This window comes from Hesperophylax consimilis, unplaced genomic scaffold (assembly GCF_061612785.1).
Source record: "Hesperophylax consimilis isolate HC1 unplaced genomic scaffold, BYU_Hcon_1.0 scaffold_32, whole genome shotgun sequence".
NCBI classification, from domain to species: Eukaryota; Metazoa; Arthropoda; class Insecta; order Trichoptera; family Limnephilidae; genus Hesperophylax; species Hesperophylax consimilis.
In genome coordinates, this window is record NW_028301262.1 from 47,198 (window position 1) to 191,376 (window position 144,179).

The following is a 144,179-nucleotide window of genomic DNA, read 5'->3' on the forward strand; positions in this document are numbered from 1 at the left end:
ATTAGTCACCGCCAACGTTTTAGCGAGATAGTTGTTTATTTTTTGTATTTTTTTACATCGTCTCCACACAGGAGGCCCTAAGGAAAATCGTAACCCTCAAGGCCTATGTCATCTTTGTGAATGCTGTGTTGGGGGTATTTTGAAAGAAAGGAAGGTCAGTGAGTTCTGGGAAGGAAATAGGTATGGATGGGTGGGTAGTATTCTGGGGGTCAGTGTGTTCGAGTGATAAACATAAGATTCCAACTCTCCTACTGCGTTGCAAGGCAATGCGTTGAAAGAGGATTAATCGATCCGGCCCACCACGCATTTGGTAGGCAAGCGCATCCGCCGCCAAGAACCGAACAAACCTCACCCCATAAACCCGGGCACTCCTGCTAAGTCACCAAACATATCAAACTACTTGAGGTGGCTCTCGACTAGCAATCCGTAGGTCGCGGGTTCAAATAAATTTTATTAAAATTAATTTGCACTATTTTACAATTAGTGTTTGGTTATATCTGAATAGCCAGGTACTCTCCCACCTTCCTCCTCGTCATCTCCTTTGAGGTCTCCTTTGAGGATGCCATAGTCTCACTGGCTCCAGACGGAAGTTTTTGTAAGTCTCCATATTCAAATTCGGCGGTATGATTTTTTTATGTGACACCTCTCACTAGAGTGCCCCTGTCTTTACACGTTAAATACATAGAAACTATGTCGCCAACCGGTTGGGCAGCGTTATGAGGCGGGTTAAGGTAGGGGCTGTAGGAATGAATTTATAAATGCGGGTCTTAAAGAGGCCCGGATTATATTGATAGCTCGTTCCACATGCGAGCCGACTTACGATAAAACGAGTCGGAGAAACGACCCGTTCATATATGTATAGATAACATCAACTTAACTGTGAACGTGTATTCCGCTCGGACCGTCGAGTATCAAGCACGTGCACGGTGCACCGGGGATCAATGCTGCTAGCTCCTTTTAACAGGCTCTAATAAAATATCTGTAGAATAGACACAGCATACGCACATTTTGTCATACAAGATTTTACCGTACATATGCCTCAGGGATCTCATTTCTACAGTATTCAGTCTACTTTCAGCCTTCTTCTGCCAGTTCCATGCCTCACTTCCGTATATTAGGGTAGGTACCAGCACTCCATTGTGGACTGCTAGCTTCGCTTCTTTGGACAGTTTTTTGTTAGCTCCAACCTCGTCCAATCATCCATTAATTACCCATTATAACCAAGAACCCGGCCACCCCTACTAAGTCACGAAGCGTAATCGGGAGAGATGGTAATAGATGCAAGTTCAAAATTTCCCATATAACATTATGCCTTTTGCTGCCATTTTGGATTTTGATGGTCGAAAGGTATCCCTCAACCAGTCTCTTTCGATCCGGCCCGCCACGCAGTAGGTATTTTTTATGGATTTGATTTTTGCGAAAGTTTCGTTTCAATCTAAATACGCATACATTTCTTATAAACAATTCAAGCAACATATATTAGGGTAGGTACCAGCACTCCATTGTGGACTGCTAGCTTCGCTTCTTTGGACAGTTTTTAGTTAGCTCCAACCGCGTCCAACCATCCATTAATTACCCATTATAACCAAGAACCCGGCCTCCCCTACTAAGTCACGAAGCGTAATCAGGAGAGATGGTAAAAGATACAGGTTCAAAATTTCCTACATAACATTATTCCTTTTGCCGCCATTTTGGATTTTTATGGTCGAAAGGTATCCCTCAACCAGTTTATTTCGATCCGGCCCGCCACGCAGTAGATGGGAAAACGCATCCGCCGCCAGGACCTAGACAAACCTCACCCTATGAACCCGTGTACCCCTGCTAAGTTATGATTTTCTTATGGATTTGTTTTTGCGAAATTTTCGTTTCGATCTAAATACGCATACATTTCTTATAAACAATTCAAGCAACACACGTCATTTTGATTTGAAACAGTACCATTTCACAGTCATTTCATGCGATATTCGACTCTAGAGACTAATACTTTGAGTTCAATATCACAAAAGATTACGGAATCACATAAAACCTTGTGATGAACAGTCCACCGATTGCCCCTTGATTGGTTCATTTAGTAAAACCATATATAGGGACACAGATCAACTTTGTCTAATAACTTCTTACCTGGATCAACATACTACGGGAATAGATCAATATATATGAGATCAACATAAGTTTGCCAATTTGGGTAGATCAACATAAATTATGCATCCGATTTCCATACAAATTTTGAAAATTTTATTAACAGTATATCAAATGGTTTTTCTGGCAAACTGGCAACATTGATAATTATTGTACCACTGTTGTCAATTCATTCAGATGTATTCCATAATAGCCAATTTATATGGTGTTAAAGGTGGATCAACTTAGTCTAACAACTTCTTACTGGATCAACATAATACGGGAAGAGGACAATATATATATATATATATATATATATATATATATATTTTTATATATAACAATTATTTTTATGCTATGCATAAATAAAATCTTGTCTTTAAAACATTAATTTATCAAAAAAATAATAATTTACACAATAGAAACATTGCTTACCTAAATTATCTCTAATATTGTAAACATGAAAGTAATTTCCATAATGTTATGAATTTAATTTTATGTAAAAAGTAATTTCTCCAATGATTGAATTTGTTGTTTTGTATTTGTGATCCAAAGAAGCGAAGTTAGCAGTCCACAACGGAGTGCTGGTACCTACCCTGATGTACGGAAGTGAGGCATGGAACTGGCAATGAAAGGATGAAAGTAGATTGAATGCTGATGAAATGAGATCTCCGAGGCGTATGTGTGCTAAAACCATGTTTGATCGTGTGAGGAATGTGGAGATCCGCAAAGAGTGCAAGGTTGATGTAAGCGTAATGAGTAAGATTAAGAAAGGGACGCTTAAATGGTTTGGGCATTTAGAGCGAATGAGCGAAGATAGGAGTGTAAGGAGGATATATGATACAAATGTGGATGGTAGCAGAAGTCGGGGACGCCCGAAGAAGAGATGGCACCATCAAGTAAATCAGATACTCGAGTCGGGCCATGTCAAGAGTCAGAATAATAGAAGAGTATGTATGAGACGATGTATGAATGTGAATGAGGCAAGAAGTGTGTGGTGTGACCGAGTTGTTCGGCGGTCCGTTCTCTCTGCCTACCCCTGCGGAGAAACGGCTTGATGATTAGTTAGTTAGTTATATTACCTACTTCAAATGAACTTAACATAGTCTAGTTTCTGTCACCGTGCAGCTCGCACGTTTCAGAAATTTCGATAAACTCAGTAACCACAAATCACAGTGATACCCAGTTTAACATATTGTTGTTGCAAAAATAAAGCAGGCTGGCAGCGTCGCCAGACAGCCCGCAAAAAAAATAACTCATTATGGACCGAAGTGTCCAATCATTAATTGACTCAATTAAAATTGAAATAGGAAAATGTTCATCTGTCAAAGAGGCAAAACAAAGGAGTAACATAGAACAAGATATACACCAGCTAGAGGAAATATGGTGCAAGGAAAAACTTCAACTACAAGAAAAAATAATTGAGCTACAAAATAAACTTATATTAAATGAAGAAAAACATTCAGAAAAAATTGAAAATTATTTAAAGGAAAAAAATGAATCAATTAATACAACATACAACAAGTCAACCCTCTCAATACCTGTACCAGAGGCCAAATACTCATTAATAATTGCAAGTGAAAATACTAATACAACATCTGATGATATTCGAGACATGATAGTTAAAAAAATTAAAACTTCGCATTTGGGGATTGCAGTAAATGGAGTGCAAAAAGCATCAAATAAGAAACTAATCATCTTTTGCCCCAATAAGGATCACGCAAAAAAACTAACAGAACAAATAAATATGGTCTTCAAAAATAATATGATCGCGAAAGAATTAGAAAAAAAAATCCCAAACTATTCATCAGAAATCTACCTATCGACCTATCAGAAGAAGAAATAATAGAATCATTAAAAACCCAAAATGATGGAATTAAAATCATCATGGATGAAAATCCAAAAAACTCAGTAAAATTAGTTAAAATGCTTAAACCAAAAGGACAAAATAATCTTACAAATTATATTATTGAAACAAGTGGAAAACTTAGGAAATATCTCATATCTAAAGAGAAAATTAATATTGGATACCACAGAGTGCGGGTGGAGGATGCTAATCCAATAATGCAATGCTTCCATTGCCTGAGATTTGGTCATTCAGCCGTCAACTGCTTTAATAAGGACAAGAATGCTTCGTGCCTGCACTGCGCCATGGATCATCCTTGGAAAGACTGTCCCAATAAAAACAAAGAAGAAAAATGCAAAAATTGTGATTTCCAAAACAACACTTATAAGTCAACAAACGATACAAATCATAAAGCAAATAGCAAAAATTGTACGTATTTAAAAAAATGATGACTATTGCCCAAGGGCGTATAAATTATGAATAGGTATGTACTTACTTTAACATTCTTAATAACTAACTTTAAAATTCTTAACAATACTAAAAACTCAATACCAAAATTTATTTTTTTGTTTCAAATACGCTTGTTTTCTGACATTTCACACAATTTAGCTATAAATATTAAAACTTTAAAACAATTGAGAAACATTTTAATATTATTAATCTGCCATCGAAGAGCTAACGATTTATCAGAAATATCCAACAAATATTTAATTATCTATTTCTGTAAAATTTTAAGACAAAAACGAAGCATTAAAATATTAGCCTACTCTCAAAGTGTTAATGTTTGTAAAATATTATTTATACAAAACAAAATTAATATACTACATAGTATGTATCATCTTTATAATATTATCATTAGTAATATAATGCTAAGTTGTTCAATATTGTCACCAAAACTATTTCAAGTCAACCTTGATATTATCCGTGTACATATGCTACTAATTTATAGTTTGTCATCAAAATCAAATTCAGTTTTGACAATTAGTTATAACAATGGCTTGTACCGACATGAGATACAAATACTTATGAAAAAAAATATTTTAGTTATTAAGTACTTTCTTCACAAACATTATGTCTTTTAGTTACATAGATGATGAAAATGATATTAATTTTTGTAAGGTAAATAACCTGCATGAATGGTTTCAAAAACAAGATACAATAAAATGTAAAACGAGTAAACTTAATTTTGTGGAACTAAACATTAGATCAATATGTAAGTATTGGGACCTATTTCATGTTTATTTTAAAGACTGTTTAAATCAAATTGATATACTCATGCTTTGCGAAATTGCAATTCGTTCGGAACTTGTTAATCTGTATGATATTCCCGGATACAATTCGTATCACTATTCGTAGAAGCCATAAATCCGGTGGAGGAATTCTGTTATATGTAAAGAATAACCTCTCCTTCTCGCAAATAGTTCTGGACACAAAATATTTTGAGAATGTTTTTGGAATATTGACACTTCCAAATAACAGCACTTTAAATGTTTTAGCAATATACCGACCTCCGAATTTAAATAAGCAAGCATTCTTGTCAGAAATATCCTCTGTGTTTGATAACAATATTAAATCAAATGAAAGTGTTATATTTTTCGGCGATATAAATTTAAATTTATTAAATAAAAATAATGCTATCATAATAAATTATGAAAATATCCTTACTAATAACTATTTAAAAAAATGAATAGATGTCGCTACTAGGGAAGTAATAGTTCTTCAGAAAATAAACCGCTCATGTATCGATCATTTTTATGTGCGTTTAAGTGGAAAGCTACCAGCTGGATTATCCAGTACAATATCTGCGTGCGTGTGTGACTATAACATCGCAGACCACAATACAACGGCTGTTAGTATACACTATAACTCAATAGATCATTTCAAATCTTCTGATTCTAATAACGTGAAAATTCTTTCGCAAAAACTGATCGATAAAAATATTTGTAATTATGATTGGAAATCGCTTCTAAAAGAAACCGAATGTTCTGTTATATATTTAAAAATTAAAAATTATTTTGATGACTTGTACAAAAACAGCACGATTGAAATTAGCAAAAAATCTAAAAGCAGACCTCATGCCATAAATGACTGGATATCTACGGATGCACTATATAAAATTAAAAAAAGAGATTATTTATATAAACGTTGGAAAAATGCTCCAACAAACAAATACTATGAAAAAGAATATAAGTGTTACCGAAATGTTTTAAATAAATTGTTACTTAAATTAAAAACCACATACTATAATGATAAATTCAAAAATCTTTTTCAAGATTCAAAAAAAACATGGGACGAGTGTAATCAAATTTTAGGAAAGAAATGTAAAAATAATTGTGACCAAGTTGCCTCCAAGTATTTGATGAAAGATCAGACCAAAGAAAATGTAAATAATGATTTTGTTAATTATTTCTCTGATAGTGTTTGCAATATGTTACATAAATGTAATTACAGGACAACTGGGTTTGAACCAGAGGAGATGCCTCAAACTATGTACCTACCAAGGGCCAAAATTTCTGATATAGAAAGCATTGTCAGACAACTTAAAAACTCTTCTCCTGGAATTGATAATATCAGAATGAGCGATATTAAAAAACACATATCTACCTTAGGTCCAATTATAACCCATTTTGTTAATAGAATCTTATTTGAGGCAAAAATTCCAGATGACTTAAAATGTAGTATCATCCGACCCATTTACAAAGGCGGTGATCACACTGTATTGGGTAATTATAGACCGATTAGTATTTTGCCATCACTCGAAAAAATCCTTGAAAAATACATTCAGCTGAAATTGATTAAATATTTAGAAGATTTTTCTATTATTGATACAAATGAATACGGCTTCCAGAAAAAAAAGGGCACTGAAATGCTAATTCAGAAGTTTGCCAGCCTAATAAATAATGAATTAAATAGTAAAAATCATGTATTAGTCTTATTTATAGATTATTCCAAGGCATTTGACACTATTGATCATAAAAAATTATTGAAAATATTAGAAATCATAGGAATAAGAGGGAAACTTCTAAAACTCTTTGAAAATTACTTGAACAACCGATGCATGAAAATAAAACTTTTGAACACCTTAAGTAAACAAAGGAAAATATTAGCAGGCGTTCCTCAAGGTTCCATATTGGGACCAATTTTATATATTATTTATGTATCTTTTATTAAGTACATTTTTAAACATGTAAAACACTTTGTATATGCGGACGATACTGCATTGGTGATTTCTCGCAGTGATTTGCAATTATGTATTGAACTATTACAAAAAGATTACATTGAACTTTTGAAATGGTCTCACGACTCTGGTTTAATTATAAATGCCAAAAAAACTAAATTGATACATATTAGATCACCCAATGCTAAGGCAAATATTATTACACCTGAAATAAAGACACACACTTCAAATTGCTTACATGTTGGTATTCCTGCAATATGTACATGTGAAAATATTGAGCTGGTCACAGAGTATGTATATTTAGGTATTATTATTAATTGTTTTTTCAAATGGGACTTACAAATAAATAAAGTATGTGAACGTCTGAGATCTATTGTTAATAGATTATATAAATTAAAATTCTATGTTCCAATACGTACACTTAGAATAATTTATTTATCACTAGCTGAATCTATTATAAGGTATGGAATCACAGCTTGGGGGCTTTCATGTAAAACAAATATAAACCATGTTCAATCAGTTCAAAATTCACTAGTTAAATTATTAGCTCATAAAAGTTTATACGAACAAAGGCATAATGTTCCATACCTTTATCAGAATCTTAAAATTTTCTCAGTAAGATCAATTCTGTGGTATAAAATTATATTTCAGCATATGAATAGCCCTATATACATAAATAGACTGGACCACACTTACAATACTCGTTTTACGTTAAATGAAGGACTAATTGTACCTAAGCACTTAAACAAATATGGACAAAGAACACTGGACTACATGATACCTAGGTGCTTAAATATGTTACCTGCTGAAATAAAAAAATGTACAAATGTAAAATCAAATATTATGTTGAAAAATTGGCTCGCTGAAAGAAATAGTTTGTATTAGAGTCTAATACAAACTATAGGTAGATACTATCACTGTTGTGTATATGTTTTTATATTTTTAAAACAAATTATTTTTATTGTTATCACTGTTGTCATTAAGTAAAATAAGTTTTTATCTTTTTTAAATATTTTTTATGTGAAAAGTTGCCATCGACAAACTACTGAAAAGTAGTTTATTGGAACTTTTCTATTTTTTTCTGTATTTTTATTTTTATTATTTACTGTAATATGTATTTTTTTTGTCTTGCTTTCTTTAAAAAAAAAAAAAAAAAAAAAAAAAAAAAAAAAAAAAAAAAAAAAAAAAAAAAAAAAAAAAAAAAAAAAAATTTGACTGTCCTGAAACGGGAAACCTTCCCAGTTGGACAGTCAAAGATTATGACGACTATTCTGTAATTGTATTTTTTAGTATCTAATTAATAAAATGAAAATAAAAAAAGAGCCTAATTGAAGCTACATAATCCACACAAATAACATATTTAACTTTAACCGGTGCAAAAAACTAACGATCTCAGAAAACGGAATCACGGAAATCAAAATTACAGTGGCAGAAAAACAAAAATTGCAACAGTATTTCGTAGCATATAGGTCAGCAAAATTTATTACCAAGGAGTCCGAAAGGCTGCAAGAAGAATATTATCTGCATGGAAAGGCGAATGGATGCCAATATTCACCATAAAAAGGAGTGGACAACAGCGGTTATTACGAAAGGGTGAAGCCCCTATCACAAAGGGTGACTGCACGTGCCAACTAACAACGTGGAGTCACAAAGGGTCAAAGGCGAGGAAAGCCATCGGAGTGGAGACTGGAGCAGTGCAAGGGAAGTACTTGTTTATGTTTCTTTCTTTACACTTTAGTAACCACGACCGGTCAGTAGCTTAATTGGCATCGCGTTTGGGTCCCACCCAGGCGTCGCACGTTCAATTCCTCGGCTGGCTAAGTCGTCCATCAAAAAATAAGCAATATTTTCCGCTTACTGTATAGTTGTAGTAGGAGATTTTTAAATATTGTCATGTTAATCGTAACCCAGGAATGTTTGTCTTTCTTTTAAATAAATAAAAATAACCAGATCTGTGGAAGCATGGAGTCAACGATTTTAGATTCCTTTAGTTTTTGCATAGTGGTAACTGAGAAAATTTTAAGGTTCGTCTCCAGCAATACATATTGATAAATGATGAGAAATACGCAACAGAAGTGAAAAATATATGTGAATGTTTTTTCGCTTTAGTCAGCTAATGCCTAAAAAGTTTCCCGATGTAAAATTAGAATAGTTAATTTCATAATTGGATTATTATTGTGGGAAATCTAAATGTTCTTTCGAGGAGAAATAAAAAATTTATTCTGCAAAGCAAACTGATAACGAATCTACAAAAGATTTACCAGAAATGTGAAGAGATATATTTGTAGTAGGTATGATTTGAGAATTTCAATACCAAAAGTATTATAGTACCTACTAATAACCTAATAACGTTTAACAGTTGATAAGTCTCTGTAATTATTGTGATTATCAATAAAAATAAGTATTCTAATCTAAAACTCCGGCACTAAATCGATACAGGTTTACTCAATCTACTAAGTGAATTATTTATAAATTATTTATCTGTTCTACAAGCGCTGATAAACATCAATAACCAAATTAATCTCCAATAAATCCTTGTTACCATTCTGTACTAAATAATGATATTGAAGTGAGAAAATAGTGTCGTCACCGCGGAGATCTCTCATTGGTTATTAAATCTCCATCCGTACTGTTATTGGCTGAGTGTTTGAAATTAAACCAATCACGTTGACTATTATTATTTCGTAATTAACAAGTGATATTCTTATTTAAACAACAACATGAAAAATACTACGAGGGCAAACAAATAATGTAATAACGATAATCCTATAAATTTAAATGAAATCCTTAATCAGCTCTCAAGAACCCTTAATGACAAACTTAAAGAGATGGAAAAACAATATTTTTTGTTAGCTAGACGCAAGATTCAAGGACTTTACAGATCAATTAGAACCTATTATAAAATCAGTGGAATTTTATCTTCACAAATTGAAACTTTAAACACCAAAATGTTAGCTTCGACCATTCTCTGGAATGCGAATTTATTCATTTGAAGGAAGTTATAAAGGACGTTAATATGAAAATGAACCAACGAGAACAATATGATAGACTCCGTAATGTTGAAATTTGCGGAGTTCCGATGTCAAAAAGTAAAAACATCCAGGTTAATGAATATATTCCAGAAATTTGGGTACCAACTACAAAAAGAGGACATTGACTTCATTCATAGAGTGCGACCATGGCCAACGGCAGCTTCTAAAATGACATCCACACCCACATCTACATCAAATATAATCATACGTCTTCTTCGGCGAGATTGCAAGAACGCTTTGTTAGTAGCTGCACGTCACCACCAGACCTTGACTTCAGCAGATATCTGCCTTCCAGGAGTAGCAAGCCGTATATTCCTCAATGATCACCTCACACCTTCTAACTAGTTACTAAGGAAGAAAGCCAGGAAATTTAAAAGTGAAAAAAATTATATATACCTTTGGACAAAAAACTGTTATATATTTATGAGAAAAAATGACTGTTCTCCGGTTATTCGAATTTCCTCTGAGGCAGATATAAACAAAACAGTATGACTCCTTTCAAATACTACAATGATTTTTATTTTCATTTCTATTCGCATTTGGCATTTTTATGTAGCATACACAATTTTAAACTATTCTTTAATCTTATAACTTCCAGTAAACAAATTACTTTTAATCAAGTTATGGCATATCATACGTCTCGTAAGAGGTTAAATTTACATCGCACACTTTTTGTCTACATTAATCGAACTCACATTACTAATTTACCATACGTTTATTTTTATTATTATTAAAATGAAATTTTTGGTGATATCTTATTTATATTTTACAATATGGCTTCTTTAAGATATTTTCCACTGTACCCTAAAAACTTTTAAAAACAAATTAACCTTACAATGTACCTTAATCACAACGATTATTTTTTAGTGTTCGCCTATTCTTTTAATTATTATTTTTTACCAAGCTCTTTAAATATCTATTTTCTTCCTAACCTGTAATCTATAAAAATGATTGTCAATGCAACTAAACTGGTTAATCTTATATTCAACTAAAATGTAAAATTTATTCGCATGTACAACTGTCTGTTTTCTAAATAAACTAAAATAAAAAAATAGTTGTTTTTTAGTATTATTGCAGTTTCCATCATTGCAGTGGCCATCATCCGTTGGCTAAAGAAGGAGGTAGCGTAATACGGCATAATACCCCAAAAACAAATCACTACAATATTTGTGCTGGGTCGCAAACCGGGGAAGATTAAAAAGAGAAATTGTTTCTTGTTTCTCGTGCAGACCGCAGAGTGCATTGAACTGACACAGGGTTAAAAGTGTATTGTCGCTACTGTAGAGAAAAGTTTTGAACGAGATTCAATAAAATTCGATCGAGAAGTAAATCGAGTAGAAGCTGATCACTTATCCGAGTAAAAATTGTAAGTTACATTCAGAAAGTCAAAAATATCTTTTTCGTAGTGGAAACAATCATTACACAAATAATCAATTATCATTGCGAAAGAGTATAAATTAAAAAATTAGGTTTGTAAAATGTGCAATAAAAGATGGCATTTAGCTGGACAGAAACGATTATTTCCAATATGGGAGTTAATAATTATAAAATAATAATAAAATTATACCTAGAAATTTAGTAGGTAGAGGTAAAGTTAAATTAACTTAAATAATAAAAAGGAAAACACTTTGTTTAAAGTCACATTATTGTAATTTTTAAAGTCTACCGGTTTCGGTACCTCCGTACCATCATCAGCACTGTTATAAAAATACTAACAATTACAGAATAATACACATATATATATAAACAAATAGTTGAGAGAGAAAGAGATAGAAAAACAGAGAGAGACAGTATCAGTTGCGGGAGGGAAGTGGGGGTGGGGAGTTAGGGATAACAGGAAACATATTTATTATAGGGCTGAATGTTAAATTTAATTGATTATTGATGATTAAATTAGATGTTTTGCGTCAGTGAAAGCTTATAAAAAGAGGATAACCCTGGAAAATAAACTCAAAATATTGTGCCAATCAAATACCCACATCAAGAACCCGGAGACATCATCATCTCAAAAATTCTACGAACGTGTACAGAATCTCTCCTCGGTACAGTTTACCCAACAAGAAATGGAATTACTCTCCAAAGGTTTAAAATATAACCTAAAATATACTAATAAAAATTACAATAGTGCTGTGGAAAACGTTGCAGTAGACATGGAAACAGAGTTATATAAATCTCCGAAACCTTACCTCTACAAAAGTGCCGAGGTCTTACAAGACCTTATCCCAAGATTCCAGCCAAAGCAGAATCAAGAAAACTTACACGCCAAGAATATCCGTGAAAAACTGAAGAAAGAAGATTTAATATTAACTAGAGCTGATAAAGGCAATACAGTTATAATTATGAACAAGATAGAATATAATCATAAAATTAATGACTTCCTAGAATCTGATAACTTTGAAATTTTAAAAGTAGATCCCACTAATAAATACCAGAGAACCCTTAAAAGTACATTAAACGAGTGTAAAACCCCAATATTCAAAGATGATACTTATCACCAGGTTAAATTCTTAACTAAAAACCCGAAAATCCCCAGGTTATATGGGTTTGTCAAAATACATAAAGCTAATAGGCCAATTAGGCCGATTGTGACTTGTTGTAATGCACCTAATTATAAAATTGCTTCTTTTCTTACTAAGGTAATTAAGGATTCCAATATATTTCAACCAAAATATACAATTAAAAATTCCCATGGATTAATCAACCACTTGAAAGATTTAACCCTCCCTAGCAACTGTAAACTGATTTCTTTTGATGTAGTGAATTTGTTTTCCAGTATTCCGATAGTAGAATGTAAAAATATTATAAGCAATTTAGTCAATGGTTCTAACTTACATAAGGATTTTACAAAAGATATTAACCAACTTATCGATGTTTGCTTGAACCAGAACAGTTTTAAATATAATAATATAATGTACCGACAACGAGATGGATTACCGATGGGGTCTCCCACAAGTCCACTTATTGCCGATATTTTTATGAATAATTTTGAAAACAATATTTTTGAACTTAAAACACCTTTGTTAAAAAATATTTTACTATGGAGACGCTATGTAGACGATATCATATGCATTTGGGCGGGTACAGAGCGTCAGCTAAATTCCTTCCTATTACTCCTCAACTCCTTACATAAACAGATCCAATTCACACTAGAAGTAGGCATAAATTCGACACTCAACTTTTTAGATCTCACATTATCGATTATTGATAGTAAAATTCATTTTAATATTTTTAGAAAACCTACCTTCACAGACACTATAATCCATAATACGTCCAACCACCCTATTTCCCACAAACATTCGGCATTCCACTCTATGATCCACTGTTTAGTCACTACTCCTTTAACAAATGTTAATTACGCTAATGAGTTAAGTACAATTAAACTAATAGCACTTAATAATGGATATGAAATAGGCCTTATTGATAGAATCCTTGCAAAAAAATTAAGATATATTGCCATAAAAAAATACGTCTACAATAGTCCACTAACTTTCAACAATAATAACTCCAACCAGCAGTGGAGAAGAATTTTGTATATTAATAACCTTTCCTCTACATGTACAATTAAATTCCCACCAGAAATTAAACCAGCGTATTATACTAATAATAATCTAGGAAAATATTTAGTTAATGCCAAAGATAAAGAAGATGTTCTTAGCCACTCGGGCGTATATAAAATTAGTTGTAATGATTGCCCAGCATTCTACATAAGGCAAACATCACGCAATATAGAAACTAGAATAAAAGAACACCTAAGATGTCTAACCAGTTCGGGATTTTCAGAATTTGCAGAACATCTAATTAATAAAGATCATACTTTTAACCGTGACACGGGTATTAAAGTCCTACACAAAAATGAGATAGGTTTACGACTTAATAATTTGGAAGCGTTGGAAATAAAGAAATCAGTCAATTCAAAGGCTGAAATCATCAATAATCAATTAAATTTAACATTCAGCCCTATAATAAATATGTTTCCTGTTATCCCTAACTCCCCACCCCACTTCCCTCCCGCAACTGATACTGTCTCTCTCTGTTTTTCTATCTCTTTCTCTCTCAACTATTTGTTTATATATATGTGTATTATTCTGTATTTGTTAGTATTTTTATAACAGTCCTGATGATGGTACGGAGGTACCGAAACCGGTAGACTTAAAAAATTACAATAAAGTGACTTTAAACAAATTGTTTTCCTTTTTATTATTTAAAATGTCAAGTCACAATGCGTTTGCTTCTTTTGAAAAATTAAATGAACTTCTTTGAAACACAATCAGGTAGAAAAGATTTTTCTAAAGGAAAGCTAATAGTTCAGAAATGCACAAAATTATTTCCATAGCAGATAGAAACATTACACCTTTGAAGAATGCCAACATTTTTATACAATCTATCAGAATCAGCTGGTTTTCAGCAGTGCCTCCAATATAATAATATATACATATTTAGGTATAATAATGAACAATGAAATAATATTAACCATGAAAACTCAAATCAACACAAACAAATAAAAATAAAAGTGTAAATAGTAGGTAAACAAATCAATGCAAATTAATAATGTAGTCAACAAAAATTCTAAATACTATAAATATACAATATACAAAATCGCAACTACAAGTAACTAAGTATCCCCTTCATTGTAACGATAGCAACTATTCGCAGCAAAGCTTTTTGAAGCAATGCAACGATGTCGATATTCGAATTGACAGTGGTACTTCGTCTCAAAGCTTTGACGAAGAATAGCTATAACTCCCCTCAAACACAGTAGTTTTATTTAAATATTGAAGACAATATTAGTGATTTCTGAACGAAAATCTGAAACAGAAAAATTAGAAAAGGAAACGGTCACATCTGGGACTCGAACCCAGGACCCTTGTCTTTCCGGGACAGTGCTCTACCAACTGAGCTAATGGGACCCTATTCTCCTCGATCACTTTTAACTGTATCATACTTCGAATAAGAACTACTAACATTGTCTTCATTTTTTTTTTTCACCGCACAAAAAAAAAAAAAAAAATTAGGCAGGAACCTTTGAATTCATCAAATTGAACATTTGACACAATTGGAAATTGTAATTTCCTTCTGTTGGACATATTCGAATCTGATGCCGATAGAGGCAGGGCGAGATATGATCCCGTCTCGGGGACATTTCAACAATATCGGACACATGCATTTTGGACTCGTTATACTTGTTTTTGGGTTTTTTCAGTAAAGAGGGACCATATACTGTATCTCCATAGTCCAATATTGAGAGAACAAGACTATAAGTAATAATATTTCGTAATTTAATTGATTATGAAATAATAGTTTGGAGCCTTATTATAAATAAAGATGAATTAATAAATAACGTCAATCTGAAATTCGTGGTAGATTGTGTAACATTGTGCAGCGTGTTAACGGAAACAAATTGAGTAGGTATGTGAAACATTTCACAGAAGTCAAATTGGCACAAGAATCATTTTGTTGAAGTGGTTTTGACAACAAAGTTATTAAGGTACCTTCATACGCGAAGAACACACTGTACATGTTACAATTTAAAGTTTGTGATGCAAGTCAATGCTAATTTGAGATTTAAAGTTTGTGATGGAAGTCAATGCTAATTTGAGATTTAAAGTTTGTGATGGAAGTCAATGCTAATTTGAGATTTAAAGTTTGTGATGGAAGTCAATGCTAATTTGAGATTTAAAGTTTGTGATGGAAGTCAATGCTAATCTGACAATTTGAGATTTTTTTCAACAAGAGATTTTATAGAATTGTTTAATGTAAGACTTTCAGGATTATTTTATTGTGTTTATAGTAATACGTTAAAACAACAATTAATTGGGAAATTTCCAGTAGTTTTTTTTCAGAAGAGTCAATTTATCAAATATATGGATCAATTGCAGTTAAAACAACAAGCGGTTCCGATTTAAAAAAAGTAGATTTATTCCTTTGGAGGTGAAAGAGCAAGTGGAAAGTGTAAACAATAGGTTAGTTTTAGAATAATTGAATCGGTATCATGTAGTGAATTTGCGAGTGCAATTGTTCCGGTTGTAAAAGACTTAAATATTAGAATCTGTGACGATTATAAATAAACGATTAACAACTTGCAATCAATAACCGTGCGGCAAAAAACGTGTGCACGCTAAAATTAGAATTGGAATTTAAAATATCTCACGAATGCTCGGAACGGCCGGATGCTCAAAAAATAACCAGTTTTCTCAGAAATAATTTCGATGGTTCCAGTGACAGTTCAGAACCGGTTCATTATGACCGGGACAGGAATATCGACCAACTCTAGTGTCGTTTCGCGTCTTGCATTTATGATCGTGGCACAATACCATTGCCAGGGGCGTACAACTCCCGTCTGACCTTGTAACCCTGATGGGAGGAGTTATTCAATACCCAAATTCTTATAGACAAAGCTGTTGTGGCTGAAAGCTCAGATCTCATTGGCTCAGAGCAAAAATTGTAGTTTGATCTCTCGCTCTCTACCATAGCGACTTGTGTAACAGAAAGAGAAGCTAAGCATGTGTTATGCTGCGATAAAAAATAACGGTAATTTCCAAGACGCCATTTCGAAAGTTAGTGAAAGTTATTAGCGTAAATATTTTGAATTTTGAAAATCGTCTAACCCATCTAAAAATAATGTTGTGTGCTAGAATTCTTCATGGTGATAAATTAATGTCGTGTTGTGTTAAAGGTTGCTCAGACGGATTCGATAATCTGGTGCTAGCAAGAAGCAGCAAGAAATACGTTTGTTTGTGGGTGTCAGTTCGCAATTGAAAGCAAAAATACGGTACTTTTGGGGTTAAAAAAGAATGCATGGCAACGCTTAATCTTCCAGTCATCATATAATATCCTGTCTATCTTCACCAACTAAAAGAAGGACCCGAACCCGTTGATAAATACAGGTACTAACCTTTCGTTCTTTGATACAATATTCCTGATTCCTGAATGTACTTCATTGGCTAATAATTTAATTAATTTTCCTTTTCAGACCTATCCGTATTCCGACGCGATACTATACCACGTATTAGGATGCTAAAACTGCTAAAAAAAGCCACGATTACATCAAACAAGATCATTTTAACCTCTCTAGAATTGCATCATGTAAGTATTCAGATTTAACCAGCATTTTCCATGATGTTTGCTGACGACAAACTGTGAAAATTATATGAAACCCTTGCAGGAGAATTTGAATAACTTCTAGTGCTGTGGCAATAATAATTAACACCTAAATTTGTTGAATATGTATTTTGTGTATATATTCTTGTATTTTTGTGCAAGGTCAAATTAAATCCTATTAACCCATATTTCGCCGCTATCAGTTCCCGTGGTCAGATTTTGATAGAATTTGGATATGTGGTATATAAACACACAATTAAGAAAATAAAAAAATTTAAAAAAATGAAAAAACTTACACTTACAAAAAAATGAGGTGGTGCGTTTTCGCACCGTCAGCGAAATAGGGGGGTAAAAAGTAAATGTATGAAACCAAACAAGTTTATTTTAAAGTGGATTTATTTCTCTTAATTTATAAATCATATTACTAATATTAACCAAAATTAAAGATATTGTATATATAGGTAGGAAAGTGCACCTTTCTAAAAGACATAATAAGAAATTAGCATACACAAATATTATAATAAACACTATTTTCCGGTATGGTATAATTCGTTACATTTATGGTGCAATGCCACATTACACTCTGGACACATAAAATATGTGTGTGAATGACATATGCGACATCTTTTTCTATTTTCCCCCTTATTTAAAAAATGACTACTCCCTGCTATACTTGACCTCGATGTTGTCGCAAATCTACTGGGTCTGCCAATAGAAGAAGAATTTACTTTTGACGACTTTATGAGAGCGGTGGCCACACTTCTTCTAAAATTCAAAAGGCTCATATTTTCTTCTGGATGAACCATTTGGTATAGTTTCCATGCATTACAAAGTGCCACATCACAGAAGTTGGAGAATATTGCCCACCACCACTTTTTACCACGAACCCTTATTCTATAGTTTGAAATGAAATTATCCGCTAAATCAACACCTCCCATAAAACGATTATATTGGGTAAGAGCGCTGGGTTGAGTGACATTTATATAATCTTTTTTAAATATTTTAATACCTCGATACGTTTTTAATGGGCTCTACGTTATCAAAATTAGATGCCACTGTAACTACAGCACTATCTTTCCATCTAACGACCAGTATCTTATTATTTTTTTAGAATCTATAATCATATTCCCCTCTTTCTAATTTATTAATTTGTTTGGTCGCTTTTAGTGTACCGATGTTCTTTAGTCGATTTTCTCTTATCGTACCAGTACCGAAAAACAAATAATCACTTAAATAGGTAAGTTTTTAGATTTTCACGGCCAAAAGCATTTTTGTTGTTTGTTTTTGGGGTGTTATGCCGTGTTGCGCTAACTCCTTCTTTAGCCGACGTTTCGGACAGCGTTGCAGTGTTCGGATCTACCGGATCTGCCCTGATGATGGACACTGCAACGCTGTCCGAAACGTCGGCTAAAGAAGGAGTTAGCGCAACACGGCATAACACCCCAAAAACAAACAACAAAAAATCACTTAAATATTTCAAAAGTGGGATCGATGTAAATAAGTTATCAAAATAAACAATGTGATTTCCTGGAGTGTCTACACTTTTCAGAAGATCCTTCACAACGTTGCCTCCCATACCCAAATTATTAGTATTTGACGGCACTTTGTTTTTTCCCGTATATATATCAAATGCATAAATATATCCATCTGCAGAAGCCAATGTCCACGACTTATATCCAAATTTGATTGGCTTGCCATGAATATACATTTTACACGAATGTTTTCCTCTATAAGGGATCATTTGTTCGTCTATTGACAGCGCATGCCTTACAATCCCGAACTGTTTAAAAATTTTATTCAACAAGGATAAATATGGTCTAACTTTATAAAGTTTGTCAGTCGTATTGATATTTAAATTGTCGGCCAAGTGTAAATTACTCTTGACGTCACGATAGGTTTGTCTGGTCATGCATGACCTTACAAAAGGATTTGTAATGTCCTCATCTGGAGACCAATACATTTCTTCACGAGGTAACCTATGATACCCAGTGTATAATAAAAATCCTATAAATGTTTTTATATTATTGATCGTCAACGATGTGGCTACTTTGTTTTTTAATAGAGCGTAACCATTTGATTGTTCTACAATTAAGTTAATAAGATCATTATTAAAAAATAGTTCAAAGAACTCGGTACAAGATTTACCCACTAATTTTCTTTTCACATCTTTGACGCTTCTATTCTCAACGTTGTTTGGCACTCGCGAATAACTAGGTTTCGATTTCTTCCAACGCATTTCCCTTGGCATTGATGACGAAGATGTTGATGGTTGGGGTTGGGATAGAGTTGTTGAAGGTTCACTCATCAGCCTCTTGGAGTGGACTTCCAAAGTTCCTGCCGTATCTCCGAAAGTATGGCTAAATGCAGCGTCTTCATGTAAATCATTGTCATCAAAATCCTCTTCATCAGTAACTTCGGCGACTTCAGGTGGTAAAACGACCACATCTGGAATATCTTCTTCGCCGTCTTCATCGTTGACATTCCAATTATCTGTGATAAAGTCAGCAGCTTCTTGTGCGGTAAAAAAGTCCTTTGGATTCATCCTATTCAGAAGAAAAAACACAGTATTAGCGATTGATGCCGGTAATTATGAATAAAATAATGCCAAGGTTTTTACCCCCGTATTTCGCCGACGGTGCGTTAATGCACCACTTAAATAAACTATGTGAAATGAGTACCTTTGAAATTTTTATTTTTTTAAAAGTGTTCAAATTATTAAATACGAGTCAATTCTGTATTAAAAAATGCTGGAATATATTAAGAATTTTAGTAATATGTTAAATATAATAATTATTTAAAAATTGCTTACCTGAGTGTCGTATTTTGTCCGACTTTGGGGGCGTCTACAATGCGACTGAAGCAAATATATTTCTACCTGTTTAGTTCTAACGGTAAAGTCAAACCTTTTCTATAAATACCTGAAAGAATAACGGTGAATCCTTATCAAGTTATCAAAATATGACCAAGCAACCAGGATGGTGCGTTTTTGAACCGTCAGCGAAATATGGGTTAAGTTGTTGCAGTAAGACTGGGTTCGATTCCTAGTTGAGACCGGTACTTTTTATTTTTCTGTGTCTTGTTCTGTATCATGCTTTGTTTAGATATATTAGTATTATCTTCTACTTCAATGATAAATCAATGCTCAATACATCGGTTGTACTGACCCTGTTTTGTATTACTGTCCATTGTCTTTTTGAAAATAAAAAGTATTTTTATGTGTGCATAGCTGTGGGTTTTTTTTATTTTCCTTTTCCTGCATTCCAATATTTTTATTTTTAAAATATAATTTTTTTGGGCTAGTGAATGAACGATGTTAGCTGGGTGCTGTTATATTATCTATGTTTGCACTTTTTTAAATGGCCTTGAGATTTATTTATGGTCCACAATATATTTACCTGTCTGGACCAAACGACCGTTTTATCTGTGGTCGTCTGTGGTTAAGGGGGTGACAAAATGGGGCCATACAAAAAGCCCGAAGATATCGATCTAGAGAGTGGTTTATTTATGACCATTGCTTAACTACTACTGCAAAAGTGCAATATCATTGTTCCTCTTTATTGTAGTAATATTTTATTAACTGCACAGTTTTTGTGTTCCATTTATACAGTATTGTGTCAATTCAGTGAACATCACATTTCTATCGAAATTAATCACATTCTTCGACTTCTACTTTTCTAGTGACGTTTCTTCAACACAATGGAACTGTTGCCATGTACATAAGTATGTTTATGTTATATAGAGTATGTAAGCCCCTTAATTGCCCCATGTTTATTATAAGAATACATCGCATTAACAACATGCACCATATAATATATTGAGCTACCCAACACCAACCAGGTTAACACGCGACAGACAGTGAATTATTTCATCGTTTATCTTTTCTTTGTAGGTTTTATAAATAAAAATAATAATCATAGAAAATAAATAGGCTAAATTCGTCTACCTAAATGTATGCAGCTATACTAGAGCGTTTGACACCAAATATGGGCAGTCATCGTTCAACTGAGTATATTAAATATGATATTGTGGCGTTGGGTGGAATAATCCAGATTGTCTCACTGAAAGTAAACAACGCGACCTACCCTACGACAATACGTCGCGAGTTGGTCTGGCACATTACGCCAACTCACTAGAAGGTTCTAGCCTATCGCCTATGCGTAATAGCAGCGCAACCGAAAGTTCCAGTAGGACCCAGACAGAGTGAGACCCCCACCAGATCCACAAAATATAATATATTATTGTGTAATTAGAACTAAGATTGGCAATTATTAGACCGTCATAAAACCGGAATTTCTCGGTTGGACTGTAAAGTTAGAATTGTATACAGTAAATGTCTTACTTAATAAAATAAACAAATTTTGACTTACTTAAACCTTCAATCCATTGGCATATTTACCCTTGTATTTCTTAAATATGCTGTTAGAAAGTCAGAGAAGTTGTGTGTATTTCTGCTTTGCAATAAAACAGAATAAATAGTATATTTCCGAACGTATCAGAAAACTAACTGTTTTTGAAAAGTGGTGGAAATTAACATAATCAAACATAAAAACGTAAATAAATAAGAATACTTTTTTTCGTCTAAACATTGAACTAAAATGTTATTAATGGTACCTATGTAAAATTTTTGTCATTTTATATAAAAATTAATAATAAAAAATTCACAAAGTTTGATATTTTTTTCCCAAATCCCAGCTATTATATCATAAATAAGCCAGAGTCCTGAAGGGTTAGGTTAGGTTAGGTAACAGTAACAACTGTAGGTTGGATAATGTTTTGGAATAAAATAACATGATATCTGTAGTCAATAGCTTTTTATTGTTTGTAATGTAATATTATAAAAAAATGTTAACTTTGATATCGGATCAGGTGGCCAATTTAAGAATTTGTACTAGAAGCAGCCTAATACTGTAAGGTTAGGTTAGGTTGTACAAACATTATGTCAGGTTGCGCAGATGTCCACTATAAGAGTCCAATGGCAGCGGTGAAGTCGAGCAACCTAATGACTGATTTCAGCGATGTTACTGTGGATTCTGAATACCCACGTAAGAATTTTGCCAGTTGGAAGAGGAGTTAGGTTAGGTTGAGTTGCACAAATCTTAGGTAAGGTTGCACAAATCTAAGGTTATGTTGTACAATTCTTATGTCAGTTTGCACAGACGTCTAGGTGAAAAGTACGCCGGTAGTGGGTAAGTCGGGCAGGTAATTGACGACACGTGTGAAGTCGTTGATATTGCAGCAGATACTGAAGCCATTGGCCATGTCGGTGTTCTCCCAGTTGATCCAATTGAATGCTGTGTTGCCGGTGCACTGGTCGGGGCAGAAATCTCTCCCCAGAGTTTGCGCCTCGGCAAGAGTCACGTACGGGTTGTTCAGTCCCAGGAAAGCGGTGGCTCTGCCGGTGCTGGGCTCGTACACTACCTGCAAATGAAAACTAGCTTTTAATATGATGGTCACATGTTTTATGGTCAATAGATTGTAACTTAAAGTGTTTTATCTCGAAAGACAGGTGATATTGAAGACCAGGATATCAAGACTCGGTCATTTAGATAGTTGCTCGTACCTAGATTGCATGCTGTTGGCAATGCTTTCACATAAGCTGTACCTATAGTAGATGTGTTCAACAACACGGAGTAAAGTTACAAGAAGGCTGTAATAACATAACTCAATCAGACAAAAAAATAAGTTAAGCATAATTCTATTCTTTTGCGTACACGAAAAAAATTGATATTGATAATTTATTAAAAATTTCTTCAAATTATTGGTAATCCGGTTAATCTCGGGATTATTTCCTAATAAACTTTTACTAAATTTCCATTTGTCTTAATAAAACAATAACGAAATGCGGACATATAATGATTATTTATTTTTTTGTTTATTTTATTATTTATTATTATGAACACGTGTTCCGACATCGTGATAAGACTTTCGTATTTTACTTAAAGTTTACTGGGAAACCTATCAACTCATTCGTTTAGGGCCTGCAATCTCGTGTTTAAACGGATTACGAATAATTTGAAGAGATTCTTATCTTAAAAAGACCTGCTACACAGCATCTCTCTTAGGCCCTGTCTGGAAAATGTAAAAAAAACTCCTGTGTCGTGCACTGCTCTATGGCCAAAAGCCAAATATGTGCAATTTTCAAGATCAAAATTAAGTTTTGTTTTTCGAACCACTTCAATGGAGTAGTTGCCTCCTCTTCTAAGAAGAAAAACGATATAAAGATGTACAAATCTTCCGGCCACGCATTGTTCTAAAAGTTTCATAACTAAATTGAAAAAAATGGAGTTAAATAGTATCTTAAAATAATTGTCTGTTTTTCCCTTTCTTTATATTTATTATCAGCCTATATTAATCTCTACTTTATTAAGATGTTTCTAATTACTCTCTTAATTGCTCAGTACTGTAACAGAATTATATGTTTGTACACCTACGCATATTGATGATCCAGAAGTTTCAATTGTTCCTATTATATATGACTTATTAACTAATGTTATTCTATTTTCCTTATAATTGATATAACTCGCTCACCAAGCACAAGAACCAGTTTTTTGTTTGGTGAGATTGCGATTGTAAATATATTTTGTACCGATATGTAATTTATGTAATACTACTGTACCTACTTATATCTATATTAAATAAAAAAAATATAATTATTATTTTGTTGCCAATTGAATAAATATGCACACAAACAAATTGCTGTTCCATTTTACAATAGTATGTATTACCTGTTTAGCCTTTACAATTTACTTACTGAAGTTCTTATATGTAAGGGGGTCATTTGGTCAATGACCACCAAAAATATGCAGCAATAATTAATAATTGGATTTGCATGGAATAATTAAAAATGTCGAATTCTGTTGATATCATATTGAGACAAATCGCAAAAAGTGTATATGAATGGCCCCAACCGCACTGCAATTTGTTTCTGTTACAAAACATAAAAATAAAGGGATTAAACGATATTTTAATACGAAAAGTTACAGTTTTTGTGGATGAATCTGTGGTGGCGATAAAAGTAACGTAATATTTTGTTTTCATTGCTTACTTTTAAACTCAACCGACTGACATGGGAGTTAGTGATTTAAATATTCAAAAGAAGAGATTAATAAGCAATCTAACTCTACACTACATATCGACAATTCAATGAGCTTTGTCTTATTAGGAACCAATGATATTCGTATTAAATAAGATAGTGATTAGTAGATACAAATTTGTATATTTTAACAAAAATTTTGAAGTGTGTTTTGTGGATCTTTAGAACTGGCATTAAAAGGTCACGATGAAGCAAAAGAGTCTGATAATCCAGGAATATTCCGTGGTATTATTAACTTTGTTCAGGAAATATTAAAAGAACATTTAGAAAGGTCTTCGAGATTTAAAGGTTTATCTTAGAAGATTCACAATGATTTGTTAGACTCAATTTTAGCAGTATCTAAGGAAGAAATTATACTAGATATACAGAAATTGAAAAACGTTGCAATTCTGTGATGATAGATAAACCAGAAATTGAGATGACGTTAAAAAAGATCTTGAAAAACAAATATAATAACACATCTAATTACAAAGTAGAAGTTAGAACTGAAATAAGAAGAAGGCTAGTATATACCGGTAAAATCTATGTGGGATACCAGAGAATACAAGTAGAGGATGCCCATCCTCTAGTGCAGTACTATCACTGCCTGGGCTTTGGACATACTTCTGTCAGGTGTCTTCATAAAGAAAAGGACAAACCATTGTGTACACACTGTGCTGGTGATCATTCCTACAAAGATTGTGCTAACCAAGATAAAGAACCTAAATGTAAAAACTGTGAGAAAAAAGATGAACTGGAATATTGACATCAGGCATTCTGTAAACGATAAAACGAAATGTAATGTGTATAAAAAAATGAGCTTTTTAGCAAAAGAAAAAAAATAATATTGACTAGAAATAACATTTAACCTGTCCCAAAGTAGATATAGTTTTATTATAATACATATGATTTTTTCTCGTAGAATTTGCTACATTTCAATAAATACAATTTACTTCTTCAAATTTTGCAAATTCACTTTGTGGCACCATTTCCATGATAATCTTTATTTTTTTTAAATCGACATGTTTCGAGAATGGTGTTCTCTTCATCAGGACATAAAATATACAATGTCGATTTAAAAAAATAAAGATTATCGTGGTAAAAAAAAGTGTTTTAATTTATTTCATTAAATACAATTTACGTTATTATTGCCAAACATTACATATTTTTATTTCTACATTATATTAAAGAAAAAAATCACTGTGTAAAAACTCTAAGCTTCCAAACGTCGTTCTATTCTGTTATTGAATATACATTTTCTTACATTGTGGGACTACTTTATTTCCCCCCACTCCGCTGCTATACGCAAGCGAGCATGAGAAGAGGAATCTTCATCCCTGTTTTAGCGTTCGATTCAACCGCCAGTACCTCCACTCTTTCTGCCACCGTCACCGCGTTCTGTATAAATTATAATATTCGTCCTCACAAATAAACTAAATCAATTGTTCAGACACTCGTGTCAATCTCCCATCTCCTGAACACAATTTACGGTTTGGGCAGCCGCCGTAAATTACAAATAAGTACAGCCCTCATACAACCACGCTGCCACAGCATAAATATTGTTATAAAAAATCACATAATAACTAACAAAAATAAAATTATTATGTAGCATTATTTTTTGAATATTAATATCATATCGACATATTAACAGATATAAATATTCTGAAATAACACTAGATGTGAACATACAGAATATTTTGTATTTATTAAGTGTTTATCAAAAAGTACTTGTACCAATTAGCTTCAGATTCAATCACTTTTATATTGTTAAATATTAAACATTAAATTCTTCAATCTATACTTACAACACGTCTGTTGTTAAACAAAACAAGAAAATAATTAATTACCACGGGCTGAAACCTACAAAAAATATTAATTACTGTTAAGGTTTCATAAATCGAGTTATTTATATTGCGCTTACAAGAATACGTGTTAATTATATTATCTATGTATGGGAATTAATCAACCTAACAAAATTATTAAATTTTATTGTTATCTAAAAATGAAATACTTATTTGTAATATTATTTAATGCTGATCGCATGGAAAACCATTATGTACTAACCATATTATACTAACAGCTTTTACTTTAAGAAAATGAATGGTGGTTTATTTGAAAAAAAACAAATGCTTTATCATATTGACTGTTTATTAAATTGTTGTGAGAAAAAAATGTATGTAATTATGTCTTGTATTAATTTGAACCTTATACTGCATTATAAAGAGATATTTCTTATAGAAATATTTCAATATGTAAAATCAACCAAACAACGTATCAGCATCTTATTGTAATTCATAAAATTCAACTACGAATTAGATGGCGCAAATTAATTTTTCTTATATAGATAATGACGACAAAATAGAAAGTAGAAGAGTAAATAATTTAGAAGATTGGATAAAAAAAAACAAAACACAAATACGTCTGATAATCTTGTTTGTATTCAAATAAATATATGATCTCTACAAAAATATTGGGATGTATTGCATATATATATTTACTTAATTGTTTGAAGCATATTGACATTCTAATGCTATGTGAAACATCTATTCAAACTGAAAGTACGTGTATGTACAATATTCCGGGATATAATGCAGGACTGATAAGTCAGGAGGAGGTATTATTTTGTATATAAGAAACAAATTTGAATTTAGACTAAAAACCTTACAATCAATACATTTTGAAAATAAAACAGGAAAGCTCATACTCCAGGACAAAACTAAAGTCAATATAATTGCTATCTATAGATCTCCTAATTTCAGTAAATCATCATTTCTGACGGAATTATCATCATACTTGAGACAATTAATAGTAAGGAAAATATTATCTTCTTGGAGATATAAATCTAAATTTGCTTAATGAACAAGATAATATTGTAACTTCATATGAAAACTTACTTAATAACCATTATTTAACTAAATACATCAATGTAGTAACCAGAGAAGATGTATTAAATGGACAAATTACTCGCACGTGTATTGACCATATATTTGCCAAATTTAGAGGCAAGAAAATAACTGCTTGCGTCTGTGAAAATAATATTGCCGATCATTTTATCACTGCTATTAATATAAAATTTCATAAACGTCAGGTAGACTTTGCAAATAAGTATATTCAAATCATCTCACAAAAGGATATTGATAGATATATTTAAGATTATAACTGGAGTAAGATTATAGAGATTATTTCAGAGATAGAAAAATATGTACCAAAATAAGTAACACTTTTAGTAAAACAAAAAATGTATCTGCAGGAGTTCCACAAGGTTCCATATAGGGACCTGCACTGTATATAATTTATGTAACTATAATGAAAACACTTTTCTCTATTATAAAGATCTAAAAATTGCAATTGAACTCATGCAAATTGACTTTAATGAACTTTGTAAATGGTCACATGATGCAGGACTATTAATGAATGCTAAAAAAACGCATTACGCATTACAAAAATGCGAAGTAATACATATAAGATCACCTAATGCCAAATTTCAAATTAATCCTAAAATTATTTCTCATAATTTTAATTGCATCCATAAAAAATAATTCTATATGTGAAAGCTTAGAATTAGTTAAGGAATATGTCTATCTTGGTGTTACAGTAGATTGTTTTTTCAAATGGGACAAACATATTAAAAAAACTGTAAAAGACTCAGATAAATTGCTGGCAGAATGTACACATTAAATTTTTTCCTATCAATTGAAACACTTAAAATAATTTATATGCCAATGGCAGAAAAAATTATAAGATATGGATTAACAATATGGGGAAATACTACTATAACCAATCTGAAACAAGTCCAAGTTGTACAAAACGCAATTGTAAAATTACTCGTTGTCCCTAATATTTTCAAACAGGGACATAATACACCGTTGCTGTTTCAGAGTGCCAAAATTTTACCTGTTAAGGCTATACTATGGCAAACAAATTATAATTCAGCATATATTTACCCTGCAGCATAGAGAAATAAATAACGGGTTAATAGTTCCAAAATTGAATAATAAGTACGGACAGAGCACGTTTGAATACAACATACCGAAGATATTTAATTTATTAGTCTATGAAAAAGGTTAAATATATGGTGAAAAATTAGCTATCGGAAAAAAAACTGTAATATGTAAGAAAAATTGTATGAAAAAATGTTGATTCTGTAGATTTAAGATGTAAATTATAACTTCTAAAATGTATATATAACTAAACTTTAAGCACCTGTTTACAAGCCAATTCAATTGGCTTAGCAGGACTTGTTTGATGACATGTATTTACTATTTATTAAATAAAAAATAAATAAAAAGTGGATGAGACAACTGAAGGTTCCACCAGAACCCAAATGGTATTTGTGATCAGATATTTGAAAGTCAATGTCATATGTGAACGTTTTTGGAAATTCGTTAACCCAGAGGCTTGCACCGCAGGAGGATTAAAAAAATGAAATATTGAGTTCCCGCGACAGCTGATGTTGACTCGCAATGTTACGACGGTTATGCTCACTAAATCTAATTTTACAAAAAGCTGGTACCATAACGACGGGTTTAAAAGTATTTTTTGCGACCGTTCAATCATTGTCCGTTTTTTTTCAAGATCGCCAAAGCGAAATAATTTTTACATGAAACCGATAAGTTTGTCTGCCAAAGGTAGCCCACTCCAACCGGTGTTGTAATGCCTAATGCAAAATAGCTTTTTTTAACGGACATTTTCAAATGTTATAATTTAATTTTGGAAAAGGAAAATGATCAAATTACTCAAGATAGAATCCACAAGATCAGTCACATCACTCCTATACCTACCTATCCAACGCAACTATCATGGTATATATTTTTGTAGATTTTTAAATTATAGGGGAACTCCGCAATTAATGGTAAAAACATTACATTCAAAGTAATTGTGTTAATAATAAGTGAAAAGAAAAATAAATTTAAATAAACCAATAATGTGCTATCGGCTTCAGAGCAGGTGATTACCGGCAAATTAATTACATATATTGTGCTACCGGCTTCAGAGTAGGTGATTACCGGCGAATTAATTACATAATATATTGTTCTACCGGCTTCAGAGTAGGTGATTACCGGCGAATTAATTACATATATTGTGCTACCGGCTTCATAGTAGGTGATTACCGGCAAATTAATTACATATATTGTGCTACCGGCTTCAAAGTAGGTGATTACCGGCGAATTAATTACATATATTGTGCTACCGGCTTCAGAGTAGGTGATTACCGGCGAATTAATTACATATATTGTGCTACCGGCTTCAGAGTAGGTGATTACCGGCAAATTAATTACATATATTGTGCTACCGGCTTCAGAGTAGGTGATTACCGGCGAATTAATTACATATATTGTGCTACCGGCTTCAGAGTAGGTGATTACCGGCAAATTAATTACATATATTGTGCTACCGGCTTCAGAGTAGGTGATTACCGGCGAATTAATTACATATATTGTGCTACCGGCTTCAGAGTAGGTGATTACCGGCGAATTAATTACATATATTGTGCTACCGGCTTCAGAGTAGGTGATTACCGGCGAATTAATTACATATATTGTGCTACCGGCTTCATAGTAGGTGATTACCGGCAAATTAATTACATATATTGTGCTACCGGCTTCAAAGTAGGTGATTACCGGCGAATCAATTACATATATTGGCGTTTTTATAATATTCCTCTCTGATTACAAATATTACCTCTTATTCGGTTTTTTCGACTGACCTATTAATTGACCGATTAACCCCAGAGCCGCCTCTCTATCATACAAAGTTTTTGACAGTTTTTCATTAATTATCACTAGCTTTACCCCGCTACGCTTTGCTGTTTCTCAGTCTGTCAGTACAGATAGAAAAACATTAGCGCGTGTTGCTTTTATGTCCAACAGATGTCGCTATTTAAAAGAAACGTGTTTTTACCTCATCTATATAACATATCAAAAATATCAAAAAATACGCAAATTCAATGTCAAAATTTCAAATAAATGTGAAGAACTTTCGGAAATTTAAGATTTTACACAAACGAACGTTTACATTTTTATTTATATATCGGCCCTGGCAAACGCTGTTCTTCCACATACCGCTTTATTTATATATCGGCCCTGGCAAACGCTGTTCTGCCACAGACCGCTTTCTATGCAGGGAAATATTAAAATTTGTGGTTTTTTTTATGACAAATTAAAAAAAAATATATACCATAATTTTTTATTTTTTTTTAGATCTTGTCAACAGCGCCACTAATCGGGTCCAAAACTTTTCTATCTTTCAAGCATACTGACAATACACATTCACAAACTTTCGTATATCTATCAAGCTTATTGACAATAAACATTCACAAACTTTCATATCTTTCAAGCTGACAATACACATTCACAAACTTTCATATATATATCAAGCTTATTGACAATAAAAATTCACAAACTTTCATATCTTTCAAGCTTAATGACAATACACATTCACAAACTTTCATATATCTGTGGTTATCTTGGTGTACAAATAAAAGTCTCGTTCAACTCTGATACAGTGTTAATTTTTAAATTAAAATTGATTTTACAGACGCAATATTTACTCGTTTACTATTCACAATACTATAGAATGCTGGCGATATCTAGGTCAACTTGGCTGGCGGTTTGGAGACGGAATACTGGCGAGTTCCTTCTCGCTGCCGCTTTTATAAGGTAAAGAAGCTTCTCGAACATTTTGGTTGCTATGTAGATATAAAACAAAATTAAAAAGAATAAAAGAACATCCAAGAAGCTTGTTTGGAAAAAAACCGAAACTTCTAGAACTCCGTTCGAATCAAGTAGTGGCGTACCACTACATATCTATCAAGCTTACTGACAATACACATTCACAAACTTTCATATATCTATCAAGCTTACTGACAATACACATTCACAAACTTTCATTGAAATCGGTTTGGCGGTTCAGAGATTAGCGTGTACGAACACAGTGACACGTGATTTGTATATATTAAGAAATAGATAGATATAAATAAACAATTGCGCTTTGACTTACCTTGTAGAACCACAGTGGCACAGGGATCTGTCTTGTTGAAGGATTGAGGTAAATTTCCTTTGGATATCCAGTGTTGTTATTAAATTCAAGGATGCCATAAGTGCCGCTGTAAAACCTTGTGGTGGTGTTTAAGGCTGCGATACGCAACTTCAATCTCTGAAACATTATAATTAATGATGTTAAAAGGTTACTTGCAAGATTCACGTTTTTACAATTCTGTGGTTTTTTGATTTGATAACTAATTCTTCAAAAAAAATTTTTAAAAACTCCTTGGAACCATATTTTTAGGGGGTATTTCACTATGTCGGGCTAAATATCTGACTAGCTAGCCGTTGGCTGGCTTTAAAGATCAGAATAACTTCGTTATTCAACGGCGACCGTTTCACCATTGTTACCGAGCTTCCGGATAGATAACACTCGAAATGGTCTGGCAAACATCGCAAAATGTTTGCAGTTACCCAATCTACTATAACGCCTGTCATGTTTTGCCGCAATGTCAATGGAATGCTAGCGTCAACGCCAATTAATAAGTTTCCCGCCACAGTCCGCACACCGCAAAGGGTGCATTTTTTTGGTTATGTTATATTGATTATCAGGTCATTTTAGATGGATTCGTGTCGAATTAATACATTGTTTCTTATTTTGAACACAATCAAATAATTCAGGATGGATCATACAAGCATTCAAATTCATTCGAGCTCTTAAAACTCGCGGCCTTCGCATCGCCGCCCTTTCACCTGCTTCTGTAAATCAAAAATCTCGGTATCCATAATAATTCGCAACAAAATTCGACTCACTTCTCCGCTGTCAAACTCGGAATGTTTTGACGCCATCTTTGATTCGAGGAATAGCGCCTAACGTGAGGTTCGAGCACTGATTGGTCAAATCGAACTTTAACCCGAGCGTTAGTGTTATTCAGATATAGTGAAAACGAAAAAATGACTAATCCGCGGATTAATGCTTAGTCAGAACATAATCAGAGATAGTGAAATGCCCCCTTAGAGTATTAAATTTGTTTCGTACAATATGCTTCTGTTATCTGTTGTCTGTCTTACTTATAAGATTTAGCATTAGTAAAGTAAGCCCGGGGAACGCCGGAGACTTCAGTTAGTACTGTACATTATTTTTTAATGAATAAACTGTGAAACAACATAATTGAATTTGAACCCGTGACTTCCGGATTCGTAGCCAAGGATCGTAACCACTCAACAAGGGAATCCGTTACCCCGCAGGCTAATTTGTTCGGTTTGGGAACAAACATCTATTATCCGTTGTATCAATTCGCTTTTGAGAACAGCTCATATGATGCCGTGTGAGAAATATGATTTAAACGAGAAAGAGAAAACACAATACTTTATATTCAAATCTAGAAGTTAACCACATAATAACTGAAATGTACACCTCTTTGAAACCAAATGTTCCGACCGCAATTTGAGAAAAATTGTTTTGTGGAATTTGTATTAATTATTTTTATATGAACATCAAGAAATGAGGTGACAGCAACTTTATAATACATTTTCCTAATAAAATGTTTATTTGCTAACAGCGATTTCAGTTCTGTGTTTAGACGAAAATACGGAAGGTAAGCTATTATTTTATTTCAATCAAAATACCTATTTGAATTGTGGGTAAACTTATACTTAGTGATATATCGATTGAAAAAATAACTTCTTTTTTTTTTTTAAAGAAAGACAAACATTCCCGGGTTACGAATAAACTGACAATATTTGAAAATCTCCTACTACCACCATAGTAAGCTGAAAATGTTGCTTGTGTTGTGATGGAGGACTTAGCCAGCCGAGGAATTTTGGTTATTTGTTTTTGGGGTGTTATGCCGTGTTGCGCTAACTCCTTCTTTAGCCAACATTTTGGACAGCATTGCAGTGTCCATCATCAGGGCAGATGTGTTATTTGAGGTTGTGGTGAAATGTGAGCTTATGTATGAAGTTGTGATACCGTGTTGCCAGCTCCAACCCTCTGAGCTAACATTAACATAACATTTTTTTTATTTAAAGTGGTTTTCTTCGTTTAGCTCTGGTGTAGCCGTCAATTACCGGATACAAAGAACTATTGAGCTTAGCTCCATCAACAAAACAACTTTTGTACTTTATTCCACTTATTTTTTTATTTATTTCTAACACAATGGAATTCCACCACAAATTAACAGTACAAAAAACTAGACCCATTAAAAGCAGCGAAAATAAATAAGTCGAATAAAGTACAAAAGTTATTTAGATTTCAATTCTAATACAATGGAATTCAACCACGAATTAACAGTCCAAAAACTAGACTCATTTTGCACAAATCATTACAAAACAATCAAAAACTTCCGCATCTCCGATGCGAAAAGTGGAAGCATGTGTTATCCGTTTTACGGGTTTATAAACAGTTTCCTTTTGATAAAATATTCTTCGACACGGAGTTGGTTCAAATTATTTAAATACACACACATATTTATATATTTAGAAGCTGGAACCCTTTCAAAGAGATTGATATCAGTATAAAATTATCGGAAAAGCAATACCTTTCTCGTAGCGTAACAAAGCGCAAAAGCAAATATTCCCGGATTACAAATAACCTGACAATATTAGAAAATCTAACTAAGATTACTTATAAACTTCCATCACAGTGGAAAATGTTGCTTGTGTCATGATGGAGGACTTAGCCAGCCGAAGAATTGAATTCACGACGCCTATGACCCAGACTGCCACATTTCCACTGTAATTTTTCATAGAAAGATGTATATTTATTGTTTTGGTGTTTAATTCGTAGAACTCCATTTAATTTTTTTAAATAAATTTAAAATAAATCAAATTTAATAATTTTATAATTATTATAAAGTTCGGCAAGTATTTCTGTTATTTTTACAGTTTTTAATGTGACAGCTGTTTCGGCTTTTGAGGCCATTATCAAACTGTGGGTATGTCCACACGGCGACGACTTATTTATTTGATTTTATTTATCCCCACCCATTTAAATTTCTATAATGTTCAAAAATGATTCATTAAGAATTGGAATAACCAAAATATTTGGGAATCCAGCAGTGTTTGCACACCTGTTAAAATTAATGGCCTAAGGGTTTTCTTAATTGTTGGTACGTGGGTGATTATGTTAAGGAATTATATTTTTTGGGTTTTTTGAAAATATTAAGCAGGGGAGAAATGATCATTTTTGGTTGATTTTTAATTAGGGTTATGTTTGGATCATTAGTTCTTTTATTTATCTCTAATTGTTCTAGTAAATTTAATCTAAAACCCTTTCTTTCTATGTGTAAAGGTTTAGGCTCGTTGTTGTCAAGCGGGACGTGGTTTTTCTCTACATTAAAAACTGTAAAAATAACAGAAATACTTGCAGAACTTAATAATTATTATTACATTATTAAATTTGATTTATTTTAAATTTATTTAAAAAAATAAAAAATTAAATAAAAATAAAAATAAAAAATAAAATAAAATAGAAAGATGAGCTGCAAAACCCTTCGGGCGTTTAAAAATAATGTATCGTATTATTTTAAAATGTAACTTATGTATATACTTATATAAAACTTAAATAAATTTGCGTACTTATCTATCTGACCGGTCAGTGGTTGAGTGGGCATAGCGCTTGGGTCTCACCCGAGCGTCGCGTGTTCGATTCCTCGGCTGGCTAAGTCCTCCATCACAACACAAGCAACATTTTCGGCTTTCTGTGGTGGTAGTAGGAGATTTTCAAACATTGTTGGGTTATTCGTAACCCGGGAATGTTTGTCTTTCTTTAAAAAAAAAAAAAAATCTTCTATATATATATATATATATAAATCTCGTGCACGGTGTTTGTGGTCGCACTCCTCCTAAACGGCTAGACCGATTTTATGAAATTTTTATGTGTAATTGATAGGTATGACAATAGGTTGTAAAGTATATTTCATACCGTTAGGTGATTAGGGTGTCTCTATCCAGAATTTTTATCTGTCTTTTTTTGACAAATAATATTTTTTGTGTTCTTTTATTATTTGGCATTAAAAAATATCTATAACCTTAAATTTTCACCCCCTTACCCCCTCCCTACCATTTTGCCGTGATCGTAATCGTGATTATAGTATTTATGTTTAAAAAAATTAACAGTCGTTCATATTTCAGACAGAAAGAAATTATTTAAGTTGTTGAATAACAGATGGCTCTGCTTTTGCCTCATTGAACAAGTCATTCACGAGAAGCGTCGTGACATTTTGACATTTCATTTGGCATTTGTTATGTATCATGTATCACTGTGTGCATAATTTTGAACGATTTATTTTAATTTATCTATTTGTGGGTGTTGGCACCTAGCATCGTACTACCTACCTTCTATCCTTTGTAAAATTATTGTGGCCTATCTACCCAACCCCTCTCCTCTCCTATGCCGACGTTAGATGAGTTAAAATATTCGTCCTGTCAACATCGTTTGATTACGGAGCCCCCTTTATCGACCGTGTCGAAAATCAAAGCCATCGTGAGCTCGCGCATTGTGAAATTTGTGAATTGTTGTGAACCAGTGCAAAGAAGGATTGAAAACCGTGGAAGAATAGAAAAGGGTAAGTCGGCATTCAGAACTTTTCCAATCCTATTATTCCGCGTTGCGACGGTGCTATATCCGTCCCCAACAGTGGGCGCGTATTACAGTGAACAAAGCCAGCAAGATGCAAGGGGGCCCATTCTGGGCCGTTGAACGAATAAAGCAACAAATATGCAAAATAGTAGAGCAGAAATAACAAACATACAAATCCAACAAGATACCGAAACTGTGCGTGTGAGCATGTCGCAATTGCATAAATCTGAATCTCAAGAGGCACGGAGGTGAACAAAATTAATTTCTTTTTTTTTGCTTAAATCTCGGCACACCATGTTTTTCACATGGACATAATTAGCATGTTCTCGCGTGGGCAAACCATCGAGCTTATTTGTTTTAGCTAAAGACGGACTGACTAAAAATATTGTACACAATTGCTCTTCGAAATTAATGTTGATTTACTTTATTTCATTTTCCTACTTTACGATATAAAATATAATTATTTTTTTTACTTTTCATTTAACTTTTAAAAGATCGAACATTGAATTAAGAAAATGAATAGTTGGCGTTTTTTTTTGTTTTGATTCGCGGTCATCGTCTTCAGTGCTCCATTTATCTTTCTGCCATAGATCCCACCTCTACACACTTACAATACATTCGTTATTTTTTATATTAAAATTATATAACAACCGAAATATTCACTATAAATAATTAATATGACAGAACAACGTTTGTCGGGTCAACTAGTATCACTACAAAATCATTTAACAAATGCAATTAAAAAAAAAAATGAAGCAAACAAATCTCAGTATTAGAAATTATCGAGGAACAACTCACAACCATTTCATTCTTGATTTTTTTTTTGTACTGTATATTTAATCAACCACCATAACATGGGCATGCGCCTAGCTTGGTGGTTTTAACATACCTAAAAACTGTAAAAACCAATAAAAACACTGAATAAAGAAAAAAAAATCTCATATGAACTAATAATTCTTCATTCAATTTATCAATTTGTGGATCGACACAAATTAATACATATTTTTTAAATTCAGGAAACACTATATTATAATTATTGATTTTTTCTCTTCTCTGAGAAAAATTCAATTTACAGTTTTTCTTCTATCTTTAATAGTTACCGAGATAAAGACGTAAAAATGCGAACAAGTTAATTGCACGACTAGGTTTTGTTTATCGTGAATTTCAGTGCAACTTACTATAAAACTTTAGTAGAGCAGTAACTTTTTATGTGTTTTTACCAATGTTGAACTTATGAACCAAAATTAGGTTGAAAATTGAAAAGGAGATAGGTAGGTATAGCGTTTTAAACTTTCTTAGAATTAATTATTATTTATAGAAATTTTATATCTTGAAATTCGTAGTGCGGGCGTAATAACAATATTTAAACTAATTTTATCAGCTAAATTTCGTCTAATTAAATAACATGTTTTTAAGAACTAAATAAAACCGTAAATTGGATTACACACCTGCTGTACTGGTATAACGCGAGACCACATTTCCTGAGAAAATTTTTTCGTTTTCTTAGCTTGCTTACATTTGGATATTTGTTTTTGTTTTTACTCCCCATTTTCAATTATGGACCTATAAAAACTCATTATTAGTAATTATAAATACAAACGGAAAGCATTTTTCCATGAGAAATAAATCATTTACTCAGGTAAACACGGAATAAAGACATTTCGAAATCTCAAAATTTTGAGATTTAAAAAATGAATCAGTAAAAAACGAAGTTTTTTTGCTATAAATACATATGTTTTATCAATAAATATATATCTAGATTTTACTAAATAATAAATCTTCCACCCCAGGGACTAGATTCACCCACGCAAACAGCTGAGCCAAATCCTAATTTGGTACGGCCGACATTTATTGCGTATATTAACTGTCATTCAATTTCAGATAAACGCGTATATGTTCACTTCTGTGCCACCAAAATGCGTTATCATCGACAACGAGTCTATATTCCGAGTTTCAGCTCGATTGGATGTTGGGTAGTTCATAAATACTTTCAAAAAAACGAAAGTGAATTTCAAATAGATAATATCAGAAAGAAACACAAGCTTACCCTCACGGTTTGAGAACTAAAAATACCCCTTGCTAAAATTATGTCACCAGGAAAGAAACCGTTAAAAACACTGGCACGGATCTGACATCTGTTCGTTGCCGCTCTCCGCGGGCTTCTGAAGAAATACAAGAAATCAATACAATGTGTCACTCGAAAAATTATTAAGTAAGCGCCTAAGTGGATTTTAATTTTTAGAAAAAAATTAATAAAAACGGTTAAAAAGTTAATCAAGTCAAGTGGTAGCAAATAAACCTAGTCATAAAACAGTATTTTTAAAAAGTTGTTCTTTATACGAGTTTATAGTAAACTCATGAAAAAGAAATCAATTTACTTGTTAACGCTTATATTTTTCATGACGTAAAACCAAGCGGTAGAACAAGATTTGATGTATTCATAGTATATTTTGGTATTTATAACTTATACCGATTCGTAGTAAAGATTAATCTAAATAGTGCTTTCACTTATAGCTTCACCTTAACACAGAATTACGAATACCGCACATTCCTCAATAATCTCCTAGCCCAATTGATGATCTAATGGAGGGAAAATTAGTTATATCTCAAATATTTTTTCTACGGTATCCCCAATTGGGGTAGATACCTATGCGGTTGGGGTTTAAATGTATATGAATTATTACATAAACCAATACACCTGCACAAGCACCGCAGACGAAAACATTTCTAGGTCGAAACGCAAACCAATTAATGCTATTAATTTGTAGTATTTTCACAGTAAACACCTTAACAAGAGTTAGACGACAATTCTTTAGTCTTTACTTAAACGGAAATATTTTTGTTTTGTTTAAAATGGAAACCTTTAAAACATATCAGTTTAACCGGCTAAATCAGCCATTTAACTAGTTCATTTGGCGCCACTTATAATCGTCGTTTTTTTTCCATCAATCTTTTTTTATTCTCTAACGGGGGCAGCTACCAGACCTCTTTAATTGCTAATTAAAAGAGGTCTGGCAGAGTTAAATTTGAATTTAGAGTCTTGCTAAGTTAAATTTATACCTCATTTAAAACAGCAAATGGTTTGAGACCAGACTATGTTGTTGTTTTCTAACAAATTAATTGAATGTAGAATTATCAATATAATCTCCATGTAAATGTGATCAAAATCTGTAATGATGGATGGCAGCTTAAGATTATTCCTATAAACTTAAAACGGAAACATGCTAACATGTTCAGTATGGTTAGATGGAAGGAAAATGGATGTTAGTCGTACCGTCAAATACCTGGGACATATTATCACAGACGACCTGAAAGACATCGAGGATATGGAAAGGCAAAGAAGAGCGATATCCGTTAGAGCAGGTATGCTGTCAAGGCGTTTTCATTTTTGCAGTACAAACGTGAAAAAGTTACTATTCAACGCATTCTGTGCTTCGCTGTACACGTCAGAACTGTGGGTGGATTACACTACATCCCAATGGCATAAGCAAAAGGTCGCTTACAATAATGCTTATCGCCAACTATTCCGCCTACCGAGATACTGCAGCGCCACGGAAATGCTCCTGGAGGGACGAGTACACTCTTTCAGAGAGCTTCTCCGCCATCACATGGGAAGCTTATGGAGCAGACTACACCAATCAAGTAACAAAATCATCACGATGAAAAAATGAAATATTTACACTCAGTCAATCATAATGGCATAATAGAGAAAAATGTTCAGATTTTTTTCCCTGTCTATGAGGTTTTTTATCCAGTTAATAATTTTACTCGTCTGCACACATAAATGTAACGTATTATCATATCAGTATTGCAAATACAACATTCAGATGGTAATAGTAATAAGGCCAAATGAGCCGCAATACTAGTTAGTAAGACACATGAAAGGATATTGTTATAAGCCTTAGCTAGTTAGAGAATTACGGAATAATCCATAAAACACATTAATATAACGTAAAATCAGTTTTGTAAATACAACCATCAGATGACAATAGTAATAAGGCCAAATGAGCCGCAATACTAGTTAGTTAGACACATGAAAGGGTATTGTTATAAGCCTTAGCTAGTTAGAGGATTACGAAATAATCCATAAAACACATTAATATAACGTAAAATCAGTCTTGTAAATACAACCATCAGATGACAATAGTAATAAGGCCAAATGAGCCGCAATACTAGTTAGTTAGACACATGAAAGGGTATTGTTATAAGCCCTAGCTAGTTAGAGGATTACGAAAGAATCCCAAACACATAAATTTAACGTAAAATCAGTCTTGTAAATACAACCATCAGATGACAATACTAATAAGGCCAAATGAGCCGCAATACTAGTCAGCTAGAAACATGAAAGGGTATTGTTATAAGTCCTAGCTAGTTAGAGGATTACGAAAGAATCCATAAAACACATTAATGTAACGTAAAATCAGTCTTGTAAATACAACCATCAGGTGGTAATAGTAATAAGGCCAAATATCCTAACAATCTTAAGGCCACCTATCTTAACAAACGGATCTTTAGAGCATAGGCATCAGGTGTAAAAAATGCTGTACTTGTTCTACCAGTATTTCGATGGAAGATGCTCCGAGGAACTGCGTTATTGATCCCTTTATCACTAGTGCATAGTCTGGATACACGCTAAACGCGCGCACACGTTTTTACGCTGCCAACATTTATTCGACCGGTCGGTGGCCGAGTTGACATCGCGTTTGGATCCCACCCAAGCGTAGTGTGTTTAATTCCTCGGCTGGCTAAGTCCTCCATCACAACACAACATTTTTCAGCTTACTGTGGTGGTAGTAGGAGATTTTCAAATATTGGCAGGTTATTCGTAACCCGGGAATGTTAGTCTTTCTTTAAAAAAAAAATAAAATAAAAAGTTTTTATCCGTTTGGACATTCCAAACTATTTTAGTAGCTTATGTAAATGCATAGATAAAGCTAGAAATTATAAAGGCACAGTATGACTCGGACAATTCTATGGGAGGGGGGAATAAACACATAAGTCAATTTTTTCATTTTTTTTTTATTTGTCCATCGTGAACTATGTAACCATGTTCACAAGTGTTCCAAAACACACACGTCTAGGAACTTTATTATGGATAGTGTTCTCACTGATCCTTATCACACGAAATAATTGACTACAGAAATGGGGGAGAATAAACACATAAGTCTGACTTATGTGCTTTGGAACACAAAATATTTTTAAGACTGGCAAGGTCTATGACTTATTTGACATTTCTCTATGGTAACCGAACTGTCATTGTTCGCGCGTTTTTGGTGTGTTGACGTATAAACAGAAACATTTTGAGGAAACTATTAATACTATTTATCCTATTTACTGTCAAGTGTGGTGAATATTATTTTACAATGGGAAGTAGAAGCAAAAAGATGGTTAAGTTAGCGATGGAACAGAACAGAGGACTTACTAAAGGTAAATATATTTTTTGTTCATAACCTAATTTTGACATTCATGATATTTTTTGATACGTGATATTTTTTTCATAACATACTCTGTTTTAAAATGAGATGGCCACTTTGAATTCTAAATAAAACAAAATTACATATTTTCAACAGGTCCTGCAACAATAATGGATGAAGCGCGGGTCACGAGAGACAATCTAACAGTATTAGAAGAACCAGTAATGGATGCTGTAGCAATCACTTCTCGACATTTGGAAAATGATATCTCATTGTTTGATTTCGATGATTCAGTCGAAGATCCAAACTTTGAACCTCCACCTGAGTCAGATGGGTCCATAATATCATCACGAGCGACTCCAAATGTGGAAAATTTTAGTGTTACTCCTACTCAGGGAAAACATTCACGAAAAATTAAAGCAGACAGGAAAAGTTAACGCAATTCTGGAAAAGAATATCACACTCTTTCGGGAAAACTTCGTAAAGCCCGAAAAATGACACCTTTACCAAATTGTAGGTTAAAATGTAAATCAAAAATACCAGAAGACAAGTGCACTGATATTTTTAACGAATATTGGGGATTACAAAGTTTTAACAGAAGAAGTTCATTCGTAGCTTCATCGATAACTATGTATGATAAAGCCACAAGCAGACCGAGAGCTGGAAACCCAGATGATGAGAAAGTACGACTTAAAACTTATAAATATTTTTTAGGTGTTGACGGGGAAAAAATAAATGTTTGTAAGGGCTGTTTTTTGAAAATCCTCGGAGAAACGGACAATTTCGTGAACTTAGTGGCTTTAAAGAAAAGAAGTTCAGTTGGTGGATTGCAAACATCCGACAATAGAGGCTTGCAGGCTCCTAAAAACAGATGGGGTGAGGACAAAATGGAAGAAATACGGACCCATTTAAAGCAATTCCCGGCTTACGAAAGCCACTATACTAGAAGGCAAAATAACAAGAAATACTTGCCGAGTAACTTATACATCAACATTAATATCTGACATTTTCTAAAACAGCCAGAGGGCAGCCGTCAGAGGACCTTAATCTCAAATTACATTCATGCCAAGGAATTTATCAAAAAAATCAAGGCTTATCATGCCTCTGTCCCACTATAGCACACTCCAAAAGCATCAAATATCTTGGAATTGAAATTGATGATAATCTCCGTTGGAACTCACATATAGATGTAATTACAAAAAAACTAACCAGGTACATATACTTCTTTAGAAACATTCGCAATATCCTCAATATAAACGATATTAAAAAAGTATACTATGCTTTGTGTCAATCACAAATAGAGTACGGAATAACTGGATGGGGGTCTGCCTTGAGCACTCACACAGAGCGGCTCAATATAGCACAAAAAGGAGTATTAAAGACTATACTGAAAGTTCCGCTTAGAACTCCGACAGAAGAAATATTCAAAAACTTCAATGTTTACAATGTACAGAAACTATATTCAAAAAATATTTTATTTAAACTGAAAAAAAAACATATCCGAATACTCCACTGCCCAACATAAATACACAACCAGGGCAAAAAGCGAAAATATCCTGATTACTCCCAGTTTGAACACATCCTTTGGACAGAGAAATAATAAATTCCATGCTATAAAATTGTTCAATGCTCTACCAAATGAAACCAAAAAAATAAACGAAATGAGTATATTTAAAACAAAAGTCAAAACATGGCTTAGAGATCAAAGTAATAATCAACTTACAAACATTATGAAGACAATGTAAAGACAATTCAAAACTAAATACAAAAATTTAAGAAAAACTACAGGCCGCCTCAGAACAGGAAACCCTAGTGAGGACTGTGAAAAAAATACAAAAAATATACTTATATTATACTTTAAACCTACATAATAATGTACGAAATGTACAAAGCGGAATACATAAATCCAGTGTCAATTCGTTACTATAGAGAAGAATTCCACAGAATGAAACTTTCGTTCAAAAAACCCAAACAAGATACCTGCTATGAATGTGACAAATATAAATTAAAAATTGAGTTGACACAGAATGAAGAGGAAAAGGGAGAAATAATCAAAGAGCGGGACACCCATCAAAAAGCTGCAGATTACAGGTATACGAAAGAGTCCAGATTCGGCATTAGCAAAAGAAGATACTTCCGTAAAGTGCTTGACTTTTGACCTGCAGCAGTGTCTTCCGACACCATCATTAGCATCTTCGGTAGCTTTTTATAAACGACAATTATGGACGTTTAACTTGACAATCCATGACAATGCAACTCGTGAGGCAACATGCTACATGTGGCACGAGTCCATAGCTGGCCGAGGTGCAAATCAGATCGCTTCGTGTTTATTTAAACACCTCTCCGCGTTACCACCACGTATCAAAAAAGTTATTTTGTACTCTGATACCTGTGGAGGACAAAATAAAAACTCTCATGTTGCTGCAATGCTCACAGCTATCTTGCAGACAATTCCAGTTGAAACTATAGAACATAAGTTCATGGTCTCCGGCCACTCTCATATGGAAGTTGATAGTGACCATGCAGTTATCGAAAAGAAGAAGAAAAAGCTAAGTTCCCAGATTAACCACCCATATGACTGGTATCAGTTAGTTCGAGGATGTGGGAATCGATTTAAAGTTGTAGAAATGGCTCAGAGAGACTTTTTAATGTTTTCATCACTGCTTAGAGGGCCACTGGTTTTAAGAAAACGAGATTCAGAAGGACAGCCTTTCAAATGGCACGAGGCTTGCTGGTTCCATTATGATAAAAACTTTGGAATTATTGGGTACAAAAAAAGTTTTGCCGACGAAGAACCGTTCCAAACATTAAGTTTAAAAAGACGTAACACTGCAGGGTTACCACAAAATGTTGTATTCCCGATTATTAATAATAATCCAATACCTATAAGTATGGAGAAAAAAAGGGACATTCTTTCAATGTTGGATTTAATTCCCACAATATTTCATGATTTTTATCGACAACTTCCTTCAATTAATGCGCCAGATCAAGATCCAGACCTTGTTGATGCAGAAGATGATTAATCGTCGTACTTCAAATTTTATTATTGCAGTTTTATTATTCACCATTTTCATTTCTGCTATGGCTGCCACTGACTATTTTTATCACGACTTATTTTTTTAAACACAAATCTACCCTAACAAAGTGTTGAAATTATACTAATTGGTGTAGGTCACCAATTTTATTGAAAAATATTAATAAAACTACCTTGTGTATTGTATTTTTTAAACACAAATCTACCCTAATAAAGTGTTGAAATTATACTAATTGGTGTAGGTCACCAATTTTATTGAAAAATATTAATAAAACTACCTTGTGTATTGTATTTTTTTAAACACAAATCTACCCTAACAAAGTGTTGAAATTATACTAATTGGTGTAGGTCACCAATTTTATTGAAAAATATTAATAAAACTACCTTGTGTATTGTATTTTTTTAAACACAAATCTACCCTAACAAAGTGTTGAAATTATACTAATTGGTGTAGGTCACCAATTTTATTGAAAAATATTAATAAAACTACCTTGTGTATTGTATTTTTTTAAACACAAATCTACCCTAACAAAGTGTTGAAATTATACTAATTGGTGTAGGTCACCAATTTTATTGAAAAATATTAATAAAACTACCTTGTGTATTGTATTTTTTTAAACACAAATCTACCCTAACAAAGTGTTGAAATTATACTAATTGGTTGTAGGTCACCAATTTTATTGAAAAATATTAATAAAACTACCTTGTGTATTGTATTTTTTTAAACACAAATCTACCCTAACAAAGTGTTGAAATTATACTAATTGGTGTAGGTCACCAATTTTATTGAAAAATATTAATAAAACTACCTTGTGTATTGTATTTTTTTTTTTGTTGTACCTAAACACATAAGTCATATTTTTTTAGTCATTTTGTTTGTTCAATTACACATAAGTCGAAACTTTTCATGATTTACATTACTTATGTAAATATTACGTTGTTGTAATTGAGAGTGACTCATTGGATAAAACAAAACAGAAAAAAAAATTAATGGGTTCTTTGGAAAAAAAAATGAGAGACAGTAAAAACTGTCTCCTGGAAAGTAAGCTAATTTGACTTATGTGATTATTCCCCCCTCCCATAGAATTGTTCAGTTGGTGGTGTTACAGCTGTACGCTTCAGAAACCACAGATTTCATAAATGGAATTTAACTTTGGTGAGTATATCCCATCAAATCAACGATCTTCAAATCTAGAAATCGGGCCCAATGTCGGCTGTGCATACGTTTAACAGTTATCGTACAACAGTTGAATTGAAAACTGGCAAGTTGTTTTTGCTTCACTTGTAAAACTAACATATCTTGCAAGTGCAAGGACGATGTAATGAATTTGTTCCACCACACAGTTGAAATATAAATACATACTGAAAATATCTAGTATGTATATATTCTACTTTATTTATATGTACTTTAAATTATAAAATAATGGCTATCAAATAATAAACTAACTCATGATTTGGCAAAAGAACATTATTAAAAAAATATTTTCTTTTTACTATGGTATTAAAATTATTGAAAAAGCAAAAAAAAAATTTTTTTGGTGTAACTTACAAAAATACAAATTTTTCGTAAATAAAAGAAAATTTCAACCCAAAAGAAACAGATAACGTAAAGTTCCATCTTGGATACAAGAAGATTATAACAAGATTACCTCTTCCAGTCTTTCCCAATTGCCTCCGCTAAACATTTCCCACTGCGGAGCCACGTTCACGAAGTTATAGGTCGCTCTCTGCGAAGGAGAGAACACAAAGTCGGTTTTGGCGGCTAGGCGTCCTCGAGCAAGGAAGTGCGTGCCATTGATGTAATCGTCGCCGGCACCAATGCCAAGGATGGCATTTAACGATTCGTTCTGTGAGTTAGGTTTATACAAGTCGTTCACGCTCAGGCCGGGGAAGAAGGCGCCCTCTATGAACAAAGAAGACAAATTCATTTGTAAAGGTTCCCACTCTGTAGATTAAAAAGCATATAGATATAGATTAGAGACTTTTTGTTTATTTGTTACCAACACCCCTGCAATAAGTCACCCCAAGTGGATGGCTACGTTTGGTGATAAAGCAGGGGTGCCCGGGTTCATGGGGTAAGGTTACTCTAGGTCGGATTGTCGGTAGATACATTGCCCACCTACTGCGATACGGGTTGGATCGGAAGAGACTGGTTGAGAAAGTTATTTTTAGCTCTCCAGCAGAACTCTCTCGACCTATTGCTGTGCACCGCAGTGAAAGGGATGGATCCATACCTGCGTCTCTCCTGGATTCCCTGATCCCCAGATTCCTACCCACCCCTCATACCATTTCTCTCCCAGGACTTCCTATCCTTTATTTCCTTATTGTTTTTTAAAAATCCTTAAAATATAAGATAAAAGTTCAAATAAAGATGAATACATTAGCTATATAGCACTATGTTCAGTTTATATGTCTCTATGTTCAAATTCAGAGGTAAATACAGATAAATTCATTGGCTATATAGGAATATAATTAGTTTATATGTCTTCATATTAAAATGTGGGTGAATTTATTGGCTATATATTTTTTTATTTTTTTTATTTATTTATTTTTTTATTAATACCCCAAACTAGGCGAATGCCCGTATTATGGTGGTAATAAATAAAAAATAAAAAAAATAAAGAAATCATAAGAAAATATAAAGAAAACATATAAAATAAAATATAAACACAATTATTTTTGTTGTTGGTGAATTTATTGGCTATAGAGCACTATAATCAGTTAATATGTCTCCATATTAAAATTCAGAGGTAAAATACAGATAAATTCATTGGCTGTATAGCAATATAATTAGTTTATATGTCTCCATATTAAAATATGGGTTGAATTTATTGGCTATAGAGCACTTTAATCAGTTAATATATTAAAATTCAGAGGTAAAAAACATATTAATTCATTGGCTATATAGCACTATAATCACTTTATGTGTCTCCATATTCAAATTCACAGGTAAAATACAGATGAATTCATTGACTATATAGCAATATAATTAGTTTATGTGAATTAATAGGTGAATTTATTGGCTATATAGCACTATAATCAGTTTTTATGTCTCCATATTCAAATTCAGAGGTAAAATACAAATGATTTCATTGGCTATATAGCACTATAATCAGTTTATATGTCTCCATATTCACATTCAGAGGTAAAATACAGATAAATTCATTGACTATATAGCAATATAATTAGTTTATGTGAATTTATAGGTGAATTTATTGGCTATAGAGCAATATAATCAGTTAATGTGTCTCGATATTAAAATTCAGAGGTAAAATACAGATAAATTCATTGGCTTTATATCAATATAATTAGTTTTTATGTTTTCATATCAAAATATGGGTGAATTTGTTGGCTATATAGTACTTCAATCAGTTTATTTGTCTCCATATTCAAATTCAGAGGTATGATTTTTTTTAAATGAGGTCATTTAATATTCAACTCGAACGCCAATCACTTAACTCATATTCTAGTTATTGATGGTTAAAAAACCCACACAGCATCCCCAAAGATGACGTAGGCTGTGTGGAACTAATGCAAAAATACGTTTTTTTTTTAAACTTACGTTCGAAACTAATAATAGGTACATTATCCATGTATTTAGCATTATTGGCGTTCTGGTCGTAAATCACATAAGACACCTCGGCTCTATTCTCGTGGAAGCAGATAGTCATGATGGTGTGCGCCTTGCCTGCGGCGGTCAGACCCACGGTGATGATGGTGCCTCCATTATTGTACCCGCAGCTGCCCCCCTTGACCATGGTGGTCACAGGGTTAGCAGTGCAGTTCACATCGGAGAAATTGAACGTGCTGGTGGGCCAGCTCGGCGCCGAGAACATAGTTCCTCCTGTGCAGACGAATTGCTGAAAATAACATCGAGTTATAATAGTTTTTGAAGTTAATGCCAGAAGCAAACTCACTTAGCTATCACACATAAAACTATTAATGGTTGGATTAATGGAAAGCTTCAAATAATAATTGTAATTCACTGACAAAAGAAACTCACTTAGCTATCACACATACAACTATTAATGGTTAGATTAATGGAAAGCTTCTAATAATAATTGTAATTCACTGACAAAGGAAACTGACTTAGCTATCACACATACAACTATTAATGGTTAGATTAATGGAAAGCTTCAAATAATAATTGTAATTCACTGACAAAAGAAACTCACTTAGCTATCACACACAACTATATGGTTAGATTAATGGAAAGCTTCAAATAATAATTGTAATTCACTGACAAAAGAAACTCAATTAGCTATCACACATACAATGATTAGATTACCCAAACATGCTTCACAAATTAAATAAATACCATTCCGGTAGTCGAATAGTAAGTTCGTGAATGATAATCACTTCATGTAGAATCATGAAATACACATTTTTACTGCTAAACAAACTACATTATATTGATTTTGATTCGATTGCGTATCTCATTCCAATATTGAAATAATGCGTCAAGTCCTTCTCGGACGTCCCCGACTTCTCCCGGATCTACCATTCGAATCGTTCACTAAATACTCCTGGCACTAATAAGAACAAACTAATTGTGTTGTATGAATGCAATAGGACGCATACGGGACAAACAATGAAACATTAATTTGTATATGTATAGAAAATAAATATCTTTTGTCTATGATTCAAAATTATAATGCTAAATAATAAAATATGTACAGATCCTAAATCTAAAATATTAATTAGACTGTTAGATAATCAGGAACCGTTGACAAAATGCTATCTGGTACGGGAATTAATTGTAATTAAATAAGTAACATTAAAAATAAAATAAAATAAACTACTCACGGCTTCCACCGGGCTGCCAATCGCTAAGGGATGGTCCAATTTGCTACCGGGGCAAGCCATGGTGACCACCTGTCTGTCGGAGAAGACGAGATTGCCAGTGGTACCCAAGGGGGCCAGCAGGGCTCCACCAGTCTCGAACACGGGCTGCGGTTCTGTCAGAGACGACACAGGTACTGAACAGGAGGCTAAAACAGAAAATACATACATAATAAATCATTTCGTTCCTTTCCAACCAGTTTATAGCTACAAGTGGTGTACCACAGGCAGTGGCGGACAGAGGCCCGGGGCGGCAAAGCCCCGCGGCAAAGCTCGGAGAGCCCCCCCCCTAGTTCAAGAAGTTGATATAATTTTACAGTATTTTTATTCAGTTCACATTTTGTATGTATAAGTGTTTGTTTATTTAGTTAAAATCTTGCAAGCGAAATTTAAATATGGATATGGACGAGGAAAATGAAATACGGATCGATCCGCGAAAAAAATCCGATTCTTAAACTGTTTGAAAATCTAGTCACTATAGCCAGGGCCGTATTATGCTTAAGGTATGGGGCCCGCGTCGGGTAGGGGCCCCTAGGGTAAAGGGGCCCCGAGACGAGCATTGCCTAGGGGCCCTGACATGTTTAATCCGGTCCTGGCAGGGCCGTATGTCAATGCCCCACTGCCTATGGGGCACGCATCGCATAGGGGCCCCTAGAGTAAAGGAGACCCGAGATGTGCATTGCCTATTGGCCCCGATTATGACACCAAGTAGGGATTTTTTTATAAAGGGCACCCTTTTGTTTTATTTATTATGAACGATCATTTTTTTCCATAAAAAACGAAAAAAAATTCGAAGGTCCGCCATTTTTTCTTTTTTTTTAGATATAAAAATAACCCCTATATGATGTCATAGACAGTGATTTTTGAATGGTTAAAGAACTGTTTGAAAATTAAGTCACTATGGCCAGGGCCGTATTATGCGTAAAGCAGTGTAGGCAACTGCCTAGGGACCCCCAGCGGGTAGGGGCCCATGGGGTAAGGGAACCCCGAGACGTGCATTGCCTAGGGGCCCCGACATGTTAATGTTTAATCCGGACCTTGCAGGACCGTACTGTCCATTGGGCAGTAACGTCCACACTCGTATCGGTGGCGCGCACATGCCTACATGTCGGCCGTATTATGCGTAAGGCAGAGTAAGCAACTGCCTAGGGACCCCCATCGGGTAGGGCTCCCATAGGGTAAAGGAACGTGCATTGCCTAGGGGCCCCGACATGTTTATGTTTAATCCGGACCTTGCAGGACCGTACTGTCCATTGGGCAGTAACGTCCACACTCGTATCGGTGGCGCGCACATGCCTACATGTCGGCCGTATTATGCGTAAGGCAGAGTAAGCAACTGCCTAGGGACCCCCATCGGGTAGGGCTCCCATAGGGTAAAGGAACGTGCATTGCCTAGGGGCCCCGACATGTTTATGTTTAATCCGGACCTTGCAGGACCGTACTGTCCATTGGGCAGTAACGTCCACACTCGTATCGGTGGCGCGCACATGCCTACATGTCGGCCGTATTATGCGTAAGGCAGAGTAAGCAACTGCCTAGGGACCCCCATCGGGTAGGGCTCCCATAGGGTAAAGGAACGTGCATTGCCTAGGGGCCCCGACATGTTTATGTTTAATCCGGACCTTGCAGGACCGTACTGTCCATTGGGCAGTAATGTCCACACTCGTATCGGTGGCGCGCACATGCCTACATGTCGGCCGTATTATGCGTAAGGCAGAGTAAGCAACTGCCTAGGGACCCCCATCGGGTAGGGCTCCCATAGGGTAAAGGAACGTGCATTGCCTAGGGGCCCCGACATGTTTATGTTTAATCCAGACCTTGCAGGACCGTACTGTCCATTGGGCAGTAACGTCCACACTCGTATCGGTGGCGCGCACATGCCTACATGTCGGCCGTATTATGCGTAAGGCAGAGTAAGCAACTGCCTAGGGACCTCCATCGGGTAGGGCTCCCATAGGGTAAAGGAACGTGCATTGCCTAGGGGCCCCGACATGTTTATGTTTAATCCGGACCTTGCAGGACCGTACTGTCCATTGGGCAGTAACGTCCACACTCGTATCGGTGGCGCGCACATGCCTACATGTCGGCCGTATTATGCGTAAGGCAGAGTAAGCAACTGCCTAGGGACCTCCATCGGGTAGGGCTCCCATAGGGTAAAGGAACGTGCATTGCCTAGGGGCCCCGACATGTTTATGTTTAATCCGGACCTTGCAGGACCGTACTGTCCATTGGGCAGTAACGTCCACACTCGTATCGGTGGCGCGCACATGCCTACATGTCGGCCGTATTATGCGTAAGGCAGAGTAAGCAACTGCCTAGGGACCTCCATCGGGTAGGGCTCCCATAGGGTAAAGGAACGTGCATTGCCTAGGGGCCCCGACATGTTTATGTTTAATCCGGACCTTGCAGGACCGTACTGTCCATTGGGCAGTAACGTCCACACTCGTATCGGTGGCGCGCACATGCCTACATGTCGGCCGTATTATGCGTAAGGCAGAGTAAGCAACTGCCTAGGGACCTCCATCGGGTAGGGCTCCCATAGGGTAAAGGAACGTGCATTGCCTAGGGGCCCCGACATGTTTATGTTTAATCCGGACCTTGCAGGACCGTACTGTCCATTGGGCAGTAACGTCCACACTCGTATCGGTGGCGCGCACATGCCTACATGTCGGCTGTATTATGCATAAGGCAGAGTAAGCAACTGCCTAGGGACCTCCATCGGGTAGGGCTCCCATAGGGTAAAGGAACGTGCATTGCCTAGGGGCCCCGACATGTTTATGTTTAATCCGGACCTTGCAGGACCGTACTGTCCATTGGGCAGTAACGTCCACACTCGTATCGGTGGCGCGCACATGCCTACATGTCGGCCGTATTATGCGTAAGGCAGAGTAAGCAACTGCCTAGGGACCTCCATCGGGTAGGGCTCCCATAGGGTAAAGGAACGTGCATTGCCTAGGGGCCCCGACATGTTTATGTTTAATCCGGACCTTGCAGGACCGTACTGTCCATTGGGCAGTAACGTCCACACTCGTATCGGTGGCGCGCACATGCCTACATGTCGGCCGTATTATGCGTAAGGCAGATTAAGCAACTGCCTAGGGACCCCCATCGGGAAGGGCTCCCATAGGGTAAAGGAACGTGCATTGCCTAGGGGCCCCGACATGTTTATGTTTAATCCGGACCTTGCAGGACCGTACTGTCCATTGGGCAGTAACGTCCACACTCGTATCGGTGGCGCGCACATGCCTACATGTCGGCCGTATTATGCGTAAGGCAGAGTAAGCAACTGCCTAGGGACCCCCATCGGGTAGGGCTCCCATAGGGTAAAGGAACGTGCATTGCCTAGGGGCCCCGACATGTTTATGTTTAATCCGGACCTTGCAGGACCGTACTGTCCATTGGGCAGTAACGTCCACACTCGTATCGGTGGCGCGCACATGCCTACATGTCGGCCGTATTATGCGTAAGGCAGAGTAAGCAACTGCCTAGGGACCCCCATCGGGTAGGGCTCCCATAGGGTAAAGGAACGTGCATTGCCTAGGGGCCCCGACATGTTTATGTTTAATCCGGACCTTGCAGGACCGTACTGTCCATTGGGCAGTAACGTCCACACTCGTATCGGTGGCGCGCACATGCCTACATGTCGGCCGTATTATGCGTAAGGCAGAGTAAGCAACTGCCTAGGGACCCCCATCGGGTAGGGCTCCCATAGGGTAAAGGAACGTGCATTGCCTAGGGGCCCCGACATGTTTATGTTTAATCCGGACCTTGCAGGACCGTACTGTCCATTGGGCAGTAACGTCCACACTCGTATCGGTGGCGCGCACATGCCTACATGTCGGCCGTATTATGCGTAAGGCAGAGTAAGCAACTGCCTAGGGACCCCCATCGGGTAGGGCTCCCATAGGGTAAAGGAACGTGCATTGCCTAGGGGCCCCGACATGTTTATGTTTAATCCGGACCTTGCAGGACCGTACTGTCCATTGGGCAGTAACGTCCACACTCGTATCGGTGGCGCGCACATGCCTACATGTCGGCCGTATTATGCGTAAGGCAGAGTAAGCAACTGCCTAGGGACCCCCATCGGGTAGGGCTCCCATAGGGTAAAGGAACGTGCATTGCCTAGGGGCCCCGACATGTTTATGTTTAATCCGGACCTTGCAGGACCGTACTGTCCATTGGGCAGTAACGTCCACACTCGTATCGGTGGCGCGCACATGCCTACATGTCGGCCGTATTATGCGTAAGGCAGAGTAAGCAACTGCCTAGGGACCCCCATCGGGTAGGGCTCCCATAGGGTAAAGGAACGTGCATTGCCTAGGGGCCCCGACATGTTTATGTTTAATCCGGACCTTGCAGGGCCGTACTGTCCATTGGGCAGTAATGTCCACACTCGTATCGGTGGCGCGCACATGCCTACATGTCGGCTGTATTATGCGTAAGGCAGAGTAAGCAACTGCCTAGGGACCCCCATCGGGTAGGGGCCCATAGGGTCAAGGAACCCCGAGACGTGCATTGCCTAGGGGCCCCGACATGTTTATGTTTAATCCGGACCTTGCAGGACCGTACTGTCCATTGGGCAGTAACGTCCACACTCGTATCGGTGGCGCGCACATGCCTACATGTCGGCCGTATTATGCGTAAGGCAGAGTAAGCAACTGCCTAGGGACCCCCATCGGGTAGGGCTCCCATAGGGTAAAGGAACGTGCATTGCCTAGGGGCCCCGACATGTTTATGTTTAATCCGGACCTTGCAGGACCGTACTGTCCATTGGGCAGTAATGTCCACACTCGTATCGGTGGCGCGCACATGCCTACATGTCGGCCGTATTATGCGTAAGGCAGAGTAAGCAACTGCCTAGGGACCCCCATCGGGTAGGGCTCCCATAGGGTAAAGGAACGTGCATTGCCTAGGGGCCCCGACATGTTTATGTTTAATCCGGACCTTGCAGGACCGTACTGTCCATTGGGCAGTAACGTCCACACTCGTATCGGTGGCGCGCACATGCCTACATGTCGGCCGTATTATGCGTAAGGCAGAGTAAGCAACTGCCTAGGGACCCCCATCGGGTAGGGCTCCCATAGGGTAAAGGAACGTGCATTGCCTAGGGGCCCCGACATGTTTATGTTTAATCCGGACCTTGCAGGACCGTACTGTCCATTGGGCAGTAACGTCCACACTCGTATCGGTGGCGCGCACATGCCTACATGTCGGCCGTATTATGCGTAAGGCAGAGTAAGCAACTGCCTAGGGACCCCCATCGGGTAGGGCTCCCATAGGGTAAAGGAACGTGCATTGCCTAGGGGCCCCGACATGTTTATGTTTAATCCGGACCTTGCAGGACCGTACTGTCCATTGGGCAGTAACGTCCACACTCGTATCGGTGGCGCGCACATGCCTACATGTCGGCCGTATTATGCGTAAGGCAGAGTAAGCAACTGCCTAGGGACCCCCATCGGGTAGGGCTCCCATAGGGTAAAGGAACGTGCATTGCCTAGGGGCCCCGACATGTTTATGTTTAATCCGGACCTTGCAGGACCGTACTGTCCATTGGGCAGTAACGTCCACACTCGTATCGGTGGCGCGCACATGCCTACATGTCGGCCGTATTATGCGTAAGGCAGAGTAAGCAACTGCCTAGGGACCCCCATCGGGTAGGGCTCCCATAGGGTAAAGGAACGTGCATTGCCTAGGGGCCCCGACATGTTTATGTTTAATCCGGACCTTGCAGGACCGTACTGTCCATTGGGCAGTAACGTCCACACTCGTATCGGTGGCGCGCACATGCCTACATGTCGGCCGTATTATGCGTAAGGCAGAGTAAGCAACTGCCTAGGGACCCCCATCGGGTAGGGCTCCCATAGGGTAAAGGAACGTGCATTGCCTAGGGGCCCCGACATGTTTATGTTTAATCCGGACCTTGCAGGACCGTACTGTCCATTGGGCAGTAACGTCCACACTCGTATCGGTGGCGCGCACATGCCTACATGTCGGCTGTATTATGCGTAAGGCAGAGTAAGCAACTGCCTAGGGACCCCCATCGGGTAGGGGCCCATAGGGTCAAGGAACCCCGAGACTTGCATTGCCTAGGGGCCCCGACATGTTTATGTTTAATCCGGACCTTGCAGGGCCGTACTGTCCATTGGGCAGTAATGTCCACACTCGTATCGGTGGCGCGCACATGCCTACATGTCGGCTGTATTATGCGTAAGGCAGAGTAAGCAACTGCCTAGGGACCCCCATCGGGTAGGGGCCCATAGGGTCAAGGAACCCCGAGACGTGCATTGCCTAGGGGCCCCGACATGTTTATGTTTAATCCGGACCTTGCAGGACCGTACTGTCCATTGGGCAGTAACGTCCACACTCGTATCGGTGGCGCGCACATGCCTACATGTCGGCCGTATTATGCGTAAGGCAGAGTAAGCAACTGCCTAGGGACCCCCATCGGGTAGGGCTCCCATAGGGTAAAGGAACGTGCATTGCCTAGGGGCCCCGACATGTTTATGTTTAATCCGGACCTTGCAGTACCGTACTGTCCATTGGGCAGTAACTTCCACACTCGTATCGGTGGCGCGCACATGCCTACATGTCGGCCGTATTATGCGTAAGGCAGAGTAAGCAACTGCCTAGGGACCCCCATCGGGTAGGGCTCCCATAGGGTAAAGGAACGTGCATTGCCTAGGGGCCCCGACATGTTTATGTTTAATCCGGACCTTGCAGGACCGTACTGTCCATTGGGCAGTAACGTCCACACTCGTATCGGTGGCGCGCACATGCCTACATGTCGGCTGTATTATGCGTAAGGCAGAGTAAGCAACTGCCTAGGGACCCCCATCGGGTAGGGGCCCATAGGGTCAAGGAACCCCGAGACGTGCATTGCCTAGGGGCCCCGACATGTTTATGTTTAATCCGGACCTTGCAGGGCCGTACTGTCCATTGGGCAGTAACGTCCACACTCGTATCGGTGGCGCGCACATGCCTTCATGTCGGCCGTATTATGCATAAGGCAGAGTAAGCAACTGCCTAGGGACCCCCATCGGGTAGGGCTCCCATAGGGTAAAGGAACGTGCATTGCCTAGGGGCCCCGACATGTTTATGTTTAATCCGGACCTTGCAGGGCCGTACTGTCCATTGGGCAGTAATGTCCACACTCGTATCGGTGGCGCGCACATGCCTACATGTCGGCTGTATTATGCGTAAGGCAGAGTAAGCAACTGCCTAGGGACCCCCATCGGGTAGGGGCCCATAGGGTCAAGGAACCCCGAGACGTGCATTGCCTAGGGGCCCCGACATGTTTATGTTTAATCCGGACCTTGCAGGGCCGTACTGTCCGTTGGGCAGTAATGTCCACACTCGTATCGGTGGCGCGCACATGCCTACATGTCGGCTGTATTATGCGTAAGGCAGAGTAAGCAACTGCCTAGGGACCCCCATCGGGTAGGGGCCCATAGGGTCAAGGAACCCCGAGACGTGCATTGCCTAGGGGCCCCGACATGTTTATGTTTAATCCGGACGTTGCAGGGCCGTACTGTCCATTGGGCAGTAATGTTCACACTCGTATCGGTGGCGCGCACATGCCTACATGTCGGCTGTATTATGCGTAAGGCAGAGTAAGCAACTGCCTAGGGACCCCCATCGGGTAGGGGCCCATAGGGTCAAGGAACCCCGAGACGTTCATTGCCTAGGGGCCCGGGCATGTTTAACCCGGCTCTGGCAGGGCCGTATTGTCCATTAGGCAGTGTAAGCTACTGCCTTGATGCCACGCATCAGTTAGGGGCCCTTAGCCGATGGTAGCTAAAGGTAAATGGTTCATGTAAATCGGATGTATAGTTTGTTTACGATGTTGTCAACCAGGTTGAAAAAAGTGTTAAAAAAGTTTCGAGAAAAACGCATTTAAAGTTTTGCTGAAGGATAATTCAACATACAAACTGTTTTAAACGGTTTCACTTAAAATGATCTCCGTCAATTATTCTTATATCTTTAAAACATTTTGTGAGAGCATTTTTAACTTTAAAGTGCATATTAATTTTTTTTTTACTGGTGCATTAAAGCCTTGTTTAGGATTTGATCATGGGAACATGGAGGCGTTTAGGCCCCCCCCCTGGACCGGGGGCCCGGGGCGGGGCGGCCCCCCCGCCCCCCTTTAGTCCGCCATTGACCACAGGGGTCTCATTCAGACCCAACATTGTTTTTACTGTTTATAAACGATATTGTTAACATATTTGATAAAGATATAAATGTATTTCCTTTTGCAGACGATTTAAAAATATTTTAAAAAGTAAAAACCGTTGAAAATTGTATCCGTCTACAAAATAACTTAAACTGGAAAATTAATTGGTGCACCCTTAATAAACTTAAGATTAAGATTTTACAAAATAAGTCAACCAATTATATATTCATACGAACTTAACAACTCAACCCTTACCTCTGTCGAAGAAATTTATGACCTGGGCATCATTTTCGACCCTAAATTAAACTTTATATTCCACATAAACCCAATTAACAATAAGGGAATGAAAATGCTTGGGTTCATTCTTCGAAACTCCAGAGGCTTCAGAAATATTTCAACCTAGAAAATGTATGTTTTATGTAATTTATGTTGTATGTCATTAATGCGTTCGTACAGATAGGTCTCCAACTCGTCTTGGAAGGAGTTTATAATTAAATGGTTCTTTTTGATTAATCAGGGATTTATTAATACTCCACGTATTATAAAGGTGACTCGATAGTCGACCTAACTAGAAGCTGGCTAATTGGAATCTGAAACAGTAAGTCTCTCTGGGAGCCTTCCCACTGGCCCTGGCGACTACTGGCCACTGGCTCCATCTTGCGGACTTCCACGAAAGCTTTATGCACTGCCATCTGTGCGTGCATCTATGAAGCTCTTACTTCCCAACAGTATACATCTTTATTTTGAAGTCAGGTCGAATATAACTCCTCGATCTGGTCCCCCCATCATAAAATTCATTCAGATTCAATAGAAAAAAATCAACACAAATTTATAAAACACATTAATTTTAAACTCTGTATTCTCATTGAAAGTATACACTATAATTACGTAATTAAAAAACAATTTTTTAACAACTCTCAGATCGAAGAATTATATCCGACTTAATACCAATGTTCATGATGTAGTGTAGACAGCCTTGATTTAATTAACCTCATTGAATTTCATGTGCCCTTAAGAGCTACTCGTTATAAAATCCTGTTTGATTGTAACAATTCCAAGAGTGAGCATTTCAAACACTCGCTTGTACCTATATTCCATGATGTTAGTAATAGGTACGCAGATGTAGCAGATCTGTTTAACTGCACATAAGCTAGCTACAAAAAGGCTTTACTATCATATCTTCTAAATCATTACGAATACTATGTATGTCTACTCATACTTGTTGATAATATAATGTTTGTACTTGTATCTCCTTCTAGTATTAATTGTATACTTTCTGTCGTTATTTTATGATCCAAGTGTTATTCTGTGACATGAATTATGATATATGGTATATTTATACCGTTGATATTCAATAAATAATAAATTCAACACTTAATCGTCTGATTACATTAAAATATACATTAAATATACATAATTTTTTAAAGTACATACAATACAAAAACACATATTTATCACCTCTGAACACAATTGTCAATTCTGTATTAATCTGTACTTTATTTATCAATGCTATCGATTATTTTCTAATCATCCAACTATATTATAAACTTAAAAACTACCCTTCCCATTTTTTCTACCTTACTACTCCTGTGGTGATCTGTCTTTTTATTACTACTATCTGGCTGTTATTTACTTTACCGGTTTGTTTTATATTAAGTACTAAATTATAATATGAACTAAACTTGTCAATTTGACTGGCCTAAAACAGGATCCATTCCTAGTTGGCTAGTCAAAGTTTCCGCATGTTTTAATATATGATTTTTATGTGAAATAAATTTATTATTATTATTATTATTATTAATAATATTCCTAGCTTATGTAGAGGAAATACGGATACTAATAACCAAAGAAAACGGTTTGATGCCCTGAAATGTGATTGATCGAATTTTCAAAAATTATACATACAGAATATGATAGTTTGAATAGTAAATTTTTTCTGCTATATTTGTTTTCTATGTAAATTTTAAAGTTTTTTTCAGAGTGTTTGCATCCAATCTCTTTAAGCCAAATTTTTATTCTTGATTTGTAATAATTCAAATTTTCTAAAAATATATCTGGAGGAAGAATGTTGTGTAGTTTGGTCGCAAAATAAATGTAATTTCTTTGTCCAAATTTTTTTTTATGACCTGGAACGTTTTTCAAGTCACTGCGATTTGACCTAGTGTGATGAATGCGCGGTATTGTTGAGGATTCAGTATTTTTGAATAGTTTCAATAATGTATTTTAAGCAAATATTTGTTGTAACTAATGAAATGTTCAATCGAAGGCGTTCTTATGATTACTTTCAGGGTAGTCTCTATGATTTATTTTTTAATTGTGTATATACTTAGATACAGCAGATCAACATACTATAATTTCATATTCAATAAGAGAATGACATAAAACGAACATTATTTCTATGGCATCCTTTGAAACCTTTACTGACTCAAGTGCCCTGAAAAAATCCAGTACAAATTGTGCTGGATGTTGAAAACATACGTCAACATTTCATAAACCATTCAAATATTTATATTTCCAGCAGCAATATCATCCTAAAAACAAGAGTCAAACTTCTCGGTGTCAATTTAGATTCGGACTTTTCGCTTAAAAGTCAAATATATAGTAATAAGACAACTCTAGTCTGTCCGAAGAAACCTTAAAAAAAACCACTTATCAACTCTTACGTAGTCTCACGTTTCCATTACTGCAACGAAATTTATGCCAGCCTTCCAAAATATCAAACTGACGAACTTCAATCAGTGTTTAATGCAGCAGCACTGCACATAACCGGGGTTTCAAAATATTCTCACATTTCAGAACACCTTCGTAACCTTCAGTGGCTCAAGTGCCCTGAAAGAATCCAGTACAAATTGTGCTGGATGGTGTTTAAGTCCATCAATGAAATGGCCCCACCCTACATCTCTGAACTATGCGTCCCGGAAAACACTGGTCTGACTGAGGCAGTCAACTCTTAGATCAGCAACGTCATTAGCTGTATGCAGACTGGAACCTAAGCGCAAGCCAAATACTAAGTTTGGTGATCGCGCTTTCGTAGTATCTGGGCCGAAGGCTTGGAATAAACTCCCTCCAGAACTAAGATCCATAACAAGTCCAACAGAATTCAGGTCAGGAAATATTAAATTCTGAATGAAAACACGATAAAAATTGCTCACCTTACGTTTTTCGTCTGTACTAATATAACTGACAATAAAAAATACATTTTAATATAAAAATTGTATTTTAAACATTATGGCCACCTCACTTTTGTAGTGGTATAAAAAAATTTAAAAAATCACATAACTTCATAAGTTTTTCTCAAATTGCGGTCGGAACCTTTGGTTTGATAGAAGTGTTCATTTTTATTACTATGTGGTTAATTTCTGTACTTGAATATAAATCTTGGTGTGACGGTAAGGGAGACAACAATTTCTATGAGACCATAATATGTGTTGTTTAAAAGAGCGAACAAATTGACTCTACGGGACTCTAGGTCAGGGCTGTCCAAACCACGGCCCGCGGGCCGCATGCGGCCCGCGGTTTAGATTATTGCGGCCCATTGAACCTTTTTTTAACCGACTTCAAAAAAAAGTCCGGTTCGGTTACACCGACTACAAAGAGGTGTACCCACTGCATATAATAATACTTTATTAACACGCTTTTATATTAACTTCACTTGTATGTTTGTTTGCTTGCTTGCTTGCTTGTTTGCTTGCTTGTATGTAACTCTCCTGCTGCCTTCCTCGGCCCTAGTGGTAGCCGTTTCTCAGGCTCCCTCTCCGGAATAAAAGTTACCTGTTAGAACCATAGTCGGTAATAAAGAAACTACCATTAAATAAATATAGTTTAAAGAAACTGAAAAAACACGCTTTTGTAGCATACGAAACTAAAAAGTGAAAAATAAATATAGTTTAAAAAAACTAAAAAACACGCTTTTAAATAATATCGAACTAAAAACTTCAAAATAAGCTTAAAGCAATAATGAATGAAAAATGATAGTATTATTGTGAAAAAGCGTCGGGCGCACGATATACGAAAAATATGGCACAAAGCGCAATTCAACGCAATGAAAGTTTTGATTGCGCAAGGTTACTCTCAGGTTATTAAAGACTTTTACATTATTTTAAAGTTTGGTATTACGTTGTTCGCTTTGTGTTTGAGTATATTGAACTTTTCATCATGTCTACAAAGAAGAGGAAGTTAAGTGAAGAAAATCGTACATTCAATGCGAAATGGGAGTTAGACTACTTTATCTCCAACAATAACAATAAAATTCAGTGTTTGATTTGTATGCAAGTTTTATCTGTAAGTAAAGAATATAATGTTAAGCGACACTATACTTCTTTACATGAAGAAAAGTATAAAAAACATGTCGGTGAAGCAAGAAAAGTTATGGTGGCTGAGTACAAAAAAAAACTAATACAGCAAACAAGTATGTTTTCAAAACTAAGTACTGAGAATGAACAAAGCTTGGCTGCCTCATATGAAGTTTCATTACAATTAGCCAGAGCAAAAAAACCATTTAGTGATGGAGTTTTAATAAAAAAATGCGCAGTTGAAATGGCTAAACGCTTTATGCAGCCGAAATTAGCGGAAAAGTTTGAATCTGTTGCATTATCTCATCAAACGGTGGCGCGACGAATAGAGGACATGGGTAATTATATAACAAAAAAAATATGTGATTACTTTGTAGATTGCGAATACTATTCAATATGTTTGGATGAAAGTACCGACCAGACCGATGTCAGTCAATTAATAATCTTTATACGTTGCATTTCCAAAGATTTTACAATCACGGAAGAAATGCTGGATTTAATACCATTTCATGGAACAACTAAAGGCAGTGATATATTTGAAGCGGTTAACAAAACTATAGTAGAATATGGAGGATTTCGTAAGTGTTCTTGTATTGTGACCGATGGGGCAAAAGCTATGACCGGGACAGTGACAGGATTCGCGGGACTTCTAACACAAAATGGCATTGATTGCCCGTTGTTGCATTGTATTATACATCAGGAAGCTTTGTGTGGAAAATCTTTGCGTCAAATGAATGCTATGAAAGTTGTTATAAGGATAACCAATTTGATTAGAGGTGGAAATAGGGCATTGACACATAGAAAATTTAGAGACTTTTTAAGTGAAATCGATGCAAACTATGGAGATTTACTATTGCATTCGGAAATCAGATGGCTAAGTGCTGGCCAGTGCTTGCAACGCTTTTTCGCCTTAAGAAAAGAAATACCTTTATTTCTAAAAAATGAGATATCATCTGACACTTCTGAACTACAAGATAAAATGCGAGATCCTCAGTTTCTGGCTGATCTTGCGTTTTTAACTGATATGACGCAACACTTGAATGAATTAAATTTAAAATTGCAAGGTAAAAACCTCAATATAGCCAACATGTACGGAAATGTGAATGGATTCAGAAGTAAACTGAAATTGTTTAAAACGTCTCTACAACAAAATGATTTTTCTTTTTTTTCAAGTTGTAAAGAACATTATTTAGAGATGAAAAATTTTGAAGAATGTAATTTTTTGGACCACCTCAAATACATGGACGAAATAATCGTCGAATTTGAGCGGCGTTTTGCAGATTTAAAAAAAATTGAGAGTGATATAGCTCTCTTTACTCATCCATTAACGATCGCAGTTGCGAGTGTGAAGATTGATTATCAATTGGAACTGTGTGATCTGCAATCAGACCCCTTTTACAAGGGCAGAACAGAAACAGGAATTGATTTTTTTAAGCTCCTCGCTGAACGTTTCCCGAAACTGACGAATTTCGGGCAAAAAATGGGCTCGATGATGGGACCTTTGTGAAAGTGCATATTCAACAATGAAGTTTATTAAATCGAAATACAGGTCTTCATTGACAGATACTTCACTTAAACATGCACTGCGCCTAGCTACCACTAGTATTGAGGTTGATGTTGACAGAATTGTAAAAGACAAATTAATGAAAAAGTAGATAATAAAATAACGATATTACGTATTATTACCAGTATTTTATTTTTATAAATATTTTGCGGCCCACCAATGTATTTAGTCTTTTTTATTGGCCCTGGGTCCCATCTAGTTTGGACACCCCTGCTCTAGGTGTTTGTTCCCAAGTTAGACTGAGGAGTTAAAAATTGACCCAGTTGTCAGATAGACTAGAAATCACAACATCCAAACTTTACTACAAACCAGTCAAAACCCCGAGCAAAGCCGAGACCACGTAAATAAATAATACAAATCATTTCATTGCAAACCAGCAATAATTGAACTTATCCCCAAATTTAAAATGTCGGGTATCTCCAAAGTTAATCTTCCATGCAAATAGAGTAGTGGATGCATGAAACAAATTTCTACATGATATATTGTGGAAATTTAAATATCGGTTGGATGTTTAAAAAATAATAATTTCTCCGAGTTCGCTAATCATTTGATAGAGACAGGCCATAGCTTCAACCGGGATAAAACTAAGTTTAAACATTCTAACATCAATAAATATTTCAATTTGTGCGCATTAGAAACATTAGAAATTAACAAAAAAATGAATTCAAGCATTAATATAGTTAATAAAATAATATCACCTTGCAAACCACTTCTATTGATAATGTTCCCCGTTATGTTGACTCCTCCCCCCGTTTCCCTCTCAACCCCCTCCCCCTCCCTCAAACCCCCTCCCACCAAAGAACCAAACTAAATAAAACCCCATATTTGTACACTTAAAAATTTAGTTTTAAAATAACTAGTTAATGACATGGACGTGTCGAAACCGGTCGCTAATTAATAAAATTTATACGTAACAAATGTACATTGAAATAATAAGACTAATTAAAAACAAAAATGTCCAGAAATTGTTACATAGTGAATGCCAATGAAATACAAAAAAAAGAAAGGATTAACTTATTTTAAATTATAACAACTCAATTAGTGTTAAATTAATTGTGAAATCAGATATGAGTGTATCAACAGAATGGTTTACCGGGCTACGCCGAGGACTTTATCTAGTAAGTTACAAAATATTTTAATATACAGAAATAAATATAACTTACCTCTCGAATCAAATTCTTCCTTAATAGTGTTCAAGTGGATTGGAGACGATTCCATCTGCTTTTGGTGCCAAAAGTCCAAATAGTCTTCAAATTCGTCTTCAGACAGTTCGAAAGTCAAGTCCGCTGGAGTCGGCAGTTGCTGGAAGTCCAGATTCTCCAAGCCGCGGTGCTTGACAATCTCAGGAATCGCGTATGCATCACACGCCACCAAAAAAGCCAAAAAAATTACACAATTCTTCGTCCACATTTTTTCTGCTTCACTGTGGACCGTTTTGAAAAAATATGGTCCGAAAACCAAAAGACGCAGATTTAGACGTTTACAAAAAGTGATTTTAATTTATATTTTACTTTGAAACCACAAAAGTCGGATTCACAATGATGTAAATTAATTTTGTGGCGGGTTTGTACGTTTTATCTGGAAATTTTGTTATCTTGTAAGAATTGTTATCAGAGAGATAAAAAAAAGAAATTGGATTGGAGTGGATTTTATTCAATTTTCATATTTCGGATACATTATGATGTCAATTTTTTTAACTGACTGAATTAAACTGAACGCGGTTGACAATGGAGTGCCATTGTTATTTACCTGTTTACCCGGATGGATGGCAGTGAGGAATGAAACTGGCTCGAAAGCAAACTGAGTGCTGGAGAAATGAGATCCCTGAGGCGTATGTGTAAAACCATCTATGATCGTGTTAGAAGTCTGGAGATTCGCAAATAATGCAAGGCTGATGTCGGAGTAATGAGTAAGATTAAGAAAGAGGCGCTTAGATGGTTTGAGCATGTAGAACGAATGAATAAAGAAAGGAGAATATGTGACTCGAATGTGAATGGTAGAATTAGTCGGAGTCGCCCAAGGAAGACATGGCACGATCAAGTTAACCAGATACATGAGTCGGACCATATCAAAAGTCGGAATAACAGAAGAGTATATTATATGAGACGATGTATGAATGAGAATAAGGCAAGGAGTGTCCATCCTCTCTGCCTGCCCCTGCCTGAAACGGTGTGATGATTGGTGAGTTAGTTAGTTAGTCAACTTTTTTTACATTTACTGAAAAGCACACGAAAGTCCCGAGGAAAATAATTTCTCTGAGTGCCTGTGTCACCTTTAGGAATGCTGTGTGGAGGGTCTTTTTGAGGAGAGCGAGGAGTGAACATAGGGCTTGAAATGGCCCATATGATAGGAGTGATAAATTTCAACCTTGTACAAATGTTGGGCAATGACCTCATCTGAATAGCCAGGTACATCCCAACAATCATCTTCGTCTCCTTTCCACCCAGTTAATTAATATAACACTTTCTAGATTGGTAGATTCTTTCAGTATCGCCCTGTTAAAGACTTTCATAATAAACGACGCGATCTCAGATAGATACGAATGGAAACTAAAAATTATAATTTGCAAATCTTACAAACTCCCTTCGATGTAAGCCAACCATTGATAATAGAAAGTAGGGAGATGCGCCATGATCCGTTGGTTAGATATTATATGGTAGAGTAGCTAATGCTCTCATTATCGCCGTGGTAAACCTTCAGCCGAACAACATACCCCGATTGGAAATGCCATACAATGAGAAAAATGAGTATTGCTAATTTATTAAGAATCTCTTAAAATTATTCGTAACGAATGAAAGTATGTTTCTTATAATTTTTTTATTAAAATACGAATTTATTAAAAACTACCTTATTAAACTACTTCATTTAGTTATATAAACTACGATGATTGATATGAACCCTGACCCGAACTTCAGATTTACGTACGATATATATATTCATAATTATTTTCTCGGTTTACCTGCGTAACATAGTCCTTAAAAAGGGCTTTTTAATTCCTGACGTTTCAGGAATTAAACTTCAGGGATTAAAAAGTCCTTTAAGGACTACGTTACGCGGGTAAATCGAGAAAATCATTCTACATCATACCCCCGTGAAAACCTTAACCATAACATATATACTGAATTTCGACTGTTACATTGTATTCAATCCATTTTGACCATCTATAATTCTATAGCTTAGACTTAAATAAATGTTTCTTTACGGAATCTGAGCATATAATACAATGCATTTTACTAGGGAAGACTTTTCGAATAAAATATTTTATTATTTTTTTATTTTAAGTACGACGCGATAAGCTTTTTTTTCACCAACTTTAAACTTTAAAATAAATCTTTCTCGCTTGTCAAAGATAAAGCAAGTATATCAACTATTTCTTCGATGTTGAATTATTAAGATATCAAATAAGAAAATTGATATAATACATCAAATTAAGATAAAGATTTAAGATTAAGCATTACATTAATGATAATAAGTGTGGTTTTATATTTGTAATTGCATTTCGCAATTTGCTTAATTTAATCAGCTGTAAGTAATTACATAATCACACGTTTTCCAAGAAGTTTAAGATATTAGATGTCACAATTGCCAAAGGAAATAACATTGAATGAATAACATATTATGTTTTGAAATAATCTCAGAATATAGTATCTACTTATCGGTCTTATTTTTATCATCAGTGTAAATATGTTTTGATTCGGGAGTGCATCATTGTAAATAATGTAGGTATGTTAGATCTTCGACAATTTATTATTTGTTGATTGATAGTAGGATAAAAAGATTACAATATTTTATAATGTCTTCACAAATATGAAAAAAAAACCTCTGGAAATTTCCCAAATATTCGTTCTTTTAACGTATTACTATCTTTTTTCTTCTTCGATGGCGCTACAGCCCATATCGAGCTTTGGCCTCCTGCAACAGTCGCCTCCAACTCCTCCTGTCCTCAGCGGCTGACTTCCAGTTTGTCACCTGGAGAAGCTGTGCTGCATCCCCTCTTACCTCATCTTCCCACCTCAGTCTGGGTCTTCCCACTTTTCTCTTTCCACCTGGGTGACCAGTCAGAATTCTTTTTGGGACGCGTGTATCCGGCATTCTCTGTACATGCCCAGCCCATCTCAGCCTGAGGAGTCTCATGTGTGCGTATAAACACAATTAAATAATCCTGAAATTCTTACATTAAATAATTCTATTAAATCTCTTGTTGAAAAATTTCTCAAATTGTCAAATTAGCATCGACTACCATTACAAACTTTAAAATGTAACATGTACTGTGTGTTCTTCGCGTATGAAGGTACATACAACCTTAATAACTTTGTTGTCACCACGTTGTCAACCACGTCAACAAAATGATTCTTGTGCCAATTTGACTTTTGTGAAATGTTTTACATACATAATTTGTTTCCGTTTACACGCTGCACAATGTTCCTGAATCTACCACGAATTTCAGCTTGACGTTATTGATTAATACATCAGTAATTGAGGATTAATCGTCAATTTATAATCGTCACAGATTCTAATATTTCCGTCTTTTTTTACAACCGGAACAATTGCACTCGCAAATTCACTATATGATACCGATTCAATTATTCCAAAACTAACCTAATAATTAAACTTTCCACTTTATCTTTCAGCTCAAAAGGAATAATTCAACTTTTTTTTAAATCGGAACCTCTTGTTGCATTAACTGCAATTCATCCATATATTTGATAAATTGACTCTTCTGAAAAAAAACTACTGGAAATTTCCCAATTAATTGTTCTTTTAATGTATTACTATAAACACAATTAAATATTCCTGAAATTCTTACATTAAACAATTCTATAAAATCTCTTGTTGAAAAAAATCTCAAATTGTCAGATTAGCATACTGTGTGTTCTTCGCGTATGAAGGTACCTACAACCTTAATAACTTTGTTGTCAAAACCACGTCAACAAAATGATTCTTGTACCAATTTGACGTCAGTGAAATGTTTCACATACATAATTCGTTTCCTCTAACACGCTGCACAATGTTCCCGAATCTACCACGAATTTCAGCTTGACGTTATTGATTAATACATCTATATTTATAATAAGGCTCCAAACTATTTATATATTATTTCATAATTCAATGAAATTACGAAATATTATTACTGACACTCTTGTTCTCTCAATATTGGACTATGGAGACACAGTATATGGTCCCTCTTTACTGAAAAAACCCAAAAACAAGTACAACGAGTCCAAAATGCATGTGTCCGATATTGTTATAATGTCCCGAGACGGGATCATATCTCGCCTTACCTCTATCGGCATCAGATTCTAAATATGTCGAACAGAAGAAAATTACACCAAAAGGTTCTTGCCCATCTGTTTGACAGATTGCAGTGGTCCCGTGACTCTCATACACATAGTACGCGTCAAAGAAACCACTTACTCGTTCTCCCCAAACATAAAACTACTGTGTTTGAGGGTAGTTATAGCTATTCTTCATCAAAGCTTTGGAACGAAGTACCACTGTCAATTCGAATATCGACATCGTTGCATTGCTTCAAAAAGCTCTGCTGCGAATGGTTGCCTCGTTACAATGAAGGGGATATTTAGGTACATGTGGTTGCGATTTTGTTTATTGTTTATTTAGAATTTTTGTTGACTATATTATTAATTTGCATGGATTTGTATACTTCTATTTACACTTTTATTTTTATTTGTTTGTGTTGATTTGAGTTTTTATGGTTAATATTATTTCATTGTTCATTACTATACCTAAATATGTATATATTATTATATTGGAAGCACTGCTGAAAACCAGCTGCATTTCCAGAGAGATCCGGAATGCATAGCTGAGCCTAATGCCTTTTTGTCAATAGAATTTATGTTAAAAAATATGTAAAATTTATGTATTGGCAAATGTTTAATTTTACTTTTTTCCGACTTTATGTACGGATTAAATATTCCCCACGGGAAAAACTAAACCCTTCCACACACTTTTCCCCAAATGATCATCTAGTCAATCCACATATGCAAGAGCATTATATAAGCATAATAAATACAACACAATACAAGAACAACACGTCAACTCACCAGAGATCAAATGGGACAATAATTCACCAACTCCAGATATTTTCATATCAATGGGTTCGGCTCGGTAGAACTCCTAACTGGACCTATAAATCCTATTGATCCCTCAATTTAAATAATTTTAAAATCTTTCGTAATCCTACATTTATTTAAAATGACTGATATATGCATTTGTATATATAAATTCTTTGACAGATCTAATACGCCTAAATTTTGAATGAGAGAGCTAGGTATAATGCCAGTAGCCGAAATAACAAATAGTAATATTTTTATAGTCTGAGAATGCCAAATTCTTTTAATCTCGTTTCCTAATTTTTTCAGAAACAAATTTTTGTCCTACAGCAATTTGGAAAAGCGACATCAAGCAAAGTTATTTTTTTTATGTAAAACTATATCGGGTCTATTATGACAAATCGTTCGGTCTGTAAGTATAGTTTTATCAAAATATATTTTATAAAATTCATTTTCTAAAAATGAATTTGGTTCATATTCATAATATGGTACTATATTACGGCAGTCAATCAAGTTATATTTAATTACCAAACTTTAGTGAATTATTTTTAAAACTTGTTGACTAAAGCGAAAAAACATCCACATATATTTTTCACTTCTGTTATGCGTATTTCTCATCATTTATCAATATGTATTGCTGGAGACGGACTTACCACTTACCACTATGCAAAAACTAAAGGAATCTAAAATCGTAGACTCCATGCTTCCACAGATCTGGTTAATTTTATTTATTTAAAAGAAAGACAAACATTCCTGGGTTACGATTAACATGACAATATTTAAAAATCTCCTACTACCACTATACAGTAAGCGGAAAATATTGCTTATTTTGTGATGGATGACTTAGCCAGCCGAGGAATTGAACGTGCGACGCCTGGGTGGGACCCAAACGCGATACCAACTCAGCTACTGACCGGTCATGGTTAATAAAGTATAGAGAAAGAAACATAAAAAAGTACTTCCCTTGCACTGCTCCAATCTCCAATCTGGTCTAGACTCCGATGACTCTCCTCTCCTTTGACTCTTTGTGACTCCACGTTGTTAGTTGGCACGTGCAGCCTCACTTTGTGATAAGGGATTCACCCTTTCGTAATAACCGCTGTTGTCCACTCCTTTTCATGGTGAATATTGGCATCCATTCGCCTTTCCATGCAGATAATATCATTCTTGCAGCCTTTCGGATTCCTTTGTTATAAATTTTGCTGACCTCTAGGCCACGAAACATTGTAACAATATTTTTCTTCTGCCACTGTAATTCTGATCCGTTTTGTGAGATCGTTGGTTTTTATCCACTTCTTATGTGGATTATGTAGCTCCAATTAGGCTTGTTATTTATTTTATTTTATTTATTAGATACTAAAAAATACAATTACAGAATAGTCTTCATAATTTTTGACTGTCCAATTGGGAAGGTTTCCCATTTCAGGACAATCAAATTGATATGTTTAGTTCATATGAAGTAGGTAATGTAACACAAATACAAAACAATAAATTCAATCATTAGAGAAATTACTTTTTACACAACATTATGGAAATTACTTTCATGTTTACAATATTAGAGATAATTTAGGTGAGCAATGTTTCTATGGTGTGTTATAATATATGTGTAAGAATTATTATTTTTTTTTAATGATAAACTTGTTTTTATAAGACAAGGTATTTTATGAATATAATAGAGGAAAGCAAATTATTGCTGATAATAATGTGTTATCCTTTGTGCTATACACAAAAAACCTTGTCTATCGCTATAATATTGACGGACGGCATAGTCCAGTGATAACGCATTGGACTGTCATTCCGAAGGTCGTGGGTTCGAACCCGGCGTGCGCAAATAAATTTTATTTGATTGATTTGTGTTATTTCACAATTAATTAATTAAAATAATATATAGTATATTTGCGGCACGTTCCAGAGTGGAAGATACTACCAGTATCGCCCTGGTGTAAGACCACCATTCAGAATTGAAACGTTGCTCCAAATGGCTTTAGCCGTGTTTAGTGACTAGATCTGAATAGCCAGGTACTTCCCCACCTTCCTCTTTCCCTTCCCCACTTACCTTCAGCCTCACAACATCCCCCAATTGGGGATGCCATAGTCTCACTGGCTCCAGACGGGAGCAGTTGGGACTCTTGTGAGGTATTCACTATGAAAAAAAAATAATAATAATAATCATTTTTGGAAAGCAAGCAGCTACTTTCCAAAAATCAATTTGGTTTTTGGTCTAATAAAAGCACTGTCGATGCTATTATTGCTGTTACAGACTTTCTGGTTTTAAATTTAGATAGTAAACTAATCTGTCTCGACACAGGATTTCCTAGTGAGAAAGGCATAGCCAAAAAAAATATATGTAAACCTTTTTATATAGATGCAAATAATAAAAAAATATGCTCAGGAATCGCTGGTTAAAGTTTGTAGGGTACGTGCCGATACACTCTGTATATCATAGACAAGTTAAATACCTAAAGCCATGTTATTTTGTGCAAATTTGTTGCATTCCATGTAAATTCCACTCGTATAATATGTGTAAAATATATTATATATTATTATTTTATTTAATGATAAACTAGTTTACAAGACAAGGTTTTATGCATAACACAAATGATAACTGTTAGAACTTTTGTTTAACTGCTCTGCGTCTTGATATTTGATTCACGAGGTCAAATAATCTTTCGTGATATTGATTGTAAGTGGTCCAGTTCATCTCTTACGTTTTGAATATTTCGTTCCAACTGAATGTGATTACTAACTAAATATGACCACTCGTAAATAGGATTAATTAATTAATTTTCCGTTTCAGATGTAATTTATTTTGAGCTGGGACCAATTACCAGAAGGCCATGGATCTTCCCAACAAAGACCTTGTTACCATCAAGGAAGAACCAGGGTCCCAGGAAGAGGGTGGAGGTGAGATGCCGTATACGGATATAGATATCTACCTCCCGGATGTGAAGAAGGAATGTTGCATTGTAATTGTATATTGCTAACAGATTCTACAATAGTGACCAACTGCTGATCTCAAGTCAGATCAACAATTGAATTTGGGATTTAACTATGGACTGAAGGCCTAAATGACTCTATGATCCTACGTGACTCTGTGCAACGAAGGGCGGTCCACAGATCTACAGTCCCAAATTAAGCATGCTGAGTCTGTTCAAAGGGTATTTTAATGGAGCCTGTTCTAAGGAGTTAGCAGCATTGATCCTGGTGCACCGTTGCACGAGCGTGAAACCTGACGTACAAGATCGGAACACCCTTTCACAGTTGATGTTGGTTTTATGAGAACAGACCGATTCTTCCACTAGTTTTTTTTTTGTGTAAGAAGGCTTATTTGTGGAACGAGCTACCGGCATCTGTTTTTCCTACTTCGTTTTGGTGTATGACAGTGTACCTAACCTATTTATTTGTTTATTTTGGACTGGATTCGGACGAGTTGAATCTCGCAGGAACTGATTTCTCTGTGTTTCAGGTCAAAGCCGTGGAATAGAAAGTTTCGGCCAAGATGAGGGACGATTTCTGTTTTCAATGGTATATAGCCAATTGCTGTGAAGACGTCACAAAATATCCAAAGAAACTTCCGTATATTTTCTGCGGTAAATTTGGATCATAGCTATACCCCCCGCCTAGAGGTGGCTACTTGTTTTGACAAGGAGCCATGGAAAGAGACATAACAGGAGGGTGTAGGTATAATATGTGACAATCATGAACGTGAATGAGTTAGAGGTGTTAATAAGTAAGACCGTGCGGTTTGGTGGTTTGATGGATAGTTCATATAGATATATGTAAAAGCATTATTACGTAGATTTTCTTTAAATAATTTTAATAAAATAAAATGCTTTTTGTTTAAAAACCATGAGTTTTTAATTATTTTTAGTTCATTTGCAAAATTATTATCTGACATTGGAATTGTGACCAAACGATGGACCATTGAATGGAATGCGGAGTGCTTATGTGCAAATGGATGATTCAATGTACTGTGGATCACAATATCTGTACAGGAGTGTTTACGAAATATGTTAAAATCAATTTTGTTATTAACGATCGATAAGGTAAGGTCTAAAAAATTTTAGGTTGAATTATTGCCTATCTCTAATGTGAATTTAATCTGATTATGATAAGAGTTAATAAGATTGAGGAAGGAATTCAGTTGACGCTCTGTCCCTGCCCATATACAAAAAACATCACCAACATAATATCTTTTCCAAAATATTCGCATTCCATTCAATGGTCCATCGTTTGGTCACAATTCCAATATCAGATAATAATTTTGCTAATGAACTAAAAATAATTTTAAAAAAATAGCTGTAAATAATGGATACGAATCATTTTCATAGATATAATTTTGGGGATCTGGCGAGAGGCACAAAATGAAAGACGGCGGTGAAGGTGACAGTGTTTTATTGAGTCAGGTAGCCGTGATAAGAATTGACGTAGGACTGATGTTGAATTCTCCGGATGCAGGCGGTGATGTGCTGGTCAAGCGCGGGTCAGTGAGTCGACGCCGCTGCTGGTGACCGGACTCGTTGACGGTCAGGCACTGGCGAAGAACGTGGATCTTCAGGTACTCCAGTGCTGACGGGAAGGCCGAAGGTGCGGTGGACCTTGTAGGCGGTTGTACGGGAGGTGCACAGACCAGGGAAGATGCTGCGTGGTCTAGGTGCGTGGATGTAGCGCTGGCCAGGGACGGTGGCCGGGGCCAAGGCGCTATGATGATATCCCGATGGAGTCGATGGTTGGACCGAGCATAAATATTGTTATAATCCATTAGTCTACATAATTATCTTTCGGTTTTTCCCATGTCTTTTGTACTTGTGTAAATGTATTGTATGATTTCTCTGTGTTTGTTATATTTATATCATGTTTTCTCCCTCAAAAAAAAATTTTTTATACATAAGCTCACACTTTGTACTTCTTGTCTAATAATAATTTGTACCCTGAAGATGCTTGAGTAAAGCGAAACCAGTCGGTTATAAAAATTATTAAGAACTCGTGGTTTTAAAACAAAAAGTATTTTATTTTATTTTATTAAATATGTCAAACCTCAAAGTGATTGCTTTCTACAATAATATTTTATTTTAAATGCACACATACAGTTACACATAACCAATAATAAATATACATTTTATTAGGTAATAATCCCGTTTTTTAACTGTTGAAAATTTAATTGGAAAATATCTATATCAGGGGACAGGTAATTTAGTTAGAGAATCATTTTTCCGAGCGGCATTACTAATGGTAAGTTAGTTCTGCATTTTGGAACGACAAGGTTATGTGTCTGCGCGCTCTTTTGTAATTGTCGGGGACATAAAACTCAGAGTTCTCTATTATATCGGGAATACAGATGTTACCGTTTAGAAGTTTATATGGTGTTGTCAGCAAAGCAGTTTTCCTTCTATCGGTTAGGCTATTAATACCCAGCATGCCGGACAAAAAGGCTGATGGATATAACCAGGGATATTATCCGAAGTCTCTAAGATATAAATATCTCAGAAACTTTTTTTGTACTTTCTCTATCATTTGAGAGTAAGTTAAATTCATTGGTCCCTATATTACAGAACCACATTCCAAAATGCTACGTACTAAACTATAGTATAGCACACGAATCGCGGCTGAGCTGCAAAAATGTCTGGAGTTGCTTAGCACAAATCCTAGCATTCTTAAAGCTTTGTTGCAGATCGTTTCTATGTGGACGTGAAATGTTAGGTACGTATCAAATCCAATTCCCAAATCTCTCGAAATAACAATGTACTGAAAAGATGAATTAAACATTTTGTAGTTATTGTAAATCGTTTTGTTTGCCTTGGTGTAGAACATAATGGAGCATTTCTTAATATGAAATCCTAATTTATTGGTATGACTCCATTCGACGATAGAATTTATATTGACTTTACATTTGACGGCCGGCATAGTCCAGTGGTAACGCATTGGACTGCCATTCCGAAGGTCGCGGGTTCGAACCCGGCGTGCGCAAATAAATTTTATTTGATTAATTTGTGTTATTTCACAATTAATTAATTAAAATAATATATAGTATATTTGCGGCACGTTCCAGAGTGGAAGATACTACCAGTATTGCCCTGGTGTAAGACCACCATTCAGAATTGAAACGTTGCTCCAAATGGCTTTAGCCGTGTTTAGTGACTAGATCTGAATAGCCAGATACTTCCCCACCTTCCTCTTTCCCTTCCCCACTTACCTTCAACCTCACAACATCCCCCAATTGGGGATGCCATAGTCTCACTGGCTCCAGACGGGAGCAGTTGGGACTCTTGTGAGGCATTCACTATTTAAAAAAAAAAAATCACTTTGTAGCTGCAAGCCATTTTCCAAAGATTTTATTAAAAGGAATAGTTTCATGTCATCCGCGAATAAGAGAAACTTAGATAATATTATGCAATGGTCGTTGATAAATAGCGAGAAAAGTAAGGGTCCAAGATTCGACCCCTGTGGAACTCCAGAGTTTCGTATATGTGTTCGTGAAGTGTGTTTTCGAAAGTGATTTTTCGGCATCTTCGGTGCTTAAAGTTTCCTCCTTGTCATCTTATTTCAAATTTTGTTCCAGAAGTTCAATTTTTAGTGTGTTTATGTTGTGTTGCTGTGTTGCAGTTGTGGAAAATGTTTTTTTTTTATATTGAAAATTAAAATATAATGTACAAGTATAGTGATCTGTAAAGCTAGTTTTACAAATGATGTCGATGTCGATGTGATTCAGTGTCGCCTAAACCTCCAACGGTGTTGGACGCGAGTGAGCGCCGTAAGCGGTGAATAAATAAAATAACACCTTCGATCCAAGACAAATTATATAAATACATAAATTTACGGAAAATATATTTTTTTAACCTGGAAAAATGGAGGAAGCGGTTGATCCGCATGCCTTCATAACAAAGGCGAAACAAAACATAAGTGACTTACATACAATCATAGAAGAAAATAAACTTACCAAAGAAACCAAATCAAAAATGATGAAAGAAATAAATAACATCATGGAAATGATATCGCACATGGCAATAGAATTAGTTAAATTACAAGAAAAGTGTGATATTCAAGAAAAAAACCAAGCACAAAAATACCCATTTTCATACTCTTCTGCAGTAAAAAACTTAATATCACAAACGCAAGAAAAACGATTTCCTATAATAATTAAAAGCTTAAAAGAAGAAGACACTGAAAAAATAAAAGAGAAAATACAAAAGATTGTAAAAATACAAAATCAAAAGTCCGCTTGTACTTTTTGACACTAAAAAGGGAGTTAGTTGATCTATAAGATCTTTAGCCATTATACGAGATATCCGGAACAAGTGTCTGAATTCAGTCTCTCCAAGTTCAAACGGATTCAATTGATCGCGTAAACGGCGTCTTTCAATCTTACGAGCTTCTTTGGAATCGTTAGCCTGCCTCCGTTCATTGATATACCAGTAATTTTGTAAAAAAAAACGGCATTATTAAAAAGTTGTTTTTATATCGAAAGTTTAACTGACAGCCAAGAGTCCGCGATAGATTTGGCGGGTTTTTGTCAATCGTCGGTTGGAATATTTGACAACCGTGCTCGCAAATAACGCCAACTGACCATAGACAATGAATTTTGTCAATTGTCGGTCGGAATATACCCAATCTACCATTGACCATGCTCGCAACTATCGGTAACTGATCTTATATGACAAATTTTATCGAATTTTGTCAATATCGGGCTTTATCTATCGTTCATGCTAGGGCCCCTGGTATGCCTAAAAAAGCAGGTCAAATCTAAAACATCATCATCTAGGCGTAGTGAAACCAAAGAGTATTTTTTAGAAACTGCAAATGGACGTGTTCAAGTTGTAATGTTTTCGCCTTTTCGCCATTCTTTTATTTTGTTTCAAACAATATAGAATTTTCTTCTCTCTGGGCTATGACCGATGTTTAATTTTTTTTTTCTAAGGCTTTGCATATGTGTTCGCAGGGATGGAAAATTCCTCCCCTACAACACATAAGCCTCCATGAAAATTGGACCCTCTTCTTTGATATCTACAGAAAGCTACTTAAAGCTCTCTTGTACTATATATCTTTATAGACATATGTACTTAACTAATTAATACGTTATTTACGATCTTGAACGCAAATATACCCGTATTTATATTGTAATTAAATTCCATCAAACGTTGTGTAATTTTTTTGATTTATGATATAGGATTTTAATTACTTTCATTTTTGTGGTAACCCTCTTGGTTCTGATCGAGGTGTTGAGTTTCACAATTTAATTGGTCTTTCCATTGCAAACCTAGACTTAAATGAATTCCCTGAATGAGCTAGCTTTCCTAATGTAATTATTCTGATTCCCTACACCCTAACAAAGTCGTAGTTAAACGCTGATAAAGGATATTATACTTGTTTATTTGGACAGGTAATTTAATATAACTCAAATGGTTAATTGTTAGTAAATTTGATTTTGGTGAACTTTTGTGTCCGTGTGGCACCACTCCTTTATGATTCTGCTGCTATAAGGTACATGTAAAGATTGATTTAGTAGGTTAATGTAATTAGTTAATTGCATATTTGACGAACTCGGAATAGCCCATTTGCTGGCATAATTTGGCTCCAATCCTCCATCAAGTAAACGAGATGATCGGGAGTGGACTAGAAATTTGCACAATCCTTTGACACGGCTCCTTGATTGATACCTAAGTTATCGTGTCCCAAAAAGCCTTCCACGTCATCATGTACTGCATTCAAGTTTCCCCCCGGGTCCCGATACCCCCAAATTCCGACCCCTCCTTGGACTACAATTTACTTAGGGCGAACCGGTTTCGTCCTATATACAATCATATACTCACGGTTGGTGTGGACTTACGGGTCGTGAATCCTCATTCCACGTTTAAGAGAAAATGCGAGGGTGGTCTATAAGACCTAAAATGCAAGCTGTATGCAGGTCCGCATTCTCCAGTAAACAGTACATACGAATAAATATATGTATACATACAGTTTGGGAAAGGTTTATAACTCGCAATACGAGGCTATCTACCTCGCATCCCGAGCTCGGATCTCGCGCCAAGAACTCTGCGAAGCTCTAGGTCTGGTAACCGAATATATACGTACTAATAAGGTGATACTAATAAATACTAGTAGAATAAGGTCATATTTGATAGTTTGTTTTGGAGAGCTATCGAACTCCAAGCTTTTGTTTGTTTGGTTTTGACGTTTTAATTTAATATTCAATTGATATACTTCCACTTCACAGCCCTTCTGTGTCTCCTGGGACCTGAAAATTATTTATAAAAGGAAAACTCACCCACGTCAAGGTATTTCCGGTCGGGTAGTACACAACAACCTTGATGAAGAAATCCTACCTAATTAATTGTATTTTTCAACTAATTTCAAAATAAATCCTTTCGACTATTTATTCCTATTTAATATTTTATTCTCGCTTGAATCGTATAAATTAGCTAATATTTAATTTTTCTTCCGAACGAAATCCTAATCCAGAAAACCCGTTGATTTAATAACACCTTTCTAGTTTAGGCTTTTGAATGATAGCTGTTTCAAATTCTTTTTCGAAATGATAGACTGATGATTAAAATTCCGGTTAAAACGACAAACACTTTTAACACTGTCGCTATACGCACGATGGATTTTAATTGAACAATTTATTAATTCTAAATTTCTTTTTATATAAATTGATAAGAAAATTTATTCCAAATTGTGCAAACTTTTAATTTACTCGACTATTAATAAATTAAATTTTTTTCTAACTGTTAATTTTAGAACAAAGATTTAAACGTTTATTATTATCGAATCCTTTTTTTTTTTGTTTTTGTGTTTCTTTTAACCTAAGATGAAGTATTTATTACTATTATTATTATTTTTTAACCAAATTGACGTTAAATTATAATCTATTTTTAAATATCAATACGCGATCACGTTCACTTTAGATTAACGATAACAAACTCTTAAATTTAATTTGAATGTTTTCACTTTGAATGAAATAATTATTTTTAAATTTTTAATTAATTCACAATTCACTTTTTGCACTTCACTTAACACTTTTAAGCACTGAGTTTAAATTATATTTATTTTCACTGTTTAACCAAATTAAACTGATTTAACAAAACTTCACTGGTGGGGTTTTCAGAATTTAGAAACTGAATTTAAGACTTTTTACAAAACTTTCTAAGTCCAGGGACTTGTTCAGAATTTAACACTTAGATTATTTCACTAGAATTTTACCAATAGACGTAGTACTGCCATGTAACAACTTTTCAAACCCTCGGCGCGACTGTCCCAAAACTGGTGTGTACCGTCACTTTATACCCTTCTCAGATTCCAAAAGACGTATCTGAATTTCTCTTGATGCTTAATTCTATCTCCTATCAACTCGTAAATCCGAACATCCCTCCCATCAATATCGATTGTGCTTCCATAAGATGTTCTGCTTTCCGGCTCTGGGCGGTAGTTAGTTTTTATCTCACAAATCTAAGTCGATAGGGTCCGAATCGGGTAAGTCTGCGTTAATCGCCCAAGCTCCCTTTGTCCTCTGTTCATACAAAAATGTAGTTAAAATCTCATGATTTTGCGTTCCTTTTTTTTCTCAATTCGCGATAGGTCCGTCCTCAATAACATATATATAGATCTCAATTTTATGCATCTCGTGCGAAATTGTTTAAATCCATGCTGAAATCTTTACTACGCATTTTTGAATTTCGATTCGTCTGAATTCTACTCAATTTTATTGTCCCTTATATGGGCTTTTCCATTTTCACCAGTACTTTCTCTCTTAATGCCGCAGATTTGAATTTTTCCTTATCTTCTTGGATTTTCTTTTATCCGCGACGTTTTCTTGCACAATTTTCTTCTTTATTTTTTTGTTATTTCTCATAACTCTATAACTAATTATTTTCCAAGTCGTATTTATTTATTTCACGGATAAATTCGAATTGTATCGCTTTTCTCCACTTGGATTATTCTTTATCTCCGTTCTTTACCCTTCCTTTTATCTTTTCTCCACTTTTCCCGATGTGTGTGGTCTCCAGGAAAATTTCATACTTCATTTATTATTAATTAATATATAGTTTTCCACACTTCTATGGGAGATATACCTAATTTGACTCTGGGATATCTGTCACTTTTATTGCCTGATCCAATCTCCGCCCCATCCTCCATCCCTCACTTACAAGATTTCACATAAATTATATGTCTGGACACCTGTTTACGTTTAAAATTTTGGTACCAGACTCGTAAATTTAATTTAATTTCAAACCTATTAATTTTAATCTCTTTTGCTTAATCTAAATACTTCCATAAGGTCCACGTTAAAGTTAATCGCTTTTCTAATCGTTTATTACCTTAACGTAAATAAAAATCATGTTCGGATTTCGATTGTTTACCCTTCAAAATATACATGAGACCGCCAACCTTTTATCTTGTTTCGATCCCTCCGTAATATTGGGTAACTCTAATATATATCTACCCTGATAATCATGTAAAATGCCTACGTTTTCTGAATTTAATCTATCGCTATTTGTTTAGTTTTACTGTTTTCTTCTGATACTCAATTTTCATGTCCCTAGGAGCTTCGTAGCAGTCCAAAATCTCTGTATTATCCTTCCATTCGATCGCCGCACTTTTCTAAAATGTGTATTTTTTTGCGAGATTTTTCATTCAAAATTGATTTACCAATATGTCCGTTTCATCTTAAATTGATAACGATTAATTTCCATTGTTTTCAACACTCACTCCTCTCTTTAGTACGATTTTTATCGAACATGACACCCTCCTTCTATCATAAATAATTGTACTACAGTTGAAAATTCTGCCAGTGATTTTCCTTCGCTTTTCCCGTCCTTTTTTATACTATCACGTTTATAGTTTTTCCATTGCATTTTCGTGTGTGTGTTTTTCAACTTGTAAAATCTTCAAAGCACTCGATTTTCTATGGTTCGCCATCACCTAAATGTCTCGGTTATTGTAAACATTTCCTAGAGTTTGTCGCCTTGAACGTCAGTGTTTATACCATAGTGCGTTCACCTCTAATTTTTGTGGGAACGGAAATGCAATTAATTATCTTTTTTTATTGCCCGATCCAAAGTTTATTCCTTTGTCCGTCGTAGACACACCTCCCTCCGCTCACTGATTGGTTACTCAAAATTTTATAGCTCTTTGTTCAGATCTATTGGTTGACAAAATTCAATATTTATTTATAGGCCTAGGAAAAGGGGAAGTACCAGTCGTCCTAGACGATTTTACGACATCTCTGCTCTCGTCCCGGAACCTTGATTTAATTTCAACTATTACAGGAGTCTACTGCAAGCAAGCTGGATCAATTCTTTCTCCGCCAGATGTCGTTAGCATGTCCGTTTTCATAAATAATTTGCATATTTTCTTGCAGCTATGGTTTATCTGTTTTTCTTTCACTGTGATTTAAAGCCTTTCATCACAAAGTCTGCAAGCATACTTTTGAATAATGTGACACATGCTGTGCGTTCAAAGCAGGTAATATAAGTGAAGATATCTATCGCAATCACGTCATTCGAAAAGAAGCAGCTAGAGAGGAGAAAAATAAAGACAAGGAGCGAGCATTAGCAGGAGAAGCACACATATTTACGCACGATCTCCAATCAGTAAAATTATGTCTGATGTTGCAGGCTAGTGCTTTGTATTACAAAACAAAACTCTGTGTTCACAATTTCACAATGTTTAATCTAGCTACAAAAGATGTCTATTGTTACTGGTTTGACGAGCACAATGCAGGATTAGTGGCATCTGTTTTTACATCATATCATGTGTCATAGATTGCCTGAGAAAATCACTTTCTGAAAAACCTATGCCAATTATCCTATTTTCTGATGGACGTTGTTTTAGCTAATGCTCTTTTAGATTTAGCCATGGAATATAACGTCGTAATAACGCAAAAATTCCTCGAAAAGGGTCATACCCAAATGGAATGTGACTCTAGCCACAGTGCAATGGGCCGTTTTCGCAAGATTTTAGTCGCTGGAGGCGCTATTGTTCAACCAATCCAACTTTTTGTGTTTAAATGGATCACTGACTACTTAAGAAACCGTCCTCAAGTAGTAAAAATCAATCGTGTTAATAGTGATCAAGAGATTACAAGCTTTGGAATCCCCCAAGGTACAGTGCTTGGACCAATTCTATTTACTATATATGTAAACGATTTTTTTTTTCAACCTTTACATGGTCAAATTACGTCATACGCCGATGATACAGTATTAATAATAAGTGATAAGACTTGGGAAAATGTAGAATTAAAGGCCACAGAAGACATCAACACGCTCAAGAATTTTTTCGACACTAATTTACTGTCACTTAATAAAGAAAAGACATTTGTAATTCCATTTGAAATCCATACAAATGATACTCCTAAAAATTTTAACATTGTGATACATAATAACACTAAAATTCACAGCCAAAACTATTGCAAATCAAACTGTACAGTACTAAAAACAACAAATAAAATTAAATACCTAGGAGTAATAATTATTGATAAAAATCGGAAATGGAAGGGAAAATATGTCAAGTAGTAAACAAAATCAGAAAAGTAATATATATTTTTAAGAATTAGAAACTTTCTGTCGATAAAAAATCTATATTTAATTTACGATGCCTTAGTTCAATCCACTTTACAATACGCTAATATTAGTTGGTGATACGCGTATAAATGTAACCTTCTTCCAATTGAAATTATACAATGAACAATTATTAAAATTATATTAAAAAAATCCTTTGACTACCCAACAGAACGCCTATTTGAAGAATTTCAAGTAGCTACATTTAAAGACCTATATATTAAAAACTCATTAATCCAAATTATAAAAGAAAAAGATAAATATCAATTTTTAAATGAAAACAGAACGCCACTTAGACACGTTTTTCTATGCCCAAAACTAAATACGTCTTTTGCACAACATCATTATACTTACCAGGGAAGAACTTTTTTCAATCGTCTACCAGAAGAAATCAGAAGCATTAATGATAAAACCCAAATACTGCTTTCTGTCAAGAGACACTTTAAAAATATTCTGAAAAAAAAAACTACTGTCACTTAATTAATCTCACAAATATCCTTAGATTTCCATAACTTCCTTTATTTTTTTAAAATTTAATAAATTAATATATTATCCTTCACTACTATCAAAAAAATACTACAGCAAACATACATTTATGTACAATGAATTATTTAAGTACTAACTAACAACAACATTTATGTACACTCCCCTTCCATACACAAGCAAATGCTTTCAATGGAAGAGTAGTAAAAATACCCAAGATGTAAAATTAATTATGTACCATGTATACATATTATTAAAAATAAAAAATAATTTCAAAAAAAAAAAAAAAATTGTTATTTTTAAATTTTTTATTTGTTATTTAAAAGTGTTATTTTTGTAATTTTGTCAGCCTGTGTCCAAAAATGATCTATACACGATGTAATTTGTCAGGGCATAACTCTGGTGTAATCGTTTATATGATGTGCATTTCAGACATCATATAAAGTAGATAATTTTTGACGCTGTTTAAGTTTTGAGCTTTGTTTTAATTGAAGTCACCCGTCACTAAAGTATGTTGCCATTTGTTGTTATTTATTACATCTTTGAGGTTCTCAATAAATTGTTGAGTTTTCGAGACGTGTGTTCGGTATACAGCAATAATCTGATAGACTTGATTATTTATTTTTATTTAATAATAATAATATTCGGATGGTTTGTATAACGCCGTTTTTGTGCAAAATCACCTTAAGGTAAGTAATACATTTCTGCAATGATCTTTGTTATTACTAACTATATATGGAGATAATAAACACTACAATACTTACCTGGTAGGTCATTTGGGATTTTTTAATTGTTTACTAGAAATTTAGATACAGGATTTAGGACATTATTGGATATAACTGGTCTGTTTCTAAGGAATGATATGTTTAATTTAAGGGTATGATAGCTTAAAAAGGTAAGTTTTTAGTTATGGATCTTAGTTCTGGGGCGAGTTTATTCCAAGCCTTCGGCCCAGATGCTCCGAAAGCGCGATCACCAAACTTAGTATTTGGCTTGGGCTTAGGTTCCATCAGTCTGCCTACAGCTGCTGATAGACAGATAGTGTGTAAGTGTCATTTTTATTTGCTTATGAGATTTGTCTTGGTTTTTTGGTTTGTCTGGTTTTGGTTTATTCGGTGTGTTTTCGCGGTAGTACATGTAAAGTTATCCGATTGTTGTATATTATCTACATTTATTTAATTGACATTTTCCTCAGTTAGAACTTAGTTAGTTAAGTTCAGTTTTTAATAGACTATTACTTAGTACAAAATAGTTATTAATGTTAATGTTAATAGTTAGTTTGTTAGTAATGTTTTATTTTTTGCTTCTAATATGTTAGTGCATAATTGCTGTGTAGTGTTGTTGCAATGATCAACATTATAACACATTTTTCTCTATATAGCCGGTACTGGCTACAGAATCGTTCTCTTTTCCATTTGTACTTATTATTTTTATTATTATTATTTATTACAACTGTTGAAAAGAATGTAACCTTACGGGGTTTATTATTTATTATTTTTTACCCCACTGTTTTAAGGTCACATTGCATTTGGTTTTTGTAACAAAATAGGTTAAAAAAAATGTAAGTATATTCTTTTTTTAAATAAGGTTTTAAAGGGAAAAATAGTCAAAAGAGGATAATAATAAAAGAGAAACAAAACATTATTACACTAAGCAAAGCTTTCAGAATAAAAACATAACATTTATTTTTTTATTACATAATAGTACAAGATTTCAAAATTATAACAGTTTGCAAAATAATATATTTTTTCCTATTAATTCTACTACTCCAAAGGGTGAGCTCCAGAGCGTGTGTTTATGGGGGGAGTTTTTATATAAAAAAATGTTTAAAAGGTGATATGTGAACAGTATTCAACTCCTTATTAAAAAACTAAAAACGTAATTCAAAAAACAAATTAACACAATTCAATATTTAAATTAGCTACAAACATAATTCAATCTTCAAATTAACTACAAACATAATTCAATGTACACAATTTTATAAAATTAGTATTATAACAATAGCCAAAGTTTAATAAAAAAAGCTAGATAGTATAGATCGTATGCGTATATTAAGGGTACAATATATCATTACCCAATTTAGGGTAATAATTTTCTTTTACAATTGTTCATTTTTCAATGTTTCTGTTATCTTAATTTTGTTTTTGGACAGTAACATATTGTACCATTTCACACCTAAAAACAAATACTGGTGCTGAGTCGTGGTGATTCTTAGCATTGGGGTGGCTGTTAGGCCCTTTATTATTTTTTGTTTTTACTTTATTTATTCTCATTTCTTTTCACATATAAAAATAACAAATAGTATATATTCGGTCACGCCGACAGGCCGTGTGCTAACCAATAGTATGGTCAGAATTTGAACTGTACAGTTTGAATTCACACACCGATAACCGTTCCAGTGCTGACAGATGATTCTTGATATGCAGATTACGTTCGCCACCGGTAAGCTGACTGTGAATTAACCTTACAAATTGTGTTATCCCATTCGCCTGTCATAAGCCATAGGCTTTATCCATGATTTATCTGTGTGGAATAGCCCTTCAAAATACGGCTATCCCAACCCTTGTTCGTTCCTCGAACAGTATATAATAACATAATATATAATAACAAATAGAATATATAATAATAAAACAAGAAATAAAAACCCACTAAGGCACTGCCTGAGTGTGGTTAATATAAAAACGATTACTATAATTCCAAGTACCTAAATTATAAAATACATACAACAAGTAGAAAAAGTTTTTTTGTTAGTTTTGTTTTTAGTTATTGTAAAAAGTAAAGAGAAAACATAATGTACTACAGTTTAGAAAGTTACAGCAAGTGAGTTGTAGAAAGGATCAATAAATTTATAGAAAAAGCGTTTCAATACTGCGTCATTCGGCCATAATTGTATCTCTTTTATCATTGTTTGTAGTGGTAGAAGTTTAAATGTGCGAGGACCAATGAAACTGCTATGTGTCTGCATTAATTTATTATGGTTTGGGGGGTGTAAAATATATTATTATTTGTTCTTTTGCTCATTCTGTTTTCATTTATTTTGAAATTATTTTTGTTTTTAAATAAATATTTCATAGTTTGTAATATAAATAATTTACGAATTGATTGCTTATGCTATCTAACGGGTGAATTCTATGCAGCTTTAATCCTTGTTAAGTCTGAAAATTTAATCTATATTCTTTTTTCCGTGTCCGTAATCCAAATCCACTAAGAAGAATATTCAATAGTTAAAAAGAAATATTGCAAATTTTTAGTTGTAGGTGAATTGAATCGAGTTTGTGTGTGCAAAGTTATCCTGGTTTTCCAATACATAAATTTAAATCTTTTTTTAATACAATTGTTTCAGAGACATTAAATTCTGAGAATTAAATAGATAGTCTGTTGGGGTTCCAATGGAGACTCTAAGTATATTTGACTAAATTGCCATTCGTGCTGTGGGGATTGGTTTATAAATGGAATCGCATCCGTTTAGACCACACTGTAGATGAGATTGGCCTAAGGCGCAATAAATTTTAATTAGATGTTCCTTGTCTAAATTGTTTCTTGTTGTTTTTTTAATGTTTCTTTCTCTATACTTTCTTAACCACGACTGGTCAGTAGCTTGGTCGGCATCGTGTTTGGGTCCCAATCAGGCGTCACACAGTGGGCTGAAAATCGCCTTTCATAGACAAAGAGACTTGAATTTTCAAGGGTATTTTTTTGGCTAGAAATGGATTCTGCTGATCATTACTATGCTATTAAATTTCGTACAAAATGTAATGGCCAACCTTAGAATTCCAGAGATAACCTCATTTTTAATGTCAGCGCCATACAATTTTTTCTTAAAAAAATGATAACTCTTTCATTTGTACACGTAATTGCTTCATACGAAATTTTATAGCATAGTAATGATCAGCAGAATTCATTTCTAGCCAAAAAAAATACCGTTGAAAATTCAAGTCTCTATGTCTATGAAAGGCGATTTTCAGCCCACTGCACGTCGCACGTTCGATTTCTTTTAGTCAGCTTATAGCTAAGAAGTTTACCGATGTGGAATTGGTAAAGTTAATTTCATAATTGGCAAATCTAAATGTTTTTACATTCATCATATATTTGTACCGTGTTATAAGCCGGGGAAGATTCGAGAGAAATTGTTTCTTGAAGCAGAAACTTTCGAGAAATGTGTGCAGACCGCAGAGTGCATTGAAATCGTACTGCTGACACAGGGTCAAGCTCGCGAACAGTGTACATAAACATCAAAAGAAAATATTAAAATTATTTTCTCAATTCGGTTTTCCAGCTTCTTCAGTGGGTGATAAAGGAGATTGTTTTAGTGCAAATGAGTTTGAAGAATTCTGTAAGTAAAATGGATTGGAGCACATAACTACACCAGTTTATCATTTTGTAATTTTTTAACTGATTACATGAACACCATTCATTCAACAACGGGTTATCAAATAGCTTTATTACTAATCGGATAGTTTTTGACTCGTCTATTTCTAGAAATGTCGTGGAAGAAAAGAATGATTTAGTTTCTACACAACCAAATACAGTTTTAAAGAACGTAAGCAAAGTCAAATTAATCAAAAGAAACATTAAAAGGGTTGAAATAAAGCAGTTTTAAATATTGGTCAGAAAGAAATGACTTGGGATTTTAGATCTCAAGGAAATAGATTATGGGTTCCAGGGGTAATTTCGTTAACAAAAATGGTAATGAAATTTAATCAATTAAAATTAATATTTAAAATATGGTTTGGAAAAGACACTTGGATCAAGTGAAAGAACTACATGTTTCTTGGCGTGAGAGAAACAGCCCGGGTGTCATAGAGCAACAGAGTCAATATAACTGGATTCGGACGATTTGATTCTCGCGGGGATGCTGCGTAACCGATGTAATTCAAATCCAATTTCTCTGTGTTTCAGATCAAAGCCATGGAATAGGAGGTAACGGCCAAGATGAGGGACTCTCCACAGATCCGAAGGGGGTGAGGAGAGAGGAGAAACAGAAGATGGAACGCATCCAGGGAACGCGAACGGATAAAGATAATCCATGAGGATAATATTGTGAATTGAATTATAGTATGTAGTATATTTAATGTACAATGATAAATATTGTTCATATCGATAGGTTTATATACTTCTAATAGGAAATCCACCTTTGATGAAGAGGTTCCCTCAATATTCAGGGAAAATATTTTTAATTGTTCCCAGATATTTATCGATTCCCCTTGGCCGGGAGACCTATCGGTCTTCGACCCCTTAAAAAGCGGCATAGTTTTGTAGTTGGAGGCCAACTTAATTTGGTATCCGCTTCACTCACTGCACTACCTACACGCGCGGTAACAATAACGTGCAGGACCCCACCGAGAGATAGCCTGGGATCTCATTGCCTCGCAAAACCTGGTCCGCCATCAATAGGTAAGGTGCTCCCATAGCCGCTGTGCCCGCATGATGCACAGATGGGGCCTTAAAGAGTCGGCTAACGTGGTCAACGAATGCCCGCTCCATTTGTTCCCCGGCGGGATTGAGGAGGTCCATATGGCGACGCCTGAGGCCATAGACTGGCTCGCCGACCTAGATGTCCCCCTCTGACCCCCCACCATACGAAAGAAGAAGAATACTTCTAATTTAAGCAGAGGAGGATGTAAGGCAATAATAATGGTAACTCTTGCAATACTGATAAAACAGTATATAATTTAGTAGCATGGGTAGTTCAGCCTCTCTCACCTAAAGTTAGTGGGTCAACTAGTCAAGACTCTGTAATCTCTGCATTCATTTCTGTAACGGACGTAGTTAACCACATTATTTAATTTCATAAAATCTGTTTTACATTTATAAAATGTGCCTACCCCACGCCACTGGCGAAATCATCACTCCCCGCCACTGGCCATTTTGTTCCCGGCCGCTTGAAAAACTTTGTCTACGAACGGCATCGATACCGCATTGCCGGCTTACCTGCCGCGTGGATCGATGTCCAGCATTTTTTCTATGTAAAATTTACTAGGAAAAATCAATTTTTAAATATTGCAAATGTTTATATTTTACTTGTTCATCCCCTCGGCGGTAGTCAAATAAACACTATTTTCAATATACTACCGCTGAGGAGATATTAAAAAAGCTGTTTTTCACACATATGTATAACCATTTTTTGAACAATATTTTTTACCTTTTTTGCGTGTACAAAAATCCAGGAACCTCGTAGCATAGTGAATCTTATCTCTTTCTGAGCGCTATGTTACGGGGGACCTGGGAAAAATATCAACTTAACAATGTTTTACAAATTTGATCGCTTTAAGATCATTTTTACACATTTATTTACAAACATTTCTTATTTTTTATCGTATCTTGACAAACAAAAAATCAAGTTGTCAAGATACACATTCTTATAACTACTATGCATTTAAACTATGTAATTGTTATTCATGTAAGCGTTCAAAATCTTTTCTAACTCGCAAATGTAAGCGACTACTTTCGCCGGTGCTGCCGGCAAAATGAATATGCGACATTTTGCCGGGGCCTATAAACTCATTGTTGGCGCGGGTACAATCCCCCACCACTTTTGGGCTCCCAGCCCAATGTCGGGCGCGAGTCATGCTAATTGAATATAAGCAGCCACATAATTGAAAATAAATTAGTTCATATTTACCACCGAAACCAAGCGTTTTATTTATCTACAAGTGACTCCTGCCCAACATCTGCCTCACCTCGCCAAGTCTTCTGCTCCAAGATCTTCTGGTGTTACCTCCTCAAGACAAGCCGGCCCTCCTCTGGAAAACCGCCAACGCCAGAAGCGAGCAGAGACGACAGCACACCCAGTGCCCAACATTCACCAAGCCTGGGTGCGGGAGGCAGATTTCATCAAATATTTCTACTATCATCATCATCGGCCGTAAAGGAGCATTCTCATCGGTTGAAGACACGGTTTGGACCCGGCGCTTAATCTACAGTCTTGTGCGGACTCCCGTCCAGTACAATTACAATGTATAAGTATTTATAACGAGCCTAATTGGAGCTGCATGATCAGAAACACAAATAACATATTTAATAAAAATTCAAATCATCATTATTGATTACAGTGACCACCTTCCTACAGGCATAAAAAACGGTGACTAAATAACTCATCAATGATTCATAAAAAGTGTTATAAAGTTATGAAAAGTGATGAAACAATTTTTTTAGTTCAAATGAGTTATTATTATGAGTAATATGTTATATTTTTATACACTCTCCTACAAAAGCTGAAGCTTGTGGTTAGGAGAGGACAACGTATTAATAACTTAAGAATTTAACATAATTAGAGATTTTGACATAATATTTTTTAAGATTATAAAGGTACTCGTAATTAAAATAAGAAATGTATATGAGATGTACATAAAACATTAGGAATAACAAAACAGTCCAGAATATAATATTTGAGGAAGTTAAAATTAAATGTTGGTACTACAAAAATATATTTATTTTTTATTTTTTATTTGTCGTATTTTTTTCTGTTCGCATATCAGCGGGTAATTGAATAAATAAATTTATTCCTTTATATACATAGTGATTCTGTGCTGTTGTGGTTCGTACGGATGGTACAGTTAGTCTACCAACAGAAGTATTTCTTATGCTAATATTTAGCAGTGGGGTATTATTTTCATTAAAAATATCTTTGTGGAGCTGAAGTAATGCAATTTTGTCGTAAATTTTTGTTAGTGGGAAAACAGCGAATTCTTGGAATACATTTATTGTTGGGTAGTAATACGGTTTTTTTAGGATAATTTTTATAAGAATTTTTTGAATTGTTTCGAGTGGGGGGATGATTTATATGCACACCCCAAGCTATGATTTTATATTGTATTACAGAGTGCGCAAGTGCAAAGTAAATTTCTTTTAATATTTTTAATGAGATAATATTTCTAAGTCTGAAGAATATATTTTAGTTTCCTCATTCTGTTTATTGTGGAGTTTATTTGATTTTATTGTCGATAATTATTCCGAGATATTTTATTTGTTCTTGACTACTAATATGTATACAATTTGAGTTACAGGGTGTGATTTTAAGTAGACAATTTCTGTCGTAAACTTTAATTTATATTTGAAATATTCTCTGTTAGGCTCAGAGGTAGAAAATGATTTTTTTCAATATTTAAACAGAGTAAGTTTTTGTCAAACCATTATTTAATGATATTTATAGCATTATTTGCCGATATTTCAGCCTCTTGCCAAGAGTTTTCTTCAATCGTTAATTCTGTGTCATCCGCATAAAATATAATCTTTCCCATGATTGGGAGTTCAAAAAGTTCATTTACATATAATATGAATAGTATTGGGCCCAGCACAGTTCCTTGTGGGATTCCAAAATTATTTTTTTCTATATCACTTAACTCGTTGTTTACTTTCTTTATGTTACATATGTAACAATTTAACCTGGTTTTTGTTTAACTTTTAATGACTTTATATGTCATTTCAACGATTTGTTGAATTGTCATTTTGAGGAGTTATCATAGAACCAAAATAAACTACTCACTAGATTGAAAGCTCCGAGTTTTTGTATGGAAAAAGTGTTGTCGACTATTTAACCATACATCTGCCGATACTAAGAAAGATTTTAACTACGCATATTATTATCCCGGAACCAACTTTCCTAAAGCTCACGTAGGTCGGATTATATGTCGAGTAGAATTTTTGTCAGTACAGTCTTTTAAGCAACTCTTTATCGGGAGGCATTTTCAAAAAAGTGGATGGTTCAAATTATTTACGTTCACGACAATGTTGTGACTACGATCAATATAAACAATGTAGTTGTCGATAGAGTTTCCAGGAATATGAGCCCAAAAAATCTCTTACTGTTACACGGGTATAAAGGGACTGGGACACGGTCAAGCGGCTTGATCGCAAGTACGTAGTTTTTTGTCTATGGCACTTTGTGCATTTTGACCGTGTACCAAAGCTGGCTTGCAAGCATTGCGCAATACTACGTGCTGGCGGCGGGGCTTGATGCGAATTTGTATTTTTGTGGGAATAGACAAACGAAAATAGACAAATAAATATCACGTATCATAAACAATGATATAAATTGAATAAAATTATTATAAAATAGGTACTTAGTTATTGTTTTTGTGTTCAATTTGTAGAAATCCATCTAATTTAAAAATTCTGGAAGTATTTTAGTATTTTTTAATAATTATGACAGCGGTTTTCAATTCTCCTGACAAAAATATTTAAAACATATGTTTTAAATATTTTAAACATATGTTTTAAATATTCTCCTGACGAAGGAAGGGATCTTCCGAAACCGGTAGAGTGAAAATAAAACTATAGTGGTCAAAAACAAATTTATGTGTTTTTATTCTGAATTTTCAATGGAGAAAACATATTTTTTGTATGAATACCGCACAAGATATTCATACAAAAAATAGCTGTAGCCTGTAATACACTTTGCAAATGCTCATGGGTAAAGCGGTACCTTAACTTGTACCATTCTTGACACCAAATTCGTTTATTTTTATTATTTTTATTCAAACATAAAGCTAACGTAAGAGCCAAGAACGCTTTGTCTTTGACAGATTTCATTTTGCCTCGAGTCACGAAATGACGGGTGCGCCTGTTCTCACATTGCCGGAGGATTGGGGGCGGAGCTACGAAGTTTGCCGAGTGAACACGAAGGCTCAAAGCGGCTCGGAACTACGAAGTTTGCCGAGTGTACACGAAGGCTGGCAACAATCAACTTGATTTTGAATAATTTGTTTGAATAATCAACCCTACGGACATTTTATTTTTAACCTAACCTAACCTAACCTTCTACTTCCTGGTTACGAAACCATTACTAGGATAGGTTATTGTACTTTTTATTACTAACCTCCAACTTACCTAGCTCTGGTAGTTTGTATTGATATTTGAAGCTTATGTTTGTATTATTTAAGTTTTCTGCCAGAAGCCTGACCTCACAATTGTTATTTAATCTTATATATTCTAGGTTTTCCGAATAAAATCACAAAGTAGAAGAAATTTGTGTTTAATCCGTGACCTATCCTGATATTCCTTTACGATAGGCCTACTTCACTAGTAACTCTTAAGATCATTTAAACTTGAATGCACTACTTTTATTCTTATGACAAAGTGCCTTCTTCGATGTAATTGTTATGCAGTCTTATGGAGAAATAACAACCAACCAAGAAAGCCAAGTTCTCATTGTCACAGGTTTAAATTTGCCGGGCAGATACGAAGTGAAATTCGGATTTCGTAGCTCCGCCCCCAATCCTCCAGCAATGTGAGAACAGGCGCACCCCGAAATGAGGGAGTCGCTATATGCACAGCGACTAATCGACAGGGGGCGTGGCCAACATATCCGAGCATACCCGAAGTGAAGTATATGTATAAAAGGGACACTTTCTTTTGAATCACAAACCATGTTACACAAACCTAGCGTAGCCGCTAAACTAATTGAAAACTAGGATGTTTTTCTAGCCTTGACGCGAGCAGGCGGTATTAAGGGGACACTTTCTTTTGAATCACAAACCATGTTACACAAACCTAGCGTAGCCGCTAAACCAATTGAAAACTGGGACGTTTTTCTTGCCTTGACGGGAGCAGGCGGTATTAAGGGGACACTTTCTTTTGAATCACAAACCATGTTACACAAACCTAGCGTAGCCGATAAACTAATTGAAAACTGGGATGTTTTTCTTGCCTTGACGCGAGCAGGCGGTATTAAGGAGACACTTTCTTTTGAATCACAAACCATGTTACACAAACCTAGCGTAGTTCTAAAAAGGTTTGTTTACATTATATTATTACAACACCATTTCTGACGTTTCGTTTCACTGATTTTGCAACTCGGAACAGCTCGGGTATGCTCGGATATGTTGGCCACGCCCCCTGTCGATTAGTCGCTGTGCATATAGCGATTCCCCCGAAATGACAGGAAGGCATAGAAGTACATATACATAGATGCATAAATAAACCAATAAAATTTTGACCACCACGAAATCACAGGAAGGCGTGGCCATGCTTGACGGAGAGGCTTGATGCGGGCTGGCAAGCCGCTAAGCATAGACAATAATAGACAACAATAGACAATAATAGACAAAAAAACTAAATGCTTGCGATCAAGCCGCTTGACCGTGTCCCAGTCCCTTTATGTGGATAGAGTGAGAGATCATACCCATAAATCAACTATCTATAGATTGATAACTCGACCCTCTTTCCATACGATTGGTTTGGTCAAGTTTTTACCTTAGATCTGGCATATTTTAAGACACCACGCAATGGTGACGTCACATCACACCATCGACAAAGGATAGAGGAAGTTTAAAAAAAACGCGCAACCATAGACAATATAATTCTGCTTCGGAACCTACCGAAACCCAATTCATTAGCCTAAATCATTATGAAAATCTCACCCAAGACCACAAGGTCCATCTGACATAGCGCTGTCCGAAGGAAAAAAAAATGAGCTTTTAAGTATCTTTCTTTACAGCTCAATTTCTCAGGACAGCGTTTTGTCAGAAGCTGAAAAAAAAACTCGTAATTACATGTACAATAATTTTATTTTTTAAATATAAACATGAATACAATTATATAAGCACAAAACACATTTAGAAGGTGAACCAAGAAGTACTGAATCAATAAATAACTAGCTGTTGGAAATAATGGTTATATTCTTTCAACATCCAACGCTATTGAAAAAATAGTGTCAATAATGCAAACAACGATTCAACCTACTGTTTTAGCTGCATTGGCGTTTAATTACTTTATTATTTTACTGAAATGAGACCCACAAACTGATGAATATTGAGCTAAGATTGGAAAATCAATGAATTCAAATTTTTATATCTCCGACACCATTCCTGAAATATATTCTCAGAGGTTATGGTTGGAAACTCGTATCGAATAGAGTCTCTGTCAGTACATTCTTTTATACAACACGAGAAAAGAACTTTATCGGTAGGCATTTTTAGTTTCACAAAACCAGATATTTGAAAATATTAAATGTTTGCACAATGATATAACATAAAACTCATAATGGCGTCCGTCAGACCAGACTTTGCTTACATTTTTTTCCAGGAAGCGGAAATGTCGGGAGCACGCGTCGGCCACCTAGCTGCAAGAACAGGCATTACACGTTTTTGTTGTTTGTTTTTGGGGTGTTATGCCGTGTTGCGCGTGTGTGTCACATCTTCGGATCTACCGGATCTGCCGTGATGATGGACACTGCAACGCTGTCCGAAACATCGGCTAAAGAAGGAGTTAGCGCAACACGGCATAAAACCCCAAAAACAAACAACAAAAATGCTTTTGGCCGTGAAAATCTAAAAACTTACCAGGCATTACACGGTTTGCGTAGCCTCTCTATCTGTTACACGGGTTTTATGGTGGAGTGAGCGAGAAACAAAATAAATTTGCATCGGTGAGGTCTCAAACATAGATTTTTACCATGTCTACGGTTTGTGTTGACGTTTTTAAGCGGAGTTATACCCCCCTATCATACCACAGTGGGTTTTCATTGGTATTTAGCTAATTGCTGTGAAGATGTCAAAAAATAACCATAGAAATTTCCGTATCTATCCTTTGATTTTAAATTTGAATCGTAGGTATACCCCCCTACCTACAGGTTTCTACTGGTTTTGCAACCAATACCTCTACCATAGGACACCTCAATTCGTTCACAACGTTTGGTGATTTATCAGGGGTGCTCGGGTTCAAGAAGAACCTGCCCACCAGCTGCGTGGCATGCCAGATCGAGAGAGGCTGGTTTGAGGAGAACCATTGACTTCTCCAACCGGTCTCTCGCGGTAGGAAGGAAATATCCATTAGTCCGTCGGTCACTCCTGGACATAATCATCCCTAGATTCCCTCGTACCTTTACCTTCCAAAAACGTCCTCTCCTTCCTTTCCTTAAAAAATATCTCCACACCGCATCGCAACAGATGACATAAGCACTGATATTTTTCACTCAATAAATTTTCCCAAAATGAAGTTAAAAAAAAATCCCGTTGTTAATCTAAATAATATCCAATGGGAGCAAATTAAACCAAAAAGAGAGGTTGCTACAGGAATTTCTCAAAAAGGGATCCAGTTATTCAAAAATTCCGAATAATTTGTTGTTTTTTACAATAATTATTAAAATATTTTTTTAAATTTTAAAGTAATATTTCCAAGGTAACCTGTTCCAAAAATAGCCGGTTCCTCAGAGAAATAATTTCGATGGTTCCAGTGACAGTACAGAACTGGTTCCTTATAACCGGGACAGGAATATCGACCAACTCTAGTGACGTTTCCATTACCATACCATTGCTCAGGGGCGTACAACTCCCGTCTGACCTTGTAACCCTGATGGGAGGAGTTATTCCTAACCCAAATTCTTTTAGACAAAGCTGTTGTAGCTGAAAGTTCACATCTCATTGGCTCACAGCAAAAATTGTAGTTTGATCTCTCGCTCTCTACCATAGCTACTTGTGTAACAGAAAGAGAAGCTAAGCATCGGTTATGCTCCGATAAAAAAATAACGGTAATTTCCAAGACGCCATTTCGCAGATTGAAGTCAGTTGAAGGTTTTAGCGTAAATATTTTGAATTTTCTTTCACCCATCTAAAAATAATGTTGCGTGCTAGAATTCTTCAAGGTGATAAATTAATGCCGTGTTGTGTTAAAGGTTGGAAGCGGATTCGATAATCCAGTGCTAGCAAGAAGCAGCAAGAAATACGTTTGTTTGTGAGTGTCATTTCGCGATTGAAAGCAAAAATACGGTACTTTTGGGATTAAAAAATAATGCGTTGCCAACGCTTAATCATCATAAAATATCCGGTCTATCTCCACCAATTGAAAGAAGGACCCGATCCCGTTGTTAAATACAGGTACTAACCTTTCGTTCTTTGATACAATGTTCCTGATTCCTGAATGTACTTCATTGGCTAATAATTTAATTAATTTTCCTTTTCAGACCTATCCGTATTCCGACGCGATACTATACCACGTATTAGGATGCTAAAACTGCTAAACAAAGCCACGATTACATCAAACAAGGTCATTTAAACCTCTCCAGAATTGCATCATGTAAGTATTCAGATTTAACCAGCATTTTCCATAATGTTTGCTGACGATAAAGCTGTGGAAATTATATGAAACCCTTGCAGGAGAATTTGAATAACTTCTAGTGCTGTAGCAATAATAATTAACACTTAAATTTGTTACTCTTCTGATATTTATAAGATGTAAGTCACCTACAGTACGCTTTAACAGTGTGGAATCCTCATTTGAAGGAATATTCTGAAGGTATACACCTAATTTATATTGCAGTGAAACTCGCTCAAGAAGTTTTGTTTTCGCTCCCTACAAATTCTGCAGAAACTGCATAAAACGCTATTTTTTCCCGTACAAGAAAGTTCAAAAGATCAGCAGTGAATTAATCCATCACCATGTCCCCTTCTTCTTAAAATATTTTTAATTAATTTTATCCATGAGTTTTATTAAATATGTGTACAATACTAGAATAGTGTAATCATTGGTCTCAAATTTTGTCTTTTTCTAGGTAAGACAAAGGTCATTTTGAGCTGCATTGGTCCGACGGCAGCCCTTTCTCCCAGGAAACAGAAGACGCACTTGGAGATTTTGGGGACCAGACGGCAACTGCGATATGTATAACATTTGTATATATATATATAACAGACTTTTCTGTAGGCCTTTTTAAGGTATACAATTCCGTAGTACATTATTTTGATATTCTCATAAGGTCTCTCCAGCGTTAGCAATGTAAGCGGCCAAAAATAATTTTTATATCGACTTTTCTCTGCTTTTTATCAATATGTGTCAATGCATGTGTTATTTATCTAAACCTTCCGGAATAAATTCTCTAAATGATGCTGAAAAACTTAACGAAATCAGTCGCATAGTTAAGAAGAACTGAGCGCACAAACAGACAGACGCGAATGTCACTTTATTTTATACTATTTATAGATAAATTCCACCACGAATTGTCAGTATCCAAAATAGAAATATTAATTACATGTTCTTAACTTCTATTTCATAATATCTTTTGTTGTTTTACAAGCTATATTTCTTTACAAGCTTTTATTATGTACACGATTTTTATTTCTTATATTATGGTTTATGTATTATGATTTAAATTATACCATGTAAAAGTCAAAAGGCGTTACTATTGTTGTTCGTCTAGTCAGGGTCGGCCCTGAGCCAAATGGCGCATGGCACAAGTAGAATTTTAGCGCTCCTTGTCAAAACCAGTAGATGCCTAGGCCCTAGGTAGTAGATAGGCGATCACTGTAATCAATTATATTTTGATGATTTGTATGTATGCGTAGCGTGGTTTTTATGAAAGATAATCTTACGTTGGTTTAGGTATTATCACCCTTGGAAATTCAGCGCCCGAAGTGGACTGCTCTAATTGCGCCCGCACAGGGTCGGCCCTGCCTCTAATTCTTTTTTTTATTACTTGACATGATGGGGTGCGCCTGTTCTCACATTGCTGGAGAATTGGGGGCGGAGCTACGAAATCCGAACTTCACTTCATATCTGCCCGGCAAATTTAAACCTGTGACAATGAGAACTTGGCTTTCTTGGTTGGTTGTTATTTCTCCATAAGACTGCATAACAATTACCTCGAAGAAGGCACTTTGTCATAAAAATACAAGTAGTGCATTCAAGTTTAAATGATCTTAAGAGTTACTAGTGAAGTAGGCCTATCGTAAAGGAATATCAGGATAGGTCACGGATTAAACACAAATTTCTTCTACTTTGTGATTTTATTCGGAAAACCTAGAATATATAAGATTAAATAACAATTGTGAGGTCAGGCTTCTGGCAGAAAGCTTAAATAATACAAACATAACCTTCAAATATCAATACAAACTACCAGAGCTAGGTAAGTTGGAGATTAGTAATAAAAAGTACAATAACCTATCCTAGTAATGGTTTCGTAACCAGGAAGTAGAAGGTTAGGTTAGGTTAGGTTAGGTTAAAAAAAAAATGGAATACAAATTAGTTTATGTTGGCCAAAAGGGCAGGGCTAGACGCTGCACGCTCTGTGATTGTAGTAGGGTAGGGCTACATACCTTTTCTACCATAACTGGTTCTGGTTGAGAATGAAAACCCTGAAGCCTTCAAGTCAGTATTGAATGCAGCGTATTTCTCCTGTATCCAGAATAATACTTATTTTCGTCCGTAGGGTTGATTATGTCTTGTAATTGTTTACTAAAAACGACCTCCATGTTTCGTTTCTTTCAACTCAAAATTTCTCTCATACTTGAGAGATTTTCGAACGTCAAACCACAGTCAAACTTCAAGACTTCAAACAAATTATTCAAAATCAAGTTGATTGTTGCCAGCCTTCGTGTACACTCGGCAAACTTCGTAGTTCCGAGCCGCTTTGAGCCTTCGTGTTCACTCGGCAAACTTCGTAGCTCCGCCCCCAATCCTCCAGCAATGTGAGAACAGGCGCACCCGACATGATGAATATCTTTCAAGACGTTGAATATGTATTTTGTGTATATATTCTTGTATTTTTGTGCAAGGTCAAATAAAATCCTATTAAGTTGTTGCAGTAAGACAGAAATCCTGGGTTCGATTCCTAGTTGAGACCGTTACTTTTTATGTTTCTGTGTCTTGTTCTGTTTCATTTTTTGTTTAGATATATTAGTATTATCTTCTACTTCAATGATAAATCAATGATCAATACATCGGTTGTACTGACCCTGTTTTGTATTACTGTCCATTGTCTTTTTGAAAATAAAAAGTATTTTTTATGTGTGCATAGGTGTGGGTTTTTTTTATTTTCCTTTTCCTGCATTCCAATATTCTTATTTTAAAATATAATTTTTTTGGGCCAGTGAATGAACGATGTTAGCTGGGTACAGTTATATTGTCTATGTTTGCACTTTTTTAAATGGCCTTGAGATTTCTTTATGGTCCACAATATATTTACCTGTCTGGACCAAACGACCGTTTTATTTGTGGTTGTCTGTGGTTAAGGGGTGATAAAATGGGGCCATACAAAAAGCCCGAAGATATCGATCTAGAGAGTGGTTTATTTATAACTCATCCTTTTTTCATAGCCAGTTGTTTGGTTTTTACTCTCTAATTCTACTTTATATCGCTAACACTGTTGATCCCACGAAGTTTAATTTATCTTCCCGTGCTTGTGATATTTATTAGTAAGTACTAATGCTTTTCTGAATCACGCTAATCATTTTGGTAGCGGCCGTTATCGGTACACCTAATTTAACAAATCTATTGGCGTTTTGTTTGCGGAACGTTCAACCTGTCAATTAGACGTCTGTTTATTTAAGTAAAAATATTTTGAAAATATTTTAAAAATTTGTTTTAAATATTCTGTTAAAAGCGCATTAGCGGACTTAATAAAAGCTTTACCGGTCTTTACATTACTTATGGTGATAGTTATATTGAGTTATCCGACGAATCTTTCAACAGATTTCAAATGTCAACTCCAAGGTCAAGATATTCACAATTATGTATATCCCTATTTCTTAATATAATTTTCACATAAGATATCATTGTTTTGACAAAATATTTAACCAAACAAAATGAAAAGCTCATTTAAAATAGGGTTCCGTCACAATTATGTTCTGTTTCAGGTATACATATTTGTTTGGGCTTGTACCAATTACCGCAGCCTATGACAGCGGTGCCATGGATCTATTAACTCCAGAAACTGTTTCCATCAAGACGGAACCAGGGCCCCAGGAAGAAGGCGGAGGTGAAATGGATTTAGATCTCCCAGATGTAAAGAAGGAATGTTCGCAATATGCGGAGAGTACTCAGACAGCCAGTAAGTTGCATTGCTTTTGTAAAATAAATTGTATGTTATTAATTCAAGTCCATTTTGGATTGCCATGGCGACAGAACATAACATGTTTTTTAACGCTGCCCTCTTTTGCCGTAGTTATTTTAGTTTTTATCTTTGCCAGAAACAGCCAATCTACAACATTAGTTAAACTAAATCATTTTTATTTAGTTTTGTGAATACTCCACGCGTGTTCCAACTGCTCTCAAGCTCTTGGCGTAATAGTATGTTGTGTGGCTAGAAGTCAAAAGGAGGGAATGGATATAGAGTGGTGAAAGGTGGGAAGTACTTGTCTATTTCAATCAATCTTTAAATGGAAAAATTGTAAACATTACACCAAGGCGATAACGATAGCATCTCTTACTCTGGAACGTGCCACAAGAATATATTGTGAAATATCACGTATCAATCAAAAAAATTGCTTGCGCACGCTTGGATTTTATCCCGGAACCTCCAGATCACAAGTCGAGAGCCATTCCCTTTGATTACAGAAGCCGCCAATGCTCATAATAAGTGCTCGATTCCTCGAATTTTCCATTTTTTCCTCATGAGTTAAAAATACATATATATTTACTTGTTTGTACACGCCCAATTAGGGCTCTTACTATTATTGGAAGAAAACAACATTTCGTCGACTTATAAAAACTCCATAATTCAGGTGCTCTAAAGCAAATGTTTATTCCTTCCTGAAGCGGACATCCGGGGTTGTCCTTATTAATTTGATTAAATTAACCTTGAACTCTCTTCATCTAATTTTCAATTCTGCAGGATTAATCAATGGTGTATTTTATCGCTAATATTGTAATTTGAAAACTTGTTTTGTTTAACATCGATTATCAATCAATGTACATGTTGTTTTATAGCTTACATTAATGTGGAGACTGTTACCGTTAAGGCGGAACTCGGATGCCGAGAAGATAGTTATGGGGAACTTCCTTGTATGGAAATTGACATAGACCTGCCGGATGTCAAGAAGGAATGCTTAGAACGAATCTACCTGTCCGGTATAAACACTTTCCTTCCTAAAATCTTACATTTTCTGCCATCGTAATTTGTTAAATTTTTTATCAATTTTAGTGCTTTATTGTGGTAAGTGTAGATATTAAGTTGAATAAAGCTTTTATAATCGTATTATTTTTTTTTCGACAGATATCACGACGCATCCTGTGGAAAAACAATTATTTTGTCCGAATTCTATCTTCTCCCTTTCTAATATGTCGAATTTAAATAGGCACCTATGTAACCCTACAGGAAAAAAACATTTTTCATGTTCGGAGTGCAACTATTCATTTTCTCAAAAGGGCAATCTGATGAACCACATGCTGACTCACAGTGGTGAAAAACCTTTTTCATGTTCCGAGTGCAACTATTCATGTTCACGAAAGGGAAATCTGATGAACCACATGCTGACTCACAGTGGTGAAAAACCTTTTTCATGTTCCGAGTGCAACTATTCATGTTCTCGAAAGGGCAATCTGATGAACCACATGCTGACTCACAGTGGTGAAAAACCTTTTTCATGTTCCAAATGCAATTACTCATGTTCTCGAAAGGGCTCTCTGACGATCCACATGCTGACTCACAGTGGCGAAAAACCTTTTTCATGTTCCGAGTGCAACTATTCATGTTCTAGAAAGGGCAATCTGATGAACCACATGCTGACTCACAGTGGTGAAAAACCTTTTTCATGTTCCGAGTGCAACTATTCATGTTCTCGAAAGGGCGATCTAACGAGGCACATGCTAACTCACAGTGGAGAAAAACCTTTTACATGTTTCAAATGCAATTACTCATGTTCTCGAAAGGGCTCTCTGACGATCCACATGCTGACTCACAGTGGCGAAAAACCTTTTTCATGTTCCGAATGCAACTATTCATATTCTCGAAAGGGCCATCTGACGAGACACATACTGACTCACAGTGGCGAAAAACCTTTTTCATGTTCCGAGTGCAACTATTCATGTTCTCGAAAGGGCCAACTGACGATCCACGTGCTGACTCACAGTGGTGAAAAACCTTTTTCATGTTCCGAGTGCAACTATTCATGTTCTCGAAAGGGCGATCTAACGAGGCACATGCTAACTCACAGTGGAGAAAAACCTTTGACATGTTCCAAATGCAATTACTCATGTTCTCAAAAGGGCTCTCTGACGATCCACATGCTGACTCACAGTGGCGAAAAACCTTTTTCATGTTCTGAATGCAACTATTCATGTTCTCGAAAGGGCCAACTGACGATCCACGTGCTGACTCACAGTGGTGAAAAACCTTTTTCATGTTCCGAGTGCAACTATTCATGTTCTCGAAAGGGCCATGTGACGAGACACATACTGACTCACAGTGGTGAAAAACCTTTTTCATGTTCCGAGTGCAACTATTCATGTTCTCGAAAGGGCGATATAACGAGGCACATGCTAACTCACAGTGGAGAAAAATCTTTTGCATGTTCCAAATGCAATTACTCATGTTCTCGAAAGGGCTCTCTGACGATCCACATGCTGACTCACAGTGGCGAAAAACCTTTTTCATGTTCCGAATGCAACTATTCATGTTCTCGAAAGGGCCATCTGACGAGACACATACTGACTCACAGTGGTGAAAAACCTTTTTCATGTTCCGAGTGCAACTATTCATGTTCTCTTAAAGGCCAACTGACGATCCACATGCTGACTCACAGTAGTGAATAACCTTTTTCATGTTCCGAGTGCAACTATTCATGTTCTCGAAAGAATAATCTGACAAGCCACATGCTAACACACAGTGGAGAAAAACCTTTTTCATGTTCCGAGTGCAACCATTCATGTTCTCGAAAAGGCCAACTGACGATCCACGTGCTGACTCACAGTGGTTAAAAACCTTTTTCATGTTCTGAGTGCAAATATACATTTTCTCGAAAGAGCTATCTGACAAGACACATGCTGACCCACCGTTAAAGAAAACCTCTGTCTCGTCTCGAGTGAATATAATAATTATCTTTTGTGACGAGCCACATGCTGACTTACAATTAAATATGATCGCTCGTCACGGAACCCCGGGCAGCATCACCACGGACCATGGTCGTCAGTTCAAGAGTCGTCTCTTCAAAAAACTCGCAGAAAAGTTTGGCATCAAACACAACAGAACTACTGCGTATCACCTACAGGCGAACGGGATAATAGAGAGATGGCATCGCACGCTCAAGGCATCCCTCATGACATGTGGTGACCGGAACTGGATCAAAAATCTCCCCCTCATATTGCTCGGGTTGAGAGCGACTGTTCGTGAAGAACTAAAAAGGTTCGCCTGCTGAACTCACTTATGGCGGAACACTAAGGCTACCTTGCGATTTGTTCACTGAAACCCCCCGTGAGGAACCCGACACGTGCGTAGGACGTCTACAAAGGAAGTTCGAGCATATTAAATCGACTCCTGCCAGCAAACACAGTACTAGAAATTTTTTCGTACACAAAAACCTACCTGTCACCACGCACGTATTCCTGAGAACGGATAGTGTAAGAAAACCTTTACAGAATCCATATGAAGGTCCTTACAAGATAGAAGAGCGCGACGACAAAACATTTGTCATTTCAATAAGAGGCAAACCTAAACGCGTCTCCATAGACAGACTCAAGCCTGCTTTCGTTCCGGTCGAAGAAAATGTCACTATAGACACACTGTCGCTGTCACACCTGTTACCAAGACGACAACTCGCTCAGGTCAGCAAGTACATTTTCTAAAGCGATTTGGATCGGAATAAGCACGAAAAGACATTTCTATTTGGCATTTTTTTATAACTCATGATAGAAATTAATTTCTAAATTTCGCCTAGCTTTCTCTTGCAAACCATATTCTTAAAGTATATATCTTTTTTTCTTAAAAAATACTGCAAATCAAACATTATTAAATTTACACATTTTTGATGGAAATTTGACTTTAATATTGTTTGTTATCAAATGATCGAATCTAAAACTTAGATAATTATTATGTATTCACGAGTGTGAAACATTTTCTATACGATGAACACAAATCATCATGTAAACCTCATAATTCATGCACCTTAAAATGTATAACAATTATAAAATAACTCTACGTTCGGATGAAATCTTTTCACCGCTTTTTAGCATTTATATATGCATTGCTACTCGATTAATAGCATCAACCGTCATCACAAGTGTGATCGACTTCCAATATAATGAGCATAGTTTTTTTTTTTTTTTTTTTAACCACTTACCAAGGTACTTTTGTGTACTTTCAAATATGCTTCTCCGGACGTATAAGGCACTATATACTTCTAGAGAACCATATAATCGAAAACTTCTGTTATTTAATATTTCTTTATTATTTTTTTCATGCAATAACAGTAAACAGCTGATGATGTATCACTTTCCTAACTAAGGAACATTAACCCACTTTGTCATACGTATGTAAATAAACATGGTTATTCGACTTTTTGTCTCCAAAAAACACATTTACATACCGATGACAGACGTGTTGCATAGTAAATTTAAAATTACCAATTCACCGCTACAGATTAGCGTAACACATTATATTTCTAATACCATAATGAACACCTTACTTAGGTTACCTTATACATGTACTTCTTTAATTAAGACAACTATATTTTTTATGCTTATATTGCTCTAAACATTTCATACTCTAGTTATAGCTCACTATACATTTATATTTTATGTCAAACAAATATTTCTCTAAACGCAGAAATGTTTCCTAAGCTAATTATGACTACATATTTTCGATTCAATTATCTTTGTACAATGCTAATTTCAAGTTTATCATAAATGATAGGATTAAATATTTTTATATTCTATTATATAATAATTTCATGACCAGCGCTACATAGTACGCACTCTGCGTAAAAATCATGCAGTTGCACTGAACATAGTTCAGCTTACAAAAATTTCACGATTTATACAGTGATCTAAACCACAAACTGGAATCAAACTTTGATTTCCATGCACCACAAAATAATAAACAAATACTTCGAGCAATTAGTTCGTCGATGCACCTGACACCGCAAACGCGGAATATTAGCAAACTTTTAGTTTAAAGCTATTTTGTAAATAATTTAAAACTACAAACAACTTATTATAATTAAACTTAGCAATAATACCTATAGTTGTTATAAGAAAGCTAATACTAGTAAACAAAACGTTATGTTTCCATTTCATCACATATTATAAATATTGTATTAGAATCAAGTACTCTTGCTGACCATCTATCTTCTAATAATTGTTAAGCCAACAATGCCTTCCAATATGTTCCCGAAAACTTTGCAACTTTAAACGCTTAAAAAACAATTTGTCATCTCGCCAAGTCCAATCATAACTTCTCTGAACATTTCTTACTCTCCTGGACACATTGGAGGCTGCTCACATTCTGACTGAAGGTGCCTCAGTCAGGATATGACCAATATATATATCTCAACTCCTGTAGTATGTCGTGGATACTGGAGGGCAGGCTGTCGTGATCTAGTAAAGCACCCCAATATATTGATAATTATTCAGAAGATGGTCACCCGTTACAAAATGACAACATCGGCCGCTCGAGTCACCGAGGGTCCCAGCGGATACGCCGGTGACCGAAGCGCTATTCTGTTCTTGAGCGTCGTATAACCAACACGTTGTTATCCATTCAAGTCACTTTCGCTCTAAAATGTTATTCGTAACCTTCTAATTAATAAATTATTAAACGTGGAAATTTCTTTCATTACTCCGAATCAATGACCCCGCAGCACCGATTAAGTATTCTGGCGAACCACGACTCCTGCAACATAGAAAACCTCCACAAATGTATCAACAATCACATATATACGGCCACCTGCGGCGACCCATAAACCAAAACTGACCTACTTACGATTTAACAGAAATGGGACATCTGCTTATCGTGCGTCTCTTTCCTTCATATGTTAGTTGAACTTAGCATACTAGAGAAAGCTATATTTTGCGAATATGTCAGAGATTAAACAGAAACATTTTATGGCTACACCGCATTAAATGAAGGGTGATTTCAAAATAATGCTTTAAATCCGGGTTTCTTTATTTGTTTTACCTTTAAATAGTTTTAATAAGTTGGGTACTTTGATCTTCAGTAATAATTTATAAGAATTTGATCAAAAAAAATCATCTTCTGACTTGATTTACTCGAAAACGAAATCACAAATCAAAAAAATGTGATGTAGATTCACCAGTTTCCCGCTTGTACTACGAGTTTCCGCACACCGTGTATAATGCAGAGGTTTTGCGAGTGTTTCGGCACAATTAGCTACAAAGCATGATGGAATGTCATCACACCCCGCGCTCGTGTTTATGTCAAGAGCCCCTATTTCTTCTAAGACTATTTCTCGTGTGAATTTAACCATTGGATCTTCCAGAATGCGACTTTTACATATTGCTCAATAAAATTTAGCCTTCAGGCCCGTTCCCACAGTTCGTATTTTAAGTAAGCGTAGTTTCCCACATTTGCACATTTGACCCTACAGTAAAACAATTCATTGGCTTGGTATTTTTATAAAAATATTGTCTTGTTTATGTATCATTTATGATTTAAGAATTCGTGACATTTTACTTCAAACGGCGGTGGATTTCACCCAAGAGCTGTTCGCCCCATTTCATGATCACCCTAGTTAAACCATTATGCCTAAAAATATTTTCCAATACCTTTCCCACTCCTGTCCCATAGTAATAAAAACTCCAAATAAAGTTTAATCTCCCTTAAAATAATCCCTTTAAAATATTTGTATTGTTTGAGTCACGTCTGTATTATTTAGGATAGTTAAGTGCATTACATTTTATGTTTAAGAATGTTGTTTGCCGACGAGCGGGTGGAACAACTTTATTTTTGTAATATGTCCTTTAGAATTTAGTTTAAATACAGATATCTCCCAGAAAAGAGGCATGATTGATATAACCGGTAGGTACAGGCGTACCTATGCAGGAGGGCAGAATTGAAATAACTGGTAGGTACATGCGTACCTATGCAGTCAGTCGTGAGATAATTACTAGGTTTATGTAAACCTAGAGAAAACTGAAGAATAAAGGAAACTAGACCTTTATTTCTTTCAGTTTAAGTTTGATCAGAGGAAAATAAGATCCTCTGCAAATATATTGTGAATTAATAAATTTATATGTCAAGAATAAGAAGTGTTTTCCTGCATTCCATCTGACGGCGTGTTCTCGTACCACGATAGCAGAAACAACCATGGTTATATTTATGTTATTTGTGTTTTCTGGTATGTCGAATGTAGGTAGGTTATTATCGTTTATGTAAACTGGAAATATTCCATGAAAATATTAGATATGTCTTGGCCATTTTCTGCTTTTTTATCATCTAGGTGCATCGTCCTTGCAAGAGACGATTGTGTTTTTTTTATGTTATTGAAATGATTCCAGAAGAGTTTAGGATTACCATTCATGTTACTTTCAGCAGTATGTATATAATTAATGTAGAGTTGTTGTGCAATTCGTTTCTGTCTAGATCTTAAGAGTGAAAACGTTTGGTAGTCACGTGTATTTTGAATTTTTTTATGATATTTATTTTTTTCTTTAATTATTTTTATAAGAGATTGTATAATTTTCAGAGTCATTATGTACCACTAGTGACTCCTATGAAGGTTAGATTATATTGTTTCTGAAAGGTTCTCGCCTCTGCTATATGTTTGTGATTAAATTGTGTCCGCAAAGACGATCCCTGTTTTGCGGCCCTTTTGAATTTGAAGGTTGTCAACAGTCTCTTGTCGTATAAGGTTGGGTTTCCTTAAAAACGCTCTTTTGCTCAAAAACAACCAAATGTTTCACCTTTCCTAAAGAACCACAGGAACTAGCCTGTATCCAGAGAATTTCCTGTAAAAAGTGCCTAGTCATGTTTTTTACAATATACAATAAATATACAATTATACATATTATACAGTGTTATCAAGGTAAATAATAATAGCTTTTCCTCACCATAAAGAGACAAGGCTCTTGTGTTTGGTGAGGGAATCCTAGCTCAATTATATGGAATCATGTAAGTAGGTAAATAATATATTTGCAAAACCAAAGGGATAAGTAAGAAATAGACAAGATTTATCAATAATACAGTTTCAAGATTTGAAGGAAATAATAATAAGAGTAAGATATGGACTTTTATAGTAGTTTTAGGTAATTTTTTAATTTTATTTTAAATTCCTGAATATCTTCAATATTTTTTAGATATAATGGAAGGATGTTAAAATATGTTATACCTAGATAGAGATAGGTATTTTGTGTGTGCTTTGTATGAAGTTTTGGGATTTTGATAGTTTTTTGATATCTTACTGATGAATTGAATTGTAAGTTATTTAACTGTATTTCTTTATAAATTTGTAGAATTGAATATTTTTTATATATATTGTCTATTGTGGGTACATTGAATATTGAAAAGAGAATCTCAGTAGAAAATTTGGATGGTTTTTTCAATATTACTTTAATTATCAATCTTTGAACTATTTTAAGTGGATTTAATACATTGTTATAAGTTCCTCCCCAGCCAATAATACCATATTGTAATATAGATTGTACAATTGCATAGTACACTCTTTTTAGGTTTTCTAGTCTAAGAATATTTCTAAGTCTTATAAATATATAAATACATTTTCTAATTCTTTTGACAAGTTCACAAATTTGTTTTTTCCATTTAAAATGTTGATCTATATATATACCAAGATATTTAATTTCAGAAGTTAGACTGAGTATAGAACATTCTTGACTGCAATTAGTTCTGTTACATTTAAGTTGATGAATTATAATTTTTAATTCTGGTAGTCATATCATGTGATAGTGGATATTTATTGTTAAATAAAGTGATTCAGTTTGCTCTCAATAACGGAGTTTAATTCCAAGGACCCTAATTTATAACAGAGATAATGTATACTATGGTGGATAATTACAACTTGTTGCCGGTTTAGTTGGTACATAATTTATTTTAATATTGTTCAAAATGTTGTAGAATACGTCACTTACGTGTTGAGTATTCAAATGGTTCAGTCTATGATCCCAATCAATTTCGCTAAGTTTTGTGTTTATTACTGAATAATCCGCTTTTCTGAATTGTAATATTTGCTTTGTGTTAGATGTTATTTATTTTTTTTGGTAAGAATCGAGATTAGCAGTGTTTTACGATAAACATCTTCTGGTACTAATGAAATATTGTTATGCGTAATTTTCAAAAGTATGTTGCTTACAGTTAAGTCAAGAATGCGATTATTTATATAATTACTTTGAGAGTTATATTGTTTCAAATTATTAAAAGATTGACAAATCACAAATTTGCTTTATAACAAACCGTTCTTGTTAATTCCTATACTAAAGCTGTGTTCTGTATAATACCCAATCTGGCATTATAAAGATTTGCGAAATACTAACATACTCAACTTCTTTCATGTGGGGCCTTTAAGAAACCAAGGAGGAGTAGAGAGGAAAGATGAGGCCGTCTTCCCTCGTGGGGCCCTCAGGGAACCAAGGGGGAGTTGACTATTTCGTCGTGGGGCCTTCGGGGAACCAACGGGGAGTAGACTCTTCCCCCACGGGGTCTTCAGGGAACGAAGGAGGAGTGGAGAGGAGAAATGAGGCCCTCTTCCCTCGTAGGACCTTTACGGAACCAAAGAGGAGTGGAGAGAAGATATCAACCTTCGCAAACTCTTCCTTTGTGGGGCCTTCACGCAACCAAAGGGGAATAGAGAGGAGAGATGAGGCTCTCTTCCCTTGTGGGGCCTTCAGGGAACCAAAAGGGATTGAAGAGGAGAGATGAGATGTAGGATGAAACATTGTAAAACCAGAAGACATAGCCACATATCCAATGACAACCCTGGTGAACTTTATGACAGTGACCGGTGAACAGTTAAGGAATAAAAATTAAACAAGGAATGAGGTAAAATGGGAATAAGCATGTTATAACTTTACGTGGGAGAGTTTAATATTAACACTATGCATGTAAAATTAAAGGAGGAACGAGTAAAGTAAAGAAGTTACTTAGTTACAAACGAAATATTTTTAAACAATTGTTAAAATAAAGTGTTTAATGTTGAGTGTTAGTTTAAATCTAGGCTTAATACTATTTTAATTCTTAACTAATTGTCCTTTTACTTTATCCTTAATTATTGTTCATTCAATATCTTGGGTCAAGTTACGAAATAAATATACAAAAATTGTTTAGGCACTTCCCTTTACGATGATTCTGTAACCGCGGATCTCCACGTTCGCACTTATCTCTGATAACACAAGCGGCAACTTGGGCTGGTTCCCAAGGGCGGAATAAGTTCAGTCAGAGCCAAGGCTTCGAAGGGCGGAGTCGGCAGGCAGCGACGGAACTGGGCGGAAGTCTGGCGACCACTCTGACTTCCTGGGTGGAAGTTCGCGGGGTTACGGAAGAGCGTAGCACGCCTGTGGTGGGGTGCTGGAACTATAGTGGTTCCGCTTTACACCACTTCGGTACGTTGTTCGGGTCCGTGGCGCTGGCATCGCCATTCTCAGCGTTAGATTGCGCTGGCTGGCTGATTCTGATTAACTTAAGGTTCAAAATCTTAATATATATTAGGTATCTTAATATTATGCATACATACACTTATTCGATATCTGATTGCAATTAAATTTCTAATCTAAGTTGACAATTACTCTTACATCTAGATTTATACTTAATGTTCAATATTTTAAAATGAAATTTTTACAATACGACCTCCAAATAATTGCCATATTGCCGAGCGCCTTGAAAACAGGGCAAATATGCACATTTTATTTTTAAAATACTTCACATTAATAATAATATTTGGATAATTTATGTGGCGCTGTTTTCAAGAGCGCTGTACAAATATATTTATTAAATAATAAATACTAGAACTACTGACTTAAAACGAGTGACTTACACCTAAGACTTATGTCAAGTGAATTATGACGAAGATAATAAATACCAAAATATAGCCAAAAAAATTCATGTTTCAATGGAATCGAAAACGCAACCAACTATTGGAAATACACAAAAAATAAAAGTAAAAACTAATTTAACAAATTATTTTAGTTTAGTAAAATGATTATACTCGAATTTATTAATAAAAAGAATAAAAATTATTTCTGACAAATATTCATCTTATAATATCTTGTTTTATGCACTAATAATCTTTCAGTTTTTTAAGGTTACATTTTTTTTTAATAATAGTGAACGCATCAGAATTGGTCACAATTCACCGAGTTGTGTCCACACCTGTGTTCCAGTCCTGAACATTTCGAATTTTAGTAATTCATTTTTTTAATAATCAATAAAGCAACATAATTTTTAAGAATTCAATGTCTTAAAAAATCACATTTTAGCGCAAATTTTACCCCGAAAGATCAACATCAAAGTAAATTAATAAATTGCTGACGAAGACTCTTTTAATTACATTAACACAATTATTATCGGAGACTTCAACACTAATCCCGATTTACTCTTTTTTTATTTTTATATTAACTCCACACAGGAGGCCCTGAAGAAAATAATTTCCCTCAGGGCCTATGTCATCTTTGGGGATGCTGTGTGGAGGGTCTTTTTGTGGAGAGGAAGGAATGAACATGGGTCTTGAAGAGTCCCATGTTGTAGGAGGGAGGAAACACAGAGGCCGGCAGTTCGTTCCACAGCCGAGCTGTTGAACTTAAGAACGAATCGTAGAAGCGACCCGTTCTCATGTGACAAGTGTCAACTGTGTACAAATGTTGGGCGCGCGTTTGGCGTGTATCCCGACTACGCACCGGTGCCGAAGGGATCAATGACGCTAGTTCCTCAGAGCATCTTACATTGTAATACCGATAGAACAAGGACAGCATATTATCTTTGGAATGGAGCTAATCTCATTTTGTCAAGAATTTGAATATTTATGTGCCGACATAGAATTATTACCTGTGGATTCTTACACTAATATCAGTGACGCACACAGCTCTACCAGTTGGTTAGACGTTCATTATCTAGTTACGAAAAATATTTTGAAGCAAATTGTTGATTTGAAAATATATTACGATATTGATTGGACAGATCACCGGCCTCTCGAGCTGATCTTACAAACAGATGGAATAGCAACAACGGAAGTGTTTACATCTGTGTTGAGGGATCCAGTACTATTGAATCTGAATAATATACTTGATATCGGAAAATATAACTCTTACTCGCAAACCTATCTCGTCAAAATCAAGTAAAATAAAACATTTGTTGAGGATGGCGGCAACCCTACACGCGCCAAGATAAAATACTTTTACTGCAGTATAGTAAATGCTATATGAAGCAGTGCCATTTTTGTGTTTACTAAGTGTACTATCCAAAAACAAAAGCAAGAATGTGGGTGGAATGAATGTGTAGCGGATAAATACGATGAATCCAGATAAGCGATGCTCACTTGGATAATAAATGGGAGACGGCGCACACTGGGGCCAAATACCAGAAGTTGATACAATAAACAAAAAAAATAAATTCAATAGTACGATGTCGCTTCATTTGTTTCGAGGTAACTCGATAGTTGTAGCATTATTATATAGTAGGTAGAAACCTTTGACCATACCCTTCTACCTGTGACACCGCTCAGTACAGAGCGAACACTCGTGCAGATAATACGCCGTTTACAAGTGCCAGCATAAACCTCAAGTTCAAGTATTTATTTCGGAAGACACCTATTACGAATCCCAAAAGTGAGTATGGAACCATCATGTTCAGGTATTTATCTTATTTTTTCACATTATATTTTGAACATTATTAATTATTTTAATAGATAAAATTGTTTATTAAATATATACAAAAATTAAGTCGTGATTTTAAAAAAAATGATATTCTTTTAGAGATTAGTTGAACTCCGGGCACCTCCGGGCTATCATTCAAACACTTTTAGGACCAGTAACTATTGTTATTTACGAATCACTTTTAAAATCTTGCACATATGTACACTTTTTTAAGTAATGAATTATTTTAATGTGATCGGGAGCTATAATTAAAATGAACAGTTTTTTTTTAAAACTCGGGATCAGACAATTTAATATCATGTTGGTTACAAAACCTGTCAGAATAGAGATTTATTTCAAAATAATCGTTACCAACATTCAATTTCCATTTTTTGGACGTAAGGTGGTAAAGTGTAACTCAAAGATAAAACTTCATGGTCTCCCTTCCCAAAACTGTTTATACCACATATCTGGTCATAATAGAACAAAGATAGAACGCGTTTTCTGAGAGAAATAGTCGTGTCAGTTGGTGACAGATATAGCACAATGCAATTCAGTGGTTTTTTATGCTTCGTGACAAATACAGCACTACGTGAACCGAGCGGAGAAATTATTCATTTTCTTTTTTTCACACAGGTGTTAATTCTGATACCTTATTCATGACAAGACGACAATTATTCACAATAATGAAGAACTCTGGATACCTACACATTCCAGATCAGCTAAATTCGCTGCAAAAGGAAATGGAGTTGAGGACAGGATGCATCGGTGATCCCAGAAAACATATTTCGAGAAGGATAAATCGCTTCAAATCGGAACACTATTTACGATGGGTGCAGCGCACCGGATTGAAGTAAGATTTCTGGAGAAAAATAAAACATTGGTGGATTCATCAATTTATTTTCCGAATCTTACACTAAAACGCGGTTGTCCCGGTCGCCCGAAAATTACCTTTGATCAGAGTACAAAACGATTGAAACCACAAAAGGCTCTGGATTTGAGAAAGTCTACTCCTCTAACTGAATTAGTTTATGCCACACATATGGAACTTAGAACTACAGGACAGACAGAGGCGTCTATAGCTATCACTGATATTTTATCGGATTCATCAAGTCCCAGTAAAAGTAGCTTATAGAAAGTCTTTTGAAACAGTTACTATGTCAGGAGAGGATGCTGTAGCACTCGTAGTGGAAGCGGGATTATTTCGACACCAATACAATGTAATAAGATCAAATGCTCCAAAACTATACCCGTCTTATAAAATTTTACAGGCCACATAAAAGGAATGTGACCCAGTGACTGCAAAAATCAATGTTAGTGATATTTCAGTTCATGATGATTTGCAGACAATTCTCAATCGTTTGGTCTTCGCTCAGGGCAATGTAATACGTACACTGAATTCTAAGGAATTATAAAATATGTTTTCAATTTGTTTTTTTTTTGTTATCAGATCTTCTGCGAGCAAAAGGAAGCAGCCAAAAAAAAAAGTTGACCACACTCCCCATAGAAGCGGTAGAATCATTACAGCCGACAGGTGAAAATTATTCAAGTACTCAGGATGATGATGATGATAGTGACGACTACGATTATTATGATGATAGTGATGATGGTAGTGTTGATGATGGTGATGATGATAATGATTTTGACTCAATCAAGTCGGATAAAGAGAATTGATTTTTTTTTGTTTTGGTATTTATTTATTTAAATCGTGAATATAAAATATGTGCATAATAAAATTTACATATATTATGTATTTAAAATTTTTGTTTTTTTATAACTTTCCTTTCCACATTCAAATTTTCTCTTAAAAATGTCCCTGTGAATAAAGGGCGTTTTTCATCATTCTTGCCCCAGTGTGCGGTGCGAGGGTCCTGTCGCAGAGGATAGAAGGGCAAAGCGTGCTGCCTTTAAAACAGCACTAAAACAGTGACAAAATAACTCGACTCAACTCCAGATGGACAAAATAGCAGGGGACCTAGATAATCGTGACTTAATTAATAAATAAATTTTGGAATAAGTCAAATAAATTGTTAACATGCGTTGTAAAATCTCGTGCAACATACACGGAGAGACGAATCCAGAATTAATTGCAAACATTTTTATAGAACATTTCTCAACTATCACGCCGACTATTGACTCAAATGAATCACATTTCACTGCTTATGACGATATCGATCCCATCGTCACAACTAACATGATAAAATCGGCCATTAGTAACATGAAATCTGGAACGTCTGCTGGGCATGATGGTTTAAGCACCGAACACGTCAAAAATGCAGGGGCAGCGATTATGAAACTTCTGGCAACACTGTTCACTGACATCATAAAGAGTGGCTCCCTACCCAAAGACATGACAAAGACAATTATCATACCGATAATAAAATCCAAACTGGCAGACATAACTTAACAGGAAAACTACAGACCGATATCAATCGCCACGGCCATCGCTAGAATATTTGAACGAGTTCTTTTAGATGAAGTCGGATACCATATGAAAACAAAAGAAAATCAGATGGGCTTCAAAAGAAAGTGCTCTACTGACTCGGCTATATTCTGCGTAAAAAGAACATTAGAATACTACAGGAAGAAGAAAACAACGAAGGCATACTTTCTGGACCTTAGTAAGGCATTCGACAGAGTTTTCCACCCCTTATTATGGAAAAAACTAAAAGAAAGAGGGATACCATGGAAAGTGGTAAAAATTCACGAATCATGGCACCGTCAGCAGGAAAACCTTGTGAAGTGGAAAGATTCTCAGAACCCTATATCTTGGAAAGCGGGGTCAGATAGGGAGGATGTATCTCCCCAATACTGTTTAACATATAGGTACATGGATGAACTAACCCACAGGTTAAACAATGCTGGAGTGGGCTGCCACATCGGAGGTCTAACAATAGGTATTAACAATATGAGCTACGCAGATGATATGGTTTTGATGGCACCGTCAATAAGGGGATTACGAATTCTCCTGAAAATCTGTGAAGAATTTGCACACGAAACCAACATGATTTATAAATCGAAAAAAACAGCACTGTTGGTCATAAAACACAGGGATGGCTCAAAAAACATTCCCCCGCCTTTTTGAATGGTGAGCTTCTGAAAATAGTAGAAACCACAAAATATCTAGGACATGTCATCAACAATAAGCTAACGGATGATGAAGATATTGACAGGCAGAGGCGTGTATGAGTATAAAATGTAAAATGCTCAGTAGTAAATTTCGGCTCTGTAGTCCACGAGTGAAAAAGACGCTCTTCATAGCTTTTTGCAAGCTCTTGGCAAATTTCAATAAAAGAACAATGGAAAGGCTTTGGGTGCAATATAACAACGCTTACCAATTGATGTTTTGACTCCCCAGGTACTGCAGTGCCTCCTCAATGTTTACAGAAGGGTGAGTTCCAGGATTTACAGCTCTATTAAGAAGCAGGATAGCAGGACTGAGGGGAAGGAGAAACCATTCCAGAAATACTCTTATCATAGAATCCCGTCTGACTTCAGGATCGAGCATTGAAAACTATTGGTGAAAGGTACTTGCTCCCACAATCTTAGATCCGATGGATTCCCGTGCTTCTCTGATTTAATCTATTTTTTTTTATTTTTTTTTTTTATCTATTTTCTTAATTTTCCTTTTATGTAAATATGATCTGTACTTATACCCTCTATGAGATGTGTGAGATGGCACTCACCTCCACACATCCTGGAATAAAGAATTTATTTATTTTAAAATTCCATTAGTACCGTATGTTTGCTTTCAATCGCGAAATGACGCTCACAAACAAACGCACTTCTTGCTAGCACCGGATTATCGAATCGGTCGAATAGAATATCCGTCTGAGCAACCTTTAACACAATACAGCATTAATTTATCACCTTGAAGAATACTAACACGCAACATTATTTTTCAATGGGTAAAAGAAAATTGAAAATATTAACTCTTAAAACGTAAACATCCGAAAACAACTGACTTCAACCTTCAAAATGGCGTCTTGGAAATTTTCGTCAATTTTATCGGAGGATAGCAATAGCAAAGCATAGCCCAGAGCGGAGTTATATGCCCCTGGCTAGCAGCGAGCCAAAACGCATCTCCATCTATTATTGTGTTGGTAGGCATCGATAAGCTTGTCCATGTCATCGATATTTGTAACTGTAGTTGGGGCTTGTTGTTTTAAACCGATACAAATACTAACCTATCATACCTAACCTTCAATCAAAACGTTTTAAGGCTGGTTTATAATAGGAATAAGCGGTAAGGATAAGCCCTAGGCCGTCGAAGTTGGAAGATAGAAAACCTGTGTATCCGTTTATAATAAATGGCAATAATCTGTTATTTTTTTCCATAACCGAAAAGATGGTTCAACTTTATATTTTACGGATACGGATTGCAGAAAGCTAAGATATATATACGGGGTGTATAGGGACAGTTTATAATCTTTAAGTAAACATAGCTCTTTTTCGTTAAGCCATAGGGACGATAATAATATGCTGAATTTTTTTTCTTATGCTTCTTTAATTATACGTTTCCCTATTTTGTGGGTTGCCATTGCACATTTTTCAATAAACGCAAAAAAAGCAAGTGTTCCTATTTACCTGCAATGCGGAGTGTTTAGGGACGCCTTTGGGGTGATTAGGGATGCCTGTGGGGTCATTGGAGAATTTTTTGGGATCATTGGGGACATATTAAAAAATATTTTTTTATTTTTTAAATAATAATAAAAAATAAAAAAAAAATATAAAAATAAAATTAAATTAAAATACTCTTGCACCACCTCATAACTTTACTTATTGTTTAGAAATATGTTTTTGCCTTTTAAATTCTTTGAACGATTTATTAACTAACCTATATTTTTATTACTTTTATTGATATTTTTTGTTTTATTACTAATATTTTTTGTTTAATTTAAACAAATGTTAAAATATTTTTGTTGTCCTCTCCTAAACACAAGCAGCTGCTTTATTAGGAGAGTGATTGAAATATTTGTGTTTATATTGTTATAAAATTGTAAATCTTGTTTATATGTTTCAATAAAAAAAAAAAAAAAAAAAAAAAATATTTAGGGGTGAATAAGAATCGAATTTAATAATTAGTTAACAGGCATCAAAACCTTAAAAGAGTTATAGTGTTTATTTTTGGATCAATAAGTAGATACCTATGCTTAACTTATCTTTAAACTAAACTTCATAACATTTCGTACAAATAAATTCACAACTTAAAGCCCCAGTAACACAAGTAGGGCAAGCAAAATTTTTGCACACAATGCATTTCATCATGACGGCCGGCATAGTCCAGTGATAACGCATTTGACTGCCATTCCGAAGGTCGCGGGTTCGAACCCGGCGTGCGCAAATAAATTTTATTTGATTAATTTGTGTTATTTCACAATTAATTAATTAAAATAATATATAGTATATTTGCGGCACGTTCCAGAGTGGAAGATACTACCAGTATCGCCCTGGTGTAAGACCACCATTCATAATTGAAACGTTGCTCCAAATGGCTTTAGCCGTGTTTAGTGACTAGATCTGAATAGCCAGGTACTTCCCCACCTTCCTCTTTCCCTTCAGCCTCACAAAATCCCCCAATTGGGGATGCCATAGTCTCACTGGCTCCAGACGGGAGCAGTTGGGACTCTTGTGAGGTATTCATAATAAAAATAAAAAAAATCCATCCAATAGAGGTCCAGTTAGACTTAAGTTTGTAATATTCAACATAATTACAAGCACAGCAGTGTTGCCTATGTAATTTGAGGATAGTATTTGGTTGAACACTTTTTTCACCTTCAGGAGCAGTATTCTTACGTGACTTGACAACATTAGGTTGTTTAATTTGTTTGTCTTCATCCACAAGGGAATAAATTTGTTTGTCTTCATCCACAAGGGAATAAATTTCCTTATCTTCCACTTCTATTGCCTCTCCTTCTATAACAGAAGCTGCCTTTTTCCATTATCTCTTCTTCATTAAAAGTATTTTGGTTGAGGACTTTCAATGGTTCAGCTCGATAATGTTCTGAAGATGTTACATCTACCAGTTCTTGCCCGTTTTTGTCGTATATTTTTATCACATTGATCTTACTTGCGCATTTACCACTTTTATTGGTTCCTTCAGCTTGTGTATAATAATATCTGCAACCTGAATGTTTTGTGATTCTGTATTTTCGAAGTTAGAGCTGCTATTCAAATTATTTGATTTTTTTTTATTTCTTTTTGTCTTTAAAGCGACTTTTTTCTGCGTTTGAACTCTCTTTTGTGTCGTAATCACCGCTTTTTTAAGGTTCTCTATACATTTTTCGTCGACACTTTTTCCTGCTTGCAAAGAAATTTTCTTTTTCTTTTTATCTTCTTTATTGCTTGAGTCAGGATATCTCAAGTCTTTCAAGAGGGAAATTACCGAATCATTTAGTTTCTTAGTGCCATGGTGGTCATTTTGACTTTCCTTTGGAAGTAGATCAAGCACAACGTTCCGATTCAAAGTGTGTAAACCAGTCTTTTTAAATCCAGCAATAATGCTGTTCCCTGCATTCAGGGATATTTTGTCGGACAACTTTTTTAAAAGTTAGTCTGGGAAACATGCTTTTTGGTATGGCAGTTTCTTTTCGTCCATCATTTTCCTTCCAAGTGGCCAGTATGTCTCGCCAGGCCATTTTTAATGGCCGAAAAAAAGCCACGTCAAGCGGCTGAGTGAGATGTGTGGAGTTAATGGGTAAAAAAACGAAATTTATATTATGATCTCTGCATTTTTTTATCGCATCGAGCGACAAGTGCGAAGAAAGATTGTCGCCAATTAGAATTTTTTCCCAAGCTTATTTTGGAAATAGGGAATGACAATTGTGTTGATCCAGTCTTCAAAAGTGTCTCCATCAAACCAACCTGATACTGTACGGTTATATCTTGCGAGTGGGGGGCCACCTTGGGTCCAAGTGTCATACATGTTAGTAGCTTTGTACACTAAATATACTGGTAAAATGTCGCCAGCTGCTGATCCAGCGTACGTTATTGAAGTCGAACTTTTGCTGAAATTAACAATTTTTTCCGGGTACTTGCAGCCTTTTTTTGTTAAAATTTTTTTACGACCTGGGTCATCGCTTAAATTTGTTTCGTCATAATTGACGATGTTTGCCGGATCAACATCGCACAAGGAAGATTCCAAATGATCAAAATAATCAGAAATGGTGTCGACAGATATTTGGGCTCTACAACGTTTAATATTTTGACTCATTCTTTGAGATATTTTTGACTTGTGGCGCTTTAAAAAGCTTTCAGCAAAATCACGCCCTGGGAAGTTCTTTTTAAAATTTGGTATATTCTTCCCACGTCGGTCTAGGTATCCTTTGACTATTAGCCGAAGATCATAGGTGTCTAATGGGTAACCCCATTCAGCACAAATATTAATGTTATCAATTATAAAATTTTCTATTTCATCAGAAAGAACTTTCTGGCCACCTTGTTTTTTTGTGGCGCAAATTATGGCGACAAAGTACACTCTTGGATATTCCAAATTCAGAAGCCACTTCACGATAGCTTTAACCATTCTTCAGTAATTCCAACGCATTTTTGATATTCTCATCGTTGTATTTTTTGTATCTTTTACTACTCCTCGGATCGGGCTTGTAGGTTCGTGGCATTTTCTGAAATTAATAAATAGGGTTTTTACTTTAATAAGAGACATTTTAATACAGCGAACATATTAAAGATTAAATACTAAAAAAATAAAACTAATTTGAGTATGCCCTGTCCCTATTCACCCCGTATGGCGTCCCCATTCACCCCATATAGCGTCCCTATTCACCCCGTATAGCGTCTCCATTCACCCCATATAGCGTCCCTATTCACCCCGTATAGCGTCTCCATTCACCCCATATGGCGTCCCTATTCTCCCCACAACATAATCAATTTACTGTGAATTCACTTTCAGTTCTAAAGTAAATTAATATAATACATTATTAAACTCACCAATATCTTCCTCCTGATGTAGGAATCTTATTCTTCACAATTGACAAGCTTTTTCAAAGGTTTTCAAGGCCTGCGCACACTTTTTTCAGAAAGTTTTGCACCGAGGTATTCTGACCGCCAGCACGCTTTACTAAATAATGATTTTTAGGTTAAGAAAACGACACTTCTGACAGTTCGCAATGTTGCTATCGTAAAAAAATACATTTCCCTACCTTATAATGTTACGGTTTTTGATGTAGAGTAGAATGGTATGAAATAAATGTGTAACAATTTTTTTTACCCAAACCTGTCCCTATTTAGACTTAAGTCCCTATACATCCCGTTTCACTGATAGGAATAAGCGGTAAGGATAGGCCGAAAAGCCCTAGGCCGTCGAAGTTGGAAGATAGACAACCTGTGTATCCGTTTATAATAGATGGCAATAATCTCTTATTTTTTTCCATAACCGAAAAGATGTTTCAACTTTATCTTTTACGGATACGGATTGCAGAAAGCTGAGATATATACTAAGATTTATGTATTTTCGATCGATACTCTATGGTATCTGCTATTTGACAATCGAATATAATTAACTAATTCGTGTTGTAGAAGTCCTAACAATTTATAGAAATTGATCTGCGACATTCTTGTATATTTCTTCAATTGACTGTTGTCTAATGCCGCCATTATAGCGGCACAAATTATGGAAATGTCCCATTTTCTTCATTTTATGATTAATTGGATGCACACTCCTACGTCGTTTTTTTCCTTATTTTTTCGTCTCTTATTGCAGTGTGTGCTAGCTCCAGATTTGACAAAAATATTCGACATGCAACAATGTGTGATGAATCCATCGTTTCAATATTTATTTATAAACAATATGACTTTTGTAAGATGGAGGAAAAATATCTCGGTTGACAGTTGACATAGACAAGTGACAGCGGCATAGTCACTTATATGAGCGTATTCCATTCTATTTCAATTCCAATTTTAAACAACGATCTAAAATATTACGGATTACGGCACCGGCCTATTCTTACCGCTTATTCCTATTATAAACGGGTATTTATTTGAAAAAAATATTGTATGAAGCGTTGCCAGCGATCCCGAATAATTACCTAAATGGGTAAAAGAAAATTTAAAAAAATATTTATATTATTATAAATTATTGTTTTAATATTGTTTAAATTATTGTTTTATTATATTGTTATAACTCCACTCAAGGGAAGTTAATAATTAATATTATTCAGGTAAAAGATAAGGAGGAACGAGTACAAAAAAAAAGAAGTTACTTCAGTTCGAACACGACTAAAATTTATTTAAAAAAATGTATAAAGAAGGGTTAGTCCTAATCTAGCTTAATGATAGTTTTAAATTGTAATTCTTAAAATTAATTGTCCTTTTTCTTAATCCTAAATTATTGTTCATTCAATGTCTTAAAAGTTGGGTCACGTTACAAGATAAATATGCAAAAATTGTTTAGGCACTTCCCTTTACGATGATTCTGGAACCACGTACTCCACGTTCGCACTTATCACTGATACACAAAAGCGGCAACTTGGGCTGGTTCCGAAGGGCGGAATCAGTTCAGCCTGGGCCAAGGCTCCGGAGGGCGGAGTCGGCAGGCAGCGATTTCTGAGAGGGCAGCTTCCTGGGCGGAAGTTCGCGGGGTTACGGGAAGAGCCTCAGTGACCGCTCCAAGGGGGAGGGCAAGAGGTTTCTCGGCGGACGCGAGATGGTGACTCCTGAGAGGCGAGAGCGTGACTGTCGAGAGCTGAATCAGCGGTATTCACCCGCGCAATCCGGTGACCGTAGCGCGCCTGTGGTGGGGTGCTGAACTATAGTGGTTCCGCTTTACACCACTTCGGTGCGTTGGCTGAGTCCCTGGCTGATTCGTACTAACTTACGGTTCAAAATCTTAATATTATATATTTAAGTATCTTAACATTATGCATGCATACACTTAATTAATATCTGGTTGCAATTAAATTTCTTATCTAAGTTGACAATTACTCTTACATCTAGATTTATACTAAATGTTCAATATTTTAAAATTACGTTTTTAAATATGACCTTCAAACAATTACAATTTAGCCTAGCCTTGGGCGAAGGTTTGTTTTATTGCCGGGTCGCTGGCTTAACGTTCCCATTTCAAAATTACTACTTAATGAGGGTCTAGAGATAAATCTGCCGAGTAATGGGTGTATTTCCAAGTAAGCTTTCTAATTTTTTATTGTGATTTCCGGCCACGCTATTGACTAAATATTTAGGTCTAATAATATCCGACTGCCGCCTCCATCTGCGTGTAAAATCACAGAGACAGATGCAGGCGCACGTGGTTGCTTTGGCCTTTCTGTGAATTCAAGTCACATGGATACCTAGGGACATATTAATATATGTAAGTACATATCGGATAAAAGAATTGTTGTCAATTGTTGTGAATTGTTTCTCTGTATAGTCAATTAACCGCCCCATTAGATGACAAACTCTGTGTTGTTCTGTTGTACCTGCAACTAGAGTTACTCACCTTGTTGTGAGTCTTCTTTGGACCACTTCCAATGGGTCTAAGTCTGTTTTATATTATCCTCCCCAGACTGTCTACTTGTTGGTTTTAATGTTACATGATATTTTTTATATGATCCTGCCCGGACTGTCTGTCTGTTTGTGTAAATATTATGTAATAAGTTTTGCCCGAGTTTAATGTTAAGTAATTGACATAGAACCATTTATTTAATTGTTGAACATAGCCTGACGAACAAAAAACTCTAATTTACTGTTCTTCAAGCTATGGCTGGAGATATCCACCTTAACCAAAATCCAAAATAAATGCGTATTTTGGCCGCCAAAGAGGAACAATTATTTTACCCGTCTGTAACTTTTGCATCGTTTTAAAATCAAATTAAATATGCAAGCATTGCTGATGATGACATAAAACTTGTCTATGACTTCATTATTGTCTGTGTAAAACTAACCTAATTTGATGACTCATCCTTTTTTCATCGCCAGTTGGCCAGTCGCCCCCGGATTTTACTCTCTAATTCTACTTTATATCGCTAACATTGTTGAACCCACGAAGTTAAATTTATCTTCCCGTGCTTGTGATATTTATTAATAAGTACTAATGCTTTTATGAATCACGCTAATTTTGGTAGCGACCGTTATCGGTACACCTAATTTAACAAATCTATTGGCGTTTTGTTTGCGGAACGTTCAACCTGTCAATTAGACGTCTGTTTATTTTAGTAAAAAAATTTTGAAAATATTTCAAAAATTAGTTTTAAATATTCTGTTAAAAGCGCATTAGCGGACTTAATAAAAGCTTTACCGGTCTTTACATTACTTATGGTTATAGTTATATTGAGTTATCCGACGAATCTTTCAACAGATTTCAAATGTCAACTTCAAGGTCAAGATATTCACAATATGTATATCCCTATTTCCCAATATAAGTTTTGCATAAAATATCATTGTTTTGACAAAATATTTAACCAAACAAAATGAAAAGCTCATTTAAAATAGGGTTCCGTCACAATTATGTTCTGTTTCAGGTATACATTTTTGTTTGGGCTTGTACCAATTACCGCAGCCTATGACAGCGGTGCCATGGATCTAGTAAATCCAGAAACTGTGTCCATCAAGACGGAACCAGGGCCCCAGGAAGAAGGCGGTGGTGAAATGGATTTAGATCTCCCGGATGTAAAGAAGGAATGTTTGCAATATGCGGAGAGTAGTCAGACAGCAAGTTAGTTGCATTGCTTTTGTAAAATAAATTGTATGCTATTAATTCAAGTCCATTTTGGATTGCCATGGCGACAGAACATAATATGTTTTTTATCGCTGCCCTCTTTTGCCGTAGTTATTTTAGTTTTTATCTTTGCCAGAAACAGCCAATCTACAACATTAGTTAAACTAAATTAGTTTTATTTAGTTTTCTGAATACTCCACGCGTGTTCCAACTGCTTTCAAGCTATTGGCGTAATAGTATGTTGTGTGGCTAGAAGTCAAAAGGAGGGAATGGAAATAGAGTGGTGAAAGGTGGGAAGTTCCTGTCTATTCATATCTTATCATTTCAATCAATGTTTAAATGGAAAAATTGCTAACATTACACCAAGGCGATACCGATAGTATCTCTTACTCTGGAACGAGCCACAAGAATATATTGTAAAATATCATGTATAAATCAAAAAAATTGCTTGCGCACGATTGGATTTTATCCCGGGACGTCCAGATAACAAGTCGAGAGCCATACCCCTTGATCACAGAAGCCGCCAATGCTCACAATAAGTGGTCGATTCCTCAAATTTTCCATTTTTTCCTCATGAGTTAAAAATACGTATTATTAGAAGAAAACAACATTTCGTCGACTTATAACAAATCCATAATGCAGGTGCTCTAAAGAAAATGTTTATTCCTTCCTGAAGCGGACATCTGGGGTTGTCCTTATTGATTTGATTAAATTAACCTTGAACTCTCTTCATTTAATTTTCAATTCTGCAGGATTAATCAATGATGTATTTTATCGTAAATATTGTAATTTGAAAACTTGTGTTGTTTAACATCGATTATCAATGTACGTACATGTTGTTTTATAGCTTGCATTAATGTGGAGACTGTTACCGTTAAGGCGGAACCCGGATGCCGAGAAGATATTAATGGGGGACTTCATTGTATGGAAATTGACATAGACCTGCCGGATGTCAAAAATGAATGCTTAGAACGCTTAGAAAGAATCTACCAGTCCGGTAAAAAAAATTTCCATCCTAAAATTTTACAATTTCTGCCATCGTAATTTGTTAAATTTTTTTAACAATTTTAGTGCTTTATTATGGTAAGTGTAGATACTATTTCGAATAAAGCCTTTATAAACGTATTAATTTTTTTGGACAGATATCAAGACGCATCCTGTGGAAAATCAATTATTTTGTCCTAATTCTATCTTCTCCCTTTCTAATAAGTCGAATTTAAATAGGCACCTACGCAACCCTGCAGGAAAAAAACATTTTTCATGTTTGGAGTGCAACTATTCATTTTTTCGAAAGGTCTATCTAAAGAGGCACATGCTGACTCACAGCGGCGAAAAACTTTATTCATGTTCTGAGTGCAACTATTCATGTTCTCGAAAGGGCTCTCTGACGAGACACATACTCACTCACAGTGGAGTTAAACCTTTTTCATGTTCCGAGTGCAACTATTCATTTTCTCTAAAGGGCAATCTGAAGAGCCACATGCTGACTCACAGTGGAGAAAAACTTTTTTCATGTTCTGAGTGCAACTATTCATTTTCTCTTAAGGGCAATCTGAAGAGCCACATGCTGACTCACAGTGGAGAAAAACTTTATTCATGTTCCGAGTGCAACTATTCATGTTCTCGAAAAGGCTTTCTGACGAGACACATACTAACTCACAGTGGAGTTAAACCTTTTTCATGTTCCAAATGCAACTATTCATGTTCTCGAAAGGACGCTCTGACAAGCCACATGCTAACTCACAGTGGAGAAAAACTTTTTTCATGTTCTGAATGCAACCATTCATTTTCCAAAGGGGCACGCTGAAGAGCCACATGCTGACTCACAGTGGAGGAAAACCTTTTTCATGTTCCAAATGCAAATACTCATGTTCTCAAAGGGGCTCTCTGACGATCCACATGTTGACTCACAGTGGAGAAAAACTTTATTCATGTTCCGAGTGCAACTATTCATGTTCTCGAAAAGGCTTTCTGACGAGACACATACTAACTCACAGTGGAGTTAAACCTTTTTCATGTTCCAAGTGCAACTATTCATGTTCTCGAAAGGACGCTCTGACAAGCCACATGCTAACTCACAGTGGAGAAAAACTTTTTTCATGTTCTGAATGCAACCATTCATTTTCTCAAAGGGGCACGCTGAAGAGCCACATGCTGACTCACAGTGGAGAAAAACCTTTTTTATGTTCCAAATGCAAATACTCATGTTCTCATAGGGGCTCTCTGACGATCCACATGTTGACTCACAGTGGAGAAAAACCTTTTTCATGTTCTGAATGCAACCATTCATTTTCTCAAAGGGGCACGCTGAAGAGCCTCATGCTGACTCACAGTGCAGAAAAACCTTTTTCATGTTCCAAATGCAAATACTCATGTTCTCGAAAGGGCTCTCTGACAATCCACATGCTGACTCACAGTGGAGAAAAACTTTATTCATGTTCCGAGTGCAACTATTCATGTTCTCGAAAAGGCTTTCTGACGAGACACATACTAACTCACAGTGGAGTTAAACCTTTTTCATGTTCCAAGTGCAACTATTCATGTTCTCGAAAGGACGCTCTGACAAGCCACATGCTAACTCACAGTGGAGAAAAACTTTTTTCATGTTCTGAATGCAACCATTCATTTTCTCAAAGGGGCACGCTGAAGAGCCACATGCTGACTCACAGTGGAGAAAAACCTTTTTCATGTTCCAAATGCAAATACTCATGTTCTCAAAGGGGCTCTCTGACGATCCACATGTTGACTCACAGTGGAGAAAAACTTTATTCATGTTCCGAGTGCAACTATTCATGTTCTCAAAGGGGCACGCTGATGAAACACATGCTGACTCAAAGTGGTGAAAAACTTTATTCATGTTCAGAGTGCAACTATTCATGTTCTCGAAAGGGCTTTCTGACGAGACACATACTAACTCACAGTGGAGTTAAACCTTTTTCATGTTCCAAGTGCAACTATTCATGTTCTCGAAAGGACGCTCTGACAAGCCACATGCTAACTCACAGTGGAGAAAAACCTTTTTCATGCTCTGAATCAAACCATTCATTTTCTCAAAGGGGCACGCTGAAGAGCCACATACTGACACACAGTGAAGAAAAACCTTTTTCATGTTCTGAATGCAACTATTCACTTTCTCAAAGAGGCACGCTGATGAAACACATGCTGACTCACAGTGGTGAAAAGCTTTATTCATGTGCCGAGTGCAACTATTCATTTTCTCGAAAGGGCTTTCTGACGAGACACATACTAACTCACAGTGGAGTTAAACCTTTTTTTTTTATTTTTTTTTTTTTTTATTGTTTATTTGCAAAAACAGTATGAACCAGAACATTGCAATATCGATAATTAACATTTACAAAAAAGTGAATAACAAATAGGTACATTTACAAGTGGGACAAAGAAAAAAGTTTCAAATTTAGATTTACAATTTTAAGTATTGAATAATAATATTTCACGCTTAAATACGTTGTAGGACATGTGGAAAATATCCACATTTCCTGCGAGGCAGTTAATTAACCTAGTGATTCTTCCCAAAGGCATCACCATTGGTAAGTTAGTTCTGCACCTAGGAAGAATCAAAAGCCTGTGTTGGCGGCGTCGCGCAAAATTATCCGGGACATAAAATCCTATTTTAGCCAGAATGTCTGGTATTGATACTAAACCGTTTAGTAGCTTATACGCCATCAGGAGTAATGCAACATCCCTTCTGGAACTAAGGCTGCATACACCCAGCATTCCCAAGATAAATGCTGTTGGAAACAGCCATGGGTAATAACCAAACTCTCTCATGTAGAGGTATCGTAAAAACTTTTTTTGTATCTTCTCGACCTAGTACATAGACAGTGTCCTCTGGCCCCCATACCTGAGATCCATTCTCGAGAATGCTACGCACTAAGCTAAAGTAAAGCAGCCTTATTACTGCAAGGTTGGTCAAGTCTTTCGAATTGTGTATGACAAAACCCAACATCTTAGTGGCTGATTTACAGATCTTTTCAATATGAGCGTGAAATGTTAAGCGAATGTCGTACACAATTCCTAAGTAATTGCAAGTCACCATGTGCTTCAGTGACGTATCTTTCATTTTGTAATTAAAATATATGGTCTTGTGTGCCCTTGTAAAGAACATCACTGAACATTTTTGGAAGTTGAACCCAAGTTTGTTATCAATACTCCAGTCAATAATTGCATCGATATCTTCCTGGAGCTTTCTACAGTCTTCTATATTTTTCATGTTCCAAGTGCAACTATTCATGTTCTCGAAAGGACGCTCTGACAAGCCACATGCTAACTCACAGTAGAGAAAAATCTTTTTCATGTTCTGAATGCAACCATTCATTTTCTCAAAGGGGCACGCTGAAGAGCCACATGCTGACTCACAGTGCAGAAAAACCTTTTTCATGTTCCAAATGCAAATACTCATGTTCTCGAAAGGGCTCTCTGACAATCCACATGCTGACTCACAGTGGAGAAAAACCTTTTTCATGTTCTGAGTGCAATTATTCATGTTCTTTAAAGTGGAATCTGAAGAGCCACATGCTGACTCACAGTGGAGAAAAACATTTTCATGTTCCAAATGCATATACTCATATTCTCAAAAGGGTTCTCTGACGATCCACATGCTGACTCACAGTGGAGAAAAACCTTTTTCATGTTATTAGTGCAATTATTCATTTTCTCAAAGGGGCACGCTGAAGAAACACATGCTGACTCACAGTGGAGAAAAACATTTTCATGTTCCAAATGCATATACTCATATTCTCAAAAGGGTTCTCTGACGATCCACATGCTGACTCACAGTGGAGAAAAACCTTTTTCATGTTATTAGTGCAATTATTCATTTTCTCAAAGGGGCACGCTGAAGAAACACATGCTGACTCACAGTGGAGAAAAACCATTTTCATGTTCTGAGTGCAAATATTCATATTCTCGGAAGAGCTATCTGACAAGACACATGTTGACCCACAGTTAAAGAAAACCTTTGTCTCGTTTCCAGTGAATATAATAATTATCTTTTCTTATGAGCCACATGCTGACTTACAATTAAAAGTTTACGGAAAACATTTTGAAATCAAATATTCAACCACACTGCTATTCACATACTTCTCTATGAAATGCAAGGTAATATGTTCACACGAAAAAAAATTACAATCGTTCGTAAAGCTAAGGTTGAGAAGGTTTATTTTATTTAATATTTTTTGGAAGCAGCTCCGACTCACACAGCTCGTACATCTGAGAACGTTAAACGTGTTTCTCAATTTTTTAGAAAAAATTAAATACGGCCAACGAGATCGAATTTTTGGATGTGTTGAAGAACGATAATGCCGGCCTATTGTCAGTTTTCAAAATAATACAAAAAATCCAATTATTAATTAACATTATTCCACATACCCACCTTCATGTATTTGTTACTACTATGATAGCCAGCGAAAAATAATAAATTAATATAATAACTTATAAGTGTACATATTTCAACTCGATTATATAAACACTATAATTAACACTGTAAAATAGAAGTAGGCCGAGTGGCCCAGTTCTAGCATTGTGAACCATGTCATTTTACTTACTTCATTATTAATTCTCTTTTTCTTAATAAATATAAATTTTAATTTGTTTATTTCCATGTATTTTTGTAATTATCATATTTCCTTAAATCATTATTGATAAAAAAAAACATATATATTCTTCATCTTGATGCTCACAAGTCTTTTAAAGACAAGCACCTGCTTCTTTAGAAGAAAATCATTTAAAAAAATGAAAAGCGGTGAAAAGTAAGTTGAGGAATTATTTTAGTTAACATAAATGATTAAACTCTGTAAATTGATTTATTATTTAATTTAAGAATAAAAATTGTTTCTGACAAATATTCATCTTAAGTTAGTATTAATCAAACTTTTTAATCAATAATAATAGTTATATATATTTTTTTATATACAAAAAGGCAAAATTCAATTTTTATATCAGATTTTAAAAAAATCACAATTTAGCCTAAATATCAACATCAAACGAAATGAATAACAATCCAAAAAGTTTTAAATTGCTAACAAAGACTCTTTTAAAATGAAAGCATATTTGTAATTAATTAAAATAAATGTTATGGATTATGCTTTAAGGCCAAGTTTAATAGGGACTGTCTATTGGCAGTTCTACTCGTATTTGTTATAACTTCTCGTTTAGTATTGGTTTTTAATCCTCTGTCCTCGTTAGTTGTTATCCGAAAATATCTTTATTCCATTCGTCCATAAGACCAAAGTGCTCATCAAAATATGTTCCGTAGAACTTTGGTATAAAATATACAAAGATTATTGTACTAAAGATGTGTTACGAAGGTTAAAGATGTGTTCGGTGTTAACCCTTTAAATATTAGGAAACCAAATTCAAAGCTGTTTGGGACTTTGGTCTCTCTTATAATTAACCAGTTGAAATTAAACTATGTAATATTTTGTAATAAATTCATTCTGTCGCCGTGATAAAACTGTTGTGAATAAATGTTGACAATATTTTGTCTGACCTAACTGACCTACCTCAATAATTAGAACTAAAACAAACCATCACAAGGGGATTTTCAAGTCTGTCCCCTGAGGTTTCGTTAGAAGATTCAAATACGCATGCGCAAATTCATAACATTTCATACAAGAGTATTCTGTCCAAGTAGAATAATCACTTTAGTGGGAATAAATCCCTGGGGTTGTCCCCCAACTGCGCAGAACGTTCTGCGCATAACTGGACGCTAGCTAGTTCGGGCTCGTCCGTCGCGTGTTCGCGTTGGTATTAGTTAGTATGCTGCAAGGAACGGAGGAGGCTAGTCGCACGTTCGTCGGAAGAAACTTTTCAAATTTCGAGCTTAAAAATTACCCTAATGAATTTTTAGTTGAAATTTCTGCAACTGTTAATTACTTTCATGTAAAGAATGCATTCATTATTTTTTGCGAACTGAAAGAATTGTCATTTTTTTCTTGGTAGATTTCTGGAATATCTGTAGTGGGGACTGTCCCCACGGTCCCCTTATGAAGAACCGCCACTGTTCATGATTGCATGAATGGGAGGGCTTTAATTGTTTGATAGTTTGTGAAATTTCTGCACAGTTCGTTGGGTTTAGTGTGAGAATATTATCTGTTTCACTGGTAGACTGATAGATTATGTCAGCAAGAGCATTTTCATCGGTTGATGCCTTATTTAAAATTTGTGATGCCAGTTTTTTGCCGATATTACAAAAGTATTCGTTTATGTGATTGGTCACAATGTCTGGATGGTCGTTTAGAGAGATGTCCTGGCCGTTGATATTTAATTTATTGAGTGGTTGTGCAGGGTGATCGGTATTAGATATTTCTTTGATAATATGCCAGATTTTTTTGTTATTATTACTGGCTCTGTATAGTTTTTCTTTGTAGTAGTTTTCTTTTGTGGTTTTAACGAGATTATTACATACATTTCTGTATTTTTTATAAAATATTTTGGCTTGAGTGTCCGGATTATTGAGTAGGTTTTTGTGGAGCTTGTCCCGTTTTTTAATACAAACATTTAGGCCACTGTGATCCATGGTTTCAGTTTTTTTTATTTTTTGAATTATTCAAACGGGATTCTTCGGTGACATCCTCAATATGTTGCAAGACGATATAAGAAAATGTATTAAAAGCAACATCTACATCGTTGGAATTTAGAGTGGAGTGCCAATTTTCTAATTTAATTTTAGAAGTTAGTTTCTCGAAATTTACTTTTTTCATTTTTATATTATTACGTGACGTTCCGGTAGTGGGTTTATTGTGCATAAGGCCAATTGCTACAGAGAAGTGATCTGTTATGGTTGATTGATACACAATCCCCTGGGCATTTTTTTTTGTTCTTCAAAATATGTGATCAATACATGAATTTGTCGTATCAGTTTCTCTAGTAGGAGCATTAATATAAGAAAGAAGCCCGTGTTGAGTCATAAGATTTTTATAATCGAGTGTTTGCGTTGCCTTAGGCTTAAGTAAATCTATGTTAATATCACCAATTACCACTAGGTCTTCATTTGATGTACAGTTAAGTAAGGCCAAGTCTAAGGATTTAAGGAAGGATGAAATATTTTGGTGTTTAGGTGACCTATATAGTGCCAGAATTGCGGTTTGGTTGGTTTTTATTTGAAGCCAGTTGGCATGTTCAATGGATAACTCAGAGATAGTCGGGTCCAGCTCGGATTTGACATAGACAATTACTCCATCTGACTGTGTATTATTATTTTGTGTATTGAATACCGTAAATCCTGCAATGTTTTTATGAGTATAATTTGATTTAATCCAACATTCAGTTAAAAATATTACGTCGAAAATATTATTCAAACCGGCAAGTGTTACAAGTAGATTATCATAGTTCCTGTCAATACTACGAATATTAGATGAAAACATTTTTAATCTTTTATAGGGTTTTAGAATGTCTATACATTTCGAGGGATCATTGGTTTCAGGACTAATTACGTGTCCAAGGTTTTCTATTTGTAGATTAATATCAATCATTTCTCTAGACTGAAATTTATATTTTTTTTTGTTCAATCTTTGGAAACCAATACTCAAAAAAAAATAATAATAATTAAGTGCAAGCTAATGGTACTACAGGCATTTTTAAAGAGTAGAGGTAGGTGTGGTATATAGATCGAACAGGGTAAGTGAACATGTGTGAAGTATATGATTGCAATAAATACGTTAAAACAAAGAAAACAGTTATAATGATTTTTGAAATGTACAAATACATAATTATACATATTTTGCTTTTGTTACTATGATTCATATAAAAACTTACAAGGAAAATATTATTGGCTAAATGACTAATTTTTTTTTTCATAAAAAATATTAAAACACTTGACTTTGTAATGAGAAGGGTAGGATTTGTGTATAAGCTTGAGATTGTAGTTAGTAGAGCACTATTCATGCCGTTAATATTACTTACAAAATGAATAAGGTGTAGATTGCTTCGATATATTGTTTGCAGTTGAGTAGTAGACACTGTTAGTACTTGAATGTTATTAACAAGTGTGGTTACAAATGTGGAAAAAATATAGAATAACTGATAATAGCATATTATAAAACAATAATTAATATCCAATGTAATAAAGTAACATAGCAGCACTGTACCTTGTATAATCAGTCACAGTAATTGACGTTTTTCACGTTCAAGGTCAGCGACATTATTTATTATGATTATCTTGGATGTGTCAGTTTGTCTCAAAAGAATTCGCCATTCAGAATTCCATGAGTGTTTGTAGTTATTCTCTCTGGCAAATTTTTTGGTTTGAGATAACAGAAATTTTCCTTTTTGAGTTAAGTGTTCGGACACATAGATGCGTTTGGCGTCTTGCGATAATCCCAGATCCCTTGTATTTAATTTATTTGTCGAAATTGTGGTAGATTTCTTGTAACTTTTGATTTTGGAAAGGAAGTCGTCACGTGATTTAATGTTGTTGAACGTCGCTATAATCGATCTTGGATTTTTCTCGGAAATTTTCGGTCCCAATCTGTAGATTTTTGATAAAACAGATTGTAATGGTGCGTCGGTATCATTGTAATTAATAATTTTAGAGATTTTATTAAGAACTTCTACATTATTTTCAGTGTCTGACTCCGGAACACCTCGTATATCGATATTGCAAATTTGACTTAAAAACTCAAATCTGTCAATTTTTTCATCCTGTTTAGAAATAATATTTTGTAGGACAGTGTGTTGATTTTTTAGTAAAATTATATCATCCTTGACTTTTTCATGTGAAAGTTCGACAATCTTTAAGCGCTTACTAAGATCTTCTTGTTGATCTGACATAAATTGTATTGATTTTATGATTTCTTGATTTTGTGAGATGAGTGCTTCGTATTTATTTACATAGGAGTCAAATTTTTGTTCTACGAATTTCATTACGGATGTTTTGAAGTCTGATAGTTCCTTTATAAATAGATGTGACGTTAAAATATCATTTGCGCCGTCTGTGGTTGTGGTTGATAAGTTTTCTGTGTCATTTGATTGATTTGTGTTTACAGGTTTTAGCGGTTGGGTAGACTGTTTTGCTTGTTTGACAGAAGATGGCCGTTCATGTTCATCGAATAATACGTTGTTTGTAGGTTGCTTTGGTTTATTAGGTTTGATATTTTTAACGCATTTTTTACACTTCCACTGTAGACTTCTTGCACTACGCCGTGATGTATCAACAATTTCTGCACAGCCAAGATGGTAGTTTTTTTCACAAACACTACAGCATATAAAGTCTGATGGGGTATCAATGTTTGATGCACGTTTATTCATGATAATGATGTTTTACACGAGTTTATGGAAAAAAAGTGTTTTTTAATGGTTAATTTTCTTATATGATGGTAATCAGTTGACGGCCGGCATAGTCAAGTGGTAACGCATTGGACTGCCATTCCGAAGGTCGCGGGTTCGAACCCGGCGTGCGCAAATAAATTTTATTTGATTAATTTGTGTTATTTCACAATTAATTAATTAAAATAATATATAGTATATTTGCGGCACATTCCAGAGTGGAAGATACTACCAGTATCGCCCTGGTGTAAGACCACCATTCAGAATTGAAACGTTGCTCCAAATGGCTTTAGCCGTGTTTAATGACTAGATCTGAATAGCCAGGTACTTCCCAACCTTCCTCTTTCCCTTCCCCACTTACCTTCAACCTCACAACATCCCCCAATTGGGGATGCCATAGTCTCACTGGCTCCAGACGGGAGCAGTTGGGACTCTTGTGAGGTATTCAATATAAAAAATAAAAAAAATCAGTAATCACTTAAGCGTCACTTATTTCCGAAGGAGACACTTATTGTATATTACAGCAGTAGATTCTTTCAAGTAGTAATTGACACTTCGTGGCAGTATTGAAATTAAGGTAAAACACTATAAATAAGTCAGTTCGCGAGATAAAAAATCTCTGGTTTGACGCGTGGTCTCCAATTTAGAAAAAATGTGCACTTAAAACTCAGTTTACAGTTGTTTTGTTTAGTGATTTTTATTAATTTGATGTGGACATAGAAATACGTCAACACTAGACTTGGTAGGGTAGGGTACGAAAAAAATGCTTCTTAAACTGATCCATATTATACGATGTGAATAAGCTTAAAATAAAGTAAAATAATGCTTATAATATATGGAATGTAATACGACAATTGGGTTTATTCTCTTTTTCACATCTATTTTAAACAAGTTTTCATAGCACAAGCCACCATTTTGCCGTGTTATTTCGTAAAATGAACCGATGATGCCTCGACCATAGTTCGCACAAGAATGATGACGTCACGTTTGCTAAATTCACGGGAGGCCATACGCGAGCACAGCCGGCTCCAATGGAACCGGTATGAGGAGTGGGGAATAATACGCTTTTAATCACTTAGGGCAGGTCTACTAATATTCATATAGCCAGTCGGAAGCGAACCGTCGCGACCGTCGTTAGATGTGCTCGCACTTTTTTTAGCATCTGCCGATGGTTTTTTCATGTTTACAGCAATTAAATTACAATTGTTATTACTTTTTATATAAAATATAGTAAACATAATCGATTAGCTATGAATGTTCATTTTTTTCCGATATTAAATCGCTTATTTTGAAATGTGTATTGACTACACAGCATCGGAACGCGTGGATTTTTTTAGCACAGTAAGGGAAAGGTTAAACGTATTCCGTTTAGGTAGTTTAGGTTAGGTTAGGTTAGAATATGGGAAAAGGTATTAGAATTAAATCACAAACCAGTCTATACAAACCTAGCGTAGCCCACAAACTACTTGAAAACTGGGATATAACTCTAAAGGGGACGCGAGCAGGCGTTATTAAAGGGGCATTTTTTTGCTATAGAAAATCACAGTTAGATTTGGTTAGGTTATATTATATGAGGCGTGTTGAAACAAAGACAGCATTCTCCACCATTGGTGTAAAATGAGTTAGATATGGCGATGGATAGAGAATCAAAAATACTATCGACCGCTGCAAAGATGTTGGAGCATAAACGACAATATCCCATACATTTTTGAATTTTAATATTTAGTTCCACAACGAACATGGCAATCTCCTTTAGGTTACGGAACAAAAACAGCAGTTTTTATTTGAGCCAATCAGAGACCAAGAAATATGATATTCAAAATGGCCACCCCATACAAAGTGTGAACAGCTGGTGTGATACATTAGCTCGATTTTTTAATGTTTTTGTGGTGAAAAGGTGATTTATACTACTGTAAACTTTATTGAAATCAAAGATGGAATGTTTTCTCAATGAAGTTACACCAGAAATGGCAAGGAAGCGTGCGAAAAAACCAGAAATGTCGTAGAGGAATGTTGCCATAAAACAGAGGTTAGTAATTTATTTATTTATTTATTTATTATTTTATTTACGCCCTTATGGGCTTTTACATGAAAATATACATTTACATTGATTACAATAATTGAACATAAGAAGATAAATGGAGTTAATTGTAAGAAAGCAACACATATAATAAAATTTTGTGCAAATTAGCAAAACACTAATAAGATGGATTCAATATAAAATATACCCAAGCATGAAATAGTAAGTAAAAGAAAGTTCAACATAAAAAGTAAGTAAGTGGGTGTGTTTAAACCCAGTATTAATTGTGTGTTTAACAAATCGATAAACCAATATAAATTAGAGTGTAACTTACCTACTCGTGAGGTAAAGAACATTATAACAGAGATTTAAAAAAAAAAATAACAAAATAAGAGTTGCACCTGTAAAAAGCAAAAACTAATAGAATTTAGCAATATCGACATGAATAAGAAATAATAAGATCTGAGATGGAACATAGTGTTATGTATAAAAAGTAGTTAGTAGGTATATGCATACAATTATAAGTGTATAGTAGAGCAAATAAAAAACAAACAAATATGGATATAATTTACTTGAAAGGTTTCGAATGGGAGAAGATGTAATAAAATTATTAAAGCTATAAAAGTTAATTATTAGCCGATAGAATCGAAATAAGTTGCCTTTTAAAGCTCACAAAATTGTCAAAACCAAATATATCTATAAGTTCACAGTATTTATTCGCAAGGTTGTGAATTCTAGGAATTGGTGAAAAAATAGAATAATTAGTGTTGAGGTTCTTGTTAAATTTAAAAGTATCTTTACTGCGAGTTTGCCTAGCAGGAACATAAACATCAAACTTTTGTCCGTTTGGTGAAATGCCCATATATATGTTTTTAGTTCCCGCGTAAGATAAAGTGTTATATTGTGATAAAGAGGATTCTGAAATATTTATCTTACGTTTATTGTTTGGTACTAACCTATTTAATATAAAACATAATATTTTTTTCAGATATTCGGAAAAACAATTCCTGCTCACTCAACAATTTTTGCTCTTATTATTATTATTATTTACCATTTTTCAATATTATTTTGTACTTAATTAATAATTACTTGATAAGCTACTTTTGTATTTTTTAATTTGAAATTAAATTCGTTAGAAAATATTTCAGAAATTCCAGAAAACAATAATATTATTTATGATGACAGGATACTGTGTCTTTTATTCGTCACTATTTTGTTGGTTTTGTGTAATTAATTATTTTAAGAGTTACATATTAGCATTAAATTGCTTTCTGTTCTATTCTTATTTTTTGTACCGTTGTTACTTTGCATAATTTTTTCAAAATATGGAATCTATCGCATTGCACTACCGCTGCATACATTCTTTAAAATTACCTTTCCAATATGTAAATTGTCTTGTGTTGTAAAATATGTCTTTCTGAATAAATATGTAAAATGATACTTATTACTGATTTCCGTGTTTTACTGTAACCTAAAAAAATGGCCTTTTCAGTTCGTAACAAAACTAGCAAAATCCACATGTGTTTGGAACAAAACCGGCAGTGTCCAACCTTCCAGAACAAAAGCAGCAATATCCATCTATTAATTGAAAATAACTCAATAATCTACCAATTAATCGCAATAAAATATACACAGACTGTTACTTAAGGAAATATTTACTAAAAAAATCTATACTTTATAGTTACGGTATTGGAAAAAAACAAAAAAAAAACATTTATTGCATTTTACTCAAAATGAAGAGAAGTGGAGATTGCTGTTTTTGTTTCAACACGCCTCATATATTTAATTTAATATTTTCAAGATTTTATTTTCTTTAACTGAATTAGTTCGTAGGTAGGTACTGTACCTAACCCGCGCACTGGCTAGGTAAATAACTAGTTGTATCAGGAATATGCACATTAAAAAATATATATATTGTTTCCGTTGTTTTTTGCCGGTTTAGTTTTCAGTAGATTTTCCCGGTTTTTCCCAAAATTTGCAATGTCGTGTGCTTCGTGCGTAATTGGTTTGACAGGCTTTTTGAGAATTGTTGATAAGATTGATGAACTGTTACAGTGGTTAAAGAATCACGGCGTTATACGTAATGAAAAAATATGTGATAATTGTGAAAATGTGTGTATATTATTAAAATCGGATTTAGATATGTTTGCCAAAAAACTTCTACAATAAGTGTTGGTCACAAACGTATTAAAAAGAGGTGTAATTTTAGTGTTTCGGCCAGAAAAAATACTTTTTTTTTCTAAATCAAACTTATCTATGGAAAATATTTGTAAATTTGTGCTATTTTGGGCAATTTTGCGACCACCCAGAATATCGCTTATCAAATTAGAATTAGGAGTCGGAAACAATACTGTAGTTGACTGGTCGTCATTTTGTAGAGAAGTGTGTGTACAATGTGTGTATAAAAATAAACAACAAATCGGAGGTGTAGGTGTTACGGTTGAAATAGATGTGGCCAAAATAGGAAAACGAAAATATAATAGGGGTAGAATTGTAAAGAGACAGTGGATTTTCGATGGTTACGAGCGGGGATCAAATGTTCGTTTGTGCAGTGGAGGACATAACAAAAGAAACTCTCTTAAGATTAATTAAAGAATATATTTTGCCGGACGAAAATAATTTCGGATTGCTGGAAAGCTTACGACTGCCTCAAATACGAAGATTTTGAACATTATTGTGTAAACCATAGTTTACATTATTGTGTTAACCACAGTTTACATTATTGTGTTAAGCACAGTTTACATTTTGTGGATCCGGAAACTGGAGCACGTAAGCGTAGGGAGTGTGGCGAACCCATCGCTCAGGGAGTGGAAACACGACCTGCAATAGCCATCCCAAGCTAAGGTGTGAGATACCGTGCTCAGGGCTGAATGACACTGGGGAACAGTGTCACGAACGGTTCCTCCGAGACACAAGGTCGTATCTCGGAGTATACAGACCTTACCCCAGCATTCGGGGCTCTGCTGGGGTGGACCTTTTATTTCCCTAGATACTCGTGGGACCAAATATGGACTGTTCAAACAAAAACCAAAACAACACTGACGAGGGACCTTTAAGGAACCTAGGGGGAGTGGAAGGAGGAGTTGAGGCCGCCTCGGTGGACTCATCCCTCTTGGGGCCTTTGAGGAACCAAGAGGAAGTGGAGAGGAGAGATGGGACCACCCTGGTGGACTCTTCCCTTGAGGGGCCCTCTGGGAACCATAAAGAAGGACCTCCGACGGACGCAACGCGGCGGGATCCCCCAGGGGATCCAGACGTGGAAATGCAGGGACCATCAGGGGACCTGGAAATTAACTTCTTTAAGAACCCCCGGCTCCAACTGGGGCCCTCGGGGAACCAGGGGAGAGGGGGGGACTTAAAGAAGAGACTTACTCCAACAACCACCGCTGAGGAAGACAAGGTAAAGTCCATGTCAGACGGTGTGAAAAAAATTCACATCAGTAAGAAACTCAGTGGGGCTGCGAGGAGAAAACTCAAAAGAGAGAAGCAGGGGCGGCAGGAAGGAAACCAGGAACAACCAGGGACTGTAAAAGTCCGCTGGGGACAACCAGGGACCTCGAAGGCCGGAACCAGCAAACCAGGGACAGACCGGAAGCTAACGGGGACCGCACAAGGTAACCGGGAGCAACCTGGAACGTCCGGGGAAAAGAAGGCCGGGAAGAGGAGAAGAACCTCACCGGAACCTAAACCCTTGGGGCTTTCACCGGGAAATGCCAGGAAAAAGCCCCGAGGAATTCTCACCTCTGCTACCTATGCGGAAGCCGCTGGAAGTAAAATTCGGGTGGCTGTTGTCCATAGAAACAGAGAGGAAGAATTTACAAAAGAGCAGGAGGCCCTCGTGAGTGAGGCGGCCGCGGATCTGATTTTGAGCATCCCAAAGGGGCAGTTCAAACCCAGATTCGACGAATGCTTCACTCAGAGGGGCGTCCTGAAAATGACCTGCTCCGACAAGGAGTCAGAGACATGGCTGAGGGAGATGGTGCCGACCATACGGAAATGGCAGGGCTGCGACCTGGAGGTGGTGGGGTTGCAGGAACTGCCAAAGTACGTAAAGGTTATGGCAGTAATCCCCGAAAATGGAGCAGTAAGCACCGAGAGGTTACTACAACTGCTGGAGAACCAGACTCCCCGGCTACACACAAATGGATCGTCCACGACTCGATCAGGGATAAGAACATGTATCGCCTGATCATGAGTGTGGACGAGGAAAGTGTGAAGGTGCTGAGGTAGATGGGGATGACGGCGCATGTCGGGATAAGGAAGGCCACTTTCACGGTGCGCTCTCCTAACACCGAGGAGCGTAAATAGGAGGAATAACTTAAGGATTAGGCAGAAATGGCTAAAAACTTACAGTTCATTCAAATAAACTTGCACCGCAGTCCGGCAGCGACTGCAGTGCTTAGCAGTAGAGTCACTCGGGACAGTGTGGACGTCGCGCTGATCCAAGAACCCTGGACTTATAGGGGGAAGGTCAGAGGACTAAACATGAACCAAGGTCTAATCTATTATAACGAGTCGGGGGACAGACCCAGGGCCTGTATTCTCATCAGAGGGATACCTGGCACACTGCTACCCGAACACTGCAGTAGGGACTTAGTGGCTGTGAAGCTACAGGTCACGCTGGACCAAAGAAGCAGGGAAGTAGTTGTGGCATCAGCATACATGCCCTATGACTCTGTGGAACCACCACCCTCAAGGGAAATAACGAGACTCGTCCAGGACTGCAGGGAGAAGGGTAGGGAACTGATACTCGGAGCAGATGCTAACTCGCACCACACTGTGTGGGGGAGTACGGACATCAACAAACGAGGACAGGACCTCCTGGAATACCTGATGACAGTGAACCTTGAGATTCTTAATAGAGGTAGGGAACCCACCTTCGTTATAAGTAACAGACAGGAGGTGATAGACCTGACCCTAGGAACATTAAGAGTCTCAGGATGGAGAGTATCGGACGAACCATCCCTGTCGGACCACCGACACATAGAATTTAAACTAGAGGGAGAAACAAGCAAAACGGGGACCGATACATATAGGAACCCAAAAGCAACTGACTGGACTAGATATTCGGAGGAACTAAATATAGGAATGACAAGATTCCCAGCTAAATACGGCTGCCCCGAAGAAATTGAGGACGCAGTAGAAGTACTAAGGGACTCAATGATAAGGGCATACGAAAATAGCTGCCCTCTGAAGACAAGTACCAGGGACAAAACACCGTGGTGGAGCAGAAGACTGCAGGAGCTACGGAAAATAGTAAGGCAAGCTTTCAACAAGGCCAAAAAGTCAGGAAACTGGGATGCCCACAAGCAATACCAGAAAGAGTACAAGGTGGCAATCCAGAAAGCCAAAACATGCTCCTGGGAGAAATACTGTGGGGAGGTGGAAACCATCCCACAGACTGCAAGAATCCAAAAAATTCTTGCAAAAGACCCAGGGGCAGCAAAAGGCCCATTCAAAAAAGCTGATGGAGGATATACCAACAGTTGGGAGGAAGAGTTGGAGGTACTGCTGGGGAAACATTTTCCCGGCTACAAAAAGTTAGAAGCAGATGATACCGGTCCACCACCAGCCCGAGTTACACGGGAAGGTAAGGACTGGGACACTGCGGCTAAAATAGTTACTCCCTCCAGAGTTAAATGGGCAATCAGAGGGTTTGACCCTTTTAAAAGCGCAGGAGAGGATGGAATCTTTCCGGCACTTCTACAGAGGGGCCTAGATACAATCCTACTTCCGGTGACGAAGATCCTGAGGGCATGCTGTGCCCTCGGATACATCCCCATACCATGGCGGAAGACAAGAGTAGTGTTCATACCCAAACCGGGGAGAGCTGACTACGATCAACCAGGTGCATTCCGCCCAATTAGCCTCACCTCATTTCTTTTGAAGACAATGGAGAGGCTAATGGACAGGCACATAAGGGAAGGGGCACTGAAAGAGAAGCCCCTCCACGAGTTACAGTTTGCTTACCAAGCAGGTAAGTCAGTCGACGCGACACTGCACAGGTTGGTGTACAAACTGGAGCAGGCACAAGCGACTGGGGAACTGGCGGTAGGGTTATTCCTGGATATAGAGGGAGCATTTAACTGCACCACTATTAAATCCATTGATGAAGCGGCAGAAAGACATGGACTCGACAAAACCACCAGAAGGTGGCTGAGGAACATGCTCTCAGGCCGGATACTTACGGTGACAAGGGGTGAGGTAAGCATCAAAGTGCTGGTGACACGAGGGTGTCCACAGGGAGGGGTCTTATCACCCTTGCTGTGGAGCCTGGTGGTGGACAACCTCATCCGGAAACTCAACAACAGGGGCCTATATACGCAAGGGTATGCGGATGACATTGCAACCATAATAAGGTGTTGGGATGCAGACACAACCCGAGGCCTTATACAGTCAACACTGGCAACAGTGGA

General features: G+C 35.7%; 2 protein-coding genes, 1 long non-coding RNA gene and 1 pseudogene across 3 annotated transcripts; 2 read left to right on the forward strand and 2 right to left on the reverse strand.

Annotated features, from left to right (window-relative positions):
- Positions 1-22,075: 22,075 nt before the first annotated feature.
- Positions 22,076-64,748, reverse strand: LOC149409245 (salivary endonuclease-like). Its single transcript, XM_089650010.1, has 6 exons — positions 64,389-64,748; positions 49,164-49,348; positions 47,920-48,217; positions 46,007-46,260; positions 31,344-31,499; positions 22,076-22,690 (listed from the first exon to the last, which is right to left on the reverse strand). The coding sequence occupies exons 1-6, from the start codon at positions 64,633-64,635 to the stop codon at positions 22,433-22,435; spliced, it is 1,398 nt and encodes a 465-aa protein (XP_089506136.1). The 5' UTR covers positions 64,636-64,748; the 3' UTR covers positions 22,076-22,432.
- LOC149409246 (uncharacterized) lies at positions 41,818-45,508 on the forward strand. The gene is made up of 3 exons (XM_089650017.1): positions 41,818-42,298; positions 43,445-43,910; positions 45,442-45,508. Exons 1-3 carry the CDS (start codon positions 41,818-41,820, stop codon positions 45,506-45,508), a joined length of 1,014 nt encoding a protein of 337 aa, XP_089506143.1.
- A 45,839-nt stretch (positions 64,749-110,587) lies between the features above and the next one.
- Positions 110,588-121,407, reverse strand: LOC149409247 (uncharacterized; annotated as a pseudogene).
- Positions 121,408-126,410: 5,003 nt separating this feature from the next.
- Positions 126,411-138,908, forward strand: LOC149409248 (uncharacterized). The gene is made up of 3 exons (XR_016305220.1): positions 126,411-126,456; positions 137,700-137,772; positions 138,752-138,908. It is a non-coding gene; the product is annotated as an uncharacterized LOC149409248 (long non-coding RNA).
- Positions 138,909-144,179: the final 5,271 nt, after the last annotated feature.

Excerpts from the sequence above, each read along its gene's own strand:
- LOC149409245 (XM_089650010.1), bottom strand. The coding sequence starts at position 64,635 with ATGTGGACGAAGAATTGTGTAATTTTTTTGGCTTTTTTGGTGGCGTGT. Across the intron at positions 46,261-47,919 it reads ACCTATTATTAGTTTCGAAC|AGGGCGCCTTCTTCCCCGGC; the intron begins GTAAGTTTAAAA and ends CTTTGTTCATAG. Across the intron at positions 22,691-31,343 it reads TGCCACTGTGGTTCTACAAG|GTAGTGTACGAGCCCAGCAC; the intron begins GTAAGTCAAAGC and ends TTTCATTTGCAG.
- LOC149409246 (XM_089650017.1), top strand. The coding sequence starts at position 41,818 with ATGACACCTTTACCAAATTGTAGGTTAAAATGTAAATCAAAAATACCA. Across the intron at positions 42,299-43,444 it reads TAACAAGAAATACTTGCCGA|CAAAAGAAGATACTTCCGTA; the intron begins GTAACTTATACA and ends ATTCGGCATTAG. Across the intron at positions 43,911-45,441 it reads CACCCATATGACTGGTATCA|AATTGTTCAGTTGGTGGTGT; the intron begins GTTAGTTCGAGG and ends CCCCTCCCATAG.